The sequence below is a fragment of the Amphibalanus amphitrite genome, unplaced genomic scaffold, assembly GCF_019059575.1.
Source record: "Amphibalanus amphitrite isolate SeventyFive unplaced genomic scaffold, NRLGWU_Aamphi_draft 000407F_arrow, whole genome shotgun sequence".
Lineage (NCBI taxonomy): Eukaryota > Metazoa > Arthropoda > Thecostraca > Balanomorpha > Balanidae > Amphibalanus > Amphibalanus amphitrite.
The window spans coordinates 248,232-368,649 of NW_024881901.1; the positions used below are offsets into that span (position 1 = coordinate 248,232).

General features: G+C 49.9%; 5 protein-coding genes and 3 long non-coding RNA genes across 13 annotated transcripts; 3 read left to right on the plus strand and 5 right to left on the minus strand.

Annotated features, from left to right (window-relative positions):
* Nucleotides 1-13,363: 13,363 nt before the first annotated feature.
* LOC122390763 lies at nt 13,364-25,287 on the plus strand. The gene is made up of 8 exons (XM_043384018.1): nt 13,364-14,343; nt 14,917-15,065; nt 20,469-20,580; nt 21,143-21,287; nt 21,556-21,753; nt 23,478-23,636; nt 24,352-24,496; nt 24,700-25,287. The coding sequence occupies exons 1-8, from the start codon at nt 13,364-13,366 to the stop codon at nt 24,858-24,860; spliced, it is 2,049 nt and encodes a 682-aa protein (XP_043239953.1). The 3' UTR covers nt 24,861-25,287.
* Nucleotides 25,288-26,543: 1,256 nt separating this feature from the next.
* Nucleotides 26,544-58,743, plus strand: LOC122390735 (helicase domino-like). Of its 4 annotated transcripts, none has more exons than XM_043383954.1 (29): nt 26,544-26,939; nt 27,885-28,039; nt 38,284-38,800; nt 39,116-39,208; nt 39,718-39,830; nt 40,119-40,638; nt 41,123-41,322; nt 41,768-41,902; nt 42,219-42,497; nt 42,899-43,479; nt 43,783-43,969; nt 44,382-44,518; nt 44,735-44,921; nt 45,433-46,027; nt 46,391-46,575; nt 46,909-47,103; nt 47,425-47,729; nt 47,909-48,111; nt 48,470-48,639; nt 49,063-49,470; nt 49,846-50,064; nt 50,328-50,540; nt 51,838-51,876; nt 52,053-52,215; nt 52,428-52,717; nt 52,943-53,461; nt 56,257-57,171; nt 57,403-57,939; nt 58,378-58,743. In XM_043383954.1, the coding sequence occupies exons 2-29, from the start codon at nt 27,920-27,922 to the stop codon at nt 58,600-58,602; spliced, it is 8,250 nt and encodes a 2,749-aa protein (XP_043239889.1). In that variant the 5' UTR covers nt 26,544-26,939; nt 27,885-27,919; the 3' UTR covers nt 58,603-58,743. The 4 variants fall into 4 exon arrangements, with proteins under 4 accessions (XP_043239889.1, XP_043239891.1, XP_043239890.1 ...); XM_043383956.1 differs by having other exon boundaries at nt 46,391-46,545; XM_043383955.1 differs by having other exon boundaries at nt 38,287-38,800.
* Nucleotides 58,744-64,946: 6,203 nt separating this feature from the next.
* LOC122390736 (aspartate beta-hydroxylase domain-containing protein 1-like) lies at nt 64,947-68,269 on the minus strand. Of its 2 annotated transcripts, none has more exons than XM_043383959.1 (3): nt 68,023-68,269; nt 65,826-66,544; nt 64,947-65,381 (listed from the first exon to the last, which is right to left on the minus strand). In XM_043383959.1, exons 2-3 carry the CDS (start codon nt 66,520-66,522, stop codon nt 65,146-65,148), a joined length of 933 nt encoding a protein of 310 aa, XP_043239894.1. In that variant the 5' UTR covers nt 66,523-66,544; nt 68,023-68,269; the 3' UTR covers nt 64,947-65,145. The 2 variants fall into 2 exon arrangements, with proteins under 2 accessions (XP_043239894.1, XP_043239893.1); XM_043383958.1 differs by having other exon boundaries at nt 64,998-65,381; nt 68,036-68,233.
* A 1,552-nt stretch (nt 68,270-69,821) lies between these two features.
* On the minus strand, nt 69,822-94,801 carry LOC122390737. Of its 2 annotated transcripts, none has more exons than XM_043383960.1 (13): nt 94,283-94,801; nt 92,661-92,765; nt 92,246-92,380; nt 91,904-92,068; nt 91,415-91,620; nt 90,845-91,051; nt 90,501-90,630; nt 89,332-89,498; nt 88,796-89,216; nt 88,386-88,586; nt 88,017-88,187; nt 70,774-70,936; nt 69,822-70,531 (listed from the first exon to the last, which is right to left on the minus strand). In XM_043383960.1, the coding sequence occupies exons 1-13, from the start codon at nt 94,385-94,387 to the stop codon at nt 70,389-70,391; spliced, it is 2,319 nt and encodes a 772-aa protein (XP_043239895.1). In that variant the 5' UTR covers nt 94,388-94,801; the 3' UTR covers nt 69,822-70,388. The 2 variants fall into 2 exon arrangements, with proteins under 2 accessions (XP_043239895.1, XP_043239897.1); XM_043383962.1 differs by having other exon boundaries at nt 92,246-92,406; nt 94,283-94,590.
* LOC122390739 lies at nt 73,988-79,446 on the plus strand. Its single transcript, XR_006258213.1, has 4 exons — nt 73,988-74,260; nt 75,341-75,504; nt 75,851-75,928; nt 78,355-79,446. It is a non-coding gene; the product is annotated as an uncharacterized LOC122390739 (long non-coding RNA).
* Nucleotides 80,350-82,791, minus strand: LOC122390740. The gene is made up of 3 exons (XR_006258214.1): nt 82,652-82,791; nt 81,599-81,672; nt 80,350-80,661 (listed from the first exon to the last, which is right to left on the minus strand). It is a non-coding gene; the product is annotated as an uncharacterized LOC122390740 (long non-coding RNA).
* Nucleotides 94,802-96,495: 1,694 nt separating the features above from the next.
* Nucleotides 96,496-111,080, minus strand: LOC122390738 (slowpoke-binding protein-like). The gene is made up of 10 exons (XM_043383963.1): nt 111,029-111,080; nt 109,994-110,167; nt 102,210-102,367; nt 101,602-101,723; nt 100,917-101,066; nt 100,464-100,657; nt 99,509-99,692; nt 98,351-98,473; nt 97,633-97,730; nt 96,496-97,361 (listed from the first exon to the last, which is right to left on the minus strand). The coding sequence occupies exons 1-10, from the start codon at nt 111,046-111,048 to the stop codon at nt 97,265-97,267; spliced, it is 1,320 nt and encodes a 439-aa protein (XP_043239898.1). The 5' UTR covers nt 111,049-111,080; the 3' UTR covers nt 96,496-97,264.
* Nucleotides 111,081-111,099: 19 nt separating this feature from the next.
* Nucleotides 111,100-115,009, minus strand: LOC122390742. The gene is made up of 3 exons (XR_006258215.1): nt 114,976-115,009; nt 112,224-112,470; nt 111,100-111,221 (listed from the first exon to the last, which is right to left on the minus strand). It is a non-coding gene; the product is annotated as an uncharacterized LOC122390742 (long non-coding RNA).
* Nucleotides 115,010-120,418: the final 5,409 nt, after the last annotated feature.

Below are 120,418 nucleotides of genomic sequence, written 5' to 3' on the forward strand. Positions count from 1 at the left end.
CAAGTGGCATAATCCATGGGTATTCAACTTACTGTACTGATTTCATCAATACTTCGGCTTCAAATTTGTGCTACGTAGATTGCAATCCCGGGATCCCGGCGGGATTTTAATCCCGATCCCGATCCCGAAATTCCGCCAATCCCGGGATCCCGAAAAGAATCAGTTTTCACCTTAAGAAGAATGCAGCTGCTGCACGAGTCTTGTTTACACTGTTTATTGTGCTGCGTGACATAAAGCAGATTGGCACCCCGTATTGGCCGTCCACAATCGACCGTGTTGGTAGCTCTCGGGTATCACCCACAGCGGTTAAGCCGCTTAAATACGTACGAAAAAAGGTCCCGAAAGCCAAAAAAAAAGCAGCATCAGCGCTGCAACATATTTATCAGGATCACAGATCGTTCAGCGATTTTGACTTGCCCGTCCGTGGCCGGAACAAAGGAGGTCATCAAGACAGTCTTTGAGCTCGTGTCGCAGAAAGATGTCACAGATGTCACGCAAGTGACGGCAGAGCTCACTGATTCCGACGTTGAAGACGGTAGAGTGGAGCTCTCCCAGTCAGTGACTCTGCTCTCAAAGCGACTTTCGAGCAAATTCTGAGAGACATTAATGATGAAAGCGGAACCGGAAGGAGGTAAAGTGACCAAGCGACGTTTTGAAAACACTGTTGAAATAGGGAGCTGCCAAAGTTGGCGTACACTGGTTGCGAGTTTTTAAGTAGACCAACATGGCAATGGCTTAAAACTGTCGCGCTAACTACCAGCATCTGCGATGCTGGGCTCCGCATCGCGGGACCGCAGGTTGTTTGAGCAAGCACCTTTGTAAACGCAGCAAAAACGCCCGCCGCCAAACGAGAGGACGAGCCTTGCACGTGCAGACCGGAGTCGGTGTGCTACGGACTGACGTGCACGGCACCCTATTCGCCGGTCTATAGCGGTGTGCCAAATTTGCGTGCAATCGACCCGGCCGTTTTCCAGATCTGGAAGCGACACCCTGCACGTGCGCACGTGCAGCCTGGGTCCCAATTGACTTGTGCATGGCACTCTATTCGCCGGTTTCTAGCGATGTACCAAATTTAATCTGAATCGGCCCACCCGTTTCCAATATCTGGAAACGACCCCTACACGTGCGCACGTGCAGCTGCACCCCATCCATGGCACATGAAAATACATACTTACTGACTTGTGCACGGCACCCTACTAACCAGTCTCTAGAGGTGTGCCAAATTTGAGTGCAATCGGTCCAGCCGTTCTTGAGATCTGGAAGCGTCACCCTGCACGTGCGCACGTGCAAGACGGGTCCTAACTGACTTGTGCACGGCACCCTATTAACTGGTCTCTAGCGGTGTACCAAATTTGAACTCAATCGGCCCGGCCGTTTTCGAGATCTGGAAGCGACACCCTGCACGTGCGCACGTGCAGCCTAGGCCCCAATTGACTTGTGCACGGCACTCTATTCGCCGGTTTCTAGCGGTGTACCAAATTGGAGCTCAATCGGCCCCGTCAATTTCAAGATCTGGAAGCGACCCCTACACGTGCGCTCGTGGAGCTGCACCCCAACCGTGGCACATGAAAATACATACTAACTGACTTGTGCACGGCACCCTACTAACCAGTCTCTAGTGGTATGCCAAATTTGAGCACAGTCGGCCCGGCCGTTCTCGAGATCTGGAAGCGTCGTCCTGCACGTGCGCACGTGCAAAATGAGTCCCATCTGACTTGTGCACGGCACCCTACTCGCCGATCCCTAACGGTGTGCCAACTTTGATCACAATCGGCCCAGCCGTTCTCGAGATCTGGAAGCGTCACCCTGCCCGTGTGCACGTGCAGCGGCACCCCAACCGTGACACATGGAAATGCATTGCACGGCGGGTGCCTACATCCATGCCAAGTATCAGTGCAATCGGCAAACTAACTACAGAGTTATTAGACTTGTTACCTAACTGACACCTCTTCGTTTTGCACGTGGCACGTGCACTAGGGGTCACCCATACGCATCGAGAACAGCACACTACGTGTAAGAAGGGAAGAAGCTATCGCACACAAAAGACCGCGAGTGAATCGGTCCAGTGGTTGCAGAGATATAAGGTTTGTAAAGGCACCCCACAGGCGGCCTACTGCTAATATTTAGCAATAATCAGTGTCGCATCCGCACACGGGAGGTATCGCCGTCACCTGTTCGTATACTCTAATGTGGTTGGGTTCAAGTCACAGTCGAGCCCTGCTTTTTTACAGCTTTTCTTAAAAACGGCACATCGTGTAGTGACGTCCTATGCATCAGTGGAAAGAGCATCAAAAGTTGTATATTATATTAACTTTTCACCTATATATCTTACTAAAGATAAAAGTTATAGAGGAATGAAAACGCTCCCATTGACTTTCCATGTTAAAAATTTTAAATTTCAAATTAACTTTAAAAGAAAAAATGAGTTTTGCCACCTTAACGAAGCATACCAGCAGGTACTATGCTCTTTCCTCTACAAGATATAAGAGTTTGGGCGAAATCTATCTCTAAAATTTTGTACAAAGATCGAATGAAAATGTCTCTGCAAAGTCTCGACATCGCCGTCCATTGACTTAACATGGGACACAGCAAAATTCCAACTTTGACCTCGTGCAAAGCACCGTTCCAAGATTCTGAGGGGTATACAGCGCACACTGGCGTGTACCCAAACGTGTTTGCCATAAAATGCTGGGAAGAAAACCACCTCCTTCTTGGCTCGTTTTCCCGCCATTCGCGATCGCGCAAAAAGTGTCCAAAACCCCGTTGACTTAACATGGGGAAAATGGAATCGCACGTGCCACGCGCAAAAGACTTCTTAGCGAGTAGCGACCGGTGCCATCAGGTAGATCGCCTGCGGGAGCCCATACCCAGAACTTTTTACGAAGATTGTACATTTCGTCTAGGCCCCCGTCAAGTTGTACTGATTCGCGGCCAGACTTGCAAAACATACCCCGGACAACGACCGCTCCGGTTGTTTTTCAATAGAAAAACACAATTCTAACGAATAGTGTTTGTCTTTTCAAACAACCTGCGGTTACCGGCATCTGCGATGCCGGGCTCCGCATCGCGGGACCGCAGGTTGTTTGAGCAAGCACCTTTGTAAACGCAGCAAAAACGCCCGCCACCAAACGAGAGAATGAGCCTTGCACGTGCAGACCGCAGTCGGTGTGCTACGAGCATTGCACATGCAGACCGGGGTGGGTGTGCTACAAACTGACGTGCACGGCACCCTATTCGCCGATCTATAGCGGTGTGCCAAATTTGAGTCAGGTCAAGTCAGGTCAACCGCTAGGGGTCGTGACGGGTATTCGTAATACGGCACCCTATTGGCCGGTCTCTAGAGGTGTACCAAATTTAAGCTCAATCGGCCCGGCCGTTCTCGAGATCTGAAAGTGTCACCCTGCACGTGCGCACGTGCAGCTACACCCCATCCGTGACACATGAAAATACATACTAACTGACATGCGCACGGCACCCTACTGATCGGTCTCTAAAGGTGTGCCAAATTTGAATGCAATCGGCCCGGCCGTTCCTGAGATCTGGAAGCGTCACCCTGCACGTGCGCACGTGCAACCTGGGACCCAACTGATCTGTGCAAGGCACCCTACTACGCAGTCTTTGGCGGTGTGCCAAATTTGAGTGCAATCGACCCGGCCGTTTACGAGATCTGGAAGCGACACCCTGCACGTGCGCACGTGCAGTCTGGGCCCCAATTGACTTTTGCACGGCACTGTATTCGCCGGTTTCTAGCGGTGTACCGAATTTAATCTGAATCGGCCCAGCCGTTTCCAAGATCTGGAAACGACCCCTACACGTGCGCACGTGCAGCTGCACCCCAACCTTGGCAAATGGAAATACACACTAACTGACTTGTGCACGGCACCCTACTAACCAGTCTCTAGTGGCATGCCAAATTTGAGCACAGTCGGCCCGGCCGTTCTCGAGATCTGGAAGCGTCGTCCTGCACGTGCGCACGTGCAAAATGAGTCCCATCTGATTTGTGCACGGCACCCTACTCGCCGATCCCTAACGGTGTGCCAACTTTGATCACAATCGGCCCAGCCGTTCTCGAGATCTGGAAGCGTCACCCTGCACGTGTGCACGTGCAGCGGCACCCCAACCGTGACACATGGAAATGCATTGCGCGTCGGGTGCCTACAACCATGCCAAGTATCAGCGCAATCGGCAAACTAACTACAGAGTTATTAGACTTGTTACCGAACTGACACCTCTTCGTTTTGCACGTGGCACGTGCATTAGGGGTCACCCATACGCATCGAGAACAGCACACTACGTGTAAGAAAGGAAGAAGCTATCCCACACAAAAGACCGCGAGTGAATCGGTCCAGTGGTTGCAGAGATATAAGGTTTGTAAAGGCACCCCACAGGCGGCCTACTGCTAATATTTAGCAATAATCAGTGTCACATCCGCACACGGGAGGTATCCCCGTCACCTGTTCGTATCCTCTAATGTGGTTGGGTTCAAGTCACAGTCGAGCCCTGATTTTTTACAGCTTTTCTTAAAAACGGCACATCGTGCAGTGACGTTCCATACATTGTTGGAAAGAGCATCGAAAGTTGTATATTTTATTAACTTTTCACTTTGGTATATCTGCAACGTAAAAAGTTATTAGGCAACAAAGACGCTCCCATTGACTTTCCATGTTAAAAATTTTAATTTTCAAATGAACTTTATAAGAAAAAATGAGTTCTCCCAGCTTAACGAAGCATAACGGCATGTACTATGGTCTTTCTTCTACAAGATGTATGAGTTTGGGCGAAATCTATCTCTAAAATTTTGTACAAAGATCGAATGAAAATGTCTCCGCAAAGTCTCGACATCGCCGTCCATTGACTTAACATGGGACACAGCAAAATTCCAACTTTGACCTCGTGCAAAGACACGTTCCGAGATTCTGAGGGGTATACAGCGCACACTGGCGTGTACCCAAACGTGTTTGCCATAAAATGCTGGGAAGAAAACCGCCTCTTCCTTGGCTCGTTTTCCCGCTATTCGCGATCGCGCAAAAAGTGTCCAAAACCCCGTTCACTTAACATGGGGAAAATGGAATCGCACGTGCCACGCGCAAAAGACTTCTTAGCGAGTAGCGACCGGTGCCATCAGGTAGATCGCCTGCGGGAGCCCATACCCTGAACTTTTTACGAAGATTGTACATTTCGTCTAGGCCCCCGTCAAGTTGTACTGATTCGCGGCCAGACTTGCAAAACATACCCCGGACAACGACCGCTCCGGTTGTTTTTCAATAGAAAAACACAATTCTAACGAATAGTGTTTGTCTTTTCAAACAACCTGCGGTTAATGTTAAATTTCACGGAACGAATCTGCTGTTTGGGTAGAGGCTACGCGCTCATGGGGCGGAGCCACGCAATGACGTCAGCGCTAAGCTCCGCCCTATGCACGTGCGCACGTGCAAACTGGGTCCCATCTGACTTGTGCACGGCACCCTACTCGCCGAGCCCTAACGGTGTGCCAACTTTGATCACAATCGGCCCAGCCGTTCTCGAGATCTGGAAGCGTCACCCTGCCCGTGCGCACGTGCAGCGGCACCCCAACCGTGACACATGGAAATGCATTGCACGGCGGGTGCCTACATCCATGCCAAGTATCAGTGCAATCGGCAAACTAACTACAGAGTTATTAGACTCATTACCTAACTGACACCTCTTAGTTTTGCACGTGGCACGTGCATTAGGGGTCACCCATACGCATCGAGAATAGCACAATACGTGTCAGAAAGGGAGGAGCTGTCCCACACAAAAGACCGCGAGTGAATCGGTCCAGTGGTTGCAGAGATATAAGGTTTGTAAAGGCACCCCACAGGCGGCCTACCTCTAATATTTAGCAATAATCAGTGTCGCATCCGCACACGGGAGGTATCCCCGTCACCTGTTCGTATCCTCTAATGTGGTTGGGTTCAAGTCACAGTCGAGCCCTGATTTTTTACAGCTTTTCTTAAAAACGGCACATCGTGCAGTGACGTTCTATACATTGTTGGAAAGAGCATCGAAAGTTGTATATTTTATTAACTTTTCACTTCGGTATATCTGCAACGTAAAAAGTTATTAAGCAACAAAGACGCTCCTATTGACTTTCCATGTTAAAAATTTTAATTTTCAAATGAACTTTATAAGAAAAAATGAGTTTTGCCAGCTTAACGAAGTATAACGGCATGTACTATGCTCTTTCCTCTACAAGATATAAGAGTTTGGGCGAAATCTATCTCTAAAATTTTGTACAAAGATCGAATGAAAATGTCTCTGCAAAGTCTCGGCATCGCCGTCCATTGACTTAACATGGGACACAGAAAAATTCCAACTTTGACCTCGTGCAAAGACACGTTCCGAGATTCTGAGGGGTATAGAGCGCACACTGGCGTGTACCCAAACGTGTTTGCCATAAAATGCTGGGAAGAAAACCACCTCCTTCTTGGCTCGTTTTCCCGCCATTCGCGATCGCGCAAAAAGTGTCCAAAACCCCGTTCACTTAACATGGGGAAAATGGAATCGCACGTGCCACGTGCCACGAGGTTTTAAGCGAGTAGCGACCGGTGCCATAAGGTAGATCGCCTGCGGGAGCCCATACCCTGAACTTTTTACGAAGATTGTACATTTCGTCTAGGCCCCACCCAAGTTGCCCCAATTCGCGGCCAGACTTGCAAAACATAGCCCGGACAACGACCGCTCCGGTTGTTTTTCAATAGAAAAACACAATTCTAACGAATAGTGTTTGTCTTTTCAAACAACCTGCGGTTACAGCGGCACCCCAACCGTGACACATGGAAATGCATTGCACGGCGGGTGCCTACATCCATGCCAAGTATCAGTGCAATCGGCAAACTAACTACAGAGTTATTAGACTTGTTACTGAACTGACTTCTCATCGTTTTGCACGTGGCACGTGCATTAGGGGTCACACATACGCATCGAGAGTAGCACACTACCAGCATCTGCGATGCTGGGCTCCGCATCGCTGGACCGCAGGTTGTTTGAGCAAGCACCTTTGGAAACGCAGCAAAAACGCCCGCCGCCAAACGAGAGGATGAGCCTTGCACGTGCAGACCGGAGTCGGTGTGCTACGGACTGACGTGCACGGCACCCTATTCGCCGGTCTATAGCGGTGTGCCAAATTTGAGTGCAATCGACCCGGCCGTTTTCGAGATCTGGAAGCGTGACCCTGCACGTGCGCACGTGCAGCCTGGGCCCTAATTGACTTGTGCACGGCACTCTATTCGCCGGTTTCTAGCGATGTACCAAATTTAATCTGAATCGGCCCAGCCGTTTCCAAGATCGGGAAACGACCCCTACACGTGCGCACGTGCAGCTGCACCCCAACCGCGGCACATGAAAATACATACTTACTGACTTGTGCACGGCACCCTACTAACTAGTCTCTAGTGGTATGCCAAATTTGAGCACAGTCGGTCCAACCGTTCTTGAGATATGGAAGCGTCAGCCTGCACGTGCGCACGTGCAAACTGGGTCCCATCTGACTTGTGCACGGCACCCTACTCGCCGAGCCCTAACGGTGTGCCAACTTTGATCACAATCGGCCCAGTCGTTCTCGAGATCTGGAAGCGTCACCCTGCCCGTGCGCACGTGCAGCGGCACCCCAACCGTGACACATGGAAATGCATTGCGCGGCGGGTGCCTACAACCATGCCAAGTATCAGCGCAATCGGCAAACTAACTACAGAGTTATTAGACTTGTTACTGAACTGACTTCTTTTCGTTTTGCACGTGGCACGTGCATTAGGGGTCACCCATACGCATCGAGAGTAGCACACTACGTGTAAGAAAGGAAGGAGCTATCCCACACAAAAGACCGCGAGTGAATCGGTCCAGTGGTTGCAGAGATATAAGGTTTGTACAGGCACCCCACAGGCGGCCTACTGCTAATATTTAGCAATAATCAGTGTCGCATCCGCACACGGGAGGTATCGCCGTCACCTATTCGTATACTCTAATGTGGTTGGGTTCAAGTCACAGTCGAGCCCTGCTTTTTTACAACTTTTCTTAAAAACGGCACATCGTGCAGTGACGTTCTATACATTATTGGAAAGAGCATCGAAAGTTGTATGTTTTATTAACTTTTCACTTTGATATATCTGTAACGTAAAAAGTTATTAAGCAACAAAGACGCTCCCATTGACTTTCCATGTTAAAAATTTTCATTTTCAAACGAACTTTATTAGAAAAAACGATTTCTGCCAGCTTAACGAAGCATAACGGCATGTACTATGCTCTTTCCTTTACAAGATATAAGAGTTTGGGCGAAATCTATCTCTAAAATTTTGTACAAAGATCGAATGAAAATGTCTCTGCAAAGTCTCGACATCGCCGTCCATTGACTTAACATGGGACACAGCAAAATTCCAACTTTGACCTCGTGCAAAGACACGTTCCGAGATTCTGAGGGGTATACAGCGCACACTAGCGTGTACCCAAACGTGTTTGCCATAAAATGCTGGGAAGAAAACCACCTCTTCCTTGGCTCGTTTTCCCGCTATTGGCGATCGCGCAAAAAGTGTCCAAAACCCCGTTCACTTAACACGGGGAAAATGGAATCGCACGTGCCACGTGCCACGAGGTTTTAAGCGAGTAGCGACCGATGCCATAAGGTAGATCGCCTCCGGGAGCCTATACACTGAACTTTTTACGAAGATTGTACATTTCGTCTAGGCCCCAATCAAGATGTCTCGATTCGCTGCCAGACTTGCAAAACATAGCCCGGAGAACGACCGCTCCGGTTGTTTTTCAATAGAAAAACACAATTCTAACGAATAGTGTTTGTCTTTTCAAACAACCTGCGGTTACGTGTGAGAAAGGAAGAAGCTATCCCACACAAAAGACCGCGAGTGAATGGGTCCAGTGGTTGCAGAGATATAAGGTTTGTAAAGGCACCCCACAGGCGGCCTACTGCTAATACCAGCATCTGCGATGCTGGGCTCCGCATCGCGGGACCGCAGGTTGTTTGAGCAAGCACCTCTGTAACGCCGCAAAAACGCCCGCCGCCAAACGAGAGGATGAGCCTTGCACGTGCAGCCCGGAGCGGGTGTGTCACGAACTGACGTGCACTGCACTCTACTAACCGGTCTCTAGCGGTTTGCCAAATTTGAGTGCAATCGGCCCGGCCGTTTTCGAGATCTCGAAGCGGCACCCTGCACGTGCGCACGTGCAAGCTGGGTCCCAATTGACTTTTGCACGGCACCCTTTTCGCCGGTCTCTAGCGGTGTACCGAATTTAATCTGAATCGGCCCAGCCGTTTCCAAGATCTGGAAGCGACCCCTACACGTGCGCACGTGCAGCTGCACCCCAACCGCGGCACATGAAAATACATACCTACTGACTTGTGCACGGCACCCTACTAACCAGTCTCTAGTGGTATGTCAAATTTGAGCACAGTCGGTCCAGCCGTTCTTGAGATATGGAAGCGACAGCCTGCACGTGCGCACGTGCAAACTGGGTCCCATCTGACTTGTGCACGGCACCCTACTCGCCGAGCCCTAACGGTGTGCCAACTTTGATCACAATCGGACCAGCCGTTCTCGAGATCTGGAAGCGTCACCCTGCCCGTGCGCACGTGCAGCGGCACCCCAACCGTGACACATGGAAAGGCATTGCGGGACGGGTGCCTACATCCATGCCAAGGATCAGCGCAATCGGCAAAATAACTACAGAGTTATTACACTTGCTACCGATCTGACACCTCTTCGTTTTGCACGTGGCACGTGCATTAGGGGTCACCCATACGCATCGAGAGTAGCACACTACGTTTGGGAAAGGAAGAAACTATCCCACACAAAAGACTGCGAGTGAATCGGTCCTGTGGTTGCAGAGATATAAGGTTTGTAAAGGCGCCCTACAGGCGGCCTACTGCTAATATTTAGCAATAATCAGTGTCGCATCCGCACACGGGAGGTATCCCCGTTACCTGTTCGTATGCTCATTGTGGTTGGGTTCAAGTCACAGGCGAGCCCTGCTTTTTTGCAACTTTTCTTAGAAACGGCACATCGTGCAGTGACGTTCTATACATCGTTGGAAAGAGCATCGAAAGTTGTATATTTCATTAATTTTTCACTTTGGTATATCTGCAACGTAAAAAGTTATTAAGCAACAAAGACGCTCCCATTGACTTTCCATGTTAAAAATTTTCATTTTCAAACGAACTTTATTAGAAAAAACGATTTCTGCCAGCTTAACGAAGCATACCAACATGTACTATGCTCCTTTCTCTACAAGATATAAGAGTTTGGGCGAAATCTATCTCTAAAATTTTGTACAAAGATCGAATGAAAATGTCTCTGCAAAGTCTCGACATCGCCGTCCATTGACTTAACATGGGACACAGCAAAATTCCAACTTTGACCTCGTGCAAAGACACGTTCCGAGATTCTGAGGGGTATACAGCGCACACTGACGTGTACCGGAACGTGTTTGCCATAAAATGCTGGGAAGAAAACCACCTCCTTCTTGGCTCGTTTTTCCGCTATTGGCGATCGCGCAAAAAGTGTCCAAAACCCCGTTCACTTAACATGGGGAAAATGGAATCGCACGTGCCACGTGCCACGAGGTTTTAAGCGAGTAGCGACCGGTGCCATAAGGTAGATCGCCTCCGGGAGCCCATACCCTGAACTTTTTACGAAGATTGTACATTTCGTCTAGGCCCCAATCAAGATGTCTCGATTCGCTGCCAGACTTGCAAAACATAGCCCGGACAACGACCGCTCCGGTTGTTTTTCAATAGAAAAACACAATTCTAACGAATAGTGTTTGTCTTTTCAAACAACCTGCGGTTATTTAGCAATAATCAGTGTCGCGTCCGCACATGGGAGGTATCGCCGTCACCTGTTCGTATACTCTAATGTGGTTGGGTTCAAGTCACAGTCGAGCCCCGCTTTTTTACAGCTTTTCTTAAAAACGGCACATCGTGCAGTGACGTTCTATACATTGTTGGAAAGAGCATCGTAAGTTGTATATTTTATTAACTTTTCACTTTGGTATATCTGCAACGTAAAAAGTTATTAAGCAACAAAGACGCTCCCATTGACTTTCCATGTTAAAATTTTAAATTTCAAATGAACTTTATAAGAAAAAATGAGTTTTGCCAGCTTAACGAAGCATAACGGCATGTACTATGCTCTTTCCTCTACAAGATATAAGAGTTTGGGCAAAATCTATCTCTAAAATTTTGTACAAAGATCGAATGAAAATGTCTCTGCAAAGTCTCGGCATCGCCGTCCATTGACTTAACATGGAACACAGCAAAATTCCAACTTTGACCTCGTGCAAAGCACCGTTCCAAGATTCTGAGGGGTATACAGCGCACACTGGCGTGTACCCAAACGTGTTTGCCATAAAATGCTGGGAAGAAAACCACCTCCTTCTTGGCTCGTTTTCCCGCCATTCGCGATCGCGCAAAAAGTGTCCAAAACCCCGTTGACTTAACATGGGGAAAATGGAATCGCACGTGCCACGCGCAAAAGACTTCTTAGCGAGTAGCGACCGGTGCCATCAGGTAGATCGCCTGCGGGAGCCCATACACTGAACTTTTTACGAAGATTGTACATTTCGTCTAGGCCCCAATCAAGATGTCTCGATTCGCTGCCAGACTTGCAAAACATAGCCCGGAGAACGACCGCTCCGGTTGTTTTTCAATAGAAAAACACAATTCTAACGAATAGTGTTTGTCTTTTCAAACAACCTGCGGTTACGAGTAGCGTAGACGAAGAGTGAGTGAGGCGTGGATGTGCTGGAACCTGTCTAGTAAACGATCTGGTCGATAGACGAAGAGTGAGTGAGGCGTGGATGTGCTGGAACCTGTCTAGTAAACGATCTGGTCGACGCACAGTTTTATGAAGGCCAATTGGGAATAAATGCTAATCAAATCGAAACGTTTTATTCGCAAATTCAATCGTTTTCAATGCAAATGACATGGTCTAAGGATGGGTTTTGGTTGCCTCTTTGTTTGTGGTAAGCTTAAAGACACAAAATATGTCAGTAGGAAATCAGTCTTACGACATTTAGTGACAAGGCCGGGATCCCGGGATCCCGGGATCCCGAAATAAAAACTTTCGGGATCACGGGATTGGCAAAACGTTCCGGGATTGCAATCTCTAGTGCTACTGTTAATTGACCTTTATCAGTCAGATCTATATAATATAAAGTCATAGGTACTAAATATTTGGATGACTTGTAAGGGTGACTTGGGTTGGGATGGATTACATTACTTAAGGTTAGTAGGTTAGGTCAGGTTAGGTCAGGTCAGATTAGGTTAGCTTGAGTATAAATTGAAACAATTGGTTTTATCGTAATAGTAAAGTTATCTTGGGTTGTCTGCTAGCATTTTAGAAGAGCTGCAATTGGCTTGTATGGATATAGACTAAGGACATCATCTTATGCATAAGGACTCTTGAAAATATTTCATGATAATCATTCTTTGTCCACTGCTTATTTATGAGCAGTCTGTCGATTTTGTATCTTGCCATATGTGGAAGCCAAATGCCAGCACATCTTGGCATGTGATTGATGACTGGCATAGACCATGCTGGTTCCACTAATGAGAAGCTGAGAAAATAAAATTGGGAGTGAACAGCGCTCGGAAAATTATTCACAGCACGGCAATTCACCGATGATCACCGGGGGACAGGTGGCCGATTTCCATCGGTATTTTCTGCACATATCACTTCTTTTTGTGGTGCTTGAGATTCTTTAATCAGTATACAACGTTTTTGCTGTTATTTGGTCGTATTAGGCGTAGTTTTCACTAGCCGTTTTGAGCTCCATAAGGAGCCGTAATAACGGGCTGTCTAAAAAGCAGGCGAGATTAGCAGTCAAGCCCTTATCAAATACATTACCATCCTGCCCGCATCAATCGAATGCGGGAGGTGCGTACGATTGATGCGAGCGTTGTTTGAATAGGCTCTCGCTTGCGATTTCCTGACTGCGGAAAGAGTCTGTTTCAGCCTTAAGTGGTCCAAACTCCTGAAAACCGTAGCACACGAGCCCACGCTCCGATACTACCACGGTATATAGAGAACTGATACTACTAGGCTGATTTCGTCGAAACCTGAATAACTCGACGCGCCATGTTCTGAAACGTTCAGTGTGGTGAGCGAGCCTGGCCCGCTATCAGTGTTTCCGTGTTGGTTTTGCGAGTGCTACACGCCGCACACCAATCATGACCAAGAAACGTAAGACGCTGTCACCGCCCCAGGAAGGACAGAGTGATATTTGTGCAGATTTGAAGAGGTTTATTGTGGAGGAAAATGAGAAATGTGTCAAACAGATCGTGGACTCAAACAACAGGCGGTTACAGGCGATAGAGGAGTCCTTAAACTTTGCGATGGACTCCCTCACGTCAGTGTCCAAGCGGCAGCGCGCAGCGGAGTCGGACATTACGAAACTGCAAAAGGAGACAGCTGACCTGCGGAGACGCCTGCAGCAGATAGAAGTCGGCGAGGACAGGCAGCAGCAGGACAAGCGACTCACCTGCTTGATCTTCTCCGGGCCGGCGCTGCAGCGCCTGACGAGCCGAGAGGACGCCGCGCGCCTCATCAAGTCGCTGGTGCAGCAGTACCTGCAACACTCCCTGGATGGCTCCCAGGTGAAGGCGATGGTTCGCCTGAAGAACGGTAAAATACTTACCGAGTTTACCACAGCCACGCCCGGATCCGATCGTGACTTCTTGTTTCGAGCTAAGTCCCGGCTACGCGGTTCAGGACTGTATATAGCCGAGTCGCTCACACCCCGTCGGCAAGCTATGTTTGTGGAGCTACTGCAGCTCAAGAGGGAGGGTGTCGTCTTCTCCGTCTTTACCCGGTCCGGAGATGTGTTCGCGTGCCGGGAGCGTGACTCGGCCCCAATCCGGGTCAGTGACCTGGAGGCGGTGCGCCGGCTGGCCGGTGACCGCGCGCCCGACCTCCGCGCGCAGGGGCGCACCCAGGCGCGAGGCTCGGGAGGACAGCAGCCATCGACTCGGAGTGCGGAAGAGAGGGAGCTCGACGGAGGACAGAGGAGGGAGGAGGCAGTCTTCAGTCCTCGGGGCAGGATGGAGATGGACACGCGCAGCACTGGTGACGCCACGAACCCAAGCCGGCACGGCTCCTACTCTGGACCGGATCGCCCTAGCGAGGCGGCGAGCTCGGTCTCCCGCGACGCTGGCGGAGAGCGGATATCACTCCTAGACTGCGCTCGTGAGTCGCCAATCCAGCTGGTGCAGTTGCAATCCAGTTCCCCACCAATCGAAGAGGGAGTATCTGAGGCTGACGTCGAAGGCGGCGGCGTCCCGATCGTGCCCCGTGCGGGGCTCGGCGCCAGAGTCCGGTCAGCGTCGGTAGGTGCTCGACCGGTCGTGTCTGGCTCCCCCGGTTTCGGCGACCTGGCGGCGCCCGTGTCGGTGACCGTTCCGAGCCAGGCGGCTGCGGCGGCCGGCCGGGGAGACGCGGTAAGCGAGCAGAGAGACTCTCTGCTGCCCGGTGGACAGCGGAGTCAGCTGACCGAGCGGCTGAGGGGGGCGGGGGCTGGGGCAGCGGGGCCGTCGGGGCGTGGGAGGGGCGGGACGAGGACTCCGTCTGGCACGTCCAGGCCGGGAGTACAGGGCGGGGATGGGAAGTTCAGAGATATTAGACAGTACTTCTAGGGTGTAATGTGTTCTGATCTGATGTGGATCAAGTCCGAAGCGTTTCCGTTTCCTTTTTTGGAGTGGAGTTGCTCAATGGCACATTGCCATTGGCCTTCGTATGCAGATGTTTTGTCGATTGAACACCCAAGAGTAGTTAGCGCCGTGTCCCATGTGGATGTGTTCAGCATTGTATTCATACTGGAGGTCGGCTTCTGGACGATGTATATGAGGTGCCGTTTCGCTATGTTTCTTACGTTCTGTTCATGTGCCCATAGACGGAGTGGTGTCCCAGGACCTGAGCGCCGGAGGAGTTGCTGCGTTGTCCGTGGCTGCGGCGGCGGGTTCGGCGCGGCGCGCGGCGGTGGCGACTTCCGAGGCGTGCCCGCGGGCCCTGGTGTCGGAGACTGCGGCCTCTGGATCGACGGTGAGGTTGGTGACACTCTGTGTCACTCCTCTCGTGGCCTGGGCTGGTCGCTGCCGCCCCCGCCGGCGGCTTCGGCGTCGGCGGTGTCTATCGCGCACTCCTCTCCAATAATCCTGTATTCCGACTCACATAACTACCCACTATCCTACCCACTAGCAAATAAGCACGAACTACACCACGTACCAACCTCATTCCCAGCGGCATGGAAACTATGGCTGAGCTAAAATTTATGACATATAATTGTAGAGGGCTAGGGAGTCGAGAGAAAAGGAGAGATGTTGTTAACTTTCTTAAAAAGCTCGATTTTGATATTTATCTGCTCCAAGACACGCACCTTACCGAAAGAACTGTACAATATTTCAACACTATATGGAACGGAAAATGTTATCACTCTTTTGGAACTTACAATAGTAGAGGAGTGTCAATATTATTCAAACCAAGAGTACAGCACAATGTGATTCATGAGGAACATAGTCCTGATGGAAATTTTCTCACTCTTACCTGCACTATATTTTTAAACACATACACTATTACGACAGTTTATGGACCTAATGACGATTGTCCAGCTTTCTTCGACAGATTACACGGCAAATTTGAGACGATACCTAACGAAAACATGATAATCGCCGGCGACTTTAATTTCGTAGCAGATCACTCACATGATTCAAACTATAATCGACAAAATAACCCAGGAGCAAAGAGAGCGTTTTCTGAAATTATAGAACGGTACAATTTGATCGATACTTGGAGAGAATTGCATCCTGATGGCGATGGTTACACTTGGACAAGACCAAATCCGGTCAAATTCGGTCGACTTGATCGAATATATATTTCAGATCACCTAATTACTCACATAATATCAAGTAAAGTATGTCCTGGATACCGGTCAGACCATAATATGGTAACTCTCAGTATCAAAGAGCCACAGTTGAAAAGAGGCCCTGGGCTATGGAAGTTTAATTCGGCATTACTGGAGGACACTGCTTACAAAAAAATTGTTACAGAGATCACAATTAATACAGTAAGACAATACGCAATTCCTATTTATGACGAGGAATTTATTTCAAATCCAAGTAATTTCAAACATATCCAGATGACTATCAGTTCTAGTTTATTTTACGAAACATTACTGATGATGATCAGAGGAGAAACGGTGCGGTTTTCAAAGCAAAAAGCAAAGACAAAGAGAGAAAAAGAAAATAAGTTGTTAACGGAAATAAACAACCTAAATGACATATTTAACAGAAGCAAAACACAAGAGGATTTAAAGCGATTAGACGATGCTAAACGAAAACTAGAAGAGATGAGAAAGCCCCAAATACAAGGTTTAATAACAAGGTCCAGAGTAGATTGGTTCGAGGACGGAGAAAAATGCTCGAAATATTTTTTGTCATTAGAAAAGAGAAATGCTATGCGAAAGTCGATTCAGGTTATTAGGGATGGAGAGAAAGTGATAAGTAACAAGGAAGAAATACTGCAACGATTTTCACAACATCTACAAACTAAGTATAGAAATAATTCTTCACACAGTAGAAATATCTCCTATCTAGAAAACATCGGAAATAAACTATCTGATCAACAAAGAAGCGACTTGGATACACCATTAAGTTTAAGAGAGTTGCATGATGCTTTGAAGGGAATGAAGAAAGGTAGGTCACCCGGATCTAACGGCTTTACATCGGATTTCTTTAAACATTTTTGGGAACTGATTGGAATATTTCTATTTCGTGCCTTTGAAGAAAGTCTAGCAAACAAAATCTCAATTTCATCACACAAAGAAAGTGTGGTCACACTAATACCTAAACAAGGAAAGCAAAAAGACTCTATCAAGGGATGGAGGCCAATTTCTTTGCTCAATGTTGATTTTAAGATTATTTCTACAGCGATCGCGAATAGGCTAAAAACGGTAATGGAGGAGTTAATATCGCCCACGCAGACAGCATACATTAAGGGACGCTTTATTGGGGAGAACACGCGTTTGATGTACGACATCATAGAGCATGTTCGCAACACATCATCTTCTGGATTGATAATGGCAGTTGATTTCGAGTCGGCCTTCGATACGGTCTCGTGGGACTTTTTGACAGAAGCGCTTCACTGCTATAATTTTGGACCATATTGCATTGACATGATTAAATTGTTTTATCTTAATTCCAATAACTTCGCTCGAATTCTCTTAGATGGATATCTTGGTCCAAAAATAACTATGGAAAGAGGGATCAGACAGGGGGATCCGGTCTCCGGATATTTGTTCAATTTGGTAATGGAACCGCTTACAAACCAAATATTACGGTCCAGAAGTATAAAAGGCATACAAATCGGAATCAATTCAGAGGCAAAGCTGTCGCAATATGCTGACGATCTCATAATATTCTCACGCGCAGAGCAGAGCTCTGTAGAAGCTGTATTAACCCTATTAGTGGCAGGCTCCTGGCTACCCCTATTAGTGGCAGGGGGGGGGGCTGTTTACGACCCCCCCTTGATATCTCGAGATCTAACGGGCCGATTTTCAAAATTCAAACGGCATTCGATTTCGCTCAACGTGATCTACATTTCTAAAAAATAAAAATTAAGAAAATGTCAAAAGGGGGGTTGAGGGGGGTAAAAACGGGCAAATTGCAGATACATTTTAGACTGTTTATCACGGCCAGGTTTCTGAACCAATCTTAACGCAACTTTTGCCGATCCATAGAGAATGAACCAGGAATTCACATGGATCCTAAAAATATGCATTTTCAAAAATCATAGGCGGATACAGATCATTGAGATTGGGGGTACACAAAAAGTATAGTAAATAAGGTTTTTGTTGGTACTGTTTCTAAAAAGGGTGGTAATGGTCTTGTTATGTTACAATTTTCTTATGAGAGAACGACTACAATTGTATTGGTCATGCATAGGCGGTGTCAGGGCACCTTTGTTGGGAGGTAAAACATAACCCCCCTTTTTGGACGCCTGGATCCGCCTATTATAGCAAAAACGTGTCAAAAGAGGATGCACAATAACTTTGTACTGAGCTCGATAATTTTCACTCGGCAACAGGATTACGCATTAATAGAGAGAAAACAAAATGTTTGCAGATAGGACAACAAGTTGATAGTTCTTTTTTGAGTAGTTCAGGAGTACAGAAAGTAAGTGAGCTGAAAGTGTTGGGAATAATGTATAGCGATACTAATAAAAACATTGTTACACGAAACTTACAAGAAGCGCTACCCAAAGTCAAACAGGAAATTGCACAATGGAATAGAAGACATCTTACGCTAATCGGGAAAATAACGGTTATTAAAGCGATGGTCATTTCAAAATTAGTACATATTTTATCATCGTTGCCAAACCCGAGCAACGACGAAATAAAATACATAAACAATATACTGTTTAAATATATTTGGAGTAATGCTCCAGACAAAATAAAAAGAAAAAAAGTTGTTCAAGAATATGAAAAGGATGGATTGAAAATGATTGATATAAGATCATTTATTAAAAGCCTTAAAACAAGTTGGATGAAAAGATTATTCTTGTCTAATGAGCGATCTATGTGGGCAAATCATTTTAAAGAAAGTGTTCCACCTATCTGTGAGTTAGTTTGTTATGGGGCGAAAAAATTAAGACACATTGCAAATAATATTGTTCAGAACACATTTTGGAAGGATGTTGTTAACAGTTGGGCAGATTTATGTGCAGATTTTCCTGTTTCACCAGAACAGATATTAACTGACAAAATATGGTTTTCAGACCATACTAAATTTAAAACAAGCATCATTCACGAATGGAATACAAAAGGGTTGCGATTTATCGCAGATCTATACTGCAAAAGTAGTGGAACACTGTTGGATAGAGAAACTTTGAATCAAACATTTAATATAAACATGACTTTCTTGTGTTATCTATCATTAACTCGAAGTCTACCACGTCAAACTGAGTTATCCAATGCTGTTTCTGAAATTGCGTACCCTAATATACCATACAAAGTAACACTGCTCTCTAAAAATGTAAATACTTCGCGATTAGCATATAAAACATTTATCGTCTCGATATATAACGAAGAAAACACTCTGCCAACACATATCAAACGTAAATGGAACAGAGATATTGGGTGTATGCACGAAGGTACGTTATACGATGTGCAGAAATCCACAAAGAATACACACCTGCAAACTTTGCATTACCGCATTATAAACAGAATTATATCAACAAATACATTCCTATTCAAGATTGGTAAATCCGAAAGTCCGTTATGTACTTTTTGCAAGGAGGAGAATGAAACATTATATCATATACTGTGGGAGTGTGAAAAAGTAAAAAACTTCATAAAAGAAATAATAGGATATATAAAAGACAATTATAACATAATAATACGCCTTACAGCACAGTCCTGGTTCTTTCCGAGGATCGGGGAAGAGAGTAAACTCAGTATAATAATAATTACAATAGCCAAACAAGTAGTCTTTCAAGCAAAACATAAGAACAACACACCGAATATCAATCAGTTCATTGCGTTACTGAAAATAGAAGCTGAAAAGGAACAGATAAGTTCTATTAGAAATAACAAGAATTTGCAATTTTTAGAAAAATGGAGCAGTGTATCGAAAATCTTGTCTGACACCCAACCAACTCCTCATCCCATCCCTCCTCAGCCCTCCCCACATCCAATTAACCCACGCGGGCGAGATACCTCCGTCGCTGGTGTTTGTCGTCGGGGGTCCGGCGGCCGGCACGGTGCCGCACCCGTCGCCAGGCGGCCCTTTCGTCCGGCCCGCCCGTAGTGGCGTGCCCGCTGGCGCTGCTGCCCGCGCCGCAGCCGGGCCTGGCCCCGCTCGGCCGGGACGGCGCGGCGGTCCGATGGCACAATGTTAGATATAATATGTATGTATAGTTTGCTAAGTTTTGAAGAAAATGTTAATGTAGGTCGTGTTGCCTGTAACACGCACGGATCGTGCTCTATGGAAGTAGTTCAGTCCATAGACGAGGCCCCGTAGCAACGAGATTGCCAGTGCTGCCACCTGTACCCACTGTCCATATAGGTGGCGCTGTCCTGCTGCAAGGACATATGCGTTGTGTCAAGCCATGTATGTGTGCTTTAAATACAAGCGTAACTCGAAAAAAAAATGTTCTGAAACGTTGCCGTTATGATCATTTTTCAATTGGTCCACCCTAAGTGGTCCAAACCGGTCCAAACCCCCTGAAAACTGTTGCAGATGAGCCCATGCTCCGAAACTACGGAACCGATTTCGATTAAACGTTCCGTTCACCATTCGACGTGCTGTGTTCTGAAACGGTGCCGTTTTCACCCCCCCCCCCCCCCCGCAGCAGGGCGCGTGTGGATCTCCAGCTCTACTTTTACAAATGTTTGTTATTCTTTGTGGGAATGCATTAATTTGGGTTTTAAGGGCTCATTTCTATTTTCAGCGAGGAGAACATTCCTTCCGAAGCATGTGAGGCCCACGCTTAGTGCTATTGCTGCAAGAAAGAAGAAGCAGAAGCCGGCTCCTCCAGAGCCGAGGTCTTCTTATATTGAATGGTAGGTAACTGCGCTCTGCCGCCTAGTGGCGTCCATTGCACCGTTATATAGTCCCGCGCCGCTGCTCTGTTTTTTTTTTTTTTGTCAAATTATGCGATGCCTTTTCTTTTCACACTTAAGTGTGCTCGTCAATTCTTAGTCTGCCATTTTTGCGATTGATGACGAACGATGACAATGGACAATGGACATTAGCAACTGTTATGATTTTAGAAGTTCATGACTAGACATGGAAAATGTCATTGCGACTGGCAGATGTAGTGAAAAACCGAAGAAATTACTAGGTAGGAAGTGATGTTGTGTTAGAGCTCGCAGAACACTACATTAATGCATAAAAAAACGGGGGACGGTTGTTTCAGCTTTCTTTCGACAATGCGTTGTTTTATGTAAGTATCATTATCGATCAATTTACAAAATTTTGTCCCTTTGACGATTGACAGTCATCGTTTTAGACGCCGTTAAAACCTTCACCGTTTCATGTTTTATGAGGGAGGTTTGTCTGTATCGACCTCCGCCGCACATCTCCCGTACGGTGCGGTGACAGCGTCCCTGGCGGCCGTTTCAGGAACTACCCGGCCGAGCTGTTTGCCTTCTCGGCGCGTCTGGGAGAGTCGGTGGACGAACCGCTGCTGCGGCGGGCGCTGACGGAGCGGTCCCACATGCTGCAGAGCCAGGCCGAGCGGCGGCGGCTCGGCCTGCCCGAGAACGAGGTGGGCGGGTGGCGGCCGCGGCCGGGGCGCCGTGGGGGGGGGGGGGGGGGGCGGAGGGAGTTTCAGCAATAATGTGCGTGTCACTTACATGGCACCGGGAACCCTGATCTTCCGGATGTTCCTGGCCTAAAATTATGTTAACCAAAAGTGCACGAGGTTCATTGCCAATGTTGTGATACTGAGGTCTATGTTCCAGTATGTGCTAGTTTCACGATAGCGTATCGATGATGATGTTTCAACTGACCTCACCCTGCGGCTGACTCCTCAGGCGGACTCGGCCAGTAACTCTGATCTGGCCGAGCGCGGCTCGGACATAATGACGTCTTACATCAGCGGCTGGCTGCGCTCCGCCCTGCCCCTGCTCCCGGAGGAGGGCGTGCAGTCCGTGACGTCATATCTGACGTCACAACAGGAGCTAAACCAATTGGCCTCGGGCATCGGTCTCAAAGACATCGTCCTCTCTGAGGTAAATTTTCTTTATTTTTCTTGCTGATCTTCAACATGTGATAGGCATTTTGTTTTCACGCATTTCACAGAAGCTTGCTATGTTCTTTTATAAGCAGCATCGCTCAATATCGTTGGCCTGGTGGCTGCCATTCATGCAATTCTGCCACTCATATCTCATATCTTGGTACGCGATCTCATTTTATCGGCCGCTGTTCCTTTCCTTGTTACGCACTAGCACTCACGTCCTGACTCCATGGTATGCTTGCGTATCCTATCATGGCAGCCTACCCTCGCGACTTTGGGAGTACACTCCTGTCCCACTCTGACAACTGTTCTTCTCATCCCTCCCTCAGGAGTACCCTTTTAACCCAGACGCCCGCCCTTCCCCCTCAGGAGTACCCTATACCCCACCACTGCACAGTGATGCAAATGGGGTTCACGAGTGGCCATAAATACGAAAAAGGCCCAAAATTCAAGTTAACTTAATCGAATAAATCGTAATATGGTCAGTCAGACAAATGTTTGGGGTGTCTGAAAAAGTATGATTTTAATGTTTTTGTCAAAACCGGCCTCGTGTAGGATTGTCAGAAGTCGAGACATTTTCGATGCCGTAAAATGACTGTCAGGTACTTGAAATTCAAGTGCCGCTAGCGTGCGTTCATGTCATACAAACTGCAAAAATTATACATGAAAATGATCCCCGAAACCTGCTGCTTCTAATGCCACGTCATAAAAAGCCGTATCTATTTTGGTTTGGCGGTGAGCTAGCTATTTTTAATCATGTTGCAACCGCAGTTTTTACCAAAAATATTTGCTTTCAATTCACCTACAGCACTTCACACAGTGTGTGCCCGTTAGTGCACCATCTCATAGCATTCCCTAATCATTTCTGAGTCGCATCGTGAAAGAATTAAGGCGTTAGCACAGGGCTGACCGGCGCTACAGAAGTTTTCGTCCGGCACGGTCGGGTGCCGCGGCGCAGCGGGCGGCACGGGCGGCCGCGCCGCCGCGCCGCCCGGACGCCGCGCGGCGGCACCCACCCGACCACTGCGCGCCCGCTGAGGCACCCGACAGCCCGGACAAAAACCTCTGTAGCGCCGGTCAGCCCTGTGCTAGCGCCTTAATTCTTTCACGATGCGACTCAGAAATGATTAGGGAAGGCTATGGTATGGTGAACTAACGGGCACACACTGTGTTAAGTGCTGTAGGTGAAACGAAAGCATTTTTTTCTTAGTAAAAAACTGCGATTGCAACATGATGATAAATAGTCAGATTACCGCCAAAGCGAGTGAGCTACGGCTTTTTGTGACCAGGCATTAGAAGCAGAAGGCTTTGGGGATCATTCTCATGCATAATTTTTTCAATTTGTACGAAATGAACGCAAACCAGCGGCGTTTGAACTTGCGAGTGTCTGACCGTCATTTTACGACCTAGAAAATGTCACGACTTCTGACGATTATACACGTGGCCGGTTTTGACAAAAAGATGAAAACCATGTGATTTCAGATGCCCCAAACATTTGTCTATTCGGCCATATCGCATTTAACTCGATTTGGTAAACTTGACTTTTGGGTATTTATGGCCACTCGTGAACCCCATTTGCATCACTGTGCACTGACCCCTTACGGCCCCATCAGAAATCAGAAGAACCCTTTACCCCACCACTGACGTCCCCCCCCCCCCAGGAGTACCCTATACCCCACCAGTCACCACTGACCTCTTACCCCCCCCCCCCCCGTTCAGGAGTACCCTCCCTCCGAGGAGACGATGGCCCGGTGCCTGCGCGCGTTCGTGGCCGCTCTGGCCGAATCCTCGGGCGAGGAGCGTGCGCAGCTGTTTGTCCGGGACTTTGTGCTGGCCCGGCTGGCCACGGTCGATCTCACTGCCGTCTGGCAGATCGAGGTGAGCTTCTTGGGGAAGGGGGGAGGCAAGGCCCTAAATACAGGGGGAGGGATGGTGTTGAACAGACACAAGAACTCAGTCGTTTGAGCTGTACAACATTCTGCTGTGATCGTTAATGAGTTATTCCGTATTGTTTCGCCTTTTAAGTTGTTGCGACTTGCGATTCATGTCTCTATTCTGTCTGACGTAATTCTACTCGATCTGTCATAAAGGAGTCGCTTTCAGTGATAGTTGTCCACTGTGCTGCCTGTTTAATGACCAGAATCTGCTTATGTTGCTGTCCGACCGCCGACGTTCTGTTTGGTCTGTCTGACGTGAAGTCTGTGCTCTCTGTGCTGTCTGACGTGCTTTCTGTTCTGCGCACAGGAGCTGCTGTCTGTGCTGTCTGACGTATAACTGTCTGTTCTGTCTGATATGCTGTCTGCACTGCGCACGCCGCACAGGATCCGCTGTCTGTGCTGTCTGACGTCTGTCTGTTCTGTCTGACGTACTATCTGTTCTATTTGACATGCTGTCTGTTCTGCGCACAGTCTGGTATTGCCTGACATCTGTCTGTGCTGTCTGACATGCTATCTGTTCTGTCTGACGTACTGTCTGATCTGTCTGACATGCTGTCTGTTCTGCGGACAGGATCCGCTGTCTGTGCTGTCTGACGTGGTGTATTTGCTGTCTGTGCAGTCTGAGTTGTCTGACATTCTCTCTGTTCTGCACACAGGATCCGCTCTCTGTGCTGTCTGACGTGCTCCGGCGCTGCGGCCGGGAGCCGCCGGAACCGCGGCTCCTGCGCTCCGCCGGACCCGGCTCCTTATTGGCCGCATATGTTGTCGGCGTCTACTCGGACCGCAAACTGATGGGCTATGGTGGGTGATTGGGGGATGAATTGGTGGGATATTTAGCTTCTGAAGGGTGGTGAGTTGCATTGGGTGGACGTGACTTGCGTGCAATTTTCTGGTATAACCTAGTTTCTATTTCAGTCGCATTCGACACTATTTTGACGGTGTCGCTTATCTCTCCACTGACTTCTATAGTCATCGTTCCCCCTCCCTCCCCGCTTTCCCGCCAGCCCCGGGCGACTCGGTCTCGGAGGCCACCGGACTGGCGGCGCGCGCCGCGCTCAACCAGCTGATGGGCGTCTCAGAGCGGAGCGCTCCGCTCGACATCCGCGCCGAGCGGACGCTGCGGCACGCGCCGGCGGCCGCCCTGACCGAGTGGAGGCCGCTCTGAGGCGGAGCGCGGAGCCGCTCTCTCTGCGCACCTCGCAGGGAGGGAGGGTGTGGGTGTGATAACGTGTCGAGGCAGTGCCAGAGAATGTTGGGTGATCGAGGGTAGGTAAAACGTTTGGTGTGATGCGAGTGAGTGATCGCCGTTGGTAGGCCGATGGTCGTTAGTCGTTACCTGGCGGAGAAATTATGAGACAAGGGACATTGAGAGTATGGTCGAAGGCTGTAGTTGCTCGGGAATTAAGAACGTGAGGTGAATGCAAGCTGTACGATGGGACTACGACCGCCTTTTTTTGCCGACGGTTATCTTGTCAGATATTGATACCGGAACACCACGATACGGCATTATGCACCATCATGGCTTATGCAATTTAAATGAAACACGAAATGAGTGATCATGGCATATTATACACTCACAATTTGAAATTTGACGTGACGCGTCTTAACTGTCTGGCTGACTGCCTGGGAGATTCGTGCACATCGCAGTCCGTTGAGCCGCTATTTTTTATGGGCAATATGCTGACAGACGGCTGATCCTTCCTTTTCATCCTCACATTTAAAGCTCGGAAATAATAGGGCGGATGACAAGCGTCTGGTCTGGAAACAGAACACCATGCTTTCGGGATCAATTTCTATACACACTTGTGGATCATTGCAAGGTCAATAATTCTCCCCTTGATAAAGGTGAAGAAGCTTGATATCGGAAATAAATAATACCGGCAATTACTGATGACGAAAGTAAGCGGTGCGAGATTTCAGGTCCGGTGAATCGTAATCCGGTTTTGGCAGTGAAGAGCGTATGACACCGTGCGACGTGCGCTTTTTGGTGTGCCAACGAGTCGCCTATGGTTCGAGGTTTCAAGGTGCAGGCATTTAGTTTAGTTGAGTGGATGCCCGATATAGTTTGGAACATCGCCGGTAGACACTCGTAATTCGTTGTAAGTCGTAATTCCTTTTCTGTCAGGAGGGTCGGTTTATAGTTCAGGGCTTTCGGTGGTCAAAAACTTGTGATCCCTTGGGTTACTGAAATCCAGAATCATTAGGAGCAAAATCGGTGTTAGGTCCAATGATTTTTCCTCGCACAAAAAGGATGGTCAACGATATTTATCAGATTAAGTTTCTTATATAATAGCATTCGAAGGGGCTCCACAACGCACCAATTGCACCAGGTGAGGACCAGTGGTGTTTGTTTTGTTTTGTTTTGTTTTGTTTGTTTCCTTGTTTGTTTGACATTGCAAATGGGGAATGGTGAGGAGGGAGCATAGGAATACTTGGTAATCCAGCGACGTGGAATTGAGCCATAAGTGTTTATTTTTGGTGTCCCTTGACCCTTGTTTCCATTCATATCAATACCTAAAGGTATTGATATGAATGGAAACAAGGGAAACACGCATAGGCTATGCTTATTTCTATCCGGACTCCGGTCTCGTATGGTGGAAATCAGCTACTCTAACCCAGAGTATATAGAACACTCGCCTTGGAACACACCAGTTACTTGTTTATTCATTTGACGTTTTGTAAAATATAGAAAAACTGATTTTTTAAATTTGAAAAAGAAATTCAAATTGAGTTATATAACTTACATAACTTGTCAGACCCTCGAAAAATAAAGTAATTCTTGATAACACAAAGGATGAGGAAGTTTGTACGGAGATGCGACGTTGCCAAAGCTACGATCTTAGGAAGCGTTTGATGGACAGATGAATTTCGAACAATGAGTGGAGCTGACTTGGTACATTAAGAATGCTATATTTTACATATTTTATTTTATATATAGTTAAAAACTTTGGCCTTTGTTTCTTTTGTGTGCTGATGTTGAATGGCTTCAAAAGGCAAGGGCCGTGTTCATAGTCGACAATTCCAATAAGGAATTGGACACTAATTTGTAAAAGGGAGTTATTGTAGCTTTCATGCAATATCCAGTGTTTGGAGTGTGTGGGGTAAGAAAAATAATATTTATATACAATGGAGCTACGGAATTGTAGAAGTGATATTTCCGGATACACTAGACGGTGCTGCCATCTTGGAGGGAGCGGCGTCGGGCGGCCATGTCTGTTGCCGTCGGGACGCCTCGGCGTCGGCGGTAAGTACAATGTTGGAGGTGTAAATCATGCAGTGTGTTGTATTTTGTCATTACATATGTCTGAAGGTGCTGTTTTGTTAGTGGACTCGGCCAACAGCGCGTTACTGCTTGAAGACCAGTCGTTTCCGTAATGGCGGATGTGAATTATTGGCGCCGGTTGAACAGCTGGCAAGTTTTGTGGATGAGTCACCGTTTGGGTGTGGTAGATCGCTAGGTGTTTGCTAGAATGCCAATTAATGCATGCCTTTGTTGGATGTCCTAATAATCATAGTCATTATTGTGGCATTGGTTTTTGTGGAATTCATTTTCTTTTAATTAATAATTTTGATTTTATTTTCATTTATTTGTGAGTTACATCCTTACTTTTTTAATTTTCATTGAAATTGGATTTAATATTATCTATTCCATCTCAGTTGATTTTCTTTTGTTTTTTATGCATTATTTTGATTTTACATATTTTTACAGATTATAGTTACGGTAATTAGGGTAATATATTATTTGTGTTATATGCAGGAGTAGTTTTGAAGCTCTGGATTGTATTGGATTTATGCTTCTGATGAGTTAGGGCTCTGTATTAAATATTGAAATAGCAGTCAGAGGCCAATTTAAAAATTAGTTTGATCTCATAATAATATTATTAAATCACTGACTGACTAATTGCTAGTGGACTATTGAAGATTGAAAGGTATTTAAGGTGCTTTGAAGTTGAAGCTCATTCCATTCTTTGGCAAAATTAACTCAAAATTGTTAGATTTCCGTCATGTGTTTATCAATTCTTCTTATCTATGAATAGTATTTTGAACACTGCTTTATCATTCAGAATGACATAGGTGTTGATCATCAGTTTGGGCACTTACCTTATGGTGAATAGGACTTGACCAAACCTGACTCCATTAATGTGTGTTTTTAAATGGCTACCTGTGTAACCACCAGCTTTGTTCTCAGGTACATTGTCTCAGTGATGACTGGGTGAAGCTGCCATGAATGATCCACCTGATATACTCTCAAGGCGGGGGCTGCCCCCAACCTCCGCAGCCACTTCGTCAGGAGGGCAACACTTTGTAATTAGCAGTCCAATGCAGCAAGGTACACTCTCACAAGTAAGTCTTTTGGGGTCTATTGAGTGTTATTTATACTAGGATATTTGGGAACAATGTTGTTTGGCAATGGTATGCAAGATAGAATGGTTGCATATTCCATTCGCATTGATTGCATACTCAATTCTGGCTAAAATGTTCTGTGTGTAACAGAATGCAGGTCAACCAGAATGTTATCCTTTACCATGAACTTTCAGCACAAGAGTATCCAAATTGCCTGCCAAGCAGACTGATATTTTTTTTTTGCCTAGTCTGATTGTTTTCTGCTGAGTCGATCATAGTTTAGTTTGTTTGGTGTCATGAGTTCAGGGTGTCCCAAAAATAATGTCACACCTTTCCAGCATCCATTGCTTAACACGCGCACCGACGGGGGGCGGATATCCGCCCCCCCCCCCCCCCCCGAGGTTTTCGCGAAGAGCTACGCGCCGCCGCGAAATTTGGTACAACTATTCCCTCATCAATTTTACACATGGTGTGCAAGTTTGAACCTCCTACCTTTTAAGGTCAGGTCACCAGGTCACTTTGAATGACCCAACCTCAAGTCACTTTTTGCAACTTTGTCTCCATGCCAGAGCTACAGTAGATGTCGGAGGCCTTTGAAAGTCTCAAGATGTTATAAGGTCATTAGTAGCTACAATTTGTATATCTCGGAATTTTGATATCGGTGACCTAAGGTCAGGTCAATTTCGCGACCTCCCCATTGTAAGTCAATGGGGGAAAAATCAACTCCCTATTTTTACCACTAAAACGAGTCGGAATGGCCCCATATACCATACATGACTTAATATACGATCAACCTTCACTACCTTGAGGTCTGTTTTGCTGTTGGGCAGCTGTGAGGTCATGTGACGTCATCAAAGGTCACCAAAGGTTTTTGGCCAATAACTCCGTACAGGAACCAGATACAGCCGCGGTCTCATTGTGTTCAACTCGTCAAGACGCATCAAATGATATACATGATGACCTCGAGGTCACGTTGCCTGAGGTCAACCTTTGACCTTGACCTTTCGAGGTCAACATATATGTCATTCGATGCGGATTGACGAGAGGATCACGATGATGCCCTTAGTTTGTTCCTATCTTGACTAATTCAAAGTTATTCGAGAAAAACTCCATATCTAGCGCCGCCATTTTGACTTTTTCGACCCCTGTGACGTCATCTTTGACCTGACCTGAAAATGACGTTAGTAAAAATTGTAGATCTTGACCGTGCGTATCCGATGCCGTTTACCGCTTGTCGCTATCTTGCTTCGTTCTCGAGATCTCAGGGGGGGGGGGGCGGCGGTCATCCGCCCCCCCCCCCCCCCGTCGGTGCGCGGGTTAAAAACATCAAACATGAGGGCTGCACTTTTCTTACATATGTATCCCCACTTCTCACTGATACAAACAAGAATATGGTCCGGCACACCAGACATCCACTTGTCCAGTTTCTGTTGACTGGGCCGGGCGGCCCTGTTTCATCGGTGATAGCAGCACGCTGCTATTCCATTTCGTGAGCTGATGTCACACTTCTGGGGTAGTGTTGGAGGAGTAGTCTTGTTGACGTCTCCATTGAAACCCAATTTGACACGTGTTATGGCAGCGTGCTGCTATCACCGGTGAAACAGGACCCTGATCTTGGACCAGGCAGATCGAGTGTTGCTAGTCAGCGTGCCGTCGGATGTTTCCCTGCCATTTTGTTCACCTCTTACCGGACGATCCCCAGATATTTTCTATCGGCGACGGGTCGGGGCTATTCCCCGGCAAATTGTCCTCCCAGCAGGGCATATTTTAAGGCACTTACTGCGTCCCATTTTGGGACGCAGCCCCCTCGCCTTGGGACGTAGCCCCTGCTAATTTGACCCACTGCGTCCCTGCCCTGTCTGGTTCCCTGACCTGTGCCCTGCTGTCTGCCCTGACCTGTACCCGGCCTTCCCTCTAAAATGTCCTGTGCCATGCCCTGCAACCTGCCGTGCCCTGCTTTCTGCCCTCCTCAGTGCCCTACTCTGTTCCTTGCCCTGTGCCCTTAGTCGTAGCACGTGCCTTCTGCTCAACTTTGGGACGCAGTAAAAATTTGTTAAAATATGCCCTGCCTCCCAGAATGCCGGGAAGTACAATCGACATTGATCCTGCGTCGTTCTAGCTCGATGAGCCGGGGCGCCGTCTTGTTGAAAGATGACTCTGGACATGTTCAATAGAATTTTTCGGCTGGAGACGTGGCTTGGTGGGCTTCAGGTAGAGGCAACCTCAGGTATCGATAGATTGTTGACTTGGATATTGGGTGACTGTTGGCAGTCAACCTTCTGGCCAGTTTTCTTGTGGATTGGTCCGTCTTAACCCGCGCACCGACGGGGGCGGATATCCGCCCCCCCCCCCCTGAGGTTCTTCGTAGATAGTGGGAAAACCGCCGATGACCTAAGGTCAGGTCAATTTCCCGACCTCCCCATTATAAGTCAATAGGGGAAAATCGACTCCCTGTTTTTACCACTAAAACGGGTCGGAATGGCCCCATAAACCATACATGACTTCATATACGATCAACCTTCACTATTTTGAGGTCTGTTTTACTGTTGGGCAGCTGTAAGGTCATGTGACGTCATCAAAGGTCACCAAAGGTTTTTTGCCAATAACTCCGTACAGGAACAAGATACAGCCGCGCGGATGGTCTCATTGCGTTCAGCTCGTCAAGGCGCATCGAATGATATACATGATGACCTCGAGGTCACGTGACCTGAGGTCAACCTTTGACCTTGACCTTTCGAGGTCAACATATATGTCATTCGATGCGGATTGACGAGAGGATCACGATAATGCCCTTATTTTTTCCTATATTGACTAGTTTGAAAGTTATTCGAGAAAAACTCCATATCTAGCGCCACCATTTTGACTTTTTTGACCCCTGTGACGTCATCTTTGACCTGACCTGAAAATGACCTTAGTAAAAAATTGTATACCTTGTCGGTGCTTATCCCATGCCGTTTACCGCTTGTCGCTATCTAGCTTCGTTCTCGAGATCTCGGGGGGGGGGCGGTCATCCGCCCCCCCCCCGTCGGTTCTAAGTTGGCGCAGACCCCCGTCGGTGCGCGGGTTAAGCACCGCGCTTCGCGATGACGATTTGCGCCATCCGGCTGACGAATTTCTTCCTATCGCGACCCGGCTTGCTCTCAAGCGTCTATCCGCCTCCGTCGCGTGGCAACCAGCGCCGAATCGTGCGGCATCTCATGCCCAGTGCCTCTGCGACCTGGCCGTGGGTCATCCCGCCGGCAACCATGCCTACTGCACTGCTGCGGGTCGATTTGCTCTGCTGCTTTGCCGTCCTGGACACCTGGTACGCGCGCGCCGGGCACTGCCAAGGAAAAGACCTCCTTTAACCCCCTAATCGGTCAGGAATCAGGATCACAAAAATTCGAAGGTCACGTGACTAGAATGTAACCAATATAGTTTGGGAGCCGGTACCGTCGAAATGATATTGACATTGCGCCGTAGGAGGCAAAAAAAAAAAAAACGCCCTCGCTGGGGTCCTGGACCTAAATGCCCTGCTGGGGGGGGGGGAATGTTGTAACACCCACTTCTAACGCTGCTCCTGGACCACAGCGATACGCAGTAAGCGGCGTTTAAAAGGGCGTCGAAAATAATGAAGAAATAGTTTGTTACTTTTTAGATCTGGCCAGGTGACAAGAGGCCACCGAAGGTAAAGTTACACCATTTTCCAGGACAAACTTTGATAACTTTCAACAAACCGTCGCATAGGTCAGGAACGGATAGAGCTATAGCGCCGCGGAAAAGCGCATTCGATAGCTCTTTTAACGTTCTTTTTCAGTAATTTCTCAGATTTGACCCAAGTTCAACGGTTAAGTCTGCAGGGGGCAAAAGCCACTGAAATAGACGTTTGTTTCGCGGGAGCAGAGTTAACAGGCCAAGGTTATAGCCTGACCGGAAATTGTCGTGTTGCATAGCAGTTGATCAGTATCGTCGAGCCGAACGCTGGAACACAGATAGGCGTTTTCATCACACTAGCATGCCTGGCCTCTGTCAAAAGTTATTAATGAAAAACTGTTTGATACCATTTATAACCTGAAATGACCTCAGGGACATAACAATGGGCCCGTGGGTGCCATTTTTCCAGTTAAATGTGTCTTATTTGGCGTTTGAAAGTGCTTAGAATGATGTCTAAAAGAGGTGCCTTTCAATTTGCTCCCGTTGACTTTAAATGGAGAGGTCGCAAGATTGACCTGACCTTAGGTCACCGATATCAAAATTCCGAGATAGACATTTTGTATATACTGTCGCTCTTTTCAATTACTGAAGGCGCTCGGCGCCGATAACCCATACACAGACACTGGGGTACGCGCAGTGGAAAATCTGTTTTGCATCCCGTGTAAGAACTGCGACGCCGAATCACACGTTGACCTGAGGCCAACTTTTAAAGTTTACTTTTCTAGGTCAGAATATGAACTCAAATATTTTCTTTGCGATGTAGCAGTACAAGTTCTTGAGCCAATTTTGTTATGAAAGTCACATAAGGGGAAAATTAGACTTATGGTCTAATTTCTAATTTTTACGACTTATGGTCTTTTGACTTTAACTTTGCGTAAAAATGCCCGCAGTGTTTTCCTGGGGTTTCTGACAAAAAGAAACCGTGCCCCTCCGCCTCCATGTGTTATGGTAGGACCACTGCCCTGAGCGGGTAAGTATGTAGTCTTGCCTCTAAAAAGAGATGATCGTTATCAACACAACTGGATTGCCAAGGGCAGTGTTGTGCTTTTGCTGGATTCTTAATTCACTGAAATGTTGAATATATGGGTACTGGGTAGATATAACTACCTAATGACCTCTCCATAGCCCACCAAACACTGAGTTTGACTGCTTTTGACAGTTATTGTGAAATCACCTGGTCTTGGACGACGACGGTGAAAGTCGAGATGTCTGGGATGTCGCACTCTGTTTTCGTAATCCCCCCCCCCCTTCCTTCCCGGCCTAAGCTGTGAGTCCTTTCCAGTCATGAGTCAAGTGATGAAAAATTAAAATATTCTCCTTGCCACTATTTCTCTCTTAACCCGCGCCCTGCTGCGAAAAACCACAAGGGGGGTGTGTGTTCAAACACCCTTCAAAACACCCTTCAAACCCTTGTGGTTTTTCGCGGATATCTCAAAAACGGCGGCGCTCCGCGCCGCCGTTTTTGGTACACCTTATCATACATCAATTCTACACATGTGGTGAAAATTTCAGACCAAGGTCATTCAAGGTCAGGTCACCAGGTCACTTGAAGTGACCTCACCTCATAAAAAGTTTCAATGTCTGTCATAGCTACACCGAGTGACCGATCGCTTTGAAACTTTCAGCGATTGCTAAGAGCAATAGCATGTACAAAATGTATATCTCAGAATTTTGATATCGATGACCTAAGGTCAGGTCAATTTTGCGACCTCCCCATTATAAGTCAATGGGAGAAAATTGAAATGCGCCTCTTTTGGACGAAAGACATTATAAACACTCCCAAACACCGAATTACAAGTGGTTTAGACCCAATGAACATGAAAATGGTGTCCGTGACCCTTGTTTATGCCCTGAGGTCATCTTAGGTCACGAATGGTATCTAACAGTTTTTCGCAAATAACTTTTGATAGAGGCATGCTAGAGCGATGAAAACGCCTTAGATGTGTTCAGCTAGACGATACGGATCGACTGAAATGCAACATGACCCTTTACGGTCAGGTCATGACCTTGACCTGAGGTCAAATTTTCAAGTTGACCTTTCAAGGTCAAGTTATAGTTCATTCGATGCGTCTTGACGAGAGGAACACGATGCTGGTAAAAGTAAGCTCGTACAAGGCTTAGGTCAAAAGTTATTGCAGAAAAACTGTTTCCGAAAAAATCGGCTATTTTTGCAGTTTTTGCCCCCTGCAGGCAAAACCGTTGAAGGTAGGTCAAATCTGAGAGAATTACTCAGAAAGGGCGTTAACCCGCGCCGGGCCGCGTGTTTCCTAAGTGTGGAACTATTCATACCGTCGCCCGTTCGAGTGACGTCATCAGTTGGCGCTGGCGGCTAGGTGCACGGATTGGCGGGTCCCTAAGTTGGCGAAGAGGCGGAGCCAGTTATCCTGCGTAAATATTTAGCCAGTCTTAATTTTAGCGAGTTCCCTAGTTATGGAAAAAGCAACTTGTTCTACGTGAATATATAACCGGTGTTATTTCAGTTGTCGTTCGTGCATTCGCCCACCTTGGAAGCATATCTCCTACGAGGTGCTTGAGTTTTGACGGTGGGGTTTGTGCACTGCGTTTCGCTTCAGCATTGAGTAAATGTCTTCAGTAGGTATTACGGCTGGAGATACTGCCTGTCGGCGTTGAATGATGTTTGACACCAATAGGACACAGATTAGCAGGTAGTGCGGATTTATTATTAGCAGATTTATTAGCGAGATTATTAGCGGATTTATTATTAATTTTATTAGCAGGTAGTGCGGATCTATAGTGCGGATAGTGAGTGCGCCATCTGGACCGATGCTGGAAGTGGTAGCGCCACCTGCCGCCACTTTGCTGCTCGCTACTTGTAACAGTGCCTGGCTGGTGCTGTGTGCTGATTGTTTGAAGCGTAGTACCTTATGACGCACAATATAAGGTCACTTTGCAAAATTTGAGGAGCATGGACGAATTAATTTGTGAGACATTGACGCCTTAGTAATACGTACCTAATTGTTCCCAACACAAGCTACGTATTTGATTTCAATGTATTGCTCAACTTCCCATAATAACACCAGGGGCGCTAGTGCCGCGCGCCGCTAGCCTATAATCATGCAGCGGTTGGTCGGCCGACTGTGAGCCATGACGTCACAGCCTGTAACGTCATCTTGGCGAAGCTTACGCCAATCAGAGACCTTAGGTATGGGCAGTTCCACACTTAGGAAACTCGCCGCCGGGCCGGGGGGGGGGGGTGTTTGAACACCCCCCCCCCCCTCCTGCGGTTTTTCGCAGATATCTCAAAAACGGCGGCGCTCCGCGCCGCCGTTTTTGGCACACCTGTTCGTGCATCTTTTCCGCACATGTGGAAATTTCAGACCCAGGTCACCTTAGGTCAAGTCACCAGGTCACGCCAAGTGACCTCACATCAGAAAAAATAAGAATGCTCGTCATAGCTACACCGATTGATCGATTGCCTTGAAACTTTCAGCAATTGATAAGAGCAACAATATCTATAAAATGTATATCTCGGAATTTTGATATCGATGACCTAAGGTCAGGTCAATTTTGCGACCTCTCCATTATAAGTCAATGGGAGAAAATTGAAAAGCGTCTGTTTTGCACGAACGTTATTCTAGACACTCTCAAACATCGAGATGTAGGTAAAATGGACACACTGAACGGGAAAATGGCAACTGTGACCCCTCGTTATGTCCCCGAGGTCATCTCAGGTCACGAACAGAATCTAACAGTTTTTCGCTAATAACTTCTGATAGAGACGTGCTAGAGCGCTGAAAACGCCTTAGATGTGTTCGGCTCGACGTTGCGGATCGACTGATATGCAACATGACCTTTTCCGGTCAGGTCATGACCTTGACCTGAGGTCAAATTTTCAAGTTGACCTTTCAAGGTCAAAATATAGTTCATTCGACGCGTCTCGACGAGAGGAACACGATGGTGGCAAAAGTAATGTCATGACTCTTTTGAGTCAAAAGTTATTGCCGAAAAAAACGTTTTTCGTAAAAACGGCTATTTTTGGAGTTTTTGCCCCCTGGAGGCTAAACCGTTGACCTGAGGTCAAATCTGAGAACATTACTCAGAAAGGACTGTAAAAGGGCTATCGAATGCGCTTTTCCGCGGCGCTGTAGCTCTATCGGTTCCCGAGATAGCCGTTGGCAGTTCCCAAAATGTTGAAATAGTGGACATTTGACCTTTGGTGACCTCTGGTGACCTGACCTTTGACCTGACCCAAAAAATGACCGAAGTGTTTTCGTCCTTATTTTGGACGTTCTTTCGATTGCCGCTTACCGCGTGTCGCTACGTGGCCCAGGAGCCGAGTTAGAAGGGGGGGGGGTGTTCAGACACCCCCCCCGGCCCGGCGCGGGTTAATAGGGCTATCGAATGCGCTTTTCCGCGGCGCTGTAGCTCTATTGGTTCCCGAGTTATGCGTTGGCTTCTTGGAAATTTTCGACATTCGACCTGGAAATCGGCGAAATTTTGCCTTCAATGACTTCTGGTGACCTGACCTTTGACCTGACCAAAAAATTGACCGAAGTGATTTCGTCATTATTTTTTCCGCTCTTTGGAACGCCGCCTTCCGCGTATCGCTACGTGGCCCAGGAGCCGAGTTACAAGGGGGGGGGGTGTTCAAACACCCCCCCCCCCAGCAGGGCGTGGAAATCCAGGACCCCCAGCCGGGCGCGGGTTAATGCGCTCGGGAAGCATGAAGGACGTGAACACTAAACGCGGTGGTGTTGTAACGTTCAGTTAGCTTATTGTCAACTTTTGACATAAAGTTACCCTGACAGTGGTACGTCGTTCATCACAATAAAACACCGTCTATTAGCTCGAACAGTAAACGGAGGATAAAAAATCAAAGGTCTCTGGCCTCACGCCACCTAGTGTTAGGCACCGCCCGCAGCCGCGCTCCACCGCCGGAGACCAACGCCTGACACCTTCGATACGGACAAATTCCGATGCTCTGCGCGACATGAAGTTGCCATAATGAGGCAAAAATTTTATTGGTAACATTTTCTCACCAATACTCATAATATGCGGGGTTCTGCGTTATGATCTAAAAACATTTTTTTTTTTTACTCACCCTTCTCTTTATAACTGCACGTCTTTTAGCTTGTGAAAATGTCAGACAGTCTCTCAAGGTTGGGTCACCAGGTCACGTCAGCGTCCACCTCAGAAAAAGTTCTGATGCTTGGCGTATCTACACCGAGTGCTTTGAACTTTCAACAGTTGATATGGGCTACAGTATGTATAAAATGTATATCTCAGTTTTAATATCAGTGACACAAGGTCAGGTCAATTTTGTACTCTCCATTATAAGTCAATGGGAGAAAATTGAAAGGCGCTTCTGTGAGACGAAAATCATTTTAAACACTTAACACCGAGTTACAAGTAAACATAACACAGTGAACTGGAAAATAGCACCCATCACATGACCCCTCCTTATGTCCCTGAGGTCATCTCGGGCCATGAAAGGTATCCCACAATTTTTCGCTAATAACTTTTGATAGAGGCATGCTAGAGCAATGAAACACCCTAGGGTGTTAAGCTCGACGATACCGATCGACTGATCTGTAACATAGCCTTTTCCGGTCGAGTCCATGACCCTGACCTGAGGTAAAATTTTCAGGTTGAACTTTTAAGGTAAAAGTACAGTTTATTCGACGCGTCTCGACGAGAGGAAAACGATGCCGTTACCGGTAAAAGCACAGAACTGTGTAATAATTTTGCATTTTTTTTGTTGCAAAATTCTTAATTCTTGTGCAAAATTCTTGTTCAAGTTTTGAGTCAAAAGTTATTGTGGAAAAACGGTTTCCAAAAACCGCCTATTTTGGCAGTTTTTGCCCCATGCAGGCTAAGCTGTTGATCTTAGCTCAAATCTAAGAGAATAGTCCAGAAAGAGCGATGAAAGGGCTAAGAATCGCGCTTTTCTGCGGTGCTGTACTTCTTAATTTCCGAGTTATGCGCTGGTCAGTCGAAAATTGTGGAAATAGACGACATTTGAGCTTCGATGATATATAATGACCTGACCTCAAAAATGATGAGAGCAATTTCGTCAATATTTTTTACGCTCTTTCGGACGCCGCCTACCGCGCGTCACCACGCAGCCAAGGAGCCGAGTTGGAATAGGGTGTTCAAACACCCCCCAGCAGGGGAAGGCAAAATTCTAATAAATGTTGTCCTTCCTCATGTGTCTGGTTCGCGATGTGCTGTCCAAGATTCTTACAGATAAGGTTGGGACACCAGTCACGTGACCCTTTTTCCTGCTTTTCCCAACCCTCCTCACGATTTTCATAAGCCTTGATTTATTCTTTGAAATACTTTGCGCAGAGGCGTTTGTAGTTAATTTATTTGCAAAAACTAATTCAATGATATTTGAAATTAACAAACACATATTTACTTGCAATCTCAAACAAAAGTTGAATTTATTCGCGTTTCATTAGATTAATCAGCTGGCAACCATCATCCATCGTCCTCGATGAAGTCGAACTTGGCGCACTAGGATAGTGTTCGAAAGGTGCTGTCGCCATGCGGCGCCAGCGCCACTGACCCGTGTCGGTGTTGTTCCGCAGGCGTCTGCCGGCGGTGTGCTGCACCGCGGCGCGCCGACCGCCGGCGGCTCCGGCCGGCTAGTGGCGCGCTCGCCGGCGAGTCTGGCGCGGCCGGCAGCCCTCACCGGCGTGCCCGCCACGCTCTACGGCACGCCCAGCAAGCTGGCGGCGCGCACCAGCCCGCAGCAGCCGCGCAAAAAGATCAAACTGGAGGAGCGGCTCTCCAGCACGGACGAGGTGACGCTGAAGCGGCAGAACGTGCTGGACTACAAGCTGGACCGGGCGGCCAAGCTCCGCGAGCAGTACGACGATCTGACGGCGGAGCTGTACTACCTGGAGGACGGCGGCAGCCTGATGGACTTCCCCGGCTGGCTGAAGCGGCCGCCGCTGCAGTTCCTCAATTACAAGAAGCGTATGCTGCTCGACTCTGAGGACGAGGAGGACGCTGCCGAGGTGAAGGTGCCGGCCAGCGGCGGCACGCCCGTTGCCGTCTCCAGCACCCTGCCCAGCTCCATCTCCAAACTGGCCCACATCAAAGGTAAGCGGTCCGACCCGGACCGGGCCTCGCTCCCTCACCTGCATGCATGGCTGCTTACCGTCACGGCATTGGTTACGGTACTCGTCCGGTGTGGCTGGCATCAGGCTGCTGTACATAGCGATGACATACCGTGTGACCGACAATAGTTATTTATGGTCATTTAAGGACTAAGCATTCCCTTAGCAGTTTGAAGTGTTTTGACTATTGGGTGTACACGTTTTCCCTTAAAATATGTCAGTTTTCCCCCACCCTAATGACTGAATAGTGAATACTGAACATTTAGGTTATGTGCTGCTTTTGCTTTATCTTTCATAGGAAAGCAGCTTGGTGGAAGGCATGGGATGGTGTTTGGAAATCACCAGTCTCCTGTCTCTAAAGACAAGACCAATTCCAATGCTTTAGCTGCAGGTATGCCCTACATAATCCCTGCAGTAGTATGCATGCTTGAATGCAAATACAGCCTCAAATGCTTTGCTTTTAGGTAAGTTTGGCAAACTATTTTTCCACATTTCGCACATATTTTGCCAGCTTGTTTTCGTTCGCTACAGCTTGAATGAATGCATGCTACGCTCAATGGTATTTTGAAGTGCAGTATTTAGTGTTTTGTTTTTGTTTTAGATGGTTAAACTTCAATTGGTGTTATTTCAAATTAGCAAGATCCCAATGAACAAGCCATGGTATCGTAATGTTATTGCTGTGGTTCAATAACTGGGGTAAATGAACGGCCTTTGTAAAAACCCATCTTTCCCGTCATCGTTGGGGACTGGTGGATCCTGACACTGGCCACATGCCGTGCCGTGTCCGGCCGGGCAGACGGGCGGGCGGGAGCGCCGCTCAGTGCGTGCCCGCGCACCTCTAGTGACCCGCTAGTGACGTGGCCGCCCGGTCGTGTGTGTGCGTGTGCGCGTGCTACGCAGGCGGCGCGGCGACACCGGTGGCGCCCCGCGGCCCCGGCCGGCCGGCTGGCTCCGGACTGGGCTCGTCGCACGATGCCGCCGGCACTGAGCACATGGTGGAGAAGGCCAAACAGGTGCGGTCACACCCGGCGCGCGCGCGCGGATGACACCACTCTCGGCGCTCTCTGCCGCGCCACGGCGGCAGGCGGCGGTTCAGTATTCCAATGGGTCGAGTTAATAATGCGGGCCTTTTTGCTTTCGGTGCAACGCGTTGACTTGATTGATAGTCCTAATTGCTTGTTAGCGTTACAAGTTGATGGGTTTGGCCGATTTCATGAACTGTATTTGGTCACTCATATTTTCATCTTTTCACCGATGAATTTGTTTCAATCGTATGATGTGCATGCGCCTGTTTTCTGCAGGAGGCGCAAGTGATGCAGCGCATCAGCGACCTGAGGAAGCAGGGCCTGTGGTCCGAGAAGCGACTGCCGAAGGTGGCCGAGCCGAAACGCATCAAGGCGCACTGGGACTACTTGCTAGAGGAGATGCAGTGGCTGGCGGCTGACTTCGCGCAGGAGCGCAAGTGGAAGAAGGCGGCTGCCAGAAAGTGCGCGCGGATGGTGCAAAAGTACCATCAGGACAAAGCGGCGGCTGCGGAAAAGGCCGTCAAAGACCAGGAGCGCGACCTGCGGCGCGTGGCCGCGTTCGTGGCGCGTGAGATCAGGACGTTCTGGGCGAACGCGGAGAAACTGGTCGAGTTCAAGATAACGGCTCGTCTGGACGAGAAGCGGAAGAAGGCGCTCGACCAGCACCTGAACTTCATCGTGGACCAGACGGAGAAGTACAGCGAGAAGCTGCAGGAGGCGCTGCAGCAGAACAGCAGTCAGCCGAGCCGGGCGTCCTCGTCGTGTGGCCAGCCCAGCTCGCGGCTACACTCTGATGGTGAGTGCTGAGGGGCGATTCCGGGCCATGGCCAGCAGCCTGTCACGCTAAAATATGTCGCTAATCCTCGTGCATCATTCTGTTATAATCATGGTCTGTTGCATTACTGCAACTGTATGTTTCCATGAGCTTAGGTCAGACTTTAGATTTTGTCCCAAAGAACAAGCCATGGCATCGGTCAGTCCATGCTGTGGTTACACAACTTGGGTAAATGAACGGCCTTTGTAAAAACCCACCTTTTCCCGCTGCTAGTCGGGACTGGTGGATCCTGACACTGGCAACAAAACATAGTTTTTGTCCTTCAACTGGTGATGTGAATTCGCATGATAGCTTTCATCAGCTGGTATCGACCATCTTAATGTGCGTCACCGTAAGCTGCTCCTTGTGAAGTATCTATCTAGCGTGCCTTGTGCATCCCTTTGGGTCTGAGCCAATATGACTTATTACATTAAAGCATTAATCTGACTGCTCATTTGTCATTCAGGCGAGTTTGAGCCGGACTCCGGGTCGGAGGACGACGAGGAGACGATCGCGCGAGCCGAGCGAGACGTGCAGCAGCACGACACGACGGCCGAGGTCAGCGCGCTGCAGAAGGAGTCTGAGATGTCGCTGGACGACGTGTTGGACCAGCTGCCGCCCGGCTACCTGGAGAACCGACATCGAGACGTCCCGGACCCAGACAAGGTAGGATATTAGTGGGACGTGTGTCCCCATCCACTTCCCAGTGAACAAGCCATGGCGGCGTCCCGTGGTCGCCGTGGTCACAATGTTGGGAACAGAAAAGACCATTGGTTAAAACCCACTTTGCTGACTATTGGCTCAGTCTAGTGGATCCTGACTCTGGTGACAGCAGCTTTTCTGGAAGATTTGATTGCATTTTATTCCTCTGGGGTACATCGGCTGAGGGCCGTTCGAGTTTGATGTTTGTTTTCGTAATGTGAAGTATCGGGTTTTCTGGTAACTAGCTAGGATAAGGCCAAATGCAATTGATCGGCCTACCGCGCGGCCGACCGGTCCTCAAGAACGAGAAGGAAGGTTTTATTTTCATAAACCATTTAAATGTGTTATCCAGATGGTGTTCCTCATTTCAAGGTTTAAGTGTCATCTGACTGTCGCCGGCTCGTTTCAGGATGCGTCTGCGGTCGGCTCCGATGACGACTTTGAGGCGGCCTCTGACGCGGACAGTGACGACGAGGAGACGATCGCCGAGCAGGAGGGCGCCGAGAAGCAGCAGGATCACGCCATGGAGATCAGCCAGCTGGAGGTCAGTCAGATCACCGTCCGTCACCGTCCTGTGCTCTCACCGAGCGGCACGTGATCGAATCTGTGGCGGTTGTACTGTGACACCGCAGAGTTGCAAACCGTGCCATATTATAATATCTCGCCCCCTCACCAGCTGGCTCCTGTGATGTATATCGGGCGGCCTTCTAGAAGATCGGGCACATTGATGTGAATCCTTTTTAAATTCATTCATTGATTGAAACCAGGCATAAAATGTATGTAGTTAAGCCCCTAATTAAATCCTTGGTACTACAAAGATCTTGAATTGACGTTGCCTTGCGTATATTTTTCTCCGTCAGGACGAAGGTCAGATGCCGCTGGACGAGCTTATGAAGAAGTACGGCGGTGGCGGCGCTGACGGCCCGGGCCCGTCCTCCTCCGCTGCTGCCGACTCTCGGCCCGAGTCCGAGGACGAGGAGGGTACCGCGGACGAGGACGACGACGAGCCGGAGGACGAGGACGGCGACGATGAGGACGAGGAGGAAGAGGAAGGCGACGGGGACGAGGAGACCGAGATGGAGATCGGCCTCAAGTCGCTGCTCGACGTCAATGCCAGCGACGACGGAGACGCCACCAAGGTACGGTGGAAGATGTCGACGGCCATCGTGTGCTCTTGAGGTGCCCTAAAACTGTCACAGCGCTCCCAGCTGTGACGGTATCTACACCTCATAGAAGAACGGCTTGTCTCGTTTCCCGGCAACCAGCTCCTAGGTTTACGGGCAGAAAGGCTTGCTACAATTAGCTCATGTTTTACCGTTAAAGCGCTTATATTTAGTAAAGCGGCTCGGCGACGGTAAAACCTGCTTGTGTGCGTCAATCCTGGTCACTTCTTAGAATGAGTCTTTATGTGTTTCGCTATTTCCTGAGAAGTGGTCTCGACATCTAAAGTGGTCGCTGACAGTGTAAGCGGCAGGACTGTCTCCGGTCGGTATATTTATGTTCGTATCGTGATCGTGATCGTCTGTGATTCTGTTCGCAGGCGGGTCTGTCGGGCCCGGCGGAGATCACGGACGTGGCGGCTCTGGCCGAGACGTTCCAGCCCAAGGGCTACACGCTCTCGTCGACCACGGTGAAGACGCCGGTACCGTTCCTCCTCAAACACTCGCTGCGGGAGTACCAGCACGTTGGCCTCGAGTGGCTGGTCACCATGTACGACAAGAAGCTGAACGGCATCCTGGCCGACGAGATGGGTCTCGGCAAGACGATCCAGACGATCGCGCTGCTGGCGCACCTGGCGTGCCAGCAGGGCATCTGGGGCCCGCACCTGATCGTCGTGCCCACCTCGGTCATGCTCAATTGGGAGATCGAGCTGAAGAAGTGGTGTCCCGCCTTCAAGGTGCTCACCTACTACGGCTCGCAGAAGGAGCGGCGCCAGAAGCGCACCGGCTGGACCAAGCAGAACTCGTTCCACGTCTGCATTACCTCGTACAAGCTGGTGCTGCAGGACCACGCCTCGTTCAGGAGGAAAAAGTGGAAGTATCTGATCCTCGATGAGGCGCAAAACATCAAAAACTTCAAGTCCCAGAGGTGGCAGCTGCTTCTGAACTTCCAGTCACAGAGGTGAGTGCTTCTATCAGAAACGATGGGAACGTCATTAATTGTTGGGGATTGGAGCACGTGATCGAATCTGTGGCGACTTTTTGTCTCCGCAGAGTTGCAAACCGTGCCAGATTATATCGCCCCCTCACCAGCTGGTTCCCGTGATGTGTATCGGGCGGCCTTCTAGAAGATCGGGCACATTAATTTTTCTCCATAAATACCGTATGTCTCGCTTCACACGGAGCTCATCTGTTTCGTTCAGTCTGTGTAGCAGACCGTATGCCGTGGCCATCCGCTGACCGCACGCTCCGTCCGCTGTTCCAGGCGACTGCTGCTGACCGGCACGCCGCTGCAGAACAACCTGATGGAGCTGTGGTCGCTGATGCACTTCCTGATGCCGCACGTCTTCGCATCACATCGCGAGTTCAAGGAGTGGTTCTCCAATCCCGTCTCCGGCATGATCGAAGGCAACACCGAGTACAACGAGAGCATCATCAAGCGGCTTCACAAGGTCAGTCAACGGAATGCTGTGGGCGTCTCCAGCCGCTGGGTCACGGCATAGGGATGGGGTGAACCAGTTTGGCCATCGAAGATCGATTGGTTGAGATGGTCTTGCGCTGCAATGTTGAGGTGCCCTAAAACCGTCATAGCGCTCCCAGCTGTGATGGTATCTACACCTCATAGAAAAACGGCTTGTCTCGTTTCCCGACAACCAGCTCCTAGGTTTACGGGCAGAAAGGCTTGCAACAAATGTTTGTTATGTTGTCATTTACCAATTATCAGGTGGTTCCGCTTATTTGGTATTTGTGGAAATTTCGCGACGATCTGCATTAAAATCACCGTGCTGTTTTTGTGAACGGGCTTTCCGGCTGATATCGCCCCTTCGGCAGTAACGGGGTGCTGACTCACGTTTCTCCGTTCAGGTGCTGCGTCCGTTCCTGCTGCGTCGGCTGAAGACCGAGGTGGAGAAGCAGCTGCCCAAGAAGTACGAGCACGCCATCATGTGCCGGCTCTCCAAACGGCAACGCTACCTCTACGACGAGTTCATGAGCCGAACCAAGTACGTGCTATCGTTAATTCGTGTGTCTCGCCCCCTGCGGCTGTCTGGCTGCCTGTTGCCACGGCGTTATGTCTTAACGTTTCTCTTCTAGATAAAACTATCCGCTCTATCAAGCGCCTCTATCATGCTCCACGACTCGTTTGTTACGGATGCGTGAGAAGTGAGAACGTCATGTTATTCATCGTCATGCTGACGTTTAAAACCACCCCTTTCCAGGACGAAGGAGACGCTGGCGACGGGCAACTTTCTGAGCGTGATCAACATCCTGATGCAGCTGCGGAAGGTGTGCAACCACCCGGACATGTTCGAGCCGCGTCCCACCGTCTCTCCGTACCGGATGGAGCGGCTCGAGTTCGTCACCGCCTCGTGCGCCTGGACCGCGCTCCAGCACGACCCCTTCAAGGTCAGTCCGGCGCTTGGTGTCGGGGAGTTGTCTGGACTGTGGCTTGGGTTTGTAGTGATGTCTGCGTGTCTGGATTCCACCAGAAACCGGCACGTGATCGAATCTGCGTCGGTTGTACTGTGACGCCGCAGAGTTGCAAACCGTGCCAGATTATTTCGCCCCCTCACCAGCTGCTGGCTCCTGTGAATATTATCGGGTGGCCTTCTAGAAGATCGGGCACACGCTTTATAGGTTTTAGAACCTCGAACGTCAGCTAATAAGCGAGCAAATTACTGTCCATGCAATAGTTTTCTTTTGTGTGATGGCATCTCTCAGTGGAGACCTTGCCGCCATACACTTAATTACACAGTCCTTGTTGATAGAAATGGTGCGTCCGCTGCTAGTGCTTTCCCGAACGTCGTCCTATAACGCTGTTTTTCCAGTCTGTTGTTATTTTTATTCTTCGATTACTTCACTGGCCATCAAATCATTTATTGATGCTTAGCCTGACCACACTCATTCCCTCCTGCAGCACGTGGATCTCAAGTTCCTGAACCTGCTGTTGGCCGACCTGGAGCTGACGCTGACGGCGTTCGCGGCGCACCGGACACGCCGGTTTCAGGCGCCGCGGCGCCTCATCGAGGAGGTGGACCAGCGGCCGCCGCCGCCGCCCCGCTGTCCGGCCGGCCGCATCAAGCTGCACGTGCGCGCCACACCGCCCACCAGCTCGGCGGCCTCGGGTCCTCCGGCGCCGCCGCCGCCGCCGCGGCTACCCGCCCCGGCGCCGGCGACTCCGGCTGCGCCCCGACCGGTGGTGCCGGGCGCCGCGCCGCTGCGGGGGTACGCGCTGCAGGTGGTGCAGGGCGGCGTGGTCAAGACGATCCCGCTGTCGTCCCTGTCTGGTGTGGGCGGCGGTCCCCTGGCGCTGCAGATCCAGCAGACGCCGCAGGGGCCGCGGCTGGTGCCGGCCGCGTCCCAGCCGTCGGCCACGGCCTCCACCGCGGCCGGCAGCACCGTCTCCACCCCGGTCAGCGCCGGAATCGTGCTGCAAACGGGCAAACCGCTGCTGGGATCGCCGGGACCGCGGCCGCTCGGCAACGGTGCCAGGCTGACGACGCCGGCCACAGGTAAGCCGTGGGGCGGCCAGCCAGCTGCTCACATATTTTTGGATGCGTATATTGCTTCTGGTTACTTCGTTGGTAAAATAACCGGCTGATTCGTTTTGCTTTTATCTTATGATGTTTTCTCCGGTGTTAGCCGCGGCATCTTTAGCGTTTAGCCCTTCGAGATTCCGTTGACATCACGCTGCCGTCCGGTGGGCCGTGATGTCTCATTGATCTCGTACACTAAATTAGACTGTCTCGTTATCTCGGGCGTCCCGCATGGCGTTTGGGCGGAAAGACTACGCTACATTCTGCGTGGTTGTCGCCGTGTGACTGATCACTGCTTGTCTCATGAGTCTCCTGACCGTCATTTCTCTCCTTCCGCAGTGGACCCGCAGTCGCTGGCGGCGATGCTGGCGGCGCGCGGCCTGCCGGCCAATACCAACGTGACGTTCGCCCGTCTGACGCCGGCGGCCGTCGCGGCGGCGCCGCGGCCGACCGCGTCCAACGCGCTGGTCGGCTCCGTGCCCGCCCAGCCGGCGGTGAGTGCCGCCACCGGCCCTGAGCGACGGGTGCGTGAGCGACCGCGGGCAGGGACGGGCGCACGCACCGACGATCAGCGGCGCCGGCCGGCCTGGCCGCGCCGCTTTTGCAAAGGTGCTAGATCGAATCACACGGCCAGCAGGTCTGCACGATATACAGTGCAGCACCCTCTAGAACTGAGTGGACAACTGCTATGTTCTATTAAAATGTTTGGTATGTAAATTGCTTGCCCCAGCTTTGATTTATTCGCAAACAGATGTACGAAATGCGTGCCGCTGTTTTCGATCGTTTGAATTTGGATTTTCAACCAAGGTTGTTCTCTGCAGTGATATAACACGGGCTGGTATTTTTTTTTCCATCAGGTGAACGCTGCGTCTCCCCAGTCTGTGCCGTTGCGAGCGCAGGCTCCGGCGCCGCCGCCGCCCCAACCCCCGCCGTCGGCGCCCCAGGCGAATAGCTTGCCTGCGCCTCGGCCCACCCCTCCGGCGTCACCGTCCACCGCGACACGGTCCGCCTCGGCGGCGCAGAACGCCAAACACCACTCCGTCTTCAGGATTGTGAGTAGACGAGCCATGCGAGGCGTTTGTTTTGTCATGATTGTGTGCTGTATCGGTTCGTATCATGCCTGTGTTTTGTGTTTTATGTGCCGTCCGGGCCGCCGTGCGTTGCCACCTCTGGCTCGCCCGGCGCGCCCTCGGAGGCGGCAGATTATCCGGGAGGATTCGCTAACGCCACAAGCTGCCCGCCGGGCTGCCGGGAGTGGAGTTTGATAGTAGCCTCGCCAACAGATCGCAAGTTCTCATCCGATCGTCGTGCCGCTTTGATTTGACATTGATGTTAGTGGCTAGTGTGTCTAATTGGGTGCCATGTGTCGACAGCCGGCACTGGAGGAGCAGCGGCGGATAGCGAGGAAGGAGAAGCTGCTGACGCTGTACCGGATCAACAAGCGGCGCTGCGAGGCGTGCCCCATCTACGGCGCCGACCTGGTGCAATCGGTGCGCGTGGTGGACGGCGCCGGCGGCCGCGTGCCCGCCTGGAACGGCCTGGCGCACTGCGTGCCGGCCGACCCGTGCCAGAGCGGCGCGGCCGCCACGCGCCGCTACTGGCGCCAGACGGAGCACCTCGACCGGCTGCTGCCCACTATTCCCCAGCTGCTGGAAAGAATGCACGACATCCTCAGCAGGTGAGTAATTCGTCACGGTGGGTGTTTCTGCAAGTCTTTGTATGACCGTGATGATGTTTTCTTTACCTACATTCTCTGAGATGTTTTGATTACACCTCTGCTAGCCTGATGTGTCGCCACGATGGCTCCGTTCCCGCATACTTCCAAGTGCAGCAGCTGACAGTCCTCCGTATCCATAGGTACGTGGTGTACACGCCGGGCGTCGTCGCACCCGAGATCCGGCTGCACGTCAGTCACCCGCCGCCGTGGCGGCTGCAGGAGGAGCGGTGGCGGCGACTGCGGCTCACGGCCGAGCTGTCGCCGCGCACCGCCGACCTGCACCCCATCGCCAGCGCCATGGCCACCCAGTTCCCCGAGCGGCGGCTCATACAGTATGACTGCGGTAAGTGACGCAGTGGGATTACACTGGACCGGGGAGGGCTGGGACGCGGCCGCCGGCCCGGGCTCACGGACCGCCCGCGCCGGCGCGCCGCCCGTCCCAGACAGCAACATGGCATGTCTTAGTTTCTTGGGTGGCTGTCTGTACGCCATCCAAGTAGGCGACTCGCTACAAAAAGACCCGGTCAATTATAATTGTTCTCTTGCCACGGTATAGATATTGGGTGCTCTCCTGGAGAAGTAGTCTTGTTCTGCAGAACGGCGTCATGTAACAATGGAAATGTCACCACGGTTATTAGTATTCGTTCTCCTTATGCTCATGGAGCACACCATTGTATTGATGTTGCCTTTCTTGTTTACAGGTAAGCTGCAAGTGATGGACAGGCTGTTGCACAAGTTGAAGTCGGAGGGCCATCGGGTTCTCATCTTCACCCAGATGACGCGCATGCTGGATATTTTGGAACAGTTCCTCAATTTCCATGGTCACATCTACCTTCGCCTGGACGGCACCACGCGAGTGGACCAGAGACAGGTTAGTAACTCCCTGAGAACGGCGGCGATCCGCCGGAAATTACCGGTCCGGTCTGTTCGTTGGCCGTGTCCGGTGACGACCGGCGGTACAGCAGGCGGCCCCGTGTCGTCCGGTGTACGTGGGACTCGCTGCCGACGGGACCGCGGTGCCGGTCTTCGGCACCGACTGGTCCCGTCGGTTCCCCATACACCGACATTCTTCTAACGACGAAATACGAGCTCGGAAATATTGTTATAATGGCTCTAGGACGTTACGGTTTTATTGCGGTTGAAATTGCACCGATTTTTTTTTTTTAATGGAATTGGGCTAGCGGTTGAATATGTGAACAGGGTATTATGCACTTAATGTTTTTGTGTTGTGTCTCGCCTCTATATGCTCATATGGCAACCTGGCTGGGGACTGACGGGCGACTATCCGTTTCAGGCGTTGATGGAGCGGTTTAACGCCGACAAGCGTATCTTCTGCTTCATCCTGTCGACGCGCTCGGGCGGCGTGGGCGTTAACCTCACCGGCGCCGACACGGTGGTATTCTACGACTCGGACTGGAATCCGACGATGGACGCGCAGGCGCAGGACCGCTGCCACCGGATCGGACAGACGCGGGACGTGCACATCTACCGGCTGGTCAGCGACAAAACCATCGAGGAGAACATCGTCAAAAAGGCCAACCAGAAACGGCTGCTCGGCGACCTGGCCATCGAGGGCGGCAACTTCACCACGGCCTTCTTCAAGAAGAACACGCTGCAGGATCTCTTCAATGTGGATATGCGCGAGGACGACGCCAGCCGGAGGATGTCTGACGCGGCGCGGCGGCGGCCAGAAAAGGTCGAGGTGAGTTAAGCCCAGACAGACTGTGTCACCAGTAGAAAAAAAAATGGTCGATTGATTTGATACGTAGTTATTCAAGGAACGATCTTTATGACTTTTTTTTCTCCTGTTCAACCACATAGTCACGCGCTAGTTTCAATCGTTGGTCTTTCGAGATTCCGTTGACATCACGCTGCCGTCCGTTGGGCCGTGATGTCTCATTGATCTCGTACACTAACCGGCCTGTCTCGTTATCTCGGGCGTCCCGCATGGCGCTCGGGCGGAAAGACTACGCTTAACAGTCAATCCATTCTATCTGGTGCTGAGCTGTAAGAAGTCACGGTGTTTTCCACCACAGCTGAATGCTCCTCGTTTCTGACGGCTTCCCCGCTCCCCCAGCCGTCGGCGCCGCCGGCCGTCACGGACCGGTCAGCAGAGGTGGCGTTCGAGACGGCGCTGGCCGCCGCCGAGGACGAGACCGACGTGCGGGCGGCGTGCACGGCGCGCGCAGAGGCCGACGCCGACATGGCCGAATTCGACGAGAACATCCCGCTCGACGACGGCGGCGACGAGGAGATCTCCAAGGCCGAGCTCGAGGTGCAGCAGCTCGTCAAACAGGTAGGTGCTCCGATAGGGAGAGAGAGAGAGACCGGGGTATTACGACAGTATTCGATTAACTTTCTGTGGGTTGTTAGTTTAATACTTTCATTTCTTTTATGAATCGATATGCTTGCGTGCAACATTACGGTACTGTGTTGGTTGAGCGCTCCTAGTTACGTGCCATTATGCTGTCGCGTCGTGTGCGGCTGCACCGCGGGACTGCCGCGGCCCTGTCCGTCGGCCCGCCGCACTGACCGGCCGCCGGCGCCGTGTGCCCGCAGCTGACGCCGATCGAGCGCTGGGCGATGGCGTTCGTCGAGGAGACGGACGACGGCTGGCAGCGCGAGGCCGACCGCGCCGCCGCCGAGATCGACGCCCGCAAGCGCGAGTGGGAGGCGGACCACCAGCAGGCGATGCGCCAGCACGACGGCGAGTCAGACGGCGCCGCCGGCTCGGACACGGAGCTCACCTACGACGCCGCCGAGACGAGCCAGGTGCGCATGCCGCGCGCCAACACGCCGTCCACGCCCTCGTGCCGCGTGACACTGCGCCGCTGTGACGAGCCGACAGACAGTCCAAAGACGCGATCGCGCAGCACGGTAGACATCAATTTGTGGACGCTAGATACGAACCCGCTGCTGCCGGGCGAGAAACCGGTGCGGAACGGCACGGGTCCGCCGCCGGCGCGCGCCACCGCCCGCCGCGGCCGGCTGGGCCGACAGCGGCGGCGGCCGAGCGGTGACTGAGCCGACTGGCCGCCGCCGCCGCACCGCAGCTCATGCGACCCGCCGTACCGCGCGTCATCAACTCACCGACTGGCCGAGGGGCGCCACCTGACCGGCGCCCGGTCGCCAGTTCTCAGGCATTACTCGCGTATTCCCCTCCGCTCAGCGAGGCCCATCGTTTTTGTGTGATACCGATCGCTTCCATTTTGAGGCGGCGATTTTATGTACTGTGAATCTGCGCGCTGTTGATGCGAAATAAAGCTGTGACTGGTGCCGAGCCGGCCGGCTGTGTGTGTGTTGGTGTGTGAGTGTGAGCGAGTCTGTCCGGGCAGGCGGCGGCGGGCGGCGCTGGTGGCGGCCGGCCGGCGCGGTGTGTCAGGGTCGGGGGGAGGCGCCGCCCGAGCCGCCGGCACGCTGACGCCCCCGGACAGACCCCTGCACACACCAGCCAGCCAGCCGGCCGGCCGGCGGACCGCGCCAGCGCAGCCGCCCGCCGCCGCCGTCCCCAACGCGCCACCGCCTCACTGGCGGCGTGGGTACACCTAATATCAACATCCACAGTCGACATAGCCGTCTGCCACTTGCGCTCAACTTCCTAGTCACATCAGATTTATATCTGAAACAGAAATTCTAAATTTTTCGACATCAAAGGCGGGAGCAGATTTCAGGAAAGCGGTTTCCCTGCCTCCCGTCTGAGCTGCCGGTACAATGCAGGGTGCGTTTCGCACATGACTGATGGTTTCTCCTCGTGATCTCGAGGGATGTCAACAATAGCGAGGTAAAAGTTTCATCGTTGATCTTACTTTTATTGTAGTCTTCAATTTTTAACAAAATGTTTTCTTAACCTTATTCTTATCATGGTTTTTAGCTTCTGCCTGATTGTTTATCAGTGCTCTTTTACAGCTGCTGCAGGTAGTCTTAAATGGACGACATGTAGCTTAATTATTGCATTACCTCTTAATTCGCTTCATTAGTTATTATATAGTTTCCTTTGTAATAACTTACTGTACTTCACCGAGCGCTCTAATTCCCGGATGTTTTTAAATTCGTTCCAATATCCTCACAGGTGTGGATTTCGGAAAACGGCGGAGACGAAATGATGCCGGTGAGTGCGCTATCAACCAACTGCTGCGATGAGCCGTATGCCTAGTTTAATCAGCTTCAGTAGCCTCTGGCTGGATGCTGAACATCTATATTATGCTTACTCTGCCTGGGTTTGTCTGCAATTGCCACCATGTCCGCGGTCCATATCGACATTTACCCTGTTCCCTCCTGGTTCAGATCTGGGCGCCGCCGACGCCGCCGCGGGACGACAGCGACGTCTACCTGGACTCTGTGGACGACCTGCTGTACGAGGACACGCCCATGACGGAGGCCCAGCTGCCGCCCGTCTTCGTCAGGAAGGAGCCCAGACGGATCAAGACCGAGCCAGGCGTTTCAATGCGTGAGTTTTCCCTATCGTCTAGGCTTCCACGATATTTGGGCTTATGATTTTATCTGCGCTGTTTTTTTCTTGGGTTTCACTGAGATTTTGATGGGCCATTGCCAATTGCCAGAAACTTTCTTGGGTGCTCAACTTGCAGTGAATATTAAGTTAATTGGTTAATTTCTTCCTTGCCTGTGATTATTACTGATGGTTTTATCTCGTTCCGACAGCGTCCCAGCCGGGCGGAAGCGGGCCGCCACCCGCCGCGCCGCTCATCAAGAAGCCCATCAAGGTGAAGCGCGAGGAGACCAGTGGCTTCGCGCCGCGTTCGCTGTTCAACCGGCTGTCTCCGGCGGCGCTCAAGATGCGGCGCGACCTTCGTCTGCAGCAGCGGCGCACCATCTTCAGTCCTGGCAGCCTGAGCCTGCCCAGCGCCAAGCCGGCCCTGCTGGCCAACAAGGCCGGCCTGGACGAGCACGCTCCCGAGTGGCTGGTGCACGAGGACTGGGCGCTGCTACAGGTGAGGTTGTACTCTATTTCCCTCATCCGCGCGTGTCACTTGGATTCCAGCAATTACAGGATGACATAAAAGGCCGAAATTAGAGAACCTCTGACCTCACAGTCAATGCTGGACTCGATGCTTTGAACCACCCGAAGCGATCCAAATTTCCTGATCGTGTTCTTTGACCGGCTAGCGCCGCTTCCTACGTGCTCCCTCTGACACAATGTTTTGTCCCTTCGGTAGGCCATCAAGACGGTGCTGGAGATGCCGCTGAACCTGGTGGTGGTCTCCCCGGCGCACACGCCCAACTGGGACCTGGTATCGGACCTGGTCAACCACGTCGGACGCACCTACCGCTCGGCCAAACAGTGCCGGCTCCGCTTCGAAATGGTAGTGCAGCCGCGCGAGGAGGGCAAGCTCGTCTACGATCCCAGTCCCAAGAAGATGAAGAAACACAAAATGGGTCCTGGCAAGCTGAATCTCCCGACGGCCAAGGCGGGCCGGCCGCTGCGCACATCCCAGCTGGCCATGCAGGACAAGAACCAGGCTTTCAGCCAGCTGCTGATCTCCCGCTTTGAGAGCATGAAGTCGATCGCCAACAAGCGGGCGCCGACGACGCGTCCGGCGCTGCTGTCTCCGGCCAACCGGAACCCCAAGCACGCGGCGGTGCTGGCCGAGTCGGGCGTCAACTACGACTCTCCGCTCACACCCGTCGAGGTGGCCGCCAATCGGGCGTCGCGCATCGCCAAGGAGAAAAAGACGGTGAGTGGCTGTCATGTCTTGTCCATTCTGCCGTCGGGAGGAAAAAAGCCGTAAGTCACATTTTTATCGATTTTTCGTTTTTGATATCGTTGGAAAGCTCTTTTCATGATGCGTTTAATGGTACTGCTCAAACGTGTGTACATTCAAAAATGAAAATATTATATATAATATAAAAATTCAAAAACGGATTTGTTACATCAGGGATAGCAAAACACGCAGGAAGAAAGCCGTATCCTTAAATTCGGCAGATACGGCATTTATACAAAATTTCAAACAAAGAATGTGGAACTGATAAGTCAGGAAGAAAGCCGTATCTTGTAGATACGGCTTTTATTTGATGGTGGCCTGTGAAATATGAGCCGAATCGTTGGTCCAGGCAGTTTGGAAGAAAGCCGTATCTACTCATTTAGCATGACTTCGGCATATCCTGGGCGGAACAGTTGAACGTTTACACAAATATGCTACGTGATCGTAGCAATATGTGACCATTTATAGGGGAATTTTAATTGAAATAAAATAGGGAGTGAACTTGAAAAGTTTGAAGCCAACAGAACTTTGCCAGCTCGGTGGTGTCAGCAGGGTGCCGGCGCCGGGCATTCAGTATTTTGATGTGCTAACACTGCTAACCAGCCGGGACCGCCAGTATTATCCGACCGTTCTTTTCCCCAGCTTCGTTTAAAATTCCAATAACAAAAAATACCCGACCTAGTCCCCCATGATTAATTTGGCCTCCCTGTCCCCACCCCACCCCACAACCAAAATAGCATCATGTTAAGTTCGACCCGGTTATCATCATAGACATGCAGCTCGTAGCCGGCACGCTTAGTACGACGACCTACAATCTTTGTCGTAAAACCGTTGAAGATATAGTTGAATACCGTGAAAGGTCGATTGCTATTGCCAACCTCGTCACATTCATTGTGATAATTGTGACCACGCCCATGTATCTTTGGGACCGTCATTCCCTGTCACTTCCATTCCGGGTCAATGACTTTACCGTCTTCTTTCCGGCTCCCTCATACCCACGATGCTCAGTCATATTGGAAATTTAGGCTACCTTGTAGCGTAGCACCCACACAAGCCCAACATTGTCATATTCTACGGGCAGCTGCCCAGAGCCTACCAGCACAGCTGTGGCCGGTGGAGGATGCAGCAAGGCGTACTGAATAGCCCTCTGCTCTGTTGCAGTAGGCGCTATAATCAGAGCCCTGTGAATACGAGTGCACATTGGGGGGCCTTTGAGGGTGCGCCCTCTAAAGGGCGTTCCCGCAGACGTGTGGAGCTCTCAGCAGTCTAGCGATCTCCGACAATGAGGCGGCATTTGCTTACACCCTCAGCCACGGCACAGTGCTGTTGCCCTAGATGTTTCGCACAGGCTTTGTAGATGCAGTTTCTTTACGGGAATTCCTGAAGTTCTTACACTATCCTCTATTTTGGTTCAGGAGCCGGGCGGTTCTGTGCTTGTAGCTGCGCACCACGTGACTTAACAGCGTCCCTTTTCCGGGAACCTTGTGTCCAGCTAATCAGCAACATTCCCACTCATCGTCTCTTGCCCCCTTAAAGTGCTTTGAGGTCTGCAGATCGACGATGGGAGACTACACTATCTCGGTTCTCTCGACATTGTCGCCGTGGCTTCGGCGCAGCGGCAGACCGGCACACTCATCTCTCCGAATATATCGATGGCTCAGAATTAACTCTGGAGTCCAGTGTAATCGAAAATTGAAGCACCGTACAAAGACAGCATTCTTGATTCCCCTTGTCGGTTGCAGGCACGTAGCCAGGATTTTGCTCAGGGAGGGGCCACAGGTCGCGGCCTAGTGTCGTGCCCCTCCAGAAAAGGAAAACTCCTCGGATTTGGCCCACTATCTTTTGGGGTGTGGTGCAGCTGTGGTTATTTTTTTTTTTTAAGTTTTATTTTATTTCTTTTCGCGTTTAGAGGGGGGCATTGCCCCTGTGCCCCCCCCCCCTTGGCTACGTCCCTGGTCGGTTGGTCAAGCTGTCTTTTGATGGCACCCTGCGCAATCAGAATCCAAGAGCCTAAAGTTACGACAATAATGCGATTATGCATAATGATGTAGTTTAAAATGGGTATCATGTTTGTTTTTGTATCGAACGTTCAATTAAATATCTATACTTGAGAGCTGAAGCAGTGGAACGGAACCAGCAGCGGAACTGCTTTAGTACTTTTATGAACCAATACGCTGTCAATACAAATGCACCGATGATACTGCTTTTTGACAACAATATGATCAAACAAAAATGGCGATACGGCTTTATTCCCGATCGGTTATTCAATGTATCAGACATACGGCTTTTTTCATGACAGTATTGCAGACGGTGTCTCGTACGATGCGGCTTTCTTCCACGATACGGCTTTTTTCGTGAAAGAAAGATTCCGCAAACTCGGGGTTGAATTGGAAGCAAAAAAGTTTTTCGCCTTTTGCTTTTAGGTTAAAATAATTTCCCTTTTATAACCACTTTCATTGGATGTAAAATTTCTTTCCGATCACTGCAGTATGTTTTGTTTCGTTATTGAGCAAAGTTAACGAATTTTATAACAAAAAACGCGTTTTTGCCTCTCCTGAACAATTTTCAATTCGAAAAAGTGCCCCAGATACGGCTTTTTTCCTCCCGACGGCAGCATTGGCTGATAACATTTAACGTTGTTACGTATCCCTAGTGTGTATAATGTGACCAGTTTCTAAATTTAAAACGTGCCTGCGTTATTGTTCGTTTATTTCTGGGTTGAGCATTTTGTCACCCGCGTGTAAAACAATCCCCTCGTCCGTTTACAGGCGACCGCCGAGCAGCTGCAGCGGCTGCAGAAGGCGCAGCAGCAGGCGGCGGCCGCGGCGGCTGCTGCTGCGGCCGCTGCCGCCGCGGCCTCCAGCAGCGGCCTGGTGGCGACTCGGCAGCCGCTGGTGCCGGCGCGGGTCAGCGCCGTGGCTGTTACCTCAGCGGCGGCCGGCACCATCGTCTCCGTGTCGAGCCTGACGCCGGCCCAGGTGCAAGTGGCGCAGAGGTTCGTCTCCGGCGGACTGGTGGCCTCCTCGGCCGCCACCAAGGCCGGCATCGCCACCTCCATCCCCATCCAGACGCTGACGCAAAAGTCGCTGACGCCCAGCCAGCTGCAGGCGCTCAAGCAGCAGACGATGCTGCGTCAGAAGCTGACCACCCTGGAGCCGCTGAAGCGGCTGCAGGTGGCCACCACGGCGTCGGCGGCCGGCGGCGTCTCTGCGGGGGCCAGCGGCAGCGTCGCCGGCACGTCGACCGGTCTGACGACGAGCGGTGTGGCCGGCGCGGCCGGTACCTCGCAGAAGGTTCAGGTGGCCGTCACCTCACTGGGTACCTCGCTCGGCACCGTCACAGGCATGGCGGCCGTGCCCGTCACCCAGGCGCAGGCCCGCACCCAGGTGCGCATCCTCAAACAGGCGGCCGGCAAACAGATGGTGGCGGCGCGCACCATGACCGAGTCCGAGATGGCCGCCATTCTGAAGCAGAAGCCGCAGCTGTCGCACCAGATGCAGCCGGCCCAGCTGAACATGCCGCAGTTCCTGGCGCAGGTGCAGAGCGCGGCGGCGGCGCGCGGCGCCAGCGGCTCGTCATCACCGGCCACCAGCGGCGCCACGCAGACGGTCACCATCCCGGTGACGGCCATCAGCATGGCCGGCGTCACGCTGCCGCACATGCGAGCCGGCACGCCCGCCAAGGTGAGAACAGGGCTGCGAATCCTGTCGATGTCTTAATCGATGTTCAAGTAATTAAGCGCCATCTAAGTGTTTCTTGTCGACATGTCCACATGATGAGCGATGACGAGTCGTAGCGCGCTGCTTTACGTAACGCTGCTGCCGACGAGGCATTTGTCTGATAGCATCCCCTCCCGCACTGCTCCGACCAGCCGCCGTACAGCCGCTGACCGTCCTCTCCGCTCTCCCCGCCAGGTCACCACGTCCACGCACCAGCAGATCCGCCAGCTGGCGCTGTCCAAACAGCAGCTGATCACGCCGCAGCGCAAGCTGACCGCTCAGGCCACTCAGCTGGCCCAGGTGACTGGGAAGCGGGTGCCGACCCAGTTGTCGGCCGTGCAGATCGTCCAGGGCCAGAAGCAGCTGCCGACCACGGTCACCGTGCAGCAGATCCAGCAGGTGATGGGCCGCGACGTGATCAAGGTGCCGGCGTCGGGCGCGGCCGGCACGAGTGGCGCGCGCGCCTCGCCGCAGCAGCTGCAGGCGCGCGTGCTGCCCAGCTCGCACCACCCCATCAAGCAGACGATCCAGGTGGTGTCGGCCGGCAGTCCGTTCACGGGCAGCGCGGCCGGCGGCCTGGCGCGCCCCATCGCCACGCTGCAGCAGGGCCGGCCGGCGGCCGTGCAGCTGGTGCAGCCGGCGTCGCAGGCGGGCGGCGGGCAGACGGCGGCGGCGGCGACCACCTCTCAGCAGCAGCAGCAACAGCAGCAAAACAACCCCCAGCTGCAGCAGGTGAGAGCCCGATCGGGAGAATTACTGGCCTCCCTCTGAACAAGCCATGGTCGTCCGACGCTGGCGGCTGTGGTTCCAATAGTGGGACATAGAAACGACCTTTGTTAAAACCCATCTTTCTGTACTACCGTCAGACTGGTGGATCCTGACACTGGTAACAATCTCTGTTGATCATTTTTCATCCTATTTCGGGTCGTGGTATTTCCCACCGTACGGCAGATTTAAATAAACTTTGATTGGCGTTAATTTAAATGTCATCAATGGATATTTAATTAAATACCATGAAGGGGTTGTAAATGGTTAATCAAATGGTGGGCATTTAATTAAAAACGTTTTCCGTCGGACTCTTCGCATATTATTGTCTGATGTTGTAGATTCAATCACTATTACGCTGGCTTGTCCAACTGACTGACTTGTGTCCATTTGCTTGTTCCCCAGACGGCTACTGTGGCGCTGAGCCAGCTGAAGCCGCTGGTGTCTGCGGCGGCGGCGGTGGTGAGCGCCAGCGGCAGCGGCGCCGGCGCCGGCTCGCCGTCTGCGCTGCGCGGCTCTCCGTACACGATGCGGCTGCGCACCGTGTCGAGCACGGCCTCCACGCCGGACCGGCCGAGCCCGGCGTCCACGCCTCCGGCGCAGCCGCCGCCCGCCGACCCGGCCGCCTAGCGCGCCGCGCCCGTACACACACTGACGTACCCAGCTTTATATGTGTGGCCGCTAGAGGCGGCCGGCCCGCCGCGAGGATCGCGTCATATTCAGTGCTATTAGGTAGCGTGAGGTGTGCTCTGTCTGCCGTCGCGCCCGCCGGCACGTCTCCGTCCGGCGCGCGCGGCGCCCGTCTGGTGTCTCGGTGTTGGTTCAGTGTCCGCCGCCGTTGAGCGGTGCAGCATTCGCGGCCGTCCTCTTCGCGTCTTCAGGTGAGTTGTTCTTGTGATTTTTTTGGTATGCAAAATGGCGCAATGTTTAGCATATTGTGATGATCTTCATTTTACCTACATTCTCTGAGTGTTTTGATGTTATTGATTTCTGACGAACTATGCTTTCTGACTGCGATCTTTGTTCGCTGGTCGCTCTTCTGACGGACTCTCTGCGTCCCCTAGGTCTACTTCCCCCTATGAATGGAGGACCATCGTCTCCGTCGTTTTCCGCGCGCCTACGTCTGCTATCAGCAGCTGGCGGACGGGTGAGTGACAAACATGGGGCTCGAGTCTGCGGTGACTGCACTTTCGATCAGCGGCGCCGGCCGACCTGGCGGCGTCGCTTTTGCAAAGGTGCTAGATCGAATCACACGGCCAGCAGGTCTGCACGATATCCAGTGCAGCACCCTCTAGAACTGAGTGGACAAAGCGGTCTAACTAGAGGTATTCTTTGAAGCCAAGGTCATGCGTCAGTTGTATGTGTAAATCATTGTTTTTTTTCTTGCGTTTCAAGTTTTAGCGATCATCAAACGTTAGTGCGCTGAGACCCCGATTGTTTGTGCGGCCACTGTGGTGTCTGTTGTACGACTCATGTTTGATACTAACGGCAGTCTGTTCTGCCCTCGCAGGCACGTGCCAGCCGTGAGGACCGCGGCGGAAGACTGCCCGGTCCGAGCGCGCCGACCCGTCCCGCCCTGGTGAGTTCCAACGGGGTGAACGTTTTGCCCGGGTGGTCGCTAGGCACACTGGCGTGCTTCTATTATGACACGTTATTACTATGATGAGTAACCACTTACCTACATTCTCTGAGAGTATTTGATTACATAATTTCGGGCTGATATCGCTTCATCCGATGGTTATGAAAATCGTGGAAGTGGCCTTGCCCTTATATTGCTCGTTTGTTTGCAGGTGCCTGACAACAACATCCGCCCGAACAGCTAGTTTGTCCGAGCTTGTCTATACTGGCGGTATTAACGCTGCCTTACAATTAAGAGCAGGTGAGAATTGTAACGTCGTTTTATGTAAATTGCTTTGTGGGGCTTGGATACCGTTAGTCTTCGTTAAGACGTGATGAACTATCATTTTACCTACATTCTCTGAGCGTGTTTGATTACACCCTTTATCTGACGTTACTGTGTACACGATAGCATGATTGTCTGTGTACCAACTATTTTGCTCATGAATGCCATCTGTTCCAGGCAGGCGGCATTGGGAACGGAGGGTCCCCGTGTCCGTTGGAGTAGAATTGCTCCTGTTTTACTTCAGATTGGCCTGCTTAATCAGGTGCGTGACCGTGTGATATTGCGTTGCTCTCATTTTTAGTTATTTCTATGATGATCTTCATGTTACCTACATTCTCTGAGTAGTTCTGATGTTAACTATGTCTGATGTTTGTCAGCTGATGCTGGGGGAAAGACTTGACGGGATGCGTAGTTAATACTAAGTCTTTCTTCCTCTGGTGTTTGCAGACTGGAAAGCAGGATGTGCGCCTCCGCTAATGGATGTTAGCATCTGTCGCTTCCTGATAGCTCGTGTCAACGGTGTCCAGCTGCGGACAGACTGGTGAGTAAAGGACCAATGTGGCGCTAACATTTGTTGTGACGGAAAATATCATGGTGTCATGCACTTTCGATCAGTGGCGCCGGCCGGCCTGGCGGCGCCGCTTTTGCAAAGGTGCTAGATTAAATCACACGGCCAGCAGGTCTGCACGATATCCAGTGCGGCACCCTCTAGAACTGAGTGGACATTTGTGTTTATATGACTCATTGAATATTCAAAACACGAGTCCGGGATAACATACATGTCCTGATGTGTACTCGATGGAAGCCGAGAGCACTTATAAACGCTAGTATTGGTCCAACAAACATGACCCGACTGTGGCCGAACGCAGCTGGCAGCTGCATTAGTAGGGTGACCGGTTTTGCAAAAAGTTTCGAAAAGTTTTGCTCCCCAGGTCTAATCTAACGTATTTGAGGGTGCTGATCACGAATCCGGCGGAAAAATATGAAATTCGAATTTTTTTTGACCGCCCCGGCTCTGAATATTTCCGGTTTTCTCAATTTTTGCATGTTTTTGAATAATATGATGAATGTAATGAAAAAATATTAACAATGTATCGTTAAATGCATGTACCAGTCGATTCGGCATACAGCGGCGTCGAAATCGGCACGCCGCCTGCTTCACCGGCCTCGCAGGAAAGCATAAGGCTCGGAAGGTTTACCCGACTCTCCATAGATGGCGCTGGCGTAGCCGCCCGCCGGCCGGTCGTTGCCGTGCCGTTCACAGCCCCGGCGGTCACTTGCGACCGTCGTGGTCGTTATGCTACGTCTATCAAAGCACGACAGAAATGTTCACTTCATTTTTATGTTACTTCAGACACATTTTAGACCTAATGTTGAATTGGATAAATGACTATCGTGCATTGGCGAAATAGTGGAGTGCGCTCGGGAGCCATTTACAATAGCGAGGAACGTATAGGTGGATTGATCTGAGTAACACATGACACTGCGTTCACTGTTGATATGAAGTTTATTCACACTATGTAGTCGGGTGACATGAGAACAAAGTGACTAACATACCTTGTGTACGACACATGGATGAAGCTAATGCTACTTTTTTCATTTTGTTTCGGTAGGCCCGTTTGTTCAGAGCGTAGCCGTCCTGTCGGTCTGCGCCTGTTACAGCTGTGACTGATTCGGTGGTCAGCTTTACAGCCCTTTCGGTGGATTGGGTATGGCAGGGGACCCCCGTTTTAAGGGGAGTCTGTAGAAAGTCGCGCAACTCATCCTCGCTCATGTGTCGTACACAAGGGGGCTCAATGTCTCGGCCCTCGTCAACCGCTCGCTGCACGTTAACCAGTTCCATATAGTTGTTCGCTTGAACGTTAATTTCCGGCAGCCGGAAGTGCCGAATGGGCTGCTGCTGTGGCGGTGGGGGTGGCAGCTTTGGCGGCGGTCGTGGCGGCGGTGCCGGCGGTGGCGGCGGTGCCGGCGGTGGCGGTGGTGGTGGTGGCCGCCGCCTCTGTCGCCGCTGCTTCTGCTGTGGCGGGGGCGGGAACGGCGGCTGCTCCTGTCGCTGCCCTTTTTGACGAATGCTCTGGATTATGCGGACTGCATCTGCCCTAATGCCATGATTTTCATCGCCGAACATGGCGAGCAGCACATTTTCCTCATGAGCCATGTAAGCATTCCTCTCGACGCTACTTTGCATGCACGCCAGCGACTCGCCAGTGAAGTTCAGCCGCTGGCGGCGCAGCTGCTGGCACACGTGAGAGGGTGCATACACCACGTCCGATTTCTGTTTGATGCAAATTATACCGGGCACATACACACAAACTATGTATCGTGCCAGCAGGCACAGCTCGTCAGAGGGCTGCTCTACCGACATGTAATACCGGCGCCGCCCCGCCGCCGACGCCACAACAGCAGCAGCGGCGTCTGAAACGGCGGCGGCCATCACCACCACCACCACCACCACCACCACCACCACCACCACCACCACCACCACCACCACCACCACCACCACCACCGCCGGCACCGCCGCCACGACCGCCGCCAAAGCTGCCACCACCACCGCCACAGCAGCAGCCCATTCGGCACTTCCGGCTGCCGGAAATTAACGTTCAAGCGAACAACTATATGGAACTAGTTAACGTGCAGCGAGCGATTGACGAGGGCCGAGACATTGAGCCCCCTTGTGTACGACACATGAGCGAGGATGAGTTGCGCGACTTTCTACAGACTCCCCTTAAAACGGGGGTCCCCTGCCATACCCAATCCACCGAAAGGGCTGTAAAGCTGACCACCGAATCAGTCACAGCTGTAACAGGCGCAGACCGACAGGACGGCTACGCTCTGAACAAACGGGCCTACCGAAACAAAATGAAAAAAGTAGCATTAGCTTCATCCATGTGTCGTACACAAGGTATGTTAGTCACTTTGTTCTCATGTCACCCGACTACATAGTGTGAATAAACTTCATATCAACAGTGAACGCAGTGTCATGTGTTACTCAGATCAATCCACCTATACGTTCCTCGCTATTGTAAATGGCTCCCGAGCGCACTCCACTATTTCGCCAATGCACGATAGTCATTTATCCAATTCAACATTAGGTCTAAAATGTGTCTGAAGTAACATAAAAATGAAGTGAGCATTTCTGTCGTGCTTTGATAGACGTAGCATAACGACCACGACGGTCGCAAGTGACCGCCGGGGCTGTGAACGGCACGGCAACGACCGGCCGGCGGGTGGCTACGCCAGCGCCATCTCTGGAGAGAATCGGGTAACTAACGCAAACCTTCCGAGCCTTATGCTTTCCTGCGAGGCCGGTGAAGCAGGCGGCGTGCCGATTTCGACGCCGCTGTATGCCGAATCGACTGGTACATGCATTTAGCGATACATTGTTAATATTTTTTCATTACATTCATCATATTATTCAAAAACATGCAAAAATTGAGAAAACCGGAAATATTCAAAGAGCTGGGGCGGTAAAAAAAAAATCGATTTTTATATTGTTTCCGCCGGATTCGTGATCAGCACCCCCAGATACGTTAGATTAGACCTGGGGAGCAAAACTTTTCGAAACTTTTTGCAAAACCGGTCACCCTACTGCATTAGCTACATTGTTCGTTTTCTAAAGACGGTCTCTGTTTACAGGGGCAGATATCGCGCTGTGATCACCCAGTTCCCCGACCGGTGGCTCATCCAGCACGACTGGTAAGTGACCCATCGACCACAGACAGGACGGGGAGGGCTGGGACGCGGCCGCCAGCCCGGGCTCACGGACCGCCCGCGCCGGCGCGCCGCCCGTCCCAGACAGCAGAAAATTGGCATGTCTTAGTTTCTTGGGTGGCTGGCCGTACGCCATCTAAGTAGGCGACTCGCTACATTCTTATGGTACCTATTCCACTGTCGCGTTTGTTGCGGGATTTGATGCATTTTTAATGTTTTCGTTTTCGTCCGTCAGCATAAGAAATTTGGACCGAACCTTAACTTTCCTTATGATGGATCAATCTCATAGTTTGCATGATTCTTCCTACAGGACAAGACGTAAATCTAATGGACCGGCTGCTGCATAAGCTAAAACATAACTGAAGACGTTCTCGCTGCAACATCTTTAACCAGCGGACACGATTGCCGTGCCCGCTCGAAGGCAACTCCGTTGTTATATGTAGCTGTTTTGACAGGACGTCTGGACAGCACCTGACGCCAGTGGACCAGACCAGGTTAGTAACACAGCGGAGTCCGTCAGAATACAGTGTAGATCCGCCGGAAATTACCGGTCCGGTCTGCTCATTGGCCGTGTTCGGTGACGACCGGCGGCACAGCAGGCGGTACAGCAGGCGGCCCCGTGTCGTCCGGTGTGCTCTGTGGGACGCGCTGCCGACGGGACCGCGGTGCCGGTCTTCGGCGCCGACTGGTCCCGTCGGCTCCCCATACACCGACAAAGTTTGCGGCGAAAAACAATTGTAACGATCTCTGTGTGGACGTTTTCAGTAACGCCGGATTGAGTAATGTTCATAATTTATATTTGTTTACGTGCAATGTGAGTAATGTTGATACTGTTTGCGGTCCCGCCAGTGTTATTGGCCGTGCATGCTGTGTTGTTTCGCCGGCTGACCTGTCTCCTTCCGTCCGGCAGACACCGAAACCGCCGACGGACGCCGGCTGCGGGACCGCGCCGCGGGCCGGCGGGCCGCGGCAGACAGACAAGTGGACCGCTCAGGTTGTACTGAGACGGGGCCCAGCCCTGCGACCCGTCCTCATCACTCACTCACTCATCGCTGACACCGTGCGCTCGCAGTCACATCAGCCCCGGCCGCGCCGCGGGCTCGCATCCCCTCAGCATCTCATCATCACCTCTCGCCCCCATGTGATCGATCCACTATTGTCACGTATTCGCATATTGCCGATCATTGTCACTGACGGTGCTCTACTATGAATAAACTCGTGTGTTATTGTACCCGTTGTCTGGCTGCTGAATGAGAGACGTTGATTATGTTGGAGGGTGATTCTGGACAATCGTATCAGCCACGCGGGAACATTTACAACGGAAGAAAATAACTGACGGCAGTACTGGCAGAAGCTCACATTTCAATGCTGAACACGTTTATGCGTAACACATGATTACACAAAACATCTCTGAATATATATTCCCAAACCGCTCCATGATATCGGCGATGACCACTGTCTGGGAATAGGTGTTTTGGATTGATCCCTTCACTTACCCTCCATTAAATTATATCACAGTCGGTTTAAGTTCCCACACATATCTGTGAGGAGGCATCCCATCACTGACTAGTGTGAGCGTCCGGCGGCCTGAGCACTTCCTCCAGCAGTCTGCGCTCGTCGGCCGTCAGCAGCGGGTGCCACATATCGACCATGAGCACCACGCGTGGCTCGCCGGCCTGCCCGCCGTGCCCGGCGTGGTGCAGGTGCGAGTCGTCAAACAGCAGGCACTGGTCGCGGGTCCAGGGGCGCTCCTCACCAGCCACCACCAGCCGACATCCGTCCGGTACCTCCAGACCTGACGGCGCCACGGGGAGGACGTCAGACGTCGAGAAACCAAACGAAAAGAATGTAGTTTATCATCGGGGGATAAATTAACACGTCGCAAGGCTATATGCGTAGTCTCTTAAAAGTACCAATACACGGTGTGACGTTTTTATTTACTGGGGCTTTAAACGCGCGCCGACTGCTAAGAGTATCTTGCACCGGTGCCATCAAGCCTGATCGAGGGAGGGCTGCTAGGCTGAGTCACCGAACCACTTGACCTGGGCGAGAAATGGAGATGTTGGGGAGAAAGTGGTGAGCGAGCGTCGAACCGATTTTAGTCGTTGGTCCACCGGTACCATATTTCCCCTGTATCGGTGCTTTCAAGAGATACTATACGGACAACAGAGTCAGACATAACGATTGCTTTAAACCTTTCATCAAGAAATCAACGCCCGTGTCCCTCAGTTCCGCTTACCGAGATGACACCGCACTCGCACGTTGGTGGGTCCTAGATGAGGCTCAATGCTGGTGCCCGGTTCCAGCACGGAGAAGCACACGTTTGAGAACACCGTGTGCCGCATCGCTCCGGCCAGGGAGTCGACGGAGGCGAGGGTGGCGGCGCACTCCCCGGGGCCCAGTCGACTGCGGCCCTGGTTCACCAGCCAGAACAGCCGCCACCGGCCGGCCGGACTCGAGTTGACACTCCAGCGGTGCGGCTGGTCGCGCGCCCACCGGTAGTCTGAGGCGATGCCGGCGGCAGCGAGCTGCAGCCGGCGCTGGTCGGCCTCGTGCGCGGTGTACCACCAGACGCGCTCAGAGAGTTCGGCGACCATCAGACGGCCGGCCGGTTCGCCTGCGCCGCCGGTCCGGCGCCACTCCGCCACAGCGCGGCGCACCCTGTCTGACACGAGCTGACCGGCAGCGGCGGCCTGCTCTAGCCGCGCCGCCGCCCGGTCCGCCGCGTCGGCGGCGCCGTGGCAGCGGGTACAGTCCAGCGAGCGGCACTGGTCAGGTGGCGGCGGCGCCGGCGCCGGTCTCAGCCGCCGCAGCAGCAGCACACAGACCAGGCCGGCGGCGAGCGTGACGCCGAGGGCCGCCCAGCCGGCCTCCAGCGAGTCCGGCAGTCGCCACTGCAGGTGGTCGCCGCAGCACGACTGCAGGTAGCTGTCCATCGGCTCTGGCAGATCGCGGTGGCTAAAAACAAAACCCAGACTCGATAAAACTACAAAGGGCCTTGCAATATAATGATGGTATTTTATATGACTGAACAGGTGGCTGAGGAGTTCCGTACTTCAATAATAAAAAGATTATGCATTGTTCTTATCCCAGATAGGCTACCTACTTAAGTACAGAAATTAAATAAAGGCATTGGGAATTTAACAGTGCAGCTTGCAAGCCACTTGACTAGTCTTGGGAATGGTGAAAAATGAAGTGATTTAATTTGCTTGATTGTTCACCAAAGCATCCCTTGCATTTCAGTCTTTCTTCCAAGTTATTTAATGGTGTTTACCACATGCCGAGATATCCCTTTAACATTAGCACGTGCATTTGGGAAATGGCTTCGGCCCGCCTCGGCTAATGTTGAAGGTATTTGGGAAACGATTCGGCCCTAGGGCTTTTTGATTTTCCCAGACAAAATTTTACTGAAATTTCAAAGAAGATATTTACGGATTGTGTGTTCACTAACAGCAACAGCAAAAGTAAATGACTGCGTGTTTACTTACTTTTGCTGTCAACGTAATTCAACTAAACAAGGTTATCGTTCCAATGCCAATGTATTTATTGCTGCAGAACATGGTCGGAATATTCATTATTTCTACATAATGCACGCAAAAAAAAAACGAACAATTTAAATGCATGAAGCATCTTAACGTGCCACAATGAAACATTTGATATTGTTCCAGCTGGGATCCAAGACGCGTTTGATTCAGCGTTTCACCCAATTTTCTGTTTTCCTCACGGTTTCCTCACTCCTGCTGGACTCCATATCTTTATTCTAACTTCTGGCGCTTCACCATCTTCATCCTCAGCTTTTTCAAACCCTAAATAAGGGGGAAGTTGAAATTTCATCTTTCATACTCAACGCAGCCCAATAATGAAAAACACAAAAAATAATCACGGTGACTACAAATATGAACATTGTACTAATATAATATTAACACAATATTAAGATCAAAGTGTAAAATATCAAATGAATATGATATTAACTGTTGCGCCGGTACGGCATGTGGTAAATCTCTTCCCAACCTTGGGCTGTGAAAATGCAGTTTTATTCACCTCGGTTTTTTGCTACGGACCTCGTGCCTACCGGCACTCGGTCCTCCGCACAAAAACCTCGGTGAATAAAACGCATTTTCCCAGCCCCGGTCGGGAATATATAAATACATTTGCTGGATTCAGCCCTCACTCTCTACATGGACCAAAAAAGGTCCATACCTATGCATTGGCATTGAATATCATCAGTTATCAGTTGGATATATCCGTCAATATGATAGCGACGACCAAAGCACAAGAAACTCAAACTCAGAAAAACTCAACTTTTGAGCATGGTTCAAAATATTACATAATGGACAGTCACAGTAGCGGACAGAAGTTTGATGAAATCAATGCACATCAATCAAATAAATATTTTTCAATGCAATTTCATCATTCCACAATTGCTTGACCCTTACCTAGTCTACATACAATTTTGCTCAGAAATTGTGAGTCGTGCACTGGCCTGGCCCACTCATAAGTTATTATAGCACTGTTGAAAGTTTAGCGTTCTGTGTTTCTGTCCACCCAGCAGCCCGTTAGGTACCACTGCATTATATGACTAAGACACAAAAATTGAATCTCCGGACCACAAACAATTAAAAGTATTTAAATACAATACACTACACACCTCCCACCCCCCTTCCGTTCTCTGCGCCATAGTTTGTCTTAAACGCCGCAAGCTGCCAACCGTGTTGTTGACAAATTATATATCATAAAGAGGTAAATGACGTCATTGATTTTGCATAAAACTTTTACAGTTTGCCAAATTTTGAATGGATCACTACTCTATTTTCAGAAAAAGTATCCTTATCTATTACTAATGATTTATCTTACGGATATTTCCATAGCAAACAAGAATTACTTTTTCCCAGGAACTCAAATTTATAGAGAAGTAGACTCGGTTTTGTATGACATTCGAGGTCACCATTGGTCAAAGTATTTCCTCAGTCTGTGTAAGGTCATATGCTAAATGCTTACTTTTATCTAGCCTTGCTTGCATTTTGTAAACAACATCACGTGTGTGTGTACTTACGTGTGTGCTACAGTCTACACGCAAGCTACACGGGAAAGAAAGGGCAAGGAAAGGGTCGTGTGGGTCGTGTGTGTATATAAATGTATATCTCACCAGTGCAGTACAATTGCAAACGGAGGCTGAGCGAGGATTTATGTGGGTTTGGGTGCATAACGCCCCCCAACCTATTACTGTTACCTATGTATGCAGTTGCACGTAGCGCGCAAGTAGCGCGATATATGCGCGATTATTGCGAGCGCAAATCAAAATCGAAACGTCAAATGATGTGGCTATTGTGCTCACAAACCCCGATCCTTGCCCCGATCGCACGGTGACGGGCCCAAGGCGGTCGCCCAACGCAAACGCCCGGGAGCGGTGCTTTTACCAGCCGATGACACGAGGTTGACACGAGCTTGAGGTGAGTTATGTCTTTGAAGCCTGAACTTTTTGTAAGTTACAGACTGATGTGTTCTTATCTTATGTGTTCAAACTGAAGCCCTATGCTTGTGGTAAAGCTTTGAGATAAAAAAACGTTTCAGTCGATTGTGTGAGCTAAATCAGTAACCGTGGCGTGCCATGCCATTATCGATAGTTGCCGGCCGTGCTGACTCAGGCAACTCCGCAATTGCATGCGACAAATCAGGCACATGTATCAAGCTCATCAGTGACGTGTTGCAACCGACGACCCGCTTACCTGCTCTTACTGTCGTGCATGCTCGCGATCCGACACCAACAATTTGAGTTTCCCGCCTGAGACTGAAGGTTAGTGCTCGGCAGTCAGCGGAGTCACTAATACTGTCTGTCTCCTTAGCCGACTGGCGACTGGTGTATGTTGACGGCCTAGTCGGAGCTGCTACAGCGCATTTTATCGGAAGGCGTGTCTTTTGGACGTTTCCTTTCCAGCCCCGGGGGCCGGGATGTGTTGCCGCTCCCGTCAGTCCGCAATATTGATATGCTGACTGTGCTATCGGTCGGCAGCCGACTCTGACTCCAGGCAGGAATGTCAACTCCGACTGCCCCCAACTCTGACTTCAACTCCGCAGCCCTGGCAGGTCTGCAGAGTCGATGGATTTCCCGTGACTCCTGCTCCGGCTCCGACTCTGGCTTACAAAATTGATTCCGACTTCGACTCGGTCAAATCTATCGACTCCGACTGATTCCGACTCCGACTCCGCAGTCCTGACTGGTCAGCATGGCTCATCATGGCTTATGCCTATAAACACATGCATTTATTTCGCTCGTATCGCCTCACACATATTCACTCAGATACATAAATGCATTCATAGATTCGCATGTGCAGCTCGGTATCTGCGCCGTCTTGCACGCACATACGAGTTTAGATATTATTTGAGGTCAGTACCTAACCACGAAACACTAAACACCCCCTCCCCTCCCCCAAGACGGAAAGCAAGGTATCGAGTATCGACCATCTGATTCTATGATCATTTTGCCGTCCCATTAAACCCCTGGCGTGACGGAGCGAGGCACCGTTTCCTGTACTTATCCGCCTTCTACATACAGCGCTTTTGCAGTCGAGCAGCGGTGCCTCTGATGCCCATCGCCCATCCCCCTGCCTCAGCAGGTGTTGTCGCCCGCTCCACCGCCCCACACGGCGTCGTCTCCCGCTCCGCCGCCTCAGACAGTATCTTCTAAGGTCCAAGGTATCTTCGCTCCGCCCCGCCACCTGCCGTCTCCTGTTTGGTCCGTTTCGCTGCCTCAGACGGTGGTGTCACCGGCCTGTCGTCGCTCGGTTTCGCCCGTTCCGCCGCCTTAGACGGCGTCGTCTCCGGCGGCGGCTGTTCTCTCGGGTGGCAGCGGCAGCCCTTTGAGTCGGTCGATGCACTCTTCCAGCGACAGGGCCTGCCCGTCGGCGGGACACACCCAGGCGCAGATCCGCTGCAGCTCGGCATCCGCTGTCGGCACCGGGAAACATACAGCACGCATCAGCCATAATATGTACAGCCAGCACTAACTGCATGCCACGGTAAATAGCTTACAGCACTAATCGGCTTTGCCATTTACCTGCTTTTTCTGCATCAGTGCATGAAGCAAGAGCCTTGAGCCAAGAACTATGAATAATTCGAAGAAGTATGTTAGCTAGCAAGAAGCATGTCGGCAAGCTGAGTATAAACTGATCGAGTTTCGTAGTTCGTACCGATGTCCGGCGTCAGGGTGGTGACCGCCTGCGTGAGGATGCTCTTCTGAATGACGTCGCCGTCGTTCAGCAGCTCCGTCAGCTGGTCGATGTACACGGCGCTGGCTCTGTCCATCTGCTGGTAGAACTCCTGCAGGAACGCGCTGTCCGTCTCGCGGCACATCTGGGAAATGAGCGAGCGTGTTGTCACGAAGAGTAGTCATGCAATACATTATCGGGCGACTATTATTTCGGAAGCCCATGATTTTGGGGCCTTCATTCCTGAGAACATCGAAGTTTTGCCTTTGAACATCAACTACCTACGCTTCTTATTTTCATCATTGCCATTCGGCACGTATAAAAGAACCCAGTGCAGTGGTACAGGGACCCGCAGTTGCTACTGTACACATATATTACCAATTTAGAATTGCGCTATTATTTGCTAAGTGCTGGCCATTGGAGAAAGGAAATGTAGCGCAAAGTATGGAGGAATAACACATGTTTGCTCCTAGGACGTATACTTTGTATAATTCCTCTTACCGCAACAGATATTCTTCCAAAACTACAATCGTGCTATTTTTCCGCGCCGGTTGCCTCCCCAGAGCCCGTCCTTGGTATCGCCTATAGCTTCCGTTCCCGCTACGTGAATGAAAGTCACGTGACTACTACAGGTTTGCGCTCAGTACTAACACACCTAGCCCGAGGGCCGGTCCGTAGCGGGGAGGGGTAGAACGCCAGAGCTCCAGCGCAGTGGAGGTGGTGGTGGCCCGTATCATAAAGAGGCAACCGTAAGCAGAACTACAATTGCCGCAGTATAAGATTATGATCAAGTTTTCTTTAAATGTATTGATTGACAAGAAAGTGCAATGCTTATCCGATATAATAAAACGGTGTCCAAGGCCTTGGAAGAACTATAAAACATATTCAGCAACGTATAAATTTCTGATACAGGCCATGACCTTTCACCTTGCCTCCGGGGAGGACCGCTCAGGAAGCCACATACCGAACGAATCGAGGCCTCGCAGCGCGGCAGCAGAGGAGGTGGATAAACCATCGCCAGATCTTTCGGTTACTTATGTTTCCAGAAGAAGGAGGGGGGGGGGGTGGAGGGTGAGGGCTGTTTTCAACTCACTCACCAATCCTTTCCTTATTAACTTATAGCTTACCGAAAAAATGCAACACAATGGTGGCCGTCACGAGATGTAGCGAAGAGTGCCTCAGTCACACCGGTTTTGAGTAAACTTTAAGCATTGGAATTCAGGCCAGTGATCCTGAAGCATTATTCTATTTTTGTCGTGCATAAGCTGGGATGACGTGGTCCAAGTTAATTGTGAAGAAATGGTTTTAGTTTCAGAACATTTATGAGGCTAGTCGCGCCAAATAGTATACGTTTGTTGCAAAATGTCAAATATGACGTGCTATCCTGAGATGATGGAAGTTATTTGACACAAGAAGTCAAAAAGTGGCATCGTTAGTCATCCTGCATACCTATAAATCGATTCGTCACCTTGGTTCGAGCTCAATAGTTCTTTTCGCGGATGATCGGTTTCGTTTTCTTTCTTTTTTTGGGGGTGGGGACAGTTTTTGAGCCGGTAACCACACTCCCCAGTCCTCCAAACAACAATTGTTGACAAATACTGTGATGGCCTAAAAAATGCCCTCAATTGTGTTACGTAGGGGAGAATGAGGTAAGTTGAGCCGCTTTTTGTTTTTCGTAAGCTACAGGCTAACTTACTGATCATTTTTCTGCGTTTACGGGTTGGACGGACAGAGTGGTCATTTGCGCATGTAATGGTGGCCAGAAATGTTTCATACCGCTTATTTTTGTACTGAAAAGGCTACGTCAAAAATCATTTTGCATGCTGCTCATCTTACCCCATGGGCGGGGTAAGTTGAGACACGTGGTGGGGAAAGTTGAGCATGGATAGAAAAAGCGAACCTCTTCTTTTCCCGGGCGCGGCGAAGAGTGGGCTCTTTTATTTACTCCATAGCATACATACTTATGGCAAAAAAAAATTCCTCCATCAAAAAGTGACTGTTTTAAGCCTTCAATAACTCGTCAAGTTTTCTATCACGGAAGAAATCATTTTATCCTTCAGATAATCTGCAAATTACTTACAACTTGTGTAATCAACAAAGAAAAACAATTTCCTACCATTTTTATTCAGCAGAAACAAGCGCAGCTCAGTTTGGTTTTCGACAGCGGAGACAACAATGGCTTATCCGGCTCATCTTCCCCCAGGTGAAAATGGCTCATCTTGCCCCACCCGTGGCCATTTTCGATTAATGACACCCGCTAAGGAAAATAACCATGCACCGCAAATAACAACCATCTCATTTTAAAGGCAAAACATGTCTTAGTTATCAGGGGCGATACCACATGTTACCGGGTGCTGAGCGTGAGAACGTTGCCGTCTCACGTGAAAGACTGCAACATCGTAAGCGTACGGCACATGGAAGCTCAAGTCAATTAGCGCCATAGGAGCTGAGAAACATGGGGTGGCTAAACTTGCCCCTTGGCTCATCTTACCTCACTCTCCCCATTTGGGGCTCTCAACTTTGATTTGTTAAAGTTATTTGTCTGTTCATTATAAAAGCTGTCAAATTTGCCGTATCATTAAACTTTTCTTGAGTTTGTATTTCACACTTATCTAAAATGAACAATTTTGTCACTGGCTTCTTTTATGAATGGAATTGGATGGTCGCATGAATGAACGAATGAATAGCTACATTTGAGCATCAGCTGAAATCAATCCTAAAATTTAATCTACCAGTCTGCAACGAAAAGGTTTAAAAACCAGTGCAAGTTAGGTGCAGTTTCTAATCTATGCCGTTTTTTATTAAGTGTCTCATAGCTCCTTAAAGGAAAAGGGCCACCTTTAACATGGGGATTGAAACTGAGATAGCCATCTTGTAGCCCGTGTCCGAAAACCTCTCTGTCTACCTCCTTACGGCCGATTTCGGCCTCCATTCGTAGTTATCGGCAATTTTAAAAGAAAATATGCCAGGAATGCGTTCTTATCCCAGGAATGCGTTCTTATCCGACAATACAGCCACCCGCGGCGAGGCTTTGGTTTTTAACCAATCAGCTTGCAGCAGTACTGATCAGGCACGGATCCCTGTACTAGCGAGCAGACCACGAGCAGTTGCATTATTTTTCGTTGTCTGTTCTGGCAATCGGCCGGCGGATGAACATCCGCAATCGAATCTAAAAATCCGTCGCGCTGATTGGTGATGAGTTTCATGAGCTACTTTCATGAGGTCTATGAAAGTAAACCTATGCTATGCCCTGAACAGATGACATCTCGTTTGGTAGCCAATTGCTAAAATGCATTTTTATCTTACGCAAGGCAGTATACCATATTTTATACCGTGGCTCTGATCCGAAATCAGGGCATTTTTGTTCGAACAAATACCTATAATAAGTAATAACGATGAAGAAGTGCGTGATCCGCGGAGCAAACGACCTACGTCGGGTCGGGACTGATATGCGTGTGACTGTGCACAAGTAAGTACCTAGGTAGGTACCTAAATTCTTATTTATTGCAATGGCTCTTCTATTACTTTTGTTTTCACAGAACTCTCCCCTGGATTAGCAAACCCTTTTGAACTGTTCAGGCTTTCACAACTGAAATGCCAGACTGGATAAAAAAACGCAAGTTATGCCGAATATGTCATGCGAAGTGGCGTGATTGCGGCGTTGCCCCGAAAATTTCATCGCACATCCAGCATAATTTTGCATGCGTCAAATTCAGCGCATGGTGGCAGCTGAATTTTTAGGCGCAGGGTGACCGCATGGCGCATAATGTTTATGCAAATGGCTGTCACCGAATTTTTTGACACGCTGTGGTCAATCTAGCAGCAGACTTGCCCTGCGGGCGCTGGCAGGTCTGAAGAGAGTCGGAACTTCCGGCCTGGGCCTTGTTTCACCTTAAGATTCTACAGTGTGCCACACAAATTGTGGTATTGGGTTTACATGGGAACATTAACTAATTCAGACGCTCAGAAAGGGAAGAGCGTCTGACTCCGAGGCCCCGGAACGATCTGTCTGGTTGATATAGCCTTGGTCGGTAGATATGCACATGTGCTTTATGTAAAAGTGGCTTAATTTTGGTGCAAACAGGCACCCAACTTTCAGTGGAAATCATGCACTGGAATTTCAGCTCAAAATTGCTTGCTTCAAATTTTGGCGCATGAGGGGCTCACGGGCATCCGGCGTAGTGTATGGATGTTTTCCAGTCTGCTGAAAGGCAGAACTCAGACACATTTATCCAGCCCTTCAAATCCCATTTCCTGGTTGTGGTAACACCTACCTTTCCATGGGGGTTTGGTTCATCTCTTGTCTACACAGTTTTCTTTCACTTATGTGCTGACAAGAAAAGGAAACTCACCAGAGCCCAGTTTCACCAAGTGCGGTAAACTCAATTTGGGGTAAACTACCAAACTACCCCACTACTTAACTACAAAAACTACCCCAAAATTAAGTTTACCGCACTTGGTGAAACTGGGCTCAGTGGAGCTATTCAGCTTAATACACAGAGTATGTGTTGCATGGACTAAGCATGTGTTGACCCTTTTTTACTTTTAGGTTCCCGCTAAAAAAAGAAGTACAGAGAAAAGTGGATGAGGGTGTGTGGCATGACCAATGAGCCAAGACCACATGACCACTTAAACTTAACAAGAAGTGCGCACCATGATAAGCACAGTCAAAAACGTTTGCGTCTAAAGAACAGTGCTGTGCCGGATCAGAATGTAAGTTATTTTTTAAAAGTGATGAAAATGCCTGCAAAGTTATCAAAAGACTTTGAATATTGTTTTTGTAACACTTCACTCTAAAGTTATTCCTAGTACCAGACATTACAGCTTTAGTGCAGAGTCTTTATTTGTGATATTTTTAGCCAAAAATTATTACTAGTACCGAGCCCTTACAGCTTTACAGCCCTAGTACCTTGCCCTTATTTTCTATATTTTTTAGCCATTTCAACCTAACCGAATATCTGTATGTTTGTATGTTATTGTTTTGATCTGTATTTTATGCTACCTCCCTATAGGTAAGTTTTATTAAAACATGTGGTAACGGTGTGCTGATTTTTTACAGATTCCGTATACGCCTTGGGTTGCTGTCGCTGCTCGGTCACCCACAGATGAAAGTGATCAAGAAATGGACATCACTCAGGTAAGATTCAAGCGTCCTTTATTTTACACATAATACACAAGCAGTAGCACCCTAACCGCAACATATGGGAATGCATTGCCTGGTGGGTGCCTACTGCCTACCTGTATGCCAAGTTTCAGCTAAATCGCCCCAGTAATTACAGAGTTATTGAAATGGGAACAAATTCGGCACCTCTTCTTTTTGCATTTTGCACGTGCAGTGGGGGTCACTCACATAGATCAAGAGCATCCGACCTTTGGTTGAAGGGGTGCAGCTACCCTACAAAATTTACCGCAAGACCGCCCAAGCGGCTGCTGAGATGAGCCTCTCAAAATCACTTCTTTTGCAACTTTTGACAAATAACACCCTTGACTTTTCACGTGGCACGTGCCACGACGGTCCCTGTAATGTATCAAGAGTAGTCAATTACGGGGTAGAGGGAATAGTGCTAGCCAACAAAAAAAAAAGACCGCAGGCCAATCGGTCCAGCGCACAGTGGGGATTTTTCCGATCTAGCACGTATTTATTCGTAGGGGGCAAACCATAGGTAGAATTGTAGCCAGATTGTGCACAGATGTTGGCTGGTGTGTCCTGGTGAGAATTTTACCTGTAAATGTGCATAATCAACATATATAGGGGGTTCAATTGGACCCCCCGCTCAGCCGTTTGGCCCCTGATCAAGCTAGAGCTTCGCGGAAAAGTCAAGCGTGCTGCCTATGACGACATTAGGCCGAATATATCCAATTTCAAAGTCCAAGGTCATAAGCTGACTTTCCAAGTCAGTTTAATGACCTAACTAAAGTTGGGAAATCGAGACCTCTTGAATCTTCGCAAAGTTAGGGTGTTACGGGGTATTTTGGGGTGCTGATCACGAATGTCATGTTAGTTTTGATCACAGACGATGTCTTTATGCATTTAGGCCAGGTCGGGTCAGGTCATGTTAGATCAATTAGTAGGCGTCCTGCCGGCCATCCATAGAAGTGTCACCTACTACTGATAGCTTCGTAACATGGAACGAAGGCACTAGAACTACTTCGTAAATATTCAAATGGCTGCTAAAATCGAAATCAGCACCAAAGACTACCCTAGAAACAAGTAAAACTCGAAAAAGTGAACCAAGGTCATCAAAAGGTCAATGGCCTTGACTTGACCTTCACGTGACCTTGACACCCACCATTATGCATGGCACCAACATCATTTCACATATTTGAACGTTTAAAACCACAAAAAGACTGGAAGCCGCGGATAATGTGAGCTGGCATACGCCGAATCGCGATTCCGGCCAAACATGGTCTCGAGAAATATGCCACAGGTCAAAGGTCAGTTGGGTCAGAGTCATGAAATTTTTAGGTTAGATGTAAAATTGATGATCTCGAGGGTACCGAAAGTTTCGGCGCGATCGGCCGCTTTTTGCGCGAGTAATTTGCGGAAAACCATTGGGTTTTATCCGACCCCTTCCCCCTCCCCCTCCCCACAAGTGCGATGGTTAATTAGGTTACGGTATGTATAATTTACGCTTGTCATCCTATTCCTAATGAATGTGTCTCAGAAAATATGCATCATATAAATCACGAAGTAAAATTATTCGCCTATGTCCGAAACATACCTATATCGTGCTGTTTGCCCTAGCGCTCCTCGAGTGGGGTGTTGTGAATATTCCGTGTTCAGGCAAGTTCCGGCAGCCAAACTAGGCGTTGTCTTGTGCAGAAGAAAGTGGCGAATTCGATAGGATATATTTCGGAGTGGAAAAGTGTGGAGGACATTGTTGATTTCCTACATTTATTTAGAATACCATTCCTTCAATATGGTGTCTGTAAGGGTTTTTTGGTAAAGGGCATTTTTGTGACCTTAGTAAGGTTGTGGCATACTTTCTGTTTGCCATTCCATTCCTAATAAAGGTGCCTTTCAGACGATATGCAACTTTAAGACCTCGCAAGATTAAAACCAACAGGACAGGACAATGAAATTGAGCTATACTTTCGGGCCTTGCTGAGCCCATTGAGTAATCACGCATGAGTGTGAACTTTGGGCGCATTTTTCCTAGTTTTGCTGTGGACATACAGATAAAACAATGCCATATATGAAAAATTCAGACATTTCTTAGCCCTACTGACACAAAAAATAAACCAAAATCCAAAAAATATTTTTTGAATTAATAGGCGCTAGATCGGAAAAATCCCCACTGTGCAGCGGTTGCTGAGATATAAGCCTCTCAAAAGCGTTACAGGCCGGGCCGGGTCGGGCCGCTCATACTGAGCTTTTTCCGTGATATTGAAAAGACTTCGCTTCGCTCGCTCGCTCGTAATTAACAATTCATGGTTGACTATATGGATTAAGCTAAGTGATTGCGCTCTATTAGCACACTATCTAAGTAGCCCTTAATTGCTGCCGGTGCGTGGACTGTGAAAGTGAGCCGAGTTGTGACGCAAACCGTGCGCCTTTTTCAGGTGTGGGATCACTCGTGGAAGTTCACGGCGGATACGGAGCCGTGCATGCAGCTCTGGTTCGATCCTGCTCAGGGAAGCCCCAATGACGCCGTGGCGCGCATCTGGGCTGAGCGGGTGGTGGCGGCCGGTGCGCGGGCGCTGCCGCGTGGCTGGTGGCCGCGGCCCTGGCGGCAGCGGCCCGCTCCTGACCCGGTCGCCCTGTGCCGAACACAGAGCGCCGACTGAGGTCAGTCTTGTGATCGAGCTTCCGCGCCGGAGGTGGAACAGGTGGAGCTGGCGGTCACCTGCGCGGGCTCGGCGGCCTGTAAGCCGTGCCGAGACGAACCGCGACACTCTTGCTAGATCTGCACCCCATTGTAATCTTCTGTAGTCGATATTCGGTAGGTACTCAATGCTCATTTTTCTGATATTAGACGAGTGGCGGGTTTTGATGTTACATTGGAGACTGCTGTCTCGGGTGGCCCGACAGTGTTCGATTGTGGTGTAATGTAGATACATAGACGGGATGCCGCGGCTCGGATTCGTAGCTGGACTACCATGTGCCTGTCGATTGAGATGCTTTGCCTGGCGATTGAGATGATTCGGGGCGCGGCCCCACACTGACGCCATGGTGCAATGAGTGATTGGCGACAACTAAGCAATTATGTACTTTTGTAGAACACATGTTTTCATGGATACGAGAGGCAGTCCTTTTTTCGCTAGCAGTCATTTGGTTCACGATACTTTCGATACCGACAAATATGTTCAGGCGGCCGGTCCGTCCACAGCTAATGCGTGCTTGCCCGCCGATGCCTAACGGAGCGCTGTGCTGTCTACGCTCACTGGTCGCTGGCCCGAGAGCCGTTCGGTTGCTGCTGTTAAAACAGTTCTCACAAAAACACGCTGGCTGGCTGCCAGTTCTTCACCAATGAGAGGCCCAGTAGCATCAGCAGGTAGCATTGTTTAATATTACTATTCCATTTTGTTTACCCATATGTCCGACCTAGAGCCGACTGGTAAAAAGCGGCAACCGAGCAGCCCTCCGCAGCGCTGCAGATCATGTACGCTCGATTATACACAATATATGTGTCTTTCTTGCACACAGAGACATGACGTTTTGTAGAGCTTTTATATCGCTTGTGGCTGAAAGGAATATTGTACATTTTAGAGCTTTCATATACGCGAGAAAATATGGTGCAAAAAAACATTTATGAAGCCTGTTGAATTTTAAAGGTTGTTGGGGCATTTCACAGACTGTGTCGGTGGGCAGGGCAGCCCGGCCCCGGCCGCCGCCGCCGCCGCCTCCTTCACTGGTATGTGGCAGGGACGGAAGCTTCGTATTGATATACCGGGGTGCAACTCAAGCAGCATATCACCTATCAAACAACCTTCGGTTATGAAGTGAATGAAAACTAAATATTATGTATAACTGTGATCTGCGCTGCGGTGTTTCCAAAGTGGAGGAAGTACGGGGAGCTGGACCCGGACTCGATGAGCCCTCTACTACGGATCTGGGTCTTCGCAGCTGATCGTCTGTGAATGAGAGATCATATGATACCAATGCATACCGAACGGATCAAAAACAGTGCCATTATATATTTGCAATTCTACAGCTTTACGTAAGCCCATCCTATTGAATGCATTAATACGCGTTGATTTGACAACTGACATCCGGTTGAAGGCGTTTTTTCGGCCAACAGCCGGCCAGCAGTTGTTGCAGGCCGGCCTCGTTGGGAAGCAGGTTCATTTTCCGACAGCCACTGCGTGCGGAAGCACTCTCTGATGGCGCGGACGGCGTAACAGTAGGCCCGAGTGGTGGCAGAGTCGAGCGTCGCGGCGCGGCAGAGCGCGCGGCGCGGCCGCCGTCTGTTCCAGCTCGGCGTCGGCGCGCCCCTCGGCGAACAGCAGGTGCAGCTGACGGTCGGCCAGGCAGAAGCCGCTGATGCCAGGTGTGCTGACGTCGCCGGGCCGGCGCGGCGCGGCGCCCTCGGCCGCCGCCGGGCTGGGCGGCTCGTTGAGCTGCTGGATGAGCTGCAGCACGCCGCTGCGCTGCAGGCCGCGCTGCGAGACGACGGCCAGCAGGCGGCCGTAGGCGCAGCGCGCCGGCGCCGGCCGCGGCAGCAGGTCCAGCGGCACGGCCAGCGACACGGAGACGGACAGCTGCGCCGCCGACTGCAGCAGCTGCAGCGGCCCGAACGGCGGCGGACACGTGCCGCGCTCAATGTCGGCCGCCGGAGAGGCAGCCGGTCCGGCCGGCACCGCTGTCAGCGGCACCTCCACACTGAGCAGACGCACGCCGCGCGTCAGGGCAGAGACGTCCACCACCACCTGCCGCGCACACAGAGGGCCGACAGTGGTGACAGCGCGCGGCGGGTCAGACCTCACAGTGGGGATAGCGGCAGCGGGTCAGACACCCTTATAGAACAGCACGGGGCGGAGCCGACAAAAGAGGACGAGGAGACGGTCATACAGCCGACTGAGGTCCGGGCACCGACTGACTCAAAGTGAACATGTCACACATTTCTAAATGGCTTCTGTAGGACGGAATAGTGTCTCTTCCTTCCAAGGCTTACTTGCAGAATAATATGGAAAGACACAATTTTACAAGTTGTGTTTTTATGACATAAGTTCTTTATAACATTTCAACACGCAAACATCATACCTTGACAATTGTTCACGATGAAGATCATGCAGGAACATTTCATATTTAGTCACCCTTGATTATTTTGTTGATAGTGATGCGAAAGGCAAATTACCAAAGTATATATTTGCAATTATTTGAGTTAATAATTTCAACTTTTTTTGTGTTGAAAATTGACTTTTGAAACAATAAAGGCAAATGAATTATCAGTGTCTGGAAAGGTGCAATGCTGAAAGCTTCTTATTACATTCTAATTTATATCTAAAGCTTTGTGATATCCAAACTCTCAGAAATAACCAGGGACGTAACCAAGGAGGGGGGAGGGGCACGGGAGCCATGCCCTCGTGCCCCTTCCCCCCTCGGTGATGGCGATTTTTTTTTTAAATAAAAACAGCTGTGACACACCCCCAAAATAGTGGGCCTAATCAGAGAAATTTTCCTTTTTTGGAGGGGGGTACAACACTAGGCCACAACCTGTGACCCCCCCCCCCCTGAGCAAAATCCTGGCTACGTGCCTGGAAATAACAAAGCACATCCTATCCTTTGATGTTGGACGCAAGAGCCAAGTTGCTACACGCCCTAACCCATAACAACAACAACATCCTATCCTTTGATGCCACTTACCAGCAGCTTTGCGCACTACCAAACAGCCACCTTTGGGCCTTTGTTGTTCTTGTTTTGGGCATTGTCAGTGGTAACTGGAAATAATCAGACATGATGGTCAGAGTAGGGAATGTGACTACAACAAAAATCATTTCATTCCTATAAAATAGACATGATTTAATAGAAGACCTTCTTCTTAAGAAAGTGTGTCATGGATACCAGCTAATCTGTATGGTATTTATCTCCAGTATTATCATATAGGTATAACAATTATCACCACCTGCCACCATTGAATGTAGGTTTTAGGTTGTAGGTTGTAGGTGGTAGGTTGGGTATCGGTAAAGCTGGTGTCACCGTCAGCGCTAACCGGTAAATGTGTAGATAAAAGGAATCTTAAAAACAATCTAACCTAACCTAACCTTACCTACTGACCTGCAACCTACCTACCCACAACCTACCAAACTAATATACGCTGACAGTGATGCCAGCTTTACCAATGCCGTACGTTGTAGGTTGTAGGTAAGGCTAGGTCAGGTAAGATTATGTTTCATTATATATTTACTGAGAAGACGGCTGAATGCTCTTGAGACGTGGCTATACATTTACATTTTGTAAGTAATTTTCAGGTTTCAATGAATATTTCCTAGTGGAATGTTTTGAAAACCATTCTAAATGATGACCTTTAGCATTCCATAGTACTTTAAAGCTAATTAACCACATCGCCAATGCTAGGTCACATTGCATGCCTACTTCCACCAGCAGCTCCATGGGATATATGATAGGCAGGGGTAAATGGAATATTTTTTATTAATATTCTTGAAGAAAATTATAGGCATGAAAAGAAGATGATCTGCCTTTGAGATTGATATGTGATGCCTACTTTGGAGGAACATCATAATAATTACACAATCATAAAAAATGCAATGTAACCAAACAGCCGCTTATGCCGCAAAATGAGAATCAAGCCAATCACTGAGGACAAACAATTTCAAACCACCAAAACTATATTCTTGCTATTCACCAATAATCCTAAAATAGCGTTCCATGGCCATTATATCCATCTTTCACCCTTACCTTCGACAGATAACTAGCGCCACGGGCAGACACACGGGGCGACAAGTTGTTTACAACCGCTACAGTCCGACGAGTCTATCCTCCTCAAGGCTGATTGGCTTGAGTGTGACGTCATTGCTATGACATCATACAGTAGCTGCGGTAGAGACAGGGGGGCGACACGGCTATTCGCACAATGTATTCATTTATGGGCCGCGCGGGGCCTCGCGATGACGCGGCTGGAGGCAACTGCTCAGCGCGCTAGGATACTTCTGGCGGGGCCGGGCGCTGAACGGTGTGCAATGAATGGGTTATGGTCGGGCAGACAGAGATGAGGTATTGAAGTTGATTGACATCAGCAATCGGGTGGGGAAGGAGAACGTTTCTAATCGAGCTTGGGATGGGGAAAGCCGAAAATATCACGAAAGGCTTACAGCTCCGACAGGGCCGGGTGCCGTACCATGTGTAGTAGGTATATTTAGGCGGGCAGACAGAGATGAGTTATTGGATTTAAATTCACCTTACCATCGGTTTCTGGTGAGGTTTGAAGACGTTTTTAGTCAAGCTCGGAGTGGGGCAACCCACTGGCGGATTCAGGGGAAGGCATTTGGGGCAAATGTCTTCCCCCACAACCAGGGCAGCGTCCGAAATAGCTTTTCGAGAATAAAAGAAAACTTCACAACTTTTCTGAGGAAATGCTGGTTAATCACACTGCACAGCAGTGCGCAAGGAATCGAAATCCGAGTTTTTTAAATTAATTCCGAGAAACCTTTTTGGGGTAAGCCCCTGCAGTGTCCAAGACCGCTTCCTGGATCCGCCGGTTGTGAATAAGTCACGGTTGATACCAAGCTTCGGCGGGACCAGGCGCTGTATACGTTGTTCTTTCAATGAAGAGGTGGAGAGACACCTAGCCCACATCCTACTGCTATGCCCGTGCTTCTGTGGGTGAAGCAGCACTAAAGCATCACGGAATCCCACAGGACATGCGAGTCGACGAGGTGGCCGCTTTGGCCGCCGGGTACTGCAGCTCCCTGGAGTGGCCTGGGACCGATGGCAAAACAACAGCTCCGGCGGTGCCCCTATGGGCCGTAGTAATTAGTGAATTCCCGTAATGTAGAGATCATATCCTCAATGATCTCCATTATCATTTTATATTCCTAAACAGAAAGACAGACCAATTATGCTTGCCTACGTTCAGGCATTACCTCTGATGCTCATACGCCCAGTACAACATGTGTTGTCTGTCAAATAACAATCGACGACGGGATGCCTTATCATCTCTTAAGCCATCGGTTGTCAATTCACCCACCCAGTTTCCCTAAAAATAGACGGTCAGATTCGGCCTGGGTCCTTACGACCCCTCTAGATTCGCCAGAGACGGGATCGTATCGCCGTTATTGCACCCGTCTTGGTGTCTTTAGATACATAGACAGCTTCGACCACGAACGTTGGACGGGGTGATCGTTCCACGAATGTACGCACCATCCAGGCCTATGATGCATCGAGGTTTAAAAGAATGCAGTCTGTAGATCCATCAACAAAACAATGGTGATTTCTTAGGTGTTGTTTTTATCCGCTGGGACTGAGTGGTATGCAACCACATTAAAATATCTCCCCGGCTCCCGCAACGTTCCAACGCCCCTCCGTTATGCATTCGCCTTGTGTCGCCGAGCCGGCTTGCCTCCAATGACGTCATCGGCCGGCCGGCGGCGTTCAAGGTCAAACGGCTGGTGTCCTTACCTGGAGTTCTATAGCCTTGGGTAGAGAGTATAAACATAGTACCAATATGTTAAATAGTTTGAAATACTTTTTAGCGAATTATGCACTTCTGGCACCGGTTTTGAAAAGAAAATGGAAAATAATAATGTCAAAATAAAAACCAACGATATCTTCATATTTCAAGAAGGTGGCACTTTTCCTTTAATCTTGAGCCGCTTCTCTCACGATTCATTTTATGTGGTGCTTACATTGTTCAAGAAGTTATAGTATTCGAGCTCGTTGGTCTTAAAAACTGCTATCGAAGTAAATTAAAGTGCTTCGGGCTTCGGCACATAAAAACCAATCGATATTTTACCCTCACCCATTTAGGCATTTCTTTTCAGCGTCTTACATGTAGCGGAGGGGCGTAGAAACTCTCAGCCATTCGGCCCTTGATAAAAAGAGCCAGAGCTTCGCTGAAAAATAAAAAAAGAGCGAACTGCTCGTGACGAGAGAAATCCGATGATTTGAGGGTCCTGTTCATCGCTGACCAGAGAAAGCCAAGTATTTTTATGTCCTGGTCAATGCTGAGATCCTAGGTCACTGGTTGACCTCCCAGATCAGGTTAATAATCCAAAAGCACGGAAAATTGGGTCCTGCTAGAATTTCTACAAGTGAAGTTTGCTGGGACTTGGCTTGCTTCTGACTCCGAATTTGCACTTGCTTTGATCAAAGATGATGTATCAAAGCAATTGGGGTAGGACGGGTCACGCCAGGTCACCCATTAGGCGTTCTGCCGGCTATCCATAGAATGTTAGCCAGCACTTACAGCCTTGCAACATATTAAATAGGCACTATAGCTGATACCTAAGTATGCCTAGTTTTCAAATGCTAAAATTGGTGCTTCATTTCAAACCAACACTTCCTAAAAAAAACACAGTAAAAAGGTGTAAATTTAAGGAAGTTAACCGAGATCATTTCAAGTAAATGACCTTAACCCTCGCCCGCACATGGGGGGGGGGTTGCCACCCCCACCCCCCACCCCCCAGGTAGTCTTTCTGCTCTGCACTCAACATTTTTAGAGGTAGAGAGCTGATTTTTGGTATAGCTGCTCCTCTATCCTTTCTTGATGTCCACTGAAAATTTCAAGTTTCTGTGATTTTTGGTTTCGAAGATATGACCTTGTTTGTCAGGTCATGTCATGACCCAAATGGCCAATTCTCAACATCTTGCGTTTGCCATGGGCCTTGTGAGCTATTGACACCTTGATTTCGGCCTTTTTTGCCAGTCTTACCCCCCACCTATCATGGAACATGTTGTTCGACGATGTACAGGGGTCAAGGTCAGGGTCAAGGTCAACCTAGGTCATCTAAGATAATTGCGTTTTAGGCAAGCTGAATTTACTTTTTTGTGAATTTTTTTTGCCTGCATTTTTGGTAAAAGCTTCTCAGATCATGATTTCATGTAATATGGACACAAAAACAATCGGTGCACATATCAGTATACACACAGACACACACAGACATACAAACACATATAACTGACCTTGACCTAACTTGACCTGAAATGACCTCAGCAGCAAAAATCTGGTCGGGTAGTGTGACAAAGAGGTTCTAGCTGGCTTGGCACCAGAAAACGGCATCGTCATCGGTATATGATACGCAGCGCACTTGATATCCAGCGGTGACCCAAAACAGCAACATTTTTTAGTTTGACCTGACCTGGAAGGTCAATGACTGACCTGAGAAGGTAAAATTGGGTATCATTGGATTCGTCTCTTCCCAAAAAAATCTTTTTGGTCTTTACCGCTAAGCTCTATCTCCAACAGGAACGAAACGGCGCGGGGGGTGGCAACCCCCCCCCCATGTGCGTTCTAGGATGGGAAAATGGCATGTGCGGGCGAGGGTTAACCTGAGTTTCATGTGACCTTGACACCCACAACAATCAATGAGACAAACATAAGATAGTATATTTCACATGTTGTCACGTTGCTAATCACGAAACGACTATGGAAACACACAGTAGATGTGCGCTGACTTTCAATTGCTATTCTGGCCTGACATGATCTTGAGAAAAATAATCACAGGTTAAAGGTAATTTGATTCAGGGATATAAAATTCTCAGACAAGATGCAAAAATGATAAAGGCTATTTAATTTTCCGGGAAGTTGTAAAATTGATTAACTCCAGGGCACCAAAGAATCGTCGCAATCCTTCGCTTTGCCGCGATTTATTGGTGAAAAACAGGGGGTGCGGTCTACTTACCTCTACTTATATGTGTGGTGAGGGTTAATATTCATTTTATCTGTGTTGATGAATGTGCAACAATTTCTACATGAACTGAGACCAGTCCACATGAGTATATTTTTCTCACGGACAATGACAATATAAAAACAATGCGAATAAAACTAAACGTTTCGGACAACAACGTGCCTTCGTCAGTGGAGAAAAATAAGTATATATGTAGGTTTAACATCGATGAGAACTATATGCGGCACCGTCTCGGTCTGGCCAGCCGGGTTGCCGATAAAATACACAAATGTTTATAAGCTTCATGATGTGCTTAAAAAACTGTTGAAAATATATCTTAAAAAATAAAGATAACTACTTCGTCGATTTTATCGAAAGAAAACATGTATGCCTAATTACTTATTTCTTGCCACTGGCGGAGGCACTTTTTTGTGCGAAACGTCTGGTTTTATTCGTATTGTTATTGTATTGTCATTCCCTGTGAGAAAAAAAGGATAAATCTTCAGTTAGTAACCACTAACCATAAGAGCGAAACGGCTTAATGTAACACAATTCACTGTGTATACGAAACCTATAATTCCCTAAAAATAATCCTATTTACTGCTTTTAAAAAGATACAGCTTATACAGCTTAGGCATACAATTTTTTCTGCATTAAGATAATATTCATTTATCTCCACACAATATGGTAAATTAGTGCTACTGAACTTCGCTTTCGAAGCGTCTCCTCCAGGCATTCCACAGCTCTCGTGCCATTTCGGATCACGGAACATGGCTGGGCGCGGGACAGGTCGTCTGCGAGCTTGGACGGGTCACGTGACCACCTCCTCCCCTCCCCCTCACTCCCGTCCCCTTCCCCAGCAGGGCTTCCGATTTAACCGCGCCCCAGGCAGTCGGCTCGGTCCGACCCTCACTGGTCGAGCCACGGTGCCGCCTGAATTTGTGCCGGGTGCAAAACTGGAGCAGTAACTAGCGCCGGAACTAGTAGTCAGCACGACCGTCGTCAGATGGCAGGAGCAAATGGAATAAGCGGTTCCAGGTTTCAGAAGGAATGGGGCAGGAAAAAGCGCTGAAAACAATGTTTTGCTGGTATAGCCATAAAAAGTTCACTGAATTAGGAGAGCAGCACATCAGTTTAAAGCCCTTCAGATGGTGGTTTAAATAAGCACACAATCATTTCCCAATTCGCCTCCAACGGTGTCACAGGCCAAGAATACGCTGAAATACTAGTGTGTACAGAAGCAACTGCGGGTCCCTGTACAATATCTGTGCATGATATGATATGCATTTAGCCTCGCTATCGCCGTCTTCTTTGGAAACGTCTCCGTATTATTTATCGCGTCTATCGTTCCTGTCCCACAACACAAACACCCAGTCGCCCGACCGGCTGTGGCGACGACGGACGGCTAATCGTATTTGGCGGCCTGCGGCGTGACTCACATCCAGAAAGCGGGCGTAGTTGACGTTGGTGACGGGCGGCACGTGACCGGGCTCGAGCTCCGTGCGCCCGAACGCCGCCGCCAGCACCAGCCGCTGGATCTCCTCGTCTGTCTTGATGCTGAAGTACGCCTCCGAGATGATCCGACCGAGCGAGTCGTACAGAACGGTCCCCTGCGGGCAACAGACGTGTCAGTGGTGCAGATTGTGGTGCGTTTAGGAGGCAGTAGCAAAAGATGAAAGTTTTCAGATGAATATGAAAACGATAAATTATCCTTCTGTTGCACTGCTGGACAGGCATTGCTCGAATGTTTACAGCATTGGCTAGAAAGAAGCGTCCGTCAAGTCATCTGACACGGCGGCATCACAAACCTGTTTGTCGGCGTCGGCCACGGAGAACTCTTTACGCAGCTGCAGGAGGGCGTTCCGGTTCCGCGTGTACACGGACTCGTGCTGCTTCCCGTACAGAATGTTCCAGAACAGCTGAATTCGTCTGTTCTGCTGCTCGGGAGGCACGGGCGGCTGGGTGGCGGGCGCCGAGGCACCGCGCGTGTCGGCACCAGAACTGTCCACCTGTTCGGTCAGAGCACCGTGTCATGCTTCTAAAAACAAAAACATGATGCTCAGTTTTAGCGTATTCTTAATGATATGGTGTGACGTCATTCCAATTTTGGCGAGGACACGAAAATACACAGTCGATTGTGTCGTATCAAAAAAAAAAAAAACATGAAGATCAACATGATGCCCCGTCTGGATGACGCGGACTGCCGTCGCGAGCTGACCTGGGTCTGGCCGCTGGGCGGGGCCGTGGCCGGGGTGCCTGCCGACCTCTCCGAGGGACCGGAGGACACCGACAGCCGCGCCTGGCGCTGCTCCAGCATCTGCTGTAACTTCTCGGCCACGGAGCCGGCGCCGCCGGCTGGGATGGACGGCCGGCCCTGAGCCACGGCCACGCTCGGACGCGGAGCGCCGGAGCCCGGCTGGGGCCGCGGCGGCGGCGGCGGCGGCGGCGGCGGTGCCTGTGCCGGCTGCGGCGGCGGCGGGGCCCCGACAGGCTCCTCTGCCGGGGTTCCTGTGTCCGTGTGTGGCCCGGTACCGGCACCGTCCACCAGGCCTAGCAGCAGGTGCTGCGGGTCGTCGGCGGTGAGACGCTCCAGCGCGTAGTGGAAGCTGTAGATCCACTCAGTCCACGAGAACGGGAACCTGTCGGATGCGGTAAAACGTTAGAGCAATGAGCGGCTCATTATCCGGCTACTTCTACCTGAAACTCCACTAAAGCAAAGAAGTATAAATTTGCGACAGCAAGGAGGTCGCTTACCTTTCCTTAAAGTAGAGGATGAAGAAACTCTGAAATGGATCTTCGTTGTTCTCCTTGCATTCCATGATGTCGCATATGATATGCACGACTTGTCGCCGGGTTATTCTCAGGTTCCGTACTTCACCCTGCCACTTCAGGAATGGCGGGATGAGCTCCGATTCGGTTCCCTGTGGCACGCAGAAATATGCCAGCAACACAGGGCCTTTGAAGCGGATGAATCCTACACTCTGCAGACTGCAGTTGCACCGTCACACTTTACGAGCTTTATTCATCAAACTAAATAATTGGCGTTCGTTTTGTGATAATTGGACTTATAATAGCAGACGTTTATTAGTCATTCGGGGTAAAACAATGCAGCACCAGTCTGTAAGAAAATAGTGTTCGATAGGCGATTGCACGTTAATCGGAGCCCCGGAAATTACACGATTTTCAATATATCTACTCTTTGTTGGATACCTGTTTGATCCTCGTTACGGGATACCATCAGATGGCTTTCGTAAAAGCTCAAATCCCGGACGTTGGAACGCATTGAAGTTTGCATGAAAATACTTCAAAGTACCGACCTAATTAATTGTTCGCCGTACTGCTAAAGCTTCCCTGTGGTGGAAGTCATACCAGTGCTAATTTGCATACGACCGTGCCAGCTGAGAGCACGGCACATTCCACCACTCGTTTACAACGAACTCCCTTGGCAACTTTCCTGCTTTGTGAACGCTCGTCCGACTCTGAATTTGCCTCCATGCTCCCGGCAATAGAGTTGGTTTTCACTATCCAGCTACCATATGTACTGTTTGTTCGCGGATATGAATTACCTTTGCTTCGCGGCAGCTTCATTCGGCACAACTGGCCTACACAGCCTTTGAAGTGTGTTATTAGTACCTCGAGCACTCAATATCACCGTTCTCGCTCATTGCCTTTCGAGTATCCAGTATCCACCGGAACGTATGTACCAGTTCAGGGCCAGGACCGAACTCGTGTTCGGTCCAGACGTCGACAGCGATATCCATGCTCCGGAACTCACTAGCCATCAGTCCAGCGAACTTGTCCGGTCCGGGCGCAGACAGCTGGCCATATGTCTCTGGTATCGAGACTTACCTAAGGACTTACCAGTCCAGCGAGCGTGTCCGATTCGTCCACAGACAGCTGGTCAATGGTCCTCTGGTACTCACCAGTCCAGTGAAAGTGTCCGGTCCGGGTGCCGACAGCTGGTCCAGCAGCACCTGCATGACGTCACAGCTGGGCAGGCTGGCCCTCAGCGGGCCCCACTCTGTCTCCCCTCCGGGCACGTACGCCGCCGCTCTGTCCACGGAGAGGGTCAGTGTCAGAGAGGAGCCATGGTTGCTGACATAAGCGAGAGGCAATGTTGGAACTTTTTTAGCGTCCGCTGTATCTTTCAAGCTACTTTCTCATCCCGAAACAACTTCAAGATTTCAAGCCGAACGAAGACAATTAATCGACGGAATTGTATCAAATGGACACCAATGTAAAGTCTGTTCTGGGGCCCGAAGCTGACCTGTTCCAGTCGGGTCGCGGCGTCCGGAACACCTCTGTCTCCCGCTCCTGCTGAAGCACCTGCTGTAGCGCCGCCAGCCGCTCCTCGCCCTCTGCTCGAACCTGCTCCGTCTCGGCGCGTGCCAGCTTCAGCTCGCGCAGCGGCACCACCTCCGTGTAGCTGGTTTCCATGACGACCAGCCGAGCCGATACGGCAGAGAGCTCCTCGCTGAGGCACATGCCAGATCATCTGAAGTTATCGCTAAATCGGGCTCGGGTGAAATGTCGCCAGGCGGCGGGTTTGGGTGGCTACTCAACAAGTTCCAACTGGCGGGTGTTCGGGCCCAGAGTGATCCTTCCAACCAATCAAACTACATTGACGAAGAAAGGCTTACAGACCGTCGGTGTAGAGCGACATGACGACTGTCAGAGAACTGGAATACTCGCTAGTGAACTGTGTCGAATATCCACACCGTGTTTGCGTATCGTTTCAGACGTTTGTACTGCCAGCACCTATCGATCCAAGCCATCTCTGGCAGATCCAGGCAACCTACTCTCTCCAAACCCTCGCCCGGCCCCGCCCTGTCCGTACCGACACTTGTTGAGCGCCACGCGCAGCACAATGGGGTCGTCGGCGTTGGAGGTGGCCTTCGTGTCGCTGGGCGGCGGACGGCTGTTGAGCCGCTTCAGCAGGTTGTCGTACCGCTGTGTCAGCTCGGTGAGGTCGCTCTGGGCCATCTGGTGGGCCTCGTGCTCCTCCCGGTACCGACGCCGCTCGACGAACAGCGCCTCGCGCACCTGCGGCGCATAGGGCGCGTGATTGTGATGGACAGCCAATTCTGCAACATCGTCCTTCAGGGTTTAATTTCTACACATTGATCAGTTCCGTGAAGAAATCGTGTTTAACTCAAGATACCGTTTAAAAGACTGAGCGAGCATCATAGGTACGTTGTTGCTCCAACTTAGAGGGTTCCAAAATCAAGCCATAAACTCGCCGTTATTGCTACTTTAGCCCTATATCACGCCACTATGTAGATAGCGCATGATCTACCGATGCCCCCATGCCGGTGTTTGCACCGACCTCCTCCAGTTCTTTGGCTATCTTCTGTTTCTGGTCGGTGAGTAGCGCCATCTGGTGCCGCATCTGCGCCTGGGTCAGCTTCAGCGTCTCCACCTCCTTCTGAGCGGTGACCTGGGCCGACTTCAGCCGGCGCGCGTGCAGCTCCGCCTCGGTGACCAGGTGGCGCTGAAACACCGACGCAGAGTGTGAATGTTTATCGAATGATGAGGCTTTGGTCGGGTGCGAGAATGGGATGCCATTCTTGGGCAACGACCAGCAGGAATACCGAATCTATTCCTCTGTTTTGTCGCATTTCAGCCGCCTTTTATTGAACAATTTCCTGTGATATACCAATGGTCTTACGTTGGTTTCCTGCAGTTGGTGGATGGTTTCGTCCCGGCGCTTCACCGCGTTGTCGTACTGCATCTTGATGTCGCAGAGCACCTGACGGTGCTCCCCGAACTGTTCGATGGTGTACTGAAACACCTCCCGATGAATCTGCAATACGGGTGACCGAGAGGGTACTAGACACGATCAGCTCGATGGTATCAGGGACGGATGTGCGAGATTGCATGGTAGTAAAGTGAATTGAAAAGATTTTGTTAGGGTTAAACATTCGAAGGGATCGTTGATGTATTCCAAGCCAATGCCAACTATCTCAAGACGTCTAAAAAGTAAGAGCTCAATGGATAAGACAATGTCAATTCCCAGCTAGGTTTCTGACATCTGCATCCCAGTTGGCAATATGAAACTGACCTTTAGGTGGCCTTGGACTGACCTGGAATTTCTCCTCGCTGGTAGCATTGGCGCATCGTTCTGTTTCTCTCGCCACGTAAGCCTCGAACTGTTCGCTAAACACCCGCGGTGGTCTCTTCAGCAGTCTCTGCCCAACCAGTCGGACAACGAGGATGTGAGGCAAACTATCGCCGATGAGCATTTCACTATGTTTTGGAGTTAAATTTATTGCATTTATACACTTACATGCATAAGCGTAAATACGTAGGGTGAATGAAAAGTTTTGAGCCTAACATGTTACAGGTGTCGCAGCTCAATGAAACTTTGGTTACATATTTTGCCACTACTGGTATGGATGGAAACCGAATTGTGAAGTCCTAGCACTTTTTTCCTCACTTTTTTAGCGCCTTGAATCATGCTATTTTGGGTAAGTGCTCGCGGTGTCAATGACGTCATTATGTTTTTGTGATGCGTCATCCAGTCAGTTTTTTCTTTAGGTTTAGAAAGAAATTGACACCCTAAGGATGCCAATGCTGGTTAAACGATTAAATTTGGGATACATTGGAAGGCTCAGTAATTGATTGTTTACATTGCAATCAGTGAAAAATACCCTGATTTATTGTCCTGGTGAAACACGACCAATTTTGTCAGCATTGCCACTCTGATCTTCCTGATTTTCTAACAAAGGTGTATCAGTGGTTCATCCTAGTAATGCCCAATTACAGTAAGACCCTTTAAAAAAGTGCACTTGCAAGACATCTCATTTATTTTCCGAATTACGGAACACTTTCATCCTTGTTGTGACTCTGACATTTAATTTTTGAAATTAGAGTAGAGACGTTCTTTCACTGACTCCACTGTTCTTCCCATGCTGGATTGAAGTGAAACACCCACAGTTAATCATCAGTAGCGAAAAGTGACTTTGAATTCTCAGAATCTGCTTCAACTAGCGCCAAATGTCATAACACATCTCTCGTCGTGCTCTGCAGCAAAAAGCGGAGAGGCCCAATGAGCAGAGACCTTTCTCATGTCATGCCCATTGGTAAGAATGTCGCCTGCTTGCTCCTGGGAGATGTCCATTCTTATCGCTATCTGATGAGCTCACAGTCTTGGATCCAGCATCCACACCCCTAGAGCAGGGTCAATGTTTTCGGATTTTGTCACATTCTACGGCGTATTTGATATTTGTTCATTTTGGACGCTGTTCCTGCCCTGCTTGAAATTAGCAGCTCAAACCTTAACAGCGCCATATGATGGGCCACAACCAATAAGTTTAACTTCAGGTCCTTTTTAATTTCAGATGAAGGCATGGCTTTGAAATCGCAATACCTACTTTATAAAAGTTCGGTTCTCGATTTTCTCCCTTTTCACCGAACGCGTAATCTTATTCACTTTAACGGGCTCTAAAAACGAAACGAAAAGGACTAGAACTTCAAAACTTGGTGATCACACCTAAAAATAGTGGCAAAATGTGTGACCAAATTTTCATTAACCTGCGTCACCTGTAACTGTGTTAGGCTCAAAACTTTTCATTCACCCCACGTATGTATGTATTTGGAGTAGCTGTTGATAAAAACCGCACCCCAGATTCGGTAAGGACTAGCGCTCCTTTCGCGACACGCATTCCAACGCGTAAACGGTTAACATAAAAATGAATTTTCTTACCATTTCCTTTGGAGTCATTTTGACAAGAGATCCAGTAAAGTCTTCCCGTTTGCATAGTTGCTTTTCATTACCTGTCTTCGGCGGCGACTTTTGTCCTTCAGCCATGTTGTTTTGCGAACAGTATTTGACTTATGAAACTTTCCTTAAACCGTTTAATTTAGCTTTAAAAAAACATAATATTGTAATCCGCTTTTGAGAAAATCATCCACATTGCATGAACATTGCACCTTCCTCAATCTATCGAGACCGCTCGGTTCGCGCTCATCTTAAACGGGTGCATTGTCTTTCTGCCTTGCAGCGGTTGCAGCCGTTGCAGTTTCTGTCTGGCTTCTGTTATGTCTCTGATCGAGGATGTTCACGTGCATTTGGTGGATGAAGCTTCCAGATGGGACGTTACTTTCGCATTGTCTGAATTGTGAAGAGACTTGTGCGAAATGGCTTCATGGCTGGAGGACCTACAATAGCCATCAAGAGACACGCATTCCCTTACCGGCATATTTCATCCTAAATTCTTCCAACTGTAAACGAAATTCCATAGGGGCTGCCCTAATATCGCGTATTGTATTTCTTAGATGATATATAATTCGAGAAGGCATATTTTGATTTATTTAACATTTTAGCTCTTTTTAGGACTCTAAAAGTCATTGATAATCGCAACGCGAGCCGTTCTTATTTTATTAGATTATTAAATTATTTTGTTACACAAAACGCCTATTTTACAATGGTCAGACAGGAATTATGCTTCTTCTTTCTGAGATGCAAAATAGGATTGCACCATGCAGTAGGTATGCGGTATGCATGTCCTTGGCGCCTTTATATCTGCAGCATTGTGTTTCAGCTAAAATTTTACAACAAAGCACTCTTGAACGGCGCATGATTTTCAAGCCGTTCGTAGTGGCTGTCAAAACAACCCGGCTACTCCATTTCCCCTCTGGTATTCCGGTATCGTCGTGTTGAAGTCTAAGCTGCAAATGGAATGTGATCCTGTGACTTGAAAACATAGAATTGCCCTCCCATTCAAGCCATTATCACCATTGCCATCAAAACCAAGTCATATTTACAGATATATCACAAAGCCACACCATCACAAGCGGATTACAAACGACAGGCATTTACAGAGTCAGTTGTTCACTCCACTTTCACAGGAATATATATCCTCTCCCTGGAATGCATGGCTTACAGAGGTGCTAAGCTACATACGAGTATAGCCTGACTTTTTAGAGTAACGGATGCTCGGACTAACATCGAGATCTGCACAGCAGTCACCTCAAAACTTTTGCCGTGGAAATAAAATAGATGACACATACGCATCACGCAACATCTTATGCATACATCGATGTTAAGTCATTTCATTCCTCGTTACTATGCATCCAGGGGATGTTGGGTGTGCCAAAATTGTCCCTTATTTTCCTTGCTTAAATCGTATGCACCGGCTTCGACTTAAATATGCTCATAACCCCCACTACACCCATGCAAGCAAAAAAAAAACTGATTCACATTTTCATTCACATACACTTTGTCGTCGCTCAGATGCAACATACAAGTAAGAATGGAAATTCTGACTGAGCACTCATTCGCAGACATATATTCACTGTCGACTTCCATCCGTCATAAACATTTCTTTGGGCCCATTTTCGCTGTGTCACGCCATTTACAAAGCGCACACCGTTTTGACGGTCACTTGACAGTCGAAATTCGAATACGCATCAACGAATAGATGTGCGGTTAATGTGACATATATACCACATAATCTTATGCAAAACGACTAACTCATTATAAGGACATTTACACAGAGTGGCTTTTATGTCCCAACATGACAAGCAAAGCGCAGGCATCGCTACAAAATAACACTCCTCGATATCCTGTTCGTTGCGTCTCAAAACGCATGAGATAAAGATGTGATGCTTCTCTTTTCTTCCCCGGTGCTACATTTTGTTTTTGTTGTTGTTGTTTGCTTCCATGTAGGATGCTGTGTTAACAGATATTTATTTTCAGCCATTCTTTTTGTCCGGTTTTAATCTTTTTACCCGCTTCCCATTCTTTTTACGGTCTGTCCACCCACACGGTGGACGGTAAACACGTACAATGCACGTAACCGCTGTGTCAGCAGTGACCAATATGCTGACTGGTCCGATAGTAGGGCCCGCGGGCCAGCTCAGCACCCGATAAACGCTCCCCTCCCCCTCCCCCCCCTCCCCTCGGGGTGGTAGGAACTCGTCGGGAGACAGCCGCGTCCCGGCAGATCAGCTGACGGCTGTCCGAACACTCACTGCACGCACTGTCACAGCTGCGATAGCTGCTGCTCTGTCAGCACTCTTAGCTGCGACAGCTGCTCTCTCCAGCACTCACAGTTGCGGCAGCGGCTCCCTCCAGCACTCACAGCTGTGGCACCTGCTTTCTCCAGCACTCACAGCTGCGGTAGTCATGCTCTCTCCAGCACTCACAGCTGCGGCAGCTGCTCCCTCCAGCACTCACAGCTGCGACAGCCGCTCTCTCCAGCACTCACAGCTACGGCAGCTGCTCTCTCCAGCACTCACAGCTGCGACAGTTGCTCTCCCCAGCACTCACAGCTGCGGCAGCCGCTCCCTCTAGCACTCACAGCTGTGACAGTTGCACTCTCCAGCACTCATAGCTGCGACAGTTGCACTCTCCAGCACTCATAGCTGCGACAGTTGCACTCTCCAGCACTGCTCAGAACTGAGCTGCGGTGGTTTCTCTCCAACCCAGCTCGCAGCTCATCCACAGCTGCTCTGTCCGCCTGACTTCGCAGCTCATTCGCAGCTGCTCTGTCCGCCTGAATTCGCAGCTCATTGCAGCTACCATGTCCATCGTAGCTCGCAGCTCATTCGAAGCTGCTCTGCCCGCCTTGACCCACAGCTCAGCGGCAGCTTTGCCCACCTTAACTCGCAACCCAGCTGCACCGGTAACTGTCCCAGCTGCACCAACAACTGTCCCAGCTTAGAGCCTCTGCAGTTCGTCCCCTCAGCGCAGCTCCAATTGAGAGAGATGTTCGTGCATTCTGCGCAGCTCCTGCAGCTCCTTACAGCTATGGCCGGGCATGGAGCTTGACCGCTTTCTCCTGAAAAGCAGGCGAGGGCAAAGCCGTAATTAATAACGTGCCCGGTGTAGATATTACCACTGGAATAGCTTTTCAGCTGCTTTACCAAATTTACTGTGAGGATTATTCCGCACTTAAGTGCATTTGCATGTCACATGGACAGCCCTAATGCTTCACTTCTATCTATTCATTCTGGAAGTACTGTCGTTTCATAGAAAGATTAAATGGTCAGCCATCGACCGTAGAATGGAAGATATGCTCTCTTTCGAGGGTTTTGGGACTTGCTACTTACCTACGCTGGGGACTGCGGGCGACCGAGTGTTCCGAGGCACCAAATTGGCCCGTCTCAGGTGTGCGAACCGGTGTGAGCACTTTGATCTCAGTCAGACTCTGAAATGGGATGTCGTGCAGTCATAACTTGGGTAGGTATTCTTGTAAATGGTAATGTATTTCTTCTCACTTGTTAACGCGTGAGTTATTGTTTTAATCAAACAACATTCTGAATATTATCACCGGGAATGCATTTGCTGGCTGAGTGCTGATCAATGACGCTGGACTTGAAATACTATCTTTGATGCTGTCAACTCAAACGAGTGCCGAGAATGATTAATACGCTCCACTGGAGCTCCATTCATTGTGCTTCTAATAGTTTCCCGGGGGTGCTAGCGAGCACTCTGCATTTGAGTACATTTATATGAATAAAGCCGCGGTCACCAGAGCTGCGATAATTCGGAAATATGACCCAAGTTTGGTCCCTAGATTCTCTCCAAGTTTCCATCTAATTGGCTCGTAAGGTTCCCGTTAGCATATATATGATGTCGCGCTGTCGCCTCTGTGGCGGTAGTTTGCCCTGACGTAGCTCTGGTTGATCAAAGTCTCCCAGTCGACCTTACTGATGAAACCCTACCGCCTACCGCGCCGCAGACGGCGGGGGTGGAGGATCTATACTCCTCTCCCAGAGCGGGGCGGGAGGGCCGACCGCGACACCGTTACCGTGTGGGAAGACTCACCGGTGGTCGGCGGGCCAGCTCCCGCAGATGAACGTCTCGGAAAAACTCCAGGTGCGGCAGAACGTCCAGGCCCGGCTCGTGGCCGCCGGGGTTGTCGAAAATGAACTCCAGCACAGGTCCCAGCTGGCGAGGGAAGTGGTGTTCCGATAATCAAGTGCGTCGTATGCGTTTGGGTAACCCATACCGACATCAAACGCATTTGATTTACAATCATTTGCATGATATATACCTACATCAATGTACATCAATCACAATAATTGCAATCAACTTAACGATCTTCTGTTACAACTCTGTTCTCAACAATCCTCGCATCCAAATGATGGATTCGCCGGATGTCGATCATGGCCGCAGCTGCATCTAGGCCTTCTCACTCTCACCCTATCCACCACCCTTAGGTCGGCCGTCTCGGTTTGACCAGCTCTGACAGAGTTACAGCGAACCGGGAGACGATCCGACATCGATAAGGCGGTCTGGGGAACGTGTCGACGGGAATTGGAACAGGGAACCGCTTTGCAGTGTTGACGGGCTCCCAACAGTGTTTCTGATTGTGTTAGAGGATCGCGCTTTGATGTTGAGCGCAACAGAAGCTAGTTGTTGACTGGAGCTAGAAAAGGGAGATGCTGGACTGGAAAATTGGAAGAGATTAATCATTTCCAGGAAAGCTTAAGTAAAAAAGCGTTTGGAAAGCTCTAGGAACAGCTAACAGCCACTACTGGATTCAGCCTGAGGGACGAGAATGGCCTTTGTGTGTGAGTGGCAAATGAAGTCAGAAAATGTTTGTTCGTTTCCGCGTTTCCGAGCGCTGAGCTAAGCACAAGCTTCAGTCTTATCGATCGGTAAAAAGAAACAAAGTCGTCACTAAGGAGCTGTGAAAAGGAGCCGTCGTTTGCAACAAGTAACCTCACAGGAAACGAGGCTTATGTTTATTATGTCACACTACTTATCCACAGCTTGAAATCATTTTTGTGCATTTGAATCTGACGTGAAATATCCCATTATCGAAGCGTCAGTCAAACGCAGCTGCTGCGGTTCCGCTACAAGCAATGCGGTACAGTCTACCACTTCAGGTAAAACTACTGCTGCCATCTAGTGACGGAGGTTGAAGCACGCGCGGCAGCCCTCTTCGCTCAGTCGTTAAACGGTGGGGAGTTATCTCACCTGTGAACGTGTCTCGTCGTCGAGCTGTGCCAGGTCGGCGGGGGTGGGCCCGCGCGGCCCCGGCAGTCGTCCGGCCACCATCTCATACATAAGCGATCCGATGCAGAGAACGTCCGAGCCCGGCAGGTTCATACTGCAGTCGGACGGGCTGTACTCCAGCAGCGAAGCCTCCAGGTCGGACAACCTGTTTGAGAATGGATAAATCGGTCTACCGTATTGGGAGATCATTGTGAATCGCAATGCATAGTTGCAGCTTGTAAATCATAGGTACAGTGCATTTTTATTGGTGGCTTTGTTTTGATTTAATCTTTGTTCCTGCAAGCCATTAAAGTTTTATTTCTGACGTTCTTACACTAATATTGTGCGCTGCACGCGGTTTCAAATCGAGTGCGTTGTCGCTCGTCCGTCTGATGAATGAACTATTTCTTTGAAAGGTTTCGGACTATTGGAGCGTGAGATGAATGTTCAAAGAAGACGAGCTCGGGAAAATGGAGCGTGGGGGCCAAACAGGTGTTCCCGTTCAAAATCAGCGCTGATTAATTAGCCAATATATAATAAGTGATGAGAAACGATTCATCGCCAGTGGAGAAACGCCCTCAACTTAGAACAAAAAGCATCCCGCCGTATAATTTTAGCAGCATGGAGAAAATAATATGGTTGATCGCTAGAATTCAATTTCTTGAAGCCAATACACACGCAATTTTATACCTACAGATGATTGCTATCTAAATGAAGGCCAACTTCATCGTTAAGTTGATGCTTGGTGTCTTTTGATAAATCATGTGGAAGATAAGAATGATGTTTTCTATTTTAATAGTGAAAATTTATGTCACATGTTATCCCATTGGGCTCACTAAGTCACTATCCGTCAATGCCTTGCCTTGTACGGTAATTCCACTAACTATTTATATGAGATACCTTAGGTTTGGCGGGTCCGCTAGGCGCTATGACTTACCTGGCCACGCCGTTCTGCACGATGACGTTGCCGGCGTGCAGGTGGCCGAAGGAGAGTGCGATGCCGCTCCGTCTGAGGTGCAGGATGGCCTCGACGAGCTGCAGAGCCAGCCGGCGAACCTGTGAGACGGGCAGACGGAGGCGCTCCGCCGGCGGCCGGTCATACTTCTCACTCCAGTCGCGGTCCCAGGCGCACTGAAACACACGGGAAACCGTACTTGTCGCTCCAATCCCGGTCCCAGACGCACTGAAACAGACGGTAAACCGGAGGACTTTTTGCACCCTAGTCGCGGTCCCTTCATTCCAGTCCCAGTTCCAACCCATGTGCACTGAATTGCTAGACAGTTTGCTCTACTGGTCAGTCCAGTCACGGCCCGAATACTGACTGCTGTCACCGGCGGGACAGCATGTCCCGCCGGTGACTGCTGTCTGGGACATGGCTGCCGTTCCTCACCTTATACAGAATGTCCCTGAGGCTGCCGGAGTGGCTGCAGGGCGTGATGACCACCACGGCCGGGTAGCCCTGCGGCAGGTCCAGCAGGTCCACGTCCAGCACCGGCAGCAGGTACGGGTGCTTCGCGCGCGTCAGACGGTCCCGCAGCGTCTGGGGGGAATTACCATAAACACGCAATAATTGGGTAACACAATCAAATCAATAAGCCTGATCACATCCTCACATGCAAATTTCACAAACACGTAAGGCTTATTTTGCACGGTAGACAGCTTTCTTAATTATGAGCGCCGCAACAAAACACTTCCTGAGCCGATGTCTCACCTTGGCTCGGTCACTCGGTGTCTCACCTTGGCTTGATCGATCTCCCGGGGTCTCAACTAGGCTCAGTGGCTCTGCCAGGGTCTTTCCTAGGCTCATGCCCTCCCATGGGGTCTCGCCTTGGCTCAGTCGCTCTACCAGGATGAGATGTCTTGCCTTGGCTCGTCCTATCACTGGCGGAGTCTCACCCTGACTCGGTCGCTCCATCGGGGTCTCACCCTGACTCGATCGCTACATCGGGGTCTCACCCTGACTCGGTCGCTCCATCGGGGTCTCACCCTGACTCGATCGCTCCATCGGGGTCTCACCCTGACTCGATCGCTCCATCGGGTCTCACCCTGACTCGATCGCTCCGCCGGAGTCTCACCTTGACCCGGTCGCTCTGCTGCAGCAGCGCGGGTCGGTGGGTGACCGATGTGATCGTCAATAGACGCTCCGTCTTCACGAGCTGATCGTGAACCAGAAACCAATGTTTGTTGCTCCTGCAGCCTGCAGTAAACAGCGCACTCAATGAGGCGTCAGATAGGGTGAATGATGCATTTCATTGGGCTTGACGTATCTCAGTGAGCAGCTATAACAGCTGTGAACCTTCTAACGGGAGTGGCACTATATTGAATGTCTTTGGCCGTGAAGATAGCTGGGGTGAATTTCTGTAATGCACTCAGCCTGTGGCGGTTGGAAGTAATTATATTGAAGTGGCCGTGTGCTTCCGCTGGGGCCGGTCTGAATGAGCGGGCGCGGGGGGGGGGGCGGCGGCTTGGGAGTGTCGAGCGTCTGTAAAGAGTAGCAGTTGGTTGGGGAGTGCCTGAGAGTGCTGGGAGTGCCGGGCAGATGTTTAGTGTCAGACGTCTGTAGAGAGTGGCTGGGGTGTGTTAGTCGGCCTTTGAGTGCTGGGAGTGCCGTGCGGTGGATGAGTATCTGACGGGGCAGAGGATTGTCGTCGGGTGTCCTAAGAGTGCCGGGCGCCTGTCTTACCGAGGTCATTGAGCGGCTGGATCAGTCGGTAACGCTCCGACCTGGCCAGGTACTGCTGGCAGAGACTGGCTGCCGCCTGGCTGGCCACGGCCGATCGCTGTTGCTCTGTCATCGGCACGGCGGGGGGCCGGCCGGCCGCGTCACTCGCGTCGGGCGGCCTGTAACGTCAGTTACGTCAGACGGCCAGTCACGTCAGACGTCTGGCAGTTCGTAACGTCAGTCGGTTCAAACAAACCACGCAAGCCTTTTCGAACGGCCTACAACTGCCACATCAGACGGCGTACGTCAGTTATAACGCTAGAACACAAGCGGGTTAATCGTCAATTTTACGGATTGCTATTGATCTGAATTTAACACACTCATCAAGGCCAGTGTCCTGTGGTTTGCTATTACCAAATTAGGTTTCATAACACCAAGTGAATCTGGGATATCTAGCCGTTGTCAGAGGTGTGCTAGCAACTCCAAACCGCGTGCGTGTCTTAGTCTTTGGTGCCCTGGATGGCGGACCTCAATTTCTTCAGCAGTTCTTTCGGCAGGATCAAGAAACTCGTACATTATTCATTGATAATCCCTTGTAATCCCGACATCGAGCGAGCCTCTACCGTTCTACGTGAGATGCGATGTGCCGCTATCGGCCGGGCACAAAGGCTCGGCTTATTTTTCCATCTACCGTGGCGCGGCAGTGGCGCGCTCACTTTGGACGGTGATTGTCGGGCCTAGCAGTGATAACAGTGTAATTTCTGCACGGCCAGCCGGCCTTATCGGCTCCCCGAGGACCGTGTTCCAGATCAGCTCGCGCTGATTGCCGGCACACAGCCGGAGAACGACTGAGGCGCGGCGCTGCCCACACTTAGGTCTTTCGTTGTGGCAGGAAGTATGAGACCTTCATGGTGGGAAACAGTTTATGAAATCCATGGATGAAAATATAAATTGTATACCAGGGTCCATGATGAAACCAGAGGTCACCAGAGGTGAGATGTAGGTAGGTATGTCACGTAATATGTTGTATAGAGGTCTGTGATGAAAACTATTTACTTGTAAGGATCTGGAATAGCTTATTTCGTTGTAAGCTGTCATTCGCTGGTCGCGACCTTTACATTTTATTAGTCTTATTATGAAACGTGGCTTATATCGATTTTTATCCGCATGTCTCTATGGGCTTTTAACAATTTACGTAATACGTTCAAGGTATTCATTTGAGATATAGTCACCGAATACAAATTTGATGGATGCGGTTGATTTCCTACCTTCAACTCTCACCTAATCACTGTGTTCCCTCTGCCGGGCGGACCAACCAGCCTCTCACCGTGATACTCCGCCGCCCGCGGCGATATGTCCCCAGCTGGGGATCCGCGGCAGCGGAGAGCCCGGTGAGCTGGGCAGGCTCGGCTGCAGCTCCGCCAGCTCCTCGAGCGTCGGCAGCGGGGGAGGACGGATCTTCCGCGGCCACTTGTCGTAGTTGATTCGCGGGTCGCGCCGGTTGAAGTGGTCGTGGCCGAGGAGCTCTTTGGCGGCCTCCTCTCGACCGTTCTGTTTGTACAGGTTGAACAGCGTGATCCGCCATTTGGTGCGCGCACTTGTGGCGCTCTCGTCTTCGTCTGGTGACTGGGACATGCTGAAGTTATCTTCTGTGACTTGTCACACTGATAACAGTAGTCACTTACAGCATTCAAGACACCGCTGGTGTTCTTTAGGCGATCTACCGTCCAGCCACTGGATAGTTGGACAGGTGAATGATGGAAAGATAGACGGACTGACGGAAAACACCAATTTCAGGACGCATGTTCTGCTGTGGAACAGCTGAAGAAGACGCGAATGCTGGCCCGCTCGGTTTTGATCCTGAAAAAGCCTTTACGCGTACTTCTGCCGCACTTCCGCCTTTGGTATCGCTACCTCCACTTCTGGTCACTATTTGTCGTCGTCCCACTGTCTCACTATCACTGATTTGTCTGTCACTAGATCCTTTCGCACCTGACGGTAAGACCCCTCTGCGTACCATCTGGGACCGGTACTGGTGCCTGACAGCCCTGCTCGCCTGCCGATCGCATCCCACGCAGATTCTGGTAATGTCATCGACGGAAAAAACGGACCAGGAAGCCCCGACGCGACCGGTAGTGTTCCTGTGGGGCTTCGGCGGCCGAAGGGGCCGTGTGCCACTTCGCTGAACGGACGTTGCCGAAGCCGGCAAACCGAGTCGCTCAGAACGGCACCGGGGTCGCCCACAACAGACGGTTTTTTTGCGTGTGCAGTATTTGAGAATTGTTGAGTTCGCTTCGCTCTGACATCGGGACGTTAAGCAACAGACATTTTGGCCTGTGCAAGATTTGCGAATTGTAGAGTCTGTTCTGGATCTTGTTCTCAGAGAAAAATACTTGGGAAATACATATATCCTCCTATTCGTAACCATGAAGAATCCGCTGTGTTATGTAGAAGCACACATTCAAGATCCCGTTTTGTGTGTCCGTTATAGGTACTCCGTATGATAGTTGCTCTTCCTTTCTGTTGCCCCAGGTCCTCTGAGTCCTCCTCTAGCGAAACATTCATTTTATGAGATTTTTTAATTCATATATTCTGTAATAATTTATTTGATAAGAACACGTTTTTAATACGTTGTGTAACAGTCAATAAAAATGCTACCACGGTTTCTTGTGAAGTCTTTGAACTCGTCCGAAGCGATGAATAATTTTGCCAGGCGATGCGGGAAAACGGAGCGAGGTTTGAATGCTCCAGTGCCACAGTCAACAGAAAAGTTGTGTGTCGGAGCTTTAGAATGATGAAGCCGTCCTGTGACGTCATCACCCCGGAGCGATAATAATGTTGGATGGCCGCGAAGTTCCCCGAGGTGAATTTTACTATTCCGAGTCCCCGTCACACTGAGCGGAGGGGCTGGTAGCGGATGGAGACGGTGTCAGATGTAGATAGACCTCTGAGCTCTGCCGGCTCGCCGAAGGGCAGAAACGGCGCGCCACGCGCGACGAATGGATCGTATACGGCGCCCCGGATTGGAGAGCCGGCTCGTCAGTTTGAAGGGCTCGCTGCGACATCGCCGCGGGCGTGCAGAACGCACCCGGCGCAGCTGCGACACGCCCCAGATGATACCCCCGGGAGCGGCTGCGGGGCCGAGCCGCGCGGGTCGCCTGATCCGACCAAACGGCACGAGTTTGACACACTGCTGACAGTGCAGTGGGCAGGTGGCTGAATCAGCATCGGAAGCGAGCGAAAATAGTCTAGTTGAGGTGGCTTTGCCGATATAGAACATTTTTGAGTGTGTGAATCCAACTGTATCAGTTGCTGTCAGAGCTCGATAATTGGACGCAAATATTTTTAGATGTGTTGTGGCATGGCCGATCATTAGTCAGACTTTGGAGCTAAGTAAGTCGACCCGATATGTTTTCGTTGCTGAACTCATCTAAGTTATATTCTTTTAGCACATAAGCGATTGGTACCTAATCGTAGCTATGTATTTGTGGATGGAAATGTGGAGTTACGAATACTAATATCGCATGTACCCTCGACATCCACCAGCAATATTTGCATATGTGCATCGTAATTCCCGCGCTGGAATTTAATTTACCTCAATTCAACCATTAGCGCTCAGACCTACAATGCCAATTATGCATAGTGTTTCTGAAAAGCTCAGGTATTTCAGCTTCATGCAACCAAATAAATCCCCATTATGCTTATTGTGCCTGAATTGAATGCCGCCTTGCTTGGAGTGGGTACTCTGGTCGAATGGTCTACGGAGCTGGTTTATTCAATCCAAACCGGTAACTACACGATCCTGGACTAAGGTCTGACAACAGAACGATGGCTGCAATTTTATTCTCCGTTGTTGTCAGCAGCTATAGATGCAGTAGGTACCTATGTTTTAACAATGAAAGGAAATGAATATGAAACGATGGATAGCGGTATTGACGTAGGCCATTTTTTATGGTCCTAACTCTGTTTTATCCGTTGTCCATTGTCTTCCTGCTTTCAAAATCGCAAGCTTTCATAGGTGGCGGAACAGGGGGGGGGGGGCACCGTGCCCCCTTTGATTTTGCTATTTTAACATTAGCCCTATGGGCGTTGCATGGAAAGAGTGGGACCAAAAGTCGGCAGTGCCCCCCTCCCCCCACCCCACCCCTTAATTGAAGGTATTCCGCCGCTACTGTTCTTTATGGCGGCATCAAGTGAAGTCACGGCTAGGCCGATATCCATCTCAACACAGCAGCTCCCTTCGTCCATATATTCCAGTTAAACGCTTAACATTTCATTATCTTTTATCAAGCATTCCAAAGCATCCATTACTTAGTCGTGATATGCCGATGGCTCTTCCATTTAAATACAACGATCTAATGAAGAACGAAGTCAGCATTGATATCCAAAGAGATGAGTCACTTCTGACCCGGAAATTTAATTCCATCACCGCGAGTCCGTCTTTGTCGACCGTCTTATGGATTTCGTCATATTCACACACGGCGTGATCCGATAAGGTGAAGGTCGGCGGGGAATCTATAGATTACAGTGCCGGTCGGGGCCCGAAGCCCGCCGCTGGGCCGCCGGGAACGGCAGGAGACGGGAGGCTCGACAGCACGTGCTTCCGTTGGCGGCTGGCCAGGCGCGGTCAGCCGGCCGGCCGGTCGGTCAGACCGAGAGACAGGGGGCCGACGATCGGTCAGCGGTCCACGCGTGTGACTGACGCATCCTCAGACTGGAGATGGGCGCTAGTCGGATGGCCCCGATCACCGTGGCTGGCAGAGATATAGACCCAATCGAGTGCCCCGTATGACCCACCCGGGGCCCTCGCTACGGGAGGCTGCCAGAGTTTTTAGGAGATGTTTTTTCTTCGGTAGGGTCTGGGCTGGATATAAGAGAGCGTAATGAACCGTGCGGTGGACACCATTATGGTAATGAAGTACTTAGCAATCCGTAATTATCATAGTAAATGGACGCAGCTCGATTATCGATATCTACGCGTCTAAAGTCCCATACGTAGCTTTGCTTCCCCCCCCCCCCCCCCTAAAAAAAAATGTTCAATATTGTGTGGATTTCTCTATTCACAAGCGCATCCATGAGTTCCGGGTTTACCCCGCCGGTTTATCGGGACGATTGCGTCACCTGACGACGGCCGCCGACCGGTGCTGGTCTGGGGGATTCCCGGATGAAAAGTCAAAACGTTAAAAGTAAACGGATAAAAAGTCAAAGGACATTAAGTCAACAGACAGAAAGTCAACATCGCAAGAAGTCAAAGGACAAAATGTCAAATGAACAAAAAGTCAACCTGCAAAAAAGTCAACACGCCAGAAGTCAACAAGCTAAAAGTCAACACGCAAGAAGTCAAAAGACATAATGTCAAAGAGACAAAAAGCCGACATGTCAAAAAGTCAACGCGCTAAAAGTCAACACGCTAAAAGTCAACACGCATAAAGTCAACACGCAAAAAGTCAAGACGCTAAAAGTCAACACGCCTAAAAGTCAACACGCTAAAAGTCAACACGCTAAAAGTCAACACGCGAAAGGTCAGCATGCTAAAAGTCAACACGCTAAAAGTCAACATGCTTAAAAGTCAACACGCTAAAAGTCAACACACAAAAAGTCAACAAGCAAATAGTTTATAGGTGCGCGAAAAGTTGATGCGCAAAATGCAGTCAACAGCAAAAAGTAGTCTTCAACAGCAGTCGTTAACTAAGTCGGTACAAGTACGCCGCAGCCCGCGTCTCCGGTCGGCGACTGACCCGCGCCGGGCCACCTGATCCCCGGCCGCCGCCCGCTGCTGGGCGCCGGCTGCACCGCATAGAGAGTCTCGGCGCGTCCCCGTGCGTGCCCCGACACTACCGATAAGAACGCTCCTACCTATTTTTACTTTGCTTTAAAAAGTATATTGGGAATGTGAACTTATCTATATAAAGTTGGCGTACTGTGCCTGCTGGTGGCGGGGGGGGGGGGCAGTTCCGATAAGGAGACGTAGGGCGGAGGCGAAGATGAAGGAGAGGGACAGTAACTGGTGGCCACAATGCGCTATACTTGTCACCTCTCTTTGGACGTCACAGCTCCGAGGTTCTAAAAAATTGTGTTTTTAGCAATCGCATCTCGATAACTTAATTGACCTATACATTTCGATGAAAATTGGTCACCTTAATTGTATGCAGTCCGTGAATATTAACAGGTTGTTGTCTGTTGATGCTGATATGAGCGTTCCTTTCAAGGCAGGACAATCCGACAATCACACCATTGCCTCTCGTTCCAACTTCCACCTATTTAAAAGAAATTTGTTTTGTTTTGTTGGGTTAGGCCCTTTCGGTCCAATTAGACCATTTCAGAGCCGGAAGGATGATAGGAATTAGGGGGAGACATTGGTCTGGGCAGGCATCCTAGTGAGTCACCGGGGCTGAGCCCATCCCGAAGGACAGGCCGATCAGCCCCAAGGTACTCACTGCACCCGGCTACGGGGTGCGCTCCCTCGGGAGCAGCGGTGCCGCTCCAGCAGCCCGCATGAGATAAAGTTGCCTGTCCAGCCCGGAGGGGGTTGCGGCGTGGAGGAGAAGGATTTCCGTATCCTGAGGATAGAAGCATGGAACGGTGATTTAAAAGAAACGACGCGCTTTACTATTGTACCAATTGTACCATACAATACGCTTGAACTATAATAAAAGTGTGAAATCGCTAATAGAACCCGTGACGGAATCAATTGATGAGAAACGTCTCCCTACACAATATAGGAAATTTGAACAAGCGAAACTTTTCGTATCGATAACATTCCGGGCTACTATATTTGTTGAAATAATTCCAGTAAACTGCGCCTGGGACAGTCAGTTGTCTCGAAGGATCATGTAACGCTGCCTCATGACAACCTTACGATGCGAGCGAGCTCCCACCTAGCACGTGTCAACGGATGTGTGTCAGATTTCAGCCAAGCATGCCCGTGTGACCAGCTGAGTCGCGGTTGCGGGCCATGGGAATCCCCATCAGTCGTGCAATGGAGGCAGTCTCGCTTCAATGTCCAATGATGCAGGTTATATTGTGCAGCATCCTGCTTAATTGTGTACAGCTGTTTGTAAATGTTATCTCATGTATGTAATGACTGATGATCCAGGTGTCATTGACTTTGTCTCTTTGACTTGTCCTTTTGAGTTTTTGGATTTTGGCTTTTTGTCCTTTGGATTTTTTCGTAATTTACTTTATGTTCTGTTGACTTTTCGTCTTTTGACCTTTGTCCTCTTCACTTTTTGTCCTTTTGACTTTTTGCCTCTTTGATTTTTTGTCCTTTTGACTTTTTGGACTTTGACTATATGTCTTTTTGACTTTTTGAACTTTTGACTTTTTATTTTGACTTCATGCCCGGTTGACTTGTTGTTTTTTGACTTTTTGTCCTTTTGACTTTCTGTCCTTTTGGTTTTTTGGATTTTGACTTTATGTCCTGTTCACTTTTTGTCTTTCGACTTTTGTTCTTTTTACTTTTTGGCAATTTGACTTTTTGCCGTTTTTACTTTTTGTCTTTTGACCTTATGTCCATTTGACTTTTTGTCTTTTGACTTCTATGCTAGTTGGCTTTTTGTTCATTGACTTTTTGGCAATTTCACTTTTTATCTTTTGACGTTTTATCCTTTTTGACTTTTTGACTTTTGACTTTCCTCTTTGTTGACCTTCTACCTGTTGACTTTTAAGATTTTTGACTTCGTGCTTTTGACGTAATGTCTGTTGACTAATCATCCTTTTACCTTTTATCATTTGACTTTTTGTCCGGAACCCGGTCTGGGGAGGTCGCGCCGGCCGGGCTCGGTGCGGTGCGGGTCTACTCTCACCATGTGGTGACCAGCGGGCTGCTGCGGGGTCGGATCTGCGTCGGCCCGTCGCCGGTCAGGGAGAGACTGTCGATCTCGTTGGGCAGGGCGCTGGGCCGCCGGCCGCAGCGTGTCAGCTTTCGGGGTGTGCTCGCCTGGGGCTCCGGACTGCGGAACAGGTCCCGGGCAGTGGTCCTGCGCACACACACACAAACGGCGGGCTGTGATAAGCTGGGAACAGGTTATCACAAAGTTCATATGACAGCCTGCGGGACCGGCTTGCTATGCACGGTGATATGCCGGTCAAGTGGGGTGCGTCTCTTATTCTGTGGTAAACACTTAACATGTCGGCAAGAGAAAATGTTCCTATCGAGTTACATTCAGCGCGTCTTTGATTGCGAGAAGACTTTAACAGCTGCTCATAAGTTTTCTGGCTTATTGCAATTCCTTGGCAGCTGTTGGATAGGTACGCGTCAAATTAATTTCTCCTGATGTTGCTGACAGCTGATTTCATTACTCGTGGGCATTGATGCCATGTGACGGTAGGCTATTGACGCTTTTGACTTATTGAAATCGATAATCTTGGGAACTGAATACCTAGACAATGTAACATGAATAGCTTTGCGATGGGAACTTAAATCGATGCAATATAGGCGCTTATTTAGGTTGCCCTATAGTACACACTTGAACAGTCTTCTCAATAATGCTTTGTCCATGCTCGCACTAATGATCCTCATTTCGTAATGTGGTGTATTCAGCTGAATATTCAGTATACAGCGAGTTACTGAGACCACTACTGAAGGCAAAGCCTTTGATGATAATTCCCGAAGTCAAACGAACCGAATAATCCTCGGGGACGATCGCGCAGCATGCTGTCATAACATGCTGCTATAATTGAATAAAATGATTGCAATGCTTTCGAATTTTAGTGCGGTATAGGAAGAACATATGTACATGTAGTCACCCAAGCGATTAGGTGCTGAACGGTGACAGTTTCGGTATAATAAAGGGGAACTCATGACAAAGACAGCTCTATGAGGCCATGGGTCATCGTGCCTGGGGACATCTGATGTCATTAGTTTAGTGACGATCGGTGCACCGTGACATCGCCAGCTGCTGACATCCAGCTGCTGCTGCTCGCGGAGGGCGCGGTCCCGCGCCGCCCGACTCGAGTACAGGTCGTGACCGGTCAGCTGGGCCTCCTGACGCTGCCGGGACTCCTTTACCGCTCGGTAGATGTTGAACATGTCTGCCGAATGATGGAGGGAGACATCTCGTCAGAGGGTCCCTCCCGGTAGATGTTGAACATGTCTGCCAATCGCGCTGGGAGGCGTCAGGCGGTCGGATGGATTGTGAAATGTGTAGGAGTAGCGTAGCTGCTGTTATAAGGATATTGACATTTAATTGAAGTGTTTTAAGCCCTCTCTTTAGAAACCCAGCTTACAAACACAGGGGATTACGTGTCCAGTGTTAAACTGGACCACTGGCCTTCATTGATCAGCCCCAAGTTTGGTCGTTTGAACTGAGGTTGTGTCGAGTTGTGCCGACATAACCGCGAGTATTTCTAGCCGTCATGTGTTATCGGCTGCTTTCGAGCGAGCGCTTGGTCAACACCTTTTATCTAAACTTTGTTTTTAAGCGTTACTTTTTATCCTGTGTTTTTATGAAATGGTTCACTGTGCCTGGGATACACGTTGCGTTGGAGTATAATGACTAAGAAGGCTAAAAACTTCTTTTATCGCTGACGTTTATACTCTTTCGATTTCGTAATAGGTTAACGGTTCATTTATTTTATGAATGCGAACTTTTAGAACTTATTATGGAAGGTTGAAATAACACCTTACCTAAACCGTATAAATGAACATTTTTACAAGCGTAACATAATCGCTCGGATCTAATGAATTATTAAATTACGAGAGGAACGTTTAAGTGCTGACGGTGCCTATATGCATTCTGGTAACAGCCAACAGGTAATGTTGCTAAATAGTCGTCGACATCACTTTAAACTCAATAAAAAACTTGTAACAACTCAATGCAATATGTTTTGACATTTACGTTCAAATGTGCAATTTTGTCTCAGTCGATGCACCTACAAAGAGGACAGGATCAAATGTAGATGCCTATATAGTGGAAGGTGTCCAATACCTAAGTATAGTCATGATGTTTTAAGTGGACAGCGCTCTCCATTCGTAACCTCTGAAGCGCCTTTCCAAAATCATCGTCCATAAATCATCACCCATTCTAATCTCACCTTTGGGCTACGTCCGTCTGGAGCTGATGATAATCCTCCTCAATATATGGCCCACTCCTCCGCCGCCGCAGCCCCCTGCACCGCCGACCGTCGGCCCACTAACGTCTCCCTCCCGGGCCGCAGGGCCCTGTTGCAGCCCGCGTCGGTCTCGACGGACTCCGGCGCCGTCGACGCGTCGGTCGTCGACAGCGATGAGCGCCGCCTGTCGACGCTGCAGGATGATCGCGCCGCGCGCCGCCGGGCCCAGCTGCTCCCGCGGCGCAGAGAGTGAGACACGAGGGTGCTTGTGGGGCGGGCGAGGTGTGGGACATGGCCTGGGTCAGAGAGCAAGGGCAAGGGAGGTCGCGGCAGGGGGTAGCATCGTTCAGCATCGTTCCTAGCGTCCATTTGGACTGCTGTTTTTATCTGCGGATTCAAATTATAGTAAATTCAATTATTCATGGCAGAACAAATATGGCACAATTTCATAGCTTGTCTGAGTCTGGCGACGTGAATGGTAGTTCATATAAGTTATTTTAATCAGTTTTCTCACATCTCGCGAGAAGGCTACCCAAAGTGCTCGCTTGGAAAATAAGATTCTCATTTGATTAGTCTATTATCGATAACGCTCCACCCGGGCGAAGAGGGTCTGTCATCGCCAAAATCTGGCCGTAATGACCGACGTTCAGAGCTCAGAGAGAACTGTTTTGGCAGCAGGGACTACGTTTGATTGGAATCTTAGCGAGAAGTTTGGAGTAATTTTAAATAAGAGTTGAACTATAAGAAAAGAGAACTTAAACTGATCAGCAAAGGTCAAATGAGGTGCTGGAAATTGTGTGCGCGTTCCGGAAAAGGAAAGTGATTGCTACAGTCCGCGACCAGGATGTCTCTAAGTAAGAAAGATATTCAAACGGCACTAAAAATACGGTTAGAGACTCTACCGTCTAACAGCATATCTGTAAGACGCGCTAAGCGCACCCTGTAACCCGAAGCCCGGTGATCGTCTGTGGGTGCCGGTCGATCATCAGCTCAGGGGCGCATCCATTCGCTCTTGGCGTCCGTCGGCGCGGTCTATCGGCCATGACTCGCACAATTGCACCGCTCGTTACAGCCATTTCCCGTGGCCACTGCGGAAATGAGGGCAGCGCCGGCCTCATTAGCCTCCCATCTGACCCTCCCTTGGTTGGGATTAAAGCCCCGGCGGAGAGGAGTTTGATAGTCGGCCCGTCGGGCCGCCACGGCCAGCTCGTCTGGAGCCCACATTTAGTGATACTCGGGCAGCTCAGCGCGCCCCGTATCGTGGGCTATCTCCGGGCGGCAATGTGACGCCGCATTGGCCGACGGGTACAGATCGTGCTACAACGCCCCCAACATACCAACAGCTGCTGAGTCTCGGAAGTCCGAATTGGTGGTGTGGGTCTCATCGGTGCAAATGGCTTATTGTAATAGCTTCGTTCGTGGTTGTTTTGTGTCCGATGGCTATATATATACAGGCCCGCCGTACGGTGGAGCGTCGCGGCACCAGTGACGTACCCAAGGGGGGGGGCCACGGGGGCCAAGGCCCCCCCCCCCTGAGCGCCGAAGGCGCTCAGGGGGCCCCTCAGGCCCCAGGACATTTTTTTTAAACACTGGATAAAACGTCTTTTACTCGGGAGAAAAATTGATATTGAAGTTTCATTTATGTGCCCTGGGTACCCGAGGGGCCCCTGCAGTCATCCAAGGGCCCCCATTTTCCTGGGCCCCTGGTCGCCTAGGGGGCCTCTGGTAGCCGGGGGCCTGGTCTCATGGGCGCCCCTGATAGCCTGTGGCCCCTAGTCGCCTAGGGGGCCCTGGTCGCATGAGTGGCTTCTGGTCGCATGAGGCCCCTGATCGACTGGGGGCCCCTAGTTGCCTAGGGGGCCCTGATAGCCCGGGGCCTGGTCGTATGGGCCCCTGATAGTCTGTGGCCCCTAGTCGCCTAGGGGGCCCTAGTCGCATGGGGGGGCCTCTGGTTGCATGATATTGAGGCCCCTGATCGCCTGGGGGTACCTACTCGCCCAGGGGGCCCCTGGTAGCCGGGGGGCCTGGTCGCATGGGGGCCCCTGGTTGCCTGGGGCCCCCGGTCGCCCCTAGTCGCCTGGTTGACCCTGGTCGCCTTGGGCCCCTGGTAGCATGGGATCCCCTGGTCGCCTGGGGGCCTCTGATCGCCTGAGGGCCGCTGGTCACCTAGAGGGCCCCTGTGGCCATTCTTATAAAGAAAAGAACGGAGGGACGCTCCGTCATTTCTGAGATTAGACGGAATTTGGTTATCATAAAAGGACGAAGACGAAAGACGGAACCCGTTAAATGAACGAAGCCAGATTGACGCTACCCCCACCCAAAAGGACGCGTTTCCGTATCATAAAGAGACAAAGACGCCTCTGGTGACGTAAGACTTTGCGTTGTTCGTGAAAAATAACGCATCAGAAATAGCGCTGCTCTTCAGCAGCGCTTTTTTACGGCATTGATACGATATTTAGCTAGTTGCGAGAGCAACTTGTGCGAAATGTGTTTCAGGATGCGTGCTAATCGATATGTGAACTGTATGACATTGGTCGGGAGTTATTTCACACGAAAATTAGTCAATTTCACATGCAGACCAAGTGCCTATAGACCGCCACCTTATCGTTCTGCAGCTATCGTTGTTTATCGGGCATACACATTAACAGGCAGGATTGGACACCTTGAGATGCAATATCCAGTAAGTGGTAGGTGTTTACTGTTTGCAACTGCCTCCCAGTAGCTCCACCCTCACCTGGCCTGTGTCCTGTGTCCTCTGGCGCCTCGACTGGTATCACGGTTGGAGGTCTGAGTCACGTGGCACTACAACTTCTCGTTAGCACTTAAAGTTCTTGTTTGCACGCAGAGAAATTCGTATACACTCCACCACGCTCAAGCGCTCTCGCTGGACTGTCCTCGCTGTCCCCACACAGAGAAGATCCACAGGCCATTTCTTCCCCCGCTCCCCCTCCCCCCCTCTTTAGCGTCAGTTCGTCAAAACAACACCTGCGCCCCCCGTCTCTCTATCTCTCTACCTACTCCTTCCCTCTCTCCCTCCCTTTCATCCCGAGCCGCCGCGCGCGTTCGCCGCGCGCCGCGTCGTCCCCTTGAGCGAAAGATGCCTTATCAGTATCCCCTCCTCTTTTATCTCTACCGCTTGTCCCGAGCCGCCACGCTAACTCAGGGTGTCTGCGTTGTTCCCTTACCGCTTATTAGACATCCTATCACTAAGTAAGACATAGGCATTACCACATTTATACGCAAAAACAATCTTTGGTGGGTTTCAGCCTAGCAGGAAAGACTACAACATATTACATACTTCGCCTATCTATATTATCCTTGATCGTAGCCAAGGCCTCTGGCCAAGGCTATGTATCGTAGCAGACAACAGTCCCCGGTCCCATAAAAATTCAAATGTGATCCCAAATAATTGCAGGTTCTCATTTTATAATACCCATATAGCGATCACACAGTATTTTCTTAGTCTTTTTGCATTCTTTGTGACGAAATTTATAAGAAAATATTGCAGGAAATAATTCCTGTTTCATTTACTAAAGCTCTTGATCATTTAGACGAAAAACGCATCCTAGCAAAACAACGAAGGGGGAGGGGTAGAGGGACGGAACCTTTATGATAACCAAAAAGGACGGAATCGTTTAATTCATTGAGTTCTTTTTTTCCTTCCGTCCCTCCGTCCTTTTTCTTTATAAGAATGGCCTCTGGTCGCCTGGGGGCCCCTGGTAGCCGGGGGCCTGGTCGCATGGGGCCCCCTGGTCGCATGGGGCCCCCTGGTCGCCTGGGGGCCCCTGATCGCTTTGAGGACCTGATCGCATTGGCCCTTGGTCGCCTGGAGGGCCCTGGTCGCCTGGGGCAGTGGGGCCCCTAGTCATCTGGAGGACCTGGTCGCCTGGGAACCCCTGGTCGACTGGGGGCCCCTGGTCGTCTGAAAGTACGCTTATCACCTGATTGATCCCAAATCATCTGAGTGGCTACTGGCTACTGGATATAAGTAGTGACTGGAGTAGGCACTCATCTGAAGGAGCCAATATCTTTCACGGTGCCGGAGATATCACAGAAAAACAAAAAGGCTAAACTAAATACCCCCAACCTTGGCCCCAAATGCGTCATTGGCTAACACAGGGATGTGGGTCGATTTGCAATCGCATTTCCTCCTAAGTCCTATTCCTCCAATTAATACAGAGTGTCCCAGAATTACCCAAACATTTATTTTCTGGCTAAAAGTACAATTGCGCTCGATTCCTAGTGAAACATATAATAGCCGCGTTTACATAGGGCTAGTTGCCAGATAGTGGAATTCCGATAACGAGACATTTATTCCCCACTATTATCCCTAGAACGCCTAGGGGGGGGGTTGTATCAACCCCCCCCCCCTGAGGTTTTTCGAAAATAGTGCAAAAACGGCGGCGCGCAGCGCTGCCAAATTTTGGGTACCTTATGGGGCAAACCTTGCGCATCTTTTGATAAAAAAAATTTGACCGGGTCATGTCAGGTCACGGAGTTATGACGTCACAAAGGGAACAGCCTCCGGCCGGATTTTCACAAACTGAGTGCCAACGCCCGAGGTTTCCTGCCGGTGGTACGGACATCGGTTGATGGATCGTGATGAAACTTCCCATGCATGTTGGGGCAAGTATTGGCTATCATATGGTATAAGAAACTTGACCGGGTCAGGTCAGGTCACGGAGCTATGACGTCACAAGAGGAACAGCGTCCGGTACTATTTTTGAAAAGCGCCCGAACCACTATTTTGCTAATTCTTGTCACCTCAATGGGAATATGCAGCAATATTAGCTTCTATAAGGAGCAAATGGACATCCCAAATCCAAAAATACAATCAGATTTCAAAAATTTAAATTTTGATTTTTCGAATTTCTGCCGCCGACTGTGACCTTGCCGACTTCCGGCGCTCCCAACGCGCCATTTTTAGAGCTAGGGAAACGAAATACATACCAAACGATAGAGAATTGATCAAGGAACACGATAGTGAAGGTTTCAAGTCGATATCTCCCACCGTTTTGCCGCAATCGCCACGAAAAATTTGAAAAAGTCTATTTTTCCGAAAATTTGACCTTTGACCGGTCAAAAGTAGGTCAAATGTTGACCTAGGACCAAAAAATATACCACCATTCGCGAGATCTCGTTGAGAGCAATCCGTTGGTTTTTTCCGCTAAGCTCTACGACCTTCCGTTTCGAAACGCCAGGGGGGGGGTCGTAACAACCCCCCCCCTGGTCGTTCGTGTTATGAGAAATGGCCTGGTCGTGCGAGGGTTATATTATATACCTACATATCCGGAATTGGAGGATGTTCAGTAATTGAGGCGCTCGCTCATAAAATGCCGTGCGTTTCATGCACACTCCCCAAGCAAAAATATTTTTACTTTCCAATTTTCCACATTTTCTCAAGGCTTAGACCGTTACAGAGACCGTTTTAATTGACTTTGATGAAGTTGAACGCGAGAAATCACAACCAAATGCTACATTAGGTTGTAAAGAACTGAATTGCGTTTTCCCACACACGTGGCGTTTTCTCACCTACGTCTGCAGGAGAGACCGGACCCACTATGCCCCCCCCCCCCCCCCACCATCGAAAGGTTCTTCATGACTCCCGGGGGCCCCCGGGGAACCTGGGGGGGCCCTATACACTGTGGGGGGCCCCTTCGAAAGCAGGTGGCCCCCTCCTGGGCGAAATCCTGGGTACGTGCCTGCGCGGCACAGCATACCAACGCAGTGAATATGCTGAAATAATGCGCCACCGGCCGCATTAGGCAGTAGCATTTCTTACGGCGTCCGCACTCCGCGTCCGCGCTCATAAGTTGGATGCAACTTCATTCCCGTAACCCCTCACGATGGAGATTTCCAGGAAGCTGGCGAGTCGACCGACTGTAGCACTAATTTTCCGCTTTTCTTAACTACTTACGTAAACTTTAGGCCGTACAAACTTTTAGCTGTTTCCTTTAGAAATATTTCTGTGCGCATCAAACAGCCATGATCTATCTGGTGTACCTACCTAATAACTAATAATAATTTTTTCCATAAAACGTTATTTTATGTAGACAGAGACACGCATTGCCGTTTCCTCGAATGCGTATACTGATCTACTCGTATAGCCATAGTAACCACCATGCAATGAGTCGTGCCTCAGACAGACCCTCCATGGAGCGAGGTACATTTACCGGGACCGAAAGAGAGGAAACGAAACGCTGGACTTGGGAACGGTTCAGAGAAGACAGGTGGACAGGATAAGGGAACATAATACATTAATAGGATGTTGGAAGAGAAGTAGAAACGGAGCGGGAATGGGAGACTCATCAATGGCGGCGGAACACCTTCAATTAAGGGGGGGGGGGGGGCACCGCCGACTTTTGGTCCCATTCCTTCCGTGCAACGCCAATAGGGCTAATGTTAAAATGTCAAAGTCAAAGGGGGGGCACGGTGCCCCGATGCCCCCCCCCCCCGTTCCGCCGCCTATGAGACTCATGGTGCGAAAGCGAGTTACGGATAGCTGCATTTGGGGACAGGGAACGAGATATGGGAACAGGAGTTGGGAAATGTTGGAAAGGATGGTGTATGATATCTGACTGTGAACATCAAACATGAAGAAACGTGATGGACTTCGGGTAAGGGCTAGTGGAAACATTTTACTTCAGAGAAAGTTCGTTTTAATATCGACTTTCGCTCAAGACTCGTCATTCGGTTGGAAGTTGAGGTAGCGTTCCGCAAAGCAAGCAAGAAAACCGTTTCTCTGACAGACTTTATCCCAAGTTTTACTACAAAAACAAGTGGTCGAGGACCTGTACCGCTTTTCAAAATGATTTAGGATTTATTGGCTCACGAGCTTGCGCCTTGCCTGGCTACCTGTGTTCACAGAGTCGGCCTGTCTCGGTAACGACTAACGGGAGTGGACAAGTTCCGCCAATGCCAATTAAATAAGGGTGTCCCAGAAGTCTTGAAGCTTTTTTATTTTTGTCGTGTGACCTTGCTATGCCACCGATTAAGGCAAATGACGCCTCAAACGAAAGAGAATGAACTGAAATTTTGTATTTTCATGCGTAGAGCACCACTTAAGTCAGGTGGCCCCCGTTGTGAGTCGCACAAGATTGAGCACGAGAGATCACGTTCTTCGCTGCCGCCAAGATCTCCCGGTTTGCGAAACACCGGTGTCGCCATGCCCGTTTCTGGTCAGCTTCAGAGCCCTATTTCATGAAGCGAGCCAGGAAACAGAGTGTTGGAGCTCCGAAAAAACATTAGCAACATAATGATTTACTGATCAGAAAGTCTCCTGACATGTTTGCACGCATCCATTACGGAAATAGGCTCAGCTGCTTGAGCACGCTAAGCAACAGCCCGTTGTAATCCTTTGATTCGTCGCATTATTATGGGGCTAAAACAAATATCAACCCGTCGCAAATATATGTCGCTAATATTATGTCGCTCGCTTCAGGGAATAAGACTCTGAAGCTGACAAGAAACGGGCATGGCGACACCGGTGTTTCGCAAACCGGGAGATCTTGGCGGCAGCGAAGAACGTGATCTCTCGTGCTCAATCTTGTGCGACTCACAACGGGGGCCACCTGACTAAAGTGGTGCTCTACGCATGAAAATACAAAATTTCAGTTCTTTCTCTTTCGTTTGAGGCATGATTCGCCTTAATCGGTGGCATAGCAAGGTCACACGACAAAAATAAAAAAGCTTCAAGACTTCTAGGACACCCTGTACCTATGGTCTATGGAGATCGCGATTCGCGACTCACCGTCGCCACAGGAAGTCCGTATCCGCCTGTCACCTCAAACCGGAAACGATGCATAATCATTAATCAACCATCTGACCCAGGCAATTGTAAATGGAACTCTGTTCAGAAGTCGGGATATCACGATTAAAGCCCGCTGACCCCTAAGGTGTAGTGCCGCTCCTAATGCAAATCACCGACAGCCATGGACAGATCCTAATACCTACACATATCCCATGACTGCCGTCCCGCTGCCCGTTTGACCCGTATCCATTATTCAGCTACCGGAAATTACAATAAGGATGTCATGTAGGCGATATAAATGTGATGTTTTATGTGTTCTTATATCATTTTTTTGTGTGTGTGTGTTACCTTTCGATCGTGTGGCTGGCTGTAACACATCACTCCGCAGAGGGCGCTGACCCACGTAATTCTAAGGCGATTTTCCTCC

Excerpts from the sequence above, each read along its gene's own strand:
- LOC122390763 (XM_043384018.1), top strand. The coding sequence starts at position 13,364 with ATGGACTCCCTCACGTCAGTGTCCAAGCGGCAGCGCGCAGCGGAGTCG. Across the intron at positions 15,066-20,468 it reads CTGCGGCCTCTGGATCGACG|CGAGGAGAACATTCCTTCCG; the intron begins GTGAGGTTGGTG and ends TTCTATTTTCAG. Across the intron at positions 20,581-21,142 it reads AGGTCTTCTTATATTGAATG|GAACTACCCGGCCGAGCTGT; the intron begins GTAGGTAACTGC and ends CGGCCGTTTCAG.
- LOC122390735 (XM_043383954.1), top strand. The coding sequence starts at position 27,920 with ATGAATGATCCACCTGATATACTCTCAAGGCGGGGGCTGCCCCCAACC. Across the intron at positions 43,970-44,381 it reads TCATCAAGCGGCTTCACAAG|GTGCTGCGTCCGTTCCTGCT; the intron begins GTCAGTCAACGG and ends TTCTCCGTTCAG. Across the intron at positions 47,104-47,424 it reads ACCACTCCGTCTTCAGGATT|CCGGCACTGGAGGAGCAGCG; the intron begins GTGAGTAGACGA and ends ATGTGTCGACAG.
- LOC122390736 (XM_043383959.1), bottom strand. The coding sequence starts at position 66,522 with ATGGACAGCTACCTGCAGTCGTGCTGCGGCGACCACCTGCAGTGGCGA. Across the intron at positions 65,382-65,825 it reads GCGAGTGCGGTGTCATCTCG|GTCTGGAGGTACCGGACGGA; the intron begins GTAAGCGGAACT and ends TGGCGCCGTCAG.
- LOC122390737 (XM_043383960.1), bottom strand. The coding sequence starts at position 94,387 with ATGGCTGAAGGACAAAAGTCGCCGCCGAAGACAGGTAATGAAAAGCAA. Across the intron at positions 92,069-92,245 it reads ACCAACTGCAGGAAACCAAC|CGCCACCTGGTCACCGAGGC; the intron begins GTAAGACCATTG and ends TCGGTGTTTCAG. Across the intron at positions 90,631-90,844 it reads CCGCGACCCGACTGGAACAG|AGCGGCGGCGTACGTGCCCG; the intron begins GTCAGCTTCGGG and ends CTCCGTGGACAG.
- LOC122390738 (XM_043383963.1), bottom strand. The coding sequence starts at position 111,048 with ATGACATCAGATGTCCCCAG. Across the intron at positions 101,067-101,601 it reads AGCAGAGCGACCGGGTCAAG|ACGCTGCGGGACCGTCTGAC; the intron begins GTGAGACTCCGG and ends AATTCCCCCCAG. Across the intron at positions 97,362-97,632 it reads GCCCGCAGTCCCCAGCGTAG|GAGAAAGCGGTCAAGCTCCA; the intron begins GTAAGTAGCAAG and ends CCTGCTTTTCAG.